The sequence below is a fragment of the Schistocerca piceifrons genome, chromosome 1 (assembly GCF_021461385.2).
Source record: "Schistocerca piceifrons isolate TAMUIC-IGC-003096 chromosome 1, iqSchPice1.1, whole genome shotgun sequence".
Classification (NCBI taxonomy): domain Eukaryota; kingdom Metazoa; phylum Arthropoda; class Insecta; order Orthoptera; family Acrididae; genus Schistocerca; species Schistocerca piceifrons.
In genome coordinates this window covers 726,594,528-726,738,706 of record NC_060138.1, presented here as the reverse complement: position 1 = coordinate 726,738,706, position 144,179 = coordinate 726,594,528, and the positions used below count along the sequence as shown (strand labels likewise).

The 144,179-nt window shown below is 41.2% G+C and overlaps 1 protein-coding gene across 2 annotated transcripts; it reads right to left on the bottom strand.

The window, feature by feature from the left end:
- Positions 1 to 41,084: 41,084 nt before the first annotated feature.
- Positions 41,085 to 126,356, bottom strand: LOC124711199 (polycomb protein EED). 2 transcript variants are annotated; one of them, XM_047241138.1, is made up of 8 exons: positions 126,068 to 126,356; positions 103,832 to 103,977; positions 71,364 to 71,535; positions 64,841 to 64,976; positions 57,722 to 57,885; positions 57,386 to 57,625; positions 49,194 to 49,346; positions 41,085 to 41,926 (listed from the first exon to the last, which is right to left on the bottom strand). In XM_047241138.1, the coding sequence occupies exons 1-8, from the start codon at positions 126,164 to 126,166 to the stop codon at positions 41,723 to 41,725; spliced, it is 1,314 nt and encodes a 437-aa protein (XP_047097094.1). In that variant the 5' UTR covers positions 126,167 to 126,356; the 3' UTR covers positions 41,085 to 41,722. The 2 variants fall into 2 exon arrangements, with proteins under 2 accessions (XP_047097094.1, XP_047097103.1); XM_047241147.1 differs by lacking the exon at positions 126,068 to 126,356 and adding an exon at positions 125,897 to 125,915.
- Positions 126,357 to 144,179: the final 17,823 nt, after the last annotated feature.

The following is a 144,179-nucleotide window of genomic DNA, read 5'->3' as shown; positions in this document are numbered from 1 at the left end:
TTTTCATCCATATTCTGAAAACTACAGTGAAGCAGAAGGCAGAGGGTACTTCCCTTTGTGTTATACATTAATATTTCTTTCCATCCCATTCCTTGTGCACACTTTGATTAAATTAATCTTGTCTTTATAATCATTACAAGAATGATACATAGGGAGTTGCAGTATCTCCCTAGATTCCTCACTAAATACTGATACTTAAAACTTATCATTTTCATTTTTTTGTTAGCATATTAGTACGATAATCGACAAGTGACATATGTAGTACATGAAGTAGATATATATAAGAACTGACGACAGATTGCCTCAGTGTGAGTCTGCCTACGAATGTCTCTTCAACAGAAATTACATTAATAATTTTAGGCTGAATCCTCATGTCTCATACTACTCTTGTTCTGTAATTTTTAAAATAAACTGAAAATTTATAGTAATATACATAACTGTCTGAAAAGTCCTCTGGATAATTTTTGAGCTGTTTTGAGAACTAGTGAAAGTCTCAGCAGTGTGGCTGGTCGACATTAAAGGGTCTACACTATTTCTACTAATACTACTTTCTTGTTTTCGGTAACCACATTTTTTGTGTGAAAGATCTACTGTTATTGCCATCATGACACATAGAACATTGCTTTTGCTTCATGCACTGTAAGTAAACTGTTCAACTAGCAACATGAATATGGTATCTTACAGAGATTGCGTAGCCACACTGACGTTGACAATACCACAGACATTAGCGAGCGCTCGCTGCAATCTGCATTGATGTGTGGGAGGTGCTCCTAAAGACCACACGCCTCCCCTATCAGTAATGCCACACCCTTGCACTGAGGTCAATATAGTACTCACATGCAAGAAGTCGACCTCATTTGGAGACCTGAGCTACAGCAATAAACAGCATTGTCTAGGACCAATGAGTAGTAAAAGTTCCAGATGAACTTGAAGTGATGTTAATGTTAAACATTGTACCTAAAGAGAACTGTTTGTTAATTGGTGAATCAAGTGATGCTTTACTAGTCCACAACAATTGTAAATTATCCAGTACTCATGTAGCAAAGAAGTGTGTCAAGGTTAAGTAAATCTTTTATTCATTTACGTAATAGTGAACTAATACGAGGGTGATTTGAAAAGTTCTCAGAATGGAATAGAAAAAAAGTACTTACATCACTGAAACATTTTTTATTTTTCAGTGTAGTCTCCTTGTAGATTAATATACTTGGTCCAAAGATGTTCCGGTGCCTTGATCCCATCTCAAAAATGAGTTTCCTCTAGGCCTACAAAATAGTTGTCAACTCCAGCTATCAATTCTTCGCTTGAAGTGAATCTTCGTACACCAAGAAAAATTTTCGTTTTTGGGAACAGACGGGAGTCTGATGGAGCCTTTATCGAGTGCATAAGCAGGTGTGGCAACAATTCATACCTTAATTTATGTAATTTTGCCATGGCAATTGCACATTTTTGATCCAGCGTCAAGAGTCGCGGCACCCATCTTGCAGGTAATTTTTTCATTTCTAATTCTTCAGTTAAAATGTGATGTACCCTTTCAGACGACAACTGGCAAGTGTGAGCAATTTCACACACTTTCAATTGGTGAGCCTCCATCATCATTTTGTGCATTTTTGCAATGATTTCTGGAGTAGTGACATATCTTGGCAACTACTGCGCAGATCATCTAAGCTCCCCTAACCAAATTTAAATTCATTTGTCCATTTGGCAACAGTTGAATATGAAGGAGCAGAGTCCCCCAGTGTATTGTGGAAATCGTCATGAATGTCCTTTGCTTTCATACCTTTCTGTACGAAGTACTTAATCACTGCCTGAATCTCGATTTTTTCCATCTTTGCAAATCACTACACCGCAGGAACAACAACAGAGCCATGTCACTGCCACAGCTCTCTTCCAAGAGCACTGACGTGGCACGTGTTTACAGGGAACAGTCCAATGAATATCACATGAACAACTCGTTGTGCTAGCACTGACCTCTCGTGGTGAGTTCGAGGACTGTTCATACCACCCTCATATTTCACGTGTTCTAGTTAAGCCTTCTCTCACAGCAATCGAAGAACCCACAGTTATGGCCAGACAAAAGTGGTTTTGCCTAGTCACAACAGTGAATATCTGCAGGGTAAAGGTTCCCAGCTAGGAGCGAGATCCCTGCACAACCATTAGCAGGATGTGCCAGCAGCGAGGCTGTGGAGTAGAAGTAACATAGCTCCTGTTATGCAGTGAGATACAATGTGTGAGCAGTGAGCCTGCAGCAGAAACATACCCTAATATAAAGTGCTTACTCTAATAAGCATTCCCTGCCTGAAGCTCTGAACTATTTTACCACTGGAAAATTTTACACAGGATTCTTAGCAGAGGACTTCATGTACTTAAAAAAGGAATGGTTGTCTCCCATTGCTGTCAACAATGCAGAAATGCAACTGTTAATTATTCCCACCAAATCTGCAGAACGCATTATAGTAGATATGCCATCTCTTTGATTTCCATAAACTGTGATTACTGGAAAAACTGCTGCCTTCCTCAAAGACACAACTTCTCTATTACCTAACCTCAGCAAAGAGGGCTGCTGCTTTCACTCTGTGAGCCATTTGGTATCCATTAGCCTCATAGCCTCTTACAGTCTTCACTGCAACTCTGGTGAATTTCTGAATGAGAAACCAGCTGCTTACTCTCTCCTAATATGAAGTGTTTTTAAAAAATTATGGGAAATTTGTCATGTTGCACAGTCTATAGGTCTGATTCATGCAGTTTTTGTTTTTGTTTTTTGTTGTTGTGTTAGTAAACACGCCTGAGAAGTGACTCCACAGTGTTAGCCACATTGGATATTCAGTCTGTTGTCAGACATCAAAAAGATTGTGTGTGTATTGGTGATTATTTATTTTCTGTAAAAGTAGATCATAGAATTTGTGTTAAATATTGCTTTAAGGACAGAAGTTTTAGAAATGAGAAATATTACTTTTGCTTTTGCCGAATCTATTACAGTATAACAAGTGTTTAAAAGTGGTAAAAGCAATTCAAAGAAGGCTGTGGAGACGTTGAAGGTGACAAGTACCTTTGACGTGCCAGCTTGTCAACAATGAAATCATGGAAAAAATGAAAGTAATAATTGTGAATGATCACCGAATCGCAGTTGGAGAAGTTGCTGACAATGTTGGCACATAAACTGGCCAGTGCCATGAATTTTTTTCAGATTTTTTGGATATGAAATGTATAACAGTAAAGTTTGTTCCAAAATTGTTGAATTTTGAACAAAAATAGCAGCAAATGCACACTGCTAAGCAGTTGCAAGATCAAGTCAAGAACAATGCAGAACTACTGAAACTTGTCATAAGAGGTGACGAAACATGGGTTTACAGATATTACATTTAGACTAAGAGACAACTGTTCCAAAGGGAGCTCACTACATGCTTCGATATTACTGGCATTGTGTGCCATGAGTTCTTGTCTCAAGTCCAAAGGTCAAATAATAAATAAGAAGCACTACTTATACATTTAACGTCATCAGTGTGAAGCAATTTAAAAGAAGGAATTTGAGGTGAAACAATTCATGACTTTACACCACCCTAATGTACCTGCTCCCACTTTCTTGCTTGTTCATATATTTTTGGCCAGAAACAAGACTATAATGGTGTCCCAGCCTCCATATTTGCAAGACATGGTCCTATGTAACCTTTTTGCTCTCAAAAATAATGAAAACCATAAAAGGCTATTGGTCTACTGACAGCATTATATAGATTAATAAATCAAAAATTCTTATTATTTCTTGAACACACCTCTTATAAAGACTGTAGATAGTGTTCATTACTCCCACCTACTTTGTGCAGTTGCACAAAAATGTTAATAACTTGGATATCCAGTCATAACAATTTGACGTTTGTTGGACGTCACCTTCCTAGCATTGCAATTTTAATGGTCAGCACTGAATAAATAAGATCACCCTCTGCTGAAGCTGGCAGTTTATCTCTCTCAGCAGTTTGGTGTGTGCTTTAAATGTGATTCAAGTGTCAATTGTCATTTCTTGTCGACAACTCTGCTCTCTTAACTGATACTTGATTTCGAATTCTACACGACATGTTTAGCGGAGGGACTGGGCCTCAGAGTAGAACCATTCCCAAGCAAAGTAAGAACTCTACCATCTGAGCTAGGTCCCCAGCTAGACATATTCTACATTCTTAAGGAGGTACTAACATCTTCACCAGTCCAGACATTTTTTTACTAAGATGCCAAGCTGGAACTACTCACTAATACACTTACAAAATAGGTGCAATTCTAGTGCAAAGCCAAGAAGGTTTGAAAGAATGCTTGCTTAGGCCTCCAGTGTTCTCCCAAGTCCAAGAAGAATTCCCCTACGATTGAAAGTGTGTCTTGCACTGGTCTGGATGATTAGCTAGTTCCAACCCTATTTACACAGCAGACCAGCCAATATTGTGACTCATCACCATTCTTCCTGCTCACCGGCATTGTTTATTCAGATGAGTCACAAGAGGCCACTGAAGCTTCACGAACATAACAGCACAGTAGTATACAAAAATGGCCACAAACTCAAATATGTATCTCCCGGGATTCATTACAACATTACAGTGCTGATAATATTCCTCTCATTACCACACTAATGAACACTGCAACTGAACATACTGAAGACCATAGAGGGCTTACATATGGGCCAGCTTTACTGAAGTATTTTCAAGACACTCCGACATCAAGTCATCTGAGATTTATGAAGGCCCTGAACTGTGTCAGAAGCAGGTACTGTTGGTCACTTCTCCTCCAATGTGTCATACATTGTGTAAGCCACTGTGGAGAACTGAGCAATGGGTCTCTCGAGGAAAATAGCCCAAGTCAACAAATAGGAATGAATGGATAATTGTGTGCAATCACTACCTAATCCACCACACTGTCATCAATGTTCTACTAACTGCTGAAGCTCTTACAATTGGCTGGTTTCTTGCACAAGACTTAAGTTTGAAGCATGGATCACCATTTGTAATAATTGAGGACTTTGGGTAAGTGTTTCAGTCAAGACTGGGGTCAAAAGTTATTTCAAAATGCACTGTAATTCTCAGGATGACAGCTGCCAACCAGCTGCATATGAATGGCCTAACAGAGTTTCCAAAAAGACATTGACTGATACACTGTTAATGTCGACGGGTACAATATTGCCTGTAATAACATTTAAATACAACACAGAAAGCAAAAGACTACATGTTTCACGTTGTTCCTGACAGGTTAGGATACTGTATTACGCCTCCATTTCAACCTGAAGATGCTCAAGATGATTACATCAAACAACTCATCACCAAAACTGAAGAAGTGCAGGGCAGCTGGCATACGTAAGGACCTTGGATGCACAGAGTAAAGATTGTGAACATTGTAATGCCAAATACCGACCTGTAAGCAATGATCCTGGCACCCATGTGTTGATTTTTACTCCTATGCAGGGTGGGCTATCAGTGCTACTTTACTCTAAAATAAATCATAAGTTGCTTATCAAGTGCCAGTTACAAAGTGGATGATGATGATGATGGTCTCAACGGATGAATCTAAACATTGCTGTTATCATGGCAACAACTCAACCAGAACCCAAGTATCCATCAGGGTTCCATACAAAGTAGTAAAGATTAATCCAGATGTCCTATTGTCAACTAGAAACAGCAGATCATTGTCAGGAGGGGAAGAAATGCTACCTGCTGTGCATCGTCTGGTATGATTTAGCAGTTATAGTCATGATGTGGCTCACTGATTTTCTTCTCACCATCTGCAATTATTTATTGTTTGGTACCTGCAGGTTGTAGAATGTTCTGAGACAACCTTATTTGGAAACCAGCAATTTAGTAAAACATTTTATGCATATATAAATACATGCACACCCTAATAAGGCAAGTATTACAGTTCCCTCAGTACTTTTGTGTGCTTAATAATTGCACCTTCAGTGTGAAGTGTTAGCTCATGATGACAACCCTGCTCTTGCATCTAGTGCTCTATTTCCAATTCTATGTAACAATGTGTGCTAAATGTATTGTATTTAACAAAAATAAAAGACATGGCTTCTTGCCTTGTGCAAGTCTTTTGATTTTGATGTTACTTTCATGGCTTACATTTCAATTTCATTACATAATTTGTCAAGTAGCTTTCATTTGACCCCACAGGACCAAATGGACACCTTTCCACATTTCTTCATGGAAGGAAAAAATAGAATCACTTGTGATCAAGTATGCTTTTCATTAGCATACGAAAACTATATATTAATCTTTTCTCTCATCAATCAAATGAGTAGGTTCAAATGAAATGAATTACTTTTACTTGTGCATTGTATTTTGTTTAAGACCTCTTACAACTTTGTCATTATTGGTAGTACAACCACAGAGAACAGTAGGTGCTTAATAGAAATGACGATAAGGATTGCATTAGAAAAACAGTTATTTATGACTAAGAAAGATATTTTAACCAGCACACGTATGATTACAGGTGTCAGAAAATCCTTCGCAGACTCATTTGTATGGGGTACACAGCTCTATGGACAGTTGAACTCAGGGTAAATTGGGGAGGAATTAGCTTGATGATGTTGAAATGTAGATATGGCAGGAAATACCAAGAAAGAGGGAAATATTCCATGTGGGAAAAATATATGATGTGGGAAAAGAAGATGTGACTTACCAAACGAAAGCGCTGGCAGGTCGATAGACACACAAACAAACACAAACATACACACAAAATTCAAGCTTTCGCAACCAACGGTTGCTTCATCAGGAAAGAGGGAAGGAGAGGGAAAGACGAAAGGATGTGGGTGTTAAGGGAGAGGGTAAAGAGTCATTCCAATCCCGGGAGCAGAAAGACTTACCTTAGGGGGGAAAAAAGGACAGGTATACACACACACACACACACACACACACACACACACACACACACACACACACACACACACTCATATCCAACCGCACATACACAGACACAAGCAGACATTTGTAAAGGCAAAGAATTTCGGCAGAGATGTCAGTCGAGGCAGAAGCACAGAGGCAAAGATGTTGATGAAAGACAGGTGAGGTATGAGCGGCAGCAACTTGAAATTAGCAAAGGTTGAGGCCTGGCGGATAACGAGAAGAGAGGATATACTGAAGGGCAAGTTCCCATCTCCGGAGTTCTGACAGGTTGGTATTAGTGGGAAGTATCCAGATAACCCGGACGGTGTAACACTGTGCCAAGATGTGCTGGCCGTGCACCAAGGCATGTTTAGCCACAGGGTGATCCTGATTACCAACAAACACTGTCTGCCTGTGTCCATTCATGCGAATGGACAGTTTGTTGCTGGACATTCCCACATAGAAAGCTTCACATTGTAGGCAGGTCAGTTGGTAAATCACGTGGGTGCTTTCACACGTGGCTCTGCCTTTGATTGTGTACACCTTCCGGCTTACAGGACTGGAGTAGGTGGTGGTGGGAGGGTGCATGGGACAGGTTTTACACCGGGGGCAGTTACAAGGGTAGGAGCCAGAGGGTAGGGAAGGTGGTTTGAGGATTTCATAGGGATGAACTAAGAGGTTACGAAGGTTAGGTGGACGGCGGAAAGACACTCTTGGTGGAGTAGGGAGGATTTCATGAATGATGGATCTCATTTCAGGGCAGCATTTGAGGGAGTCGTATCCCTGCTGGAGAGCCACATTCAGTCTGATCCAGTCCCGGAAAGTATCCTGTCACAAGTGGGGCACTTTTGTGGTTCTTCTGTGGGAGGTTCTGGGCTTGAGGGGATGAGGAAGTGGTTCTGGTTATTTGCTTCTGTACCAGGTCGGGAGGGTAGTTGCGGGATGCGAAAGCTGTTTTCAGATTGTTGGTGTAATGGTTCAGGTATTCCGGACTGGACCAGATTCGTTTGCCACGAAGACCTAGGCTGTAGGGAAGGGACCGTTTGATGTGGAATGGGTGGAGGTACTGTTACTTGTTGGTGGGTTTGATGTGGACGGATGTGTGAAGCTGGCCATTGGACAGATGGTCAACGTCAAGGAAAGTGCCATGGGATTTGGAGTAGGACCAGGTGAATCTGATGGAACAAAAGGAGTTGAGGTTGGAAAGGAAATTCTGGAGTTCTTCTTCACTGTGAGTCCAGATCATGAAGATGTCATCAATAAATCTGTACCAAACTTTGCGTTGGCAGGCCTTGGTAACCAAGAAGGCTTCCTCTAAGCGACCCATGAATAGGTTGGCGTACGAGGGGGCCATCCTGGTAGCCATGGCTGTTCCCTTTAATTGTTGGTATGTCTGGCCTTCAAACGTGAAGAAGTTGTGGGTCAGGATGACGGACGGATGTGTGAAGCTGGCCATTGGACAGATGGTCAACGTCAAGGAAAGTGCCATGGGATTTGGAGTAGGACCAGGTGAATCTGATGGAACAAAAGGAGTTGAGGTTGGAAAGGAAATTCTGGAGTTCTTCTTCACTGTGAGTCCAGATCATGAAGATGTCATCAATAAATCTGTACCAAACTTTGCGTTGGCAGGCCTGGGTAACCAAGAAGGCTTCCTCTAAGCGACCCATGAATAGGTTGGCATACGAGGGGGCCATCCTGGTAGCCATGGCTGTTCCCTTTAATTGTTGGTATGTCTGGCCTTCAAACGTGAAGAAGGTAATGAGGAAAGAGGTTTTAGGTAGGGTGGCAGCTGATCGGCGTGAAAGGAAGTGCTCCATCGCAGCGAGGCCCTGGACGTGCGGAATATTTGTGTATAAGGAAGTGGCATCAACGGTTACAAGGATGGTTTCCGGGGTAACAGATTGGGTAAGGATTCCAGGCGTTCGAGAAAGTGGTTGGTGTCTTTGATGAAGGATGGGAGGCTGCACGTAATGGGTTGAAGGTGTTGATCTACATAGGCAGAGATACGTTCTGTGGGGGCTTGGTAACCAGCTACAATGGGGCGGCCGGGATGATTGAGTTTGTGAATTTTAGGAAGAATGTAGAAGGTAGGGGTGCGGGGTGTCGGTGGGGTCAGGAGGTTGATGGAGTCAGGTGAAAGGTTTTGTAGGGGGCCTAAGGTTCTGAGGATTCCTTGAAGCTCCGCCTGAACATCAGGAATGGGATTACCTTGGCAAACTTTGTATGTGGTGTTGTCTGAAAGCTGACGCAGTCCCTCAGCCGCATACTCCCAACGATCAAGTACCACAGTCGTGGAACCCTTGTCCGCTGGAAGAATGACGATGGATCGGTCAGCCTTCAGATCACGGATAGCCTAGGCTTCAGCAGTGGTGATGTTGGGAGTAGTATTAAGGTTTTTTAAGAAGGACTGAGAGGCAAGGCTGGAAGTCAGAAATTCCTGGAAGGTTTGGAGAGGGTGATTTTGAGGAAGAGGAGGTGGGTCCCGCTGTGACGGAGGACGGAACTGTTCCAGGCAGGGTTCAATTTGGATAGTGTCTTGGGGATTTGGATCATTAGGATTAGGATCATTTTTCTTCGTAGCAAAGTGATATTTCCAGCAGAAACTACGAGTGTAGGACAGTAAATCTTTGACAAGGGCTGTTTGGTTGAATCTGGGAGTGGGGCTGAAGGTGAGGCCTTTGGATAGGACAGAGGTTTCGGATTGGGAGAGAGGTTTGGAGGAAAGGTTAACTACTGAATTAGGGTGTTGTGGTTCCAGATTGTGCTGATTGGAATTTTGAGGTTTTGGAGGGAGTCGAGCTGGAAGTGGGAGATTGAGTAGATGGGAGAGACTGGGTTTGTGTGCAATGAGACGAGGTTGAGGTCTGTTGGAAAGGTTGTGAAAGGTGAGTGAGTTGCCTTTCCGGAGGTGGGAAACCAGGAGATTGGATAGTTTTTTGAGGTGGAGGGTGGCATGCTGTTCTAATTTGCGGTTGGCCTGTAGGAGGATGCTCTGAACAGCCGGTGTGGATGTGGGAGAGGAAAGACTGAGGACTTTTATTAAGGATAGGAGTTGACGGGTGTGTTCATTGGCTGACAGCTGCCACTCATTCCACATCAAAAGGTCCCTTCCCTACAGCCTAGGTCTTTGTGGCAAACGAATCTGCTGCAGTCCGGAATCCCTGAACCATTACACCAACAATCTGAAAACAGCTTTGGCATCCCGCAACTACCCTCCCAACCTGGTACAGAAGCAAATAACCAGAGCCACTTCCTCATCCCCTCAAGCCCAGAACCTCCCATAGAAGAACCACAAAAGTGCCCCACTTGTGACAGGATACTTTCTGGGACTGGATCAGACTCTGAAAGTGGCTCTCCAGCAGGGATACAACTCCCTCAAAAGCTGCCCTGAAATGAGATCCATCCTTCATGAAATCCACCCCACTCCACCACGAGTGTCTTTCCGCCGTCCACCTAACCTTCGTAACCTCTTAGTTCATCCCTATGAAATCCCCAAACCACCTTCCCTACCCTCTGGCTCCTACCCTTGTAACCGCCCCCGGTGTAAAACCTGTCCCATGCACCCTCCCACCACCACCTACTCCAGTCCTGTAAGCCGGAAGGTGTACACAATCAAAGGCAGAGCCACATGTGAAAGCACCCACGTGATTTACCAACTGACCTGCCTACACTGTAAAGCTTTCTATGTGGAAATGACCAGCAACAAACTGTCCATTCGCATGAATGGACACAGGCAGACAGTGTTTGTTGGTAATCAGGATCACCCTGTGGCTAAACATGCCTTGGTGCACGGCCAGCACATCTTGGCACAGTGTTACACCGTCCGGGTTATCTGGATACTTCCCACTAACACCAACCTGTCAGAACTCCGGAGATGGGAACTTGCCCTTCAGTATATCCTCTCTTCTCGTTATCCGCCAGGCCTCAACCTCTGCTAATTTCAAGTTGCTGCCGCTCATACCTCACCTGTCTTTCAACAACATCTTTGTCTCTGTACTTCTGCCTCGACTGATATCTCTGCCGAAACTCTTTGCCTTTACAAATGTCTGCTTGTGTCTGTGTATGTGCGGTTGGATATGGATGTGTGTGTGTGTGTGTGTGTGTGTGTGTGTGTGTGTGTGTGTGTGTGTGTGTGTGCGCGAGTGTATACCTGTCCTTTTTTCCCCCTAAGGTAAGTCTTTCCGCTCCCGGGATTGGAATGACTCCTTACCCTCTCCCTTAACCCTTTGTTTCCTGACATAAGAAAAAATTTACTTTTTAACATTTTCTTTGCAGAATTTATGCTATTGTGGCCTCAAATGACGGTAGGATTTTTTGTAAAATTTTATTTTATTTTTCACAACTTTTTTCTCTCCTGGTACTTAGAAGTACCGTCAGACTCCATGTACAGAATCGCAACATGCGGAGAAAAATGTTCCAATTTTTATAACTTGTACCTTATTCCACATAAATATTAAATATTTTTACATTAGAAAATTAATTAACCGAAATATGATATTTCTGATTTTTTTTTTTAAATTTCGCAAAAATTTATTCAAGAGCAACTTCACAATACATAGTAACTTAGCTATACATTTTTGACAGTATATACATATCACATATTTAGTGAAACCTCATGAAATTGTAGGAAACAGTTATTTTTCTCATTGCAGCACAAATACACTTACATGTACTACATTGTGAATGTGGTCTCGACCGAATTTTATTTTTCGCACACATTTCGCATCGTCATCTTTTACAACTGAACACTACAAAATGGTTTCCTCGGTTGCCAAGACGTACATCCTTCGGAACAGAAAAGTTATCCTTCCTTCTCTTTGGGAGAGTTATTTCATCTTTACCAGAGTTTCTCTTTTTGAGATTTGGCACTTGCTGTTCATTCATTAGCCCTAGTGCCACAGCACACCTGAATTCCAGCAGTGGCGGTGCCCCATGTAGATAACTGAAAATGACGTAACCATTGACAAAAGCAATTTCTATTGCTCCCCAGAAGAGACGGTAATACCATTTCTTTGATCACTTGTCAAGACCATAAGTTGAATGTAATCTGTCTGCATGATCCACACCACCCATGTTTTTATGGTTATCACATACAATAACTGGACATGGTATAGTCATACTAGTTCCATATTTCTGTTTTCTTGTCACGACGCTCTGTTCAATGCCATGGAAGTTTGAAGCAAAATATACTACTTTATTTTCCTTCCATTGAAATACTGTTAGGTCTAAAGATGACTCTCTGTGATTTGATTTAGAGATTTTTCTTTAGGTAAATTCCCTGGCAAACCTTTCCTGTTTGTTCTAATTGTTCCACAGGCAAATGTATTTACGGATTTCTGTGTGAGAAAAAGTGGACAGAACAACTAGTGAGAGGTAACGCATTGTTGCTACAATAAAGTGTTCGCACAACCTGACGGTACTAATAAGTCCGCTTTATATTTTCCACTTTATCTCATTCACTTGTAACGTAATGCTTCAAACTATTATAAAAAAACAAAGAGGGTAAGTACGTACAATGGAAAACTCAACGGAAGTTTCAATAAATTGCGCACAAATTCAGGCAAGACCATGGAAACAAGCACATACAATCTTCTGTTTTCACAGCAGCGCGCGAAAAACAATTTCAAGCTCTGACCGCCAGAGAGGTCTATGTATTGCGCAATAACAGCTATGAAACAGTAGAGCAGAGTTGCTGTTACGTACCGACAGGCTCCCAGATCACGAAAATGCACCACGAGAAAATAATTAGAGTCAAAACTTACTGGTACTTTTAAGTACCGTCAGGCAACAAAGGGTTAAAACCCACATCCTTTCGTCTTTCCCTCTCCTTCCCTCTTTCCTGATGAAGCAACCGTTGGTTGCGAAAGCTTGAATTTTGTGTTTATGTTTGTGTGTCTATCGACCTGCCAGCGCTTTCATTTGGTAAGTCACATCATCTTTGTTTATATATATATATATATATATATATATATATATATATATATATATATACAGACACACACACACACACACACACACACACACACACACACACACACACTTAATTTCCATGTCAGAGCTCATTTTAGTTTCGTCAGTGTGTACTGTACTTCCTCGGTTCACCACCAGTTGGCCCAATTGAAGGAAGGTAATGTTGACTTTGGTGCTTGTGCTGACATGCGACTCATTGCTCTACAGTACTAGCATCAAGCACATCAGTACGTAGCATCAACAGGTTAGTGTTCCTCACGAACGTGGTTTTGCAGTCAGTGCAATGTTTACAAATGTGGAGTTGCCACATGCCCATTTGATGTATGGATTAGCATGGGGCAATAGCCGTGGCACGGTACGTTTGTATCGAGACAGATTTCCAGAACAAAGGTGTCCCGACAGGAAGACGTTCGAAGCAATTGATCGGCGTCTTAGGGAGCACGGAACATTCCAGCCTATGACTTGCGACTGGGGAAGACCTAGAACGACGAGGACACCTGCAATGGATGAGGCAATTCTTCATGCAGTTGACAATAACCCTAATGTCAGCGTCAGAGAAGTTGCTGCTGTACAAGGTAATGTTGACCACGTCACTGTATGGAGAGTGCTACGGGAGAACTAGTTGTTTCCGTACCATGTACAGCGTGTGCAGGCACTATCAGCAGCTGATTGGCCTCCATGGGTACACTTCTGCGAGTGGTTCATCCAACAATGTGTCAATCCTCATTTCAGTGCAAATGTTCTCTTTACGGATGAGGCTTCATTCCAATGTGATCAAATTGTAAATTTTCACAATCAACATGTGTGGGCTGACGAGAATCCGCACGCAATTGTGCAATCACGTCATCAACACAGGTTTTCTGTGAACATTTGGGCAGGCATTGTTGGTGATGTCTTGATTGGGTCCCATGTTCTTCCACCTATGCTCAATGGAGCACGTTATCATGATTACATACAGGATACTCAACCTGTGCTGCTAGAACATGTGCCTTTACAAGTACGACACAACATGTGGTTGATGTACGATGGAGCTCCTGCACATGTCAGTCCAAGAGTTCGTACGCTTCTCAACAACAGATTTGGTGACCGATGGATTGGTAGAGGCGGACTATTTCCATGGCCTCCACGCTCTCCAGACCTCAACCCTCTTGACTTTCATTTATGGGGGCATTTGAAAGCTCTTGTCTACGCAATCCCAATACCAAATGTAGAGACTCTTCGTGCTCGCATTGTGGACGGCTGTGATACAATACTCCATTCTCCAGGGCTGCATCAGCGCATCAGGGATTCCATGTGACGGAGGGTGGATGCATGTATCCTCGCTAACGGAGGATATTTTGGACATTTCCAGTAACAAAGTGTTTGAAGTCACGCTGGTACGTTCTGTTGCTGTGTGTTTCCATTCCATGATTAATGTGTTTTGAAGAGAAGTCTTGAAAGAAAAGGGTTGAGAATGAAAGTAAGAGTATGGCCTTGGATGAAAGACACCAAGAAGAGGATAGGATGTGACTATTATATGGAACTGAAACGAACAGCCAATGGCAGAAGAGACTGGTTGCATTGATAAGGCATTAGCCTTTAGAATATGTATGTATTTGTGTAAATAGAAAGGAAAACCTCACTTTGTCATTCAGCTTTAGCTTCACTTGGCATTGTGGCAAAGTTCTCAGTACGTCACATAACTGTGATGCAACATGAATGCTTCTTTTATCAGCAGTCTCTTGGGGTATTCTTTATGTGAAAAAAAGCACTGAATGGTTCTCAAGACATTTGCTCCAGTTTCCATTTCTGTGCTTTATCATCCACTAACCAAGACGAATGTAAATAGAACACGAAATAAAGTGACAGAAGACAACTCTTCAATCCCTGAGATGCATAAGAAATAGTAAAGTAGGAATGTTGTACAATGTGAGACTGAAATGAGACAGACATGAAGAACATCAGAGTAAGTTGATTTAAATTCTCTGGTGTCAGGAACTCTTGTTTATTTTCCCTACATGCAAGTGCTTGAGCTATTTGACAGCACAGATGTTACAATCAGAGAAATATGCAAAATAATCTCTGGATTGTAACTCAATACATATTCTACAAGAAGATGCCTGGAATTTTGAGCTGTAGACAGCTTGCAATTAACCATTCATCCTTGTTACCACATTTGAATAAGGCAGCTCCATGCAGATAGCTTCAGTACGTTTGCATGAGAGTTCATGAAAATTTTACTTGCTTTGCAGTTTGCACATCTTAACCGTTATAGGTCTTGTCAATGAATGGATTACTTTTCAATAAGATCAATTAAATCCATGGGAATTTTGTGCTTGTACTTGTAACAAATGTGAAAATGTTTTTTACTGTTTGTTGAGAACACTGTGGAAAACTGGCTGTTAACGGGAGGTAACAATACATGATGTGGCAAAGGCTTACTGCTGGGGAGATCCCTATTTCAGCATAGCACTAAGAGTGAGCATGAGCTGGATGAACAACCGATATTACCACAGAAATTCATTGCAAAAAGTCCATTCTTTTAAACCCTAATGTTATTCATAAAGATTAATTTATAGATAAAAAATACTATTTGTTACAGTAAAGATATAAATGACAAACAGAGAAATGATATGGAAAAGCTACCCTGATGTCATAGTCACAGTATAAACTCAAATATTTTCATGCCTGTGTGTTCTGTCTATGCGACTAAATGGATGACAGCTTTGTTTACTGCCACACGCATATCGCTTCTTGTACTTGTGAAGGATCTTCAGTGGCCTGTAATACATGTTTCTTTCTGTACATTTAATAAATGTATTGTGTAGTAGTTACAATATATTACAGTTTGTCATGTTTTTCAGATTAGAATCAACTTTTGTAGCACAAATTTCATGAGGTGAAATTATCTTCAGTGTTACTTACAATTTCCAGTGCTGTTAGCCCATATGTGTGGTCCTGAAGAAGTGTGCACTAGTCCACATACTCCAGCTGACTGTTTCCCACCATTTATTCACCCACATTTGTTACAACAAATCACTTACACTTTTTATTTTGTGGTCAACATGTGTGTATGTTTCCAGGGTATAATGTTACCAACTGTCACTGTGTGTACATCTTTTGTCGCGTGCGTGTGTTTTTGTGTGTGTGTGTGGAGAGAGAGAGAGAGAGAGAGAGAGAGAGAGAGAGAGAGAGAGAGAGAGAGAGAGAGAGAGAGGAGGGGGGGCGGGGGGACTGAATTAGATGCATCCATCAATTGACCCAATGATGGCAACAATACATTGCGATCGGTTGACATTGGGAGGAGGAGGATGGCTGTCATTGAATGGCACATCCTCGTATCTGTGCAGTGTTCTTCCAACCATGCTGAACAAAATTTGGGACTGAAGGCAGAGAGAACCAGGGGGTGCTTTGAGAAAACAAATGAGTGCACGTGATTGGACAGTAGGTTCCTCTGTGATTTGCCATAGACATATCGCAGAAATATCAGTAGTACAATTTCATCCCATCTTGTGTGGGGCACACAAGAACCTTCCACCACCTTTCTACACAGGGTGGAGAAAAATTGTATCATTAAATTTTAACCTTGGATAGCTGATGCCAGTAGGAATCAAAATTACTAATGTTGCGTAGGTCGACACTGCAAAATTTTTAAACTACGGAAGCTTGGCACCATGCAGTCTGACTATGGGATTGCCCTGTTGCCAGGTGCTATGGACAGCGCATGACCGCAAATGCTTTGCCTGCCGAAGATCGCGATGTATCCAAGCTCAGTGGTAACGTGCCAGCCTTCCACTCTGGGGGCGAATCCACTGGGGTCCCAACACAGCCATTGTAGTTTCATGATAAGACATACTGGGAATAAACCCATCAACAGCTGTTAGATTGCATACAGAAAGTCTTTTACACAGTCTTTTGTAGCTAGGACATTGTTTATTTAAAGCAAGTGCTTGAACCAGTGACCCTCTGATGCAACACAAGATTGGTAACTTTGAATGGTGTTTTGCCAAACTCTTTCAAAGATTCCTGGCATTGGCCTGATGTGATTAGCGGCATGTTGAATGCAATCCATTAATTCCTCTTCGTTTCTTGGTGGTTTGCATCCGGGTGGGTGAACTAAAACCTCGAAGAATCCCCACAGGAGAAAGTCCAGTGGCGTGAGGTCTGGTGATAACGGCCATGTCCTACGAGCACCTCTGCCAATTACCCGGCCGTCTAAGAGTTCATTTAAATATCCGTGCACAGCAAGACTTATGTGTGGGCGCCCCATCATGCTGCGACCACATACATAGCCATTCGTCCAGCAAGCCGGGTGGAGTTTCTTGCAAAAAGTGAAGGTAATTTGCCCTGGTAAGTCGAGGAGCTAGAGGGACCGACCCAATCAGACGGTCAGCCACAATGCCTGCCCAAATGTTGAGTGAAAATCGTTCCTGGTGTCCCTGCACGTACGTGATGTGAGAACTTCCTCTTGCCCACTAATGAATGTTTTGGGTATTGTAAAGGCCATCCCGATGGAAGGTGCACTCGTTGGTAAACATCACAATGGTGGGGATGTTGGGCTCTCATGCAACACATCCCAGAAACCACCAGCAAAACCCTAGCGTTGTTCATAGTCCACCACACAATTTAGGTCTTGGACATGGTGGAAAATAAATGTATGCTGGCCATCATCCCTCAAAACCTCCCAGACTAAGTAATAAGTGACCCCCATGTCATGTACAACTGCTCGAGTAGTTGTAATAGGTGCTTCCTCGAAGTGCTCGAGAACAGTCTCTGCAAATGCAGCATCCCGTCATGTTTGAGGTCTTCCAGCATCACCATGATATCCCGCTAACGAGCCTGTTTCGCCAAGTCGCTGATGAATTGTTGTAAATGTTTGCGGGTGTGGGTGGTGTCTCGCTGGGTACTGTTCCTCATACAACTGCTGAGCTTCATGCACATTACTGTTGGCTAGTCCATAAACAAAATCCATCTATCATTGTTCATCAAACAAATACTGTGCTGCCGTGCTTACTGTATGACTATATCGCAGGTGATGTGTGTGGGCTCCGAAGCGAAGCTTACATGTTTGTTTTTGGTTTTTGTTTCACTTTACAGCACAAAAACAACTGGGGCCATATGCACCCAAGTCAAAACTATAGAACACGAAGACAGAGAAGAGTTCAAAACCTACTATACATCAGTACCGACTGACATAATAGAAGACAGCTAAAAACAGGCATGTGGAAAAAGGGATAAAAAATACACCATACAGAAATGGAGGTCCAAAACTAAAAATTAAATTGCATTCACCATATTGCTTTGGCGGGTAAAATGTAAAACGCAGTCGACAACCTGCGTGTCATTTGCTAAAATGGGCAAGAACTCAGACGGCAAACCCAAACAGGAATTTAAATTGTTAAAAAATATACATTCAATCAGGAAGTGGTGGACAGTTAAAACCTGGGAGCAATGTGTAAGAAGTAGTGGGGTAGCGCCACTTAGGAAATTACCATGGTTAAAAAAGCAGTGCCCAATATGCAGCCGAGTTAAAATAACCTCCTCCTGGTGGGAGGGCCAAGAGGAGGTCGTCCAAGCTGCTGGGAGAGGCTTAGTAAGCTGTAGCTTATTCCCGTGAAAGGAGGGCCATTGGCGATGCCAAAGGGACACCACCTCCTGACAGATGGCGACACAGTGGTCATCGGAGGGTATATAGGCACTTGCAGGCTGAGGTACGAGGACTGCAGCTTTTGCAGCAGCGTCATTTCCTGGCAGACCAACATGACAAGGAACCCACAGAAACATCAAACTGGCTCCACCAAGAGTGGGCAGTTGAGGACCCACTGCACTAAGGGATGGGCGGTGTATAGCGAACATAGACTTTGAAGGGCACCGAGTGAGTCTGCGCAGACTACGGAATTGAAAAGGCTGTGTTGCCAGGTGTACCCCATGGCCTGATACAAGGCGAAGAGCTTGGTTGTATATACTGAGGAGTGTGTCGGAAGCCGGTATCAAAAGACAAGGGCGCCAACGAAGAAGGCACGCCCAACCTCACGGTCAGTCCGACAGCCATCACTGTATAAAAAGGTACTATGTGAAGGTCGTGAAACTGAAGGCAATAGATCGAGGATGGAGTAGTGGCCTTAGGAAGTGAAAGAAGGCCCAGGTTAACATGGGCTGCGTCACAAAGCAAAGGTGACGACAGGTTCACACCCACTGGGAAGTTAAGCCGCCGTAGCAAGTGCCAATAGCAGACTCCAGGAGGTAACATAGAAGAAGGACAAGCCTCATACTGACAATCAAAGGAATCATCAAAGAAGGAAGCATAGGATGGATGGCCACACATGGCAGACAAAACGGCATGCATACCTGCTGAGGAGAAAGTCAAGGTGGTAGGACAGTGGTGGTTCAGCAGCTTCAGCATACAGACTCTCAACCGGGCTGATGTAATAGGTGCCTGTGGCCAAATGGATGCCATGATGGTGGATAGTGTTGAGACAGCGTAAGAGGGATGGGCATGCAGATGCCTAAACAAAGCACCCATAATCAAGCTTCGAATGGACAAGGGACCCGTTACAATCAGGTGGTTCGATCAGCACCCCGGGAAGTACCATTGAGGACAAGTAGGACACTGAGGAACCGCATACAATGGGCTGCCAGGTAAGACATATGGGAGGACCAAGAGTGCTTCCTATCGAGTGTGAGCCCCAGGAATTTCGTAGTTTCAACGAACAGAAGGGCAACAGGCCCGAGATGTAAAGATGGTGGGAGAAACCGCATGGGTCGCCAGAAATTCATACAGACAGTTTTGTCAGAGGAAAAGTGAAAGCCATTGTTGATGCTCCAGAAGTAAACGCGATCAAGACACCACTCAGTGAGACAGGTCCGTGGAGAACTGCAATAGATGGCAAAATCGTCAACAAAAAGGGAGCCGGAGATGGCCGGTGGGAGACAGGCCATGATGGGGTTAATGGCGACAGCAAAGAGGACGACACTCAGGACAGAACACTGAGGCACACCGTTTTCCTGGGTAAAGGTATCTGACAAGGCAGAACCCACATGCACCTTGAAACCTCGATCTTTCAAAAATGCCTGAAGGAGACAGGGCAGGCGACCACGGAAGCCCTATGTGTAAAGCGTACGGAGGATACCAGTTCTCGAGCACGTGTTGCAGGCTTTCTCTAAATCGAAAAACACGGCCACAGTCTGGAATTTCCACAGAAAACCATTCATGACATGGGTGGACAAAGTAAAGAGATGGTCAACCACAGAATGACGGTCTCGAAATCCACACTGTGCATTCGTCAGTAAATTGCGAGATTCGAGCCACCATACCAGCCGGGCATGAATCATATGTTCCATCATCTTGCAAACACCTCTGGTGAGAGAGATGAGGCAGTAGCTAGAAGGAAGGTTTTTGTCCTGACCAGGCTTGGGTATGGGTATGATGATGGCTTCACGCCAGTGTCCGGGATGCGTTTCCCCTGCCCAGATGCGGGTGTACATGTTAAGCAGAAAGTGCTTGCCCGCAAGAGGAAGGTGGTGCAACATCTGAATGTGGATGGCATTTGGTCCTGGGGCAGAGGATCAGGATGAAGTGAGAGCATGATCTAGCTCCCTCATAGTAAAGGTGGCATTGTAGGACTCACGATTCGGAGAAGGGAAGGGTATCACCCGAGCCTCCTCCACTCATTTCTGATGCAGGAAGGCAGCGTTATAGTGGGAAGAACTCAAAACTTCCACAAAATGATGGCCCAAGGTGTTAGGCATATAAGTAGGGTCCACTATAACATCGTCTGCTACTGTGAGGCCGGAAATGGGGGAATGGATCTTGGTCCCAGTAAGCCATTGAAGGTTGATTGGTCCACACGATAGAGGAAGGGTTGTCAAAAAAAACACTAGTGAATGTAATCCATCTAGCTCGTTTGCTATCCCGAAGAATGCTATGACACTTTGCATGCACCTGTTTATAATGAATGAAGTTTGCCATTGTAAGATGACGGGACCAAGAGACTGGGACACAACATGGTAAAGAGGAAATGTGAGGAACGGAACATTCTGCAGCAGTAAGGATAACGTTGGTGAGATAGTCCACCTGGTCATCACAACTGGGGAAATCTTGTTCTTTGATGGTTGTCAGGGACGAGTAAAGCTGCCAGTCAGCCTTAATAAGCTGCCATTTGGGCAGGCACACGGATGGGGATAGGAGTCAGCAAATGGAGAGTACATGGGAAATGGTTGCTCAAGTAGGTGAGAGAAAGAACGGGCCAATCAAGACGATGGACAGGCTGGGCAGTGCAAAAGGATAGGTCCAAATGGAGATAAGTGTGTGAGGAGTCTGAAAGGAAACTGAGTTGCTCCAGTGTTAAGGCAGAAGAGGTTAAGTTGGTTAAGAAGGTCAGCCAAGAGGGCACCTCTCTGTGACGTCCTGGGAGAACCCCAAAGGGATGATGCGCATTAAAGTCACCGAATAGCAAAAATGGGGGAGGTAGCTGCCCAATAAGCTGAAGGAAGTCTGCCCTAGTGACATCGAATGACAGAGGGACATAAATGGTACAGAGGGAAAAAGTCAGGTGGGGGAGGAAAAGGCGAACTGCAACAGCTTGAAGACGGGTAGTCAGGGAGATGGGTTGACTATGAATGTCATCCCACATGAGCAGCACGACGACCCCATGAGATGGAATGTCAACCTCGGGGGTAAGGTCAAAACAAATCGGTAAGTAATGTGAAAGCTCAAAGCAGTCTTGAGGGCATAATTTCATTTCCTGAAGGCAGAGTACAAGGGGATGCTGTAATGCTAAAAGCAGCCGTAAATCCTCATTGGGGGACTGAATGCTGTGAACATTCCACTGGAGGGCTGTCATGAGGAGGAAGAGGTGCAGGGGTGTCAAATCGACGACTGCTGAGTGACAGCTGGTGTAGAGTCGCTACTACAGGGCACAGAAGCAGGAGAATCCTGCTCTGTGGGGTCCACAGAAACATCGGCTTGCTTGTGCAGTTGGTCCATGGAGTCCAGCACCCAAAAATGGTTAGTGGTGCGCACCGGTGACACAAAGGCTGGCCTGGCTAAGGTACCACGTGGTGATGCCGTCTAAGCGGATCTTCGAGTGGGCAAAGGAGAAGACCGTTCACCTTTAGTGGACTTCTTTGAGCCTTTCCTGTTAGAGGAAGACTAGGGTGTTGTTTGGCTGGAGGGATGGAGGAAGTCTTCACGCGAGTACTCCTGTCCTTTCCTGCCTACTGGTTGTGTAGCTGGTGGCTTTGCCCCTTGAGGCGAGAGTTTGACAGTTTGTTGCACAGTGGGATGGGGGGATGGCGACGCTACCTTGACACTGGGCGATTTTACAAACTCAGAGCTGAATCTGAGGTCGCACATCTGCATGGGCTATGTCCTTCATGGAGCGAGGGGTAACAAGAACAGAACTATAGGTGCCACACAGGATAACACAGAGTTTGCAACTAGCCAGTAAATTGCGAGCTATTGGGTAAGGCACTTTTACCTTTACCCGTATCTCTTGGACAGCCCACTCATCCCGAGAAGAGACGGTATGGCCGCCATTGCAGCTGATACAGCAGAGACGAGGAGGCAGACAATCACCCTCATGTGTATCCATACCACAGGATACACATTTGGCTGCGTGTCGACAAGATGTTCTAGTGTGGCTGAAATGATGACACTGGTAGCAGCACATTGGGTTTGGAATGTACGGCCGGACTGTGATAATTTCATAGCCTGCTTCGATCTTGGATGGCAGCACCACTCTATCAAAGGTGAGGAAAAGGGTGCGTGTGGGCACTAAGGAGGAATCTACCTATTTCATTATACGATGGACGGAAATGACACCCTGATCAGAGAAGTAAGATTGGATTTCAGCCTTGGTTACTCTGTTGAGCAGCCTGGTGAAAATTACACCACGGGAAGAATTCAAAGTTCTATGGGCTTTGACACAAACAGGGTAGCCGTGGAGAAGCAAGGCAGCAAGCAGTTGGTGTGCCTGAGAATAAGAAGCAGTCTCCGAACGCAAAGTGCCATTCCGTAAATGAGAGCAGAATTTCACAGGGTCAGCAATTGCATCAACACCTTTCTGAATAATAAACAAATTTACCGTGGCAAAGGACTGACTGTCTTCAGTACATGAGACCATGAGGAACCATGGTGCAGTGGGAAGGGTCTTCAAATCATTAGCCTCATTATGTTTACGTTTCGTAGATGTTGATTGGGAAGATAATTGATTCACTGCGAGAAAATCCCTGCCAGCGTCTCTGATGGTGTGTTCCTTCCAACTGGGGGCTCCCTTAACAAGGGGGCACACCTGCCTTAGCTGATTGTTCATACCCCAGTTCACACCACCTAAACATCTGACAAAGTGACAAATCAGCAATATGGGAAGGTTGCAGCTTAGGCAATCGCCCCTCCCTGGGCCTGGCCTGTACCAGGGCATACGTGTGAACCCTACCTGTTGACCTGGGGCTGGGAATCACGTGTTACCCAGTCACCTGTTACACGTCAGATGCGAGAGCCGGCCTTCAGGAGCACACAGGAAGAAGAAAAAGAGGAACCTCAAACACTGAAGTGGAGGAACAAGAGGAGAAGGGAAATGAAGAAAGGAAAAGGTAGCGAAAAACAAAGGTGAGACTGTTCTTACATCAGCGAGACAATGCAGAATATTTCCATGGCCAATTGGAGTGCATGGTGCCAAGTTTCTGTAGTTTAAAAATGGTGTGTTGTCAACCTACACAACAATTTTGGTTCCTACTGGCATCAGCAACTCAGGGTTAAAATTTCATGACACAATTTTTCTCTACCCTGTATAGTGTCTCACTGTCACACAGTCTGCACCGCTTTGTCCAGTTTTCAATGTGCTGGTACACTACCATTGCACAGTGATCCAGATCTGAAAAATGTGGTCAAAAACAGAAAAACTGATATAGGTTGGTTGGTTGTTTCGGGGAAGGAGACCAGACAGCGAAGTCATCGGTCTCATCGGATTAGGGAAGAACGGGGAAGGAAGTCAGCCGTGCCCTTTGAAAGGAACCATCCCGGCATTTGCCTGGAGCAATTTAGGGAAATCACGGAAAACCTAAATCAGGATTGCCGGACGCGGGATTGAACTGTCGTCCTCCCGAATGCGAGTCCAGTGTCTAACCACTGCGCCACCTCGCTCGGTAAAACTGATATAGTCAATGAATAAGTTGACTACTATAGAATCTTGTAGATGAGGCTTTAGGGCATTTTACTCTGAAAGGAAAGTGAGATCTTTGATACGTAAGATGCTATGTTAGTTGAAAGTCATTGTTTGTGGCATAACGTCAAGAATGTGTAGTGGCTCTGAAATTATTGAAGTGCATGTAACTTTTTAATCAAGTGCCCTATTTTGGTTCTGTCTGATGGAAAGTATTAAAGGAGGTATGTTGAATATTAGTGTATATAACATTTTAATTAATTTATACTACTGTATGTTAGAAATCATGTGACTACATAATGGTCTTCCTTATAAAAATGTTTATCATAAATTAGCAAAAAAGTCGCGTATTTAATGTTGTAGTGGCCTATTTCTGACAATCGATCCCTACAACTGTACAGTGCTTCACATCATTCCGTGAAGTGTTAATTTACGTGCAGTGATATAGTTATTATTTGACTTAGCTTTTGTTAGTTATTCCATGCTGTTCATGTCTACACAATTCATTCATGTGTGTAGTGGTAAGTTATTGCTACATATATGTGGGAATAAAGGAATTGTTTTCTCCAACACCCACATTTGGTGACCCCAATGAACTACGTTAACATCCGCGTCGGCTTCAGCGTTTAACGAAGTTCCGCAACGTTCACGTTTGTAACTTCCGCGTCGCGCTCGTTCCAGCACAACAACAACCGATTTGCCAGTCTCAATTCAACCTGAAGCCAGCAGTGCAATTAACAGGGTGAAGATAAAACCTCCACCATTCTGGTTACATAATCCTCTATTGTGGTTTGCCCAGTTAGAAAGCCAGTTCGTCCTCGCACAAATATCGGCGGACGAAACTAAGTCCAGCTATGTGGTTGCAGCACTTACAGAAGATCTAGCAGCAGAAGTACAAGATCCTAGCTGCACCACCGGATACAGATCGTTACACATCCATTAAAAACGCATTAGTAACGCGTTTGTCACTATCAGAGGCAAAACGGCTAGAGAAGCTATTGCGCACTGAAGAACTCTGAGATCGCACTCCATCACATCTTACGACATGTGTGCACAATGGTAAGTAACACTGTAACTGATGATGTGTTACGAAATATAGTACCTGAATAGTGTAAATTCGCGTAGTCGTTTGTCTTCTGTTTTTGTTTTGAACGGCCAGTGTCGGTTGGTCACAGTCAGTGTGCTCCCTGCCGCCGTTGGATAAGCAGCTGAGCAGCAAGTCGTATACTCCTAGCTCACTCATTTGTTACATAGTTTAATTCTTAATTTCTTTGCGTGTTTTTGGTACTTGCATTGTTTAATTCATAAATTTCGGGCGTATTATAGTATTTGAGAGTTGTAGCATCGCGTTTTAGTACCTGAATAGTGTAAATTCGCGTAGTCTCCTTCCGCCGCCAAGCAGTGTCAGCAGTGCGCAAGTAGCAGCATTACTGCATTTACTAGGCAATCTTGTATTTTAATAACCGTTTAAATTTTGTTGATTTGTTTGTGCTCTCTGTAGATTAGTTCAGACGTTCTTTGCAAAACAGTTTTTAGCATGGATAGGGACTGCAACTGCGGTGTTCGGATGCAGGCTGAGTTGGCATCCCTTCGCTCCCAGCTTCAGGCAGTGTTGGCTTCGGTCACACAGCTTGAGGCTGTTGCCAATGGGCATCACTGTGGGGGTCCGGATGGGGGTTTGTCGGGGACGGCCAGCTCGTCCCACGCATCCCCTGATCGGACTACGACTGTGGTTGCCCGGGATACTGCTCGCATTGAGGCTGATCCCTCACCTGTGGTAGAGTGGGAGGTCGTCTCAAGGTGTGGCAGGGGGCAAAAGACATTCCGGAGGGCTGAACGGAAAGCCTCTCCAGTTTGTCTGACGAACCGGTTTCAGGCTCTGTCTCAGGCTGATACTGATCTTCGGCCTGACATGGCTGCTTGTCCTGTTCCAGAGGTTGCCCCTCAGTCTGCAAGATCCGGGCAGTCGCAGAGGGTGGGCTTACTGGTAGTTGGGAGCTCCAATGTCAGGCGCGTAACGGGGCCCCTTAGGGAAATGGCAGCAAGAGAGGGGAAGAAAACCAATGTGCACTCCGTATGCATACCGGGGGGAGTCATTCCAGATGTGGAAAGGGTCCTTCCGGATGCCATGAAGGGTACAGGGTGCACCCATCTGCAGGTGGTCGCTCATGTCGGCACCAATGATGTGTGTCGCTATGGATCGGAGGAAATCCTCTCTGGCTTCTGGCGGCTATCTGATTTGGTGAAGACTGCCAGTTTCGCTAGCGAGATGAAAGCAGAGCTCACCATCTGCAGCATCGTCGACAGGACTGACTGCGGACCTTTGGTACAGAGCCGAGTGGAGGGTCTGAATCAGAGGCTGAGACGGTTCTGCGACCGTGTGGGCTGCAGATTCCTCGACTTGCGCCATAGGGTGGTGGGGTTTCGGGTTCCGCTGGATAGGTCAGGAGTCCACTACACGCAACAAGTGGCTACACGGGTAGCAGGGGTTGTGTGGCGTGGGCTGGGCGGTTTTTTAGGTTAGATGGCCTTGGGCAAGTACAGAAAGGGCAACAGCCTCAACGGGTGCGGGGCAAAGTCAGGACATGCGGGGACCAAGCAGCAATCGGTATTGTAATTGTCAACTATCGAAGCTGCGTTGGTAAAGTACCAGAACTTCAAGCGCTGATAGAAAGCACCGAAGCTGAAATCGTTATAGGTACAGAAAGCTGGCTGAAGCCAGAGATAAATTCTGCCAAAATTTTTACAAAGGTACAGACGGTGTTTAGAAAGGATAGATTGCATGCAACCGGTGGTGGAGTGTTCGTCGCTGTTAGTAGTAGTTTATCCTGTAGTGAAGTAGAAGTGGATGGAGGTTACACTCAACAACCGAACTAGGTTAATAATTGGCTCCTTTTACCGACCTCCCGACTCAGCAGCATTAGTGGCAGAACAACTGAGAGAAAATTTGGAATACATTTCACATAAATTTTCTCAGCATGTTATAGTCTTAGGTGGAGATTTCAATTTACCAGATATAGACTGGGACACTCAGATGTTTAGGACGGGTGGTAGGGACAGAGCATCGAGTGACATTATATTGAGTGCACTATCCGAAAATTACCTCGAGCAATTAAACAGAGAACCTACTCGTGGAGATAACATCTTTGACCTACTGATAACAAACAGACCCGAACTTTTCGACTCTTGTATGTACAGAACAGGGAATCAGTGATCATAAGGCCGTTGCAGCATCCCTGAATATGGAAGTTAATAGGAATATAAAAAAAGGGAGGAAGGTTTATCTGTTTAGCAAGAGTAATAGAAGGCAGATTTCAGACTACCTAACAGATCAAAACGAAAATTTCTGTTCCGACACTGACAATGTTGAGTGTTTATGGAAAAAGTTCAAGGCAATCGTAAAATGCGTTTTAAACAGGTACGTGCCGAGTAAAACTGTGAGGGACGGGAAAAACCCACCGTGGTACAACAACAAAGTTAGGAAACTACTGCGAAAGCAAAGAGAGCTCCACTCCACGTTTAAACGCAGCCAAAACCTCTCAGACAAACAGAAGCTAAACGATGTCAAAGTTAGCGTAAGGAGGGCTATGCGTGAAGCGTTCAGTGAATTTGAAAGTAAAATTCTATGTACCGACTTGACAGAAAATCCTAGGAAGTTCTGGTCTTACGTTAAATCAGTAAGTGGCTCGAAACAGCATATCCAGACACTACGGGATGATGATGGCATTGAAACAGAGGATGACACGCGTAAAGCTGAAATACTAAACACCTTTTTCCAAAGCTGTTTCACAGAGGAAGACCGCACTGCAGTTCCTTCTCTAAATCCTCGCACAAACGAAAAAATGGCTGACATCGAAATAAGTGTCCAAGGAATAGAAAAGCAACTGGAATCACTCAATAGAGGAAAGTCCACTGGACCTGACGGGATACCAATTCGATTCTACACAGAGTACGCGAAAGAACTTGCCCCCCCTTCTAACAGCCGTGTACCGCTAGTCTCTAGAGGAACGGAGGGTTCCAAATGACTGGAAAAGAGCACAGATAGTCCCAGTCTTCAAGAAGGGTCGTCGAGCAGATGCGCAAAACTATAGACCTATATCTCTGACGTCGATCTGTTGTAGAATTTTAGAACATGTTTTTTGCTCGAGTATCATGTCGTTTTTGGAAACCCAGAATGTACTATGTAGGAATCAACATGGATTCCGGAAACAGCGATCGTGTGAGACCCAACTCGCTTTATTTGTTCCTGAGACCCAGAAAATATTAGATACAGGCTCCCAGGTAGATGCTATTTTTCTTGACTTCCGGAAGGCGTTCGATACAGTTCCGCACTGTCGCCTGATAAACAAAGTAAGAGCCTACGGAATATCAGACCAGCTGTGTGGCTGGATTGAAGAGTTTTTAGCAAACAGAACACAGCATGTTGTTATCTATGGAGAGACGTCTACAGACGTTAAAGTAACCTCTGGCGTGCCACAGGGGAGTGTTATGGGACCATTGCTTTTCACAATATATATAAATGACCTAGTAGATAGTGTCGGAAGTTCCGTGCAGCTTTTTGCGGATGATGCTGTAGTATACAGAGAAGTTGCAGCATTAGAAAATTGTAGCGAAATGCAGGAAGATCTGCAGCGGATAGGCACTTGGTGCAGGGAGTGGCAACTGACCCTTAACATAGACAAATGTAATGTATTGCGAATACATAGAAAGAAGGATCCTTTATTGTATGATTATATGATAGCGGAACAAACACTGGTAGCAGTTACTTCTGTAAAATATCTGGGAGTATGCGTGTGGAACGATTTGAAGTGGAATGATCATATAAAATTAATTGTTGGTAAGGCGGGTACCAGGTTGAGATTCATTGGGAGAGTGCTTAGAAAATGTAGTCCATCAACAAAGGAGGTGGCTTACAAAACACTCATTCGACCTATACTTGAGTATTGCTCATCAGTGTGGGATCCGTACCAGATCGGCCTGACGGAGGAGATAGAGAAGATCCAAAGAAGAGCGGCGCGTTTCGTCACAGGGTTATTTGGTAACTGTGATAGCGTTACGGAGATGTTTAATAAACTCAAGTGGCAGACTCTGCAAGAGAGGCGCTCTGCATCGCGGTGTAGCTTGCTGTCCAGGTTTCGAGAGGGTGCGTTTCTGGATGAGGTATCGAATATATTGCTTCCCCCTACTTATACCTCCCGAGGAGATCACGAATGTAAAATTAGAGAGATTAGAGCGCGCACGGAGGCTTTCAGACAGTCGTTCTTCCCCCGAACCATACGCGACTGGAACAGGAAAGGGAGGTAATGACAGTGGCACGTAAAGTGCCCTCCGCCACACACCGTTGGGTGGCTTGAGGAGTATAAATGTAGATGTAGATGTAGATGTTGTCTCGGTTGCCGTCAGATACTCAAAAAATTCTCACGGTATGTGCAGGCGATTTAAACGCACTGACACAAACGGCCGACAGGTTAATTGAAATGTACCCCACATCAAGTGTCTCAACATTAACGCCACAACAAGAAAATTCACCCACAGTGACGCTAGTCTCCCTACAATCACAACTGGCAGAGTTGACCGCACAGGTAGCTGCATTACAAATAACGCACAACCGCCAATGGCCACGCCGCCGACGGTCACGAAGTCACAATCAATCACCATCATACAGAACTTATGCTGGTACCACAAGACATTTGGTAATGATGCACGAAAGTGTATGCCACCCTGCAAGTGGAAACATGAAGCAGACACCGTAGCAGCAATAACTTCCAGTGCAAACACTCGCTGACGTTTTGTGACAGACCGCGAAACAAAACTACAGTTTCTCGTCGATACAGGTGCAGAAATGTCTGTATATCCAGCAAACCGCCTATCACGCCGGAGCTGCGACGACTTTTATCAATTTGTCACCAATGACTCCAAAATTAGAACATACGGTCGAGTAACATTATTCCTTACTTGGGGCTATGCCATGTGTTTGAATGGCAATTTAGAGTGGCAGATATATCACAGCCTATTATCGGAGCAGATTTTTTGTCCTTCTACGACTTACTGCCAGATCTGCGATGTCAGCGACTAATAGATTTGACTACTAGTCTGCATACAACAGGAAAAGTCCGTTGTATCACACCATTAGAGGTACGCACAGTCACAGGCGACACACCATATATACGATTACTGAAAGGATACCCCGAGATCACACAGCAATCGTCTACTCTCCCACCACTCAAGCATGCAACCGTCCACCACATTTTGACCACATCATGGCCGCCAACTCAAGCTCGGCCTAGACGTTTAACGGCCGAAAAGATAAAAGTGGTAAAGCAGGAATTTCGCAGCATGCTGTCACAAGGTATCTGCAGAGTTTCTAGTAGCAGTTGGGCATCCCCAATTCACATCGTGCCTAACAAGAAGAATGGATGGCGCCCCTGCGGTGACTACCGCCAACTCAATGCAAGGACCATTCCAGACTGGTACCCAGTTCCACATATAGAAGACTTTTCTGCAAATGCTCACGGTAAGACTATATTTTCTACCACTGATCTAGTTCGAGCTTACTATCAGATCCCTATAGCTGCAGAAGACATTCCTAAAACAGCGGTGACAACACCATTCGGTCTATTTGAATTCACCCGAATGCTATTCAGACTATGTAATGCCACCCAGACCTCCCAACGTTTTATGGATGAGGTTACAAGAGATTTAGATTTTTGCTATGTGTATATAGATGATTTATTGGTGATGTATGCATCGGAAGAGGAGCGCTTACAGCATTTGGCACAAGTGTTTGACCGTCTACGCACACATGGACTAGTAATTAATCCTGCCAAGTGTGTTTTTGGTGAGAAAGAGGTCCACTTTCTAGGATATTTGGTATTCGGCCACCACACAGTAAAGTAGAGGCCTTAAACAAATACCCCCGCCATGTCACAGTCAGAGAATTACGACGATTCATTGGAGTAGTGAATTTCTACCAACGCTTCATTCGCAAATCATGCACTGATAACTGCACCATTGAATGAACTACTTAAAGGCGCACCTAAACCTAACCACAGTGTGCATTGGACTATCGAGGCGGACACCGCGTTTCACGCTATAAAAAAAGCTATAGCAGAGGCCGCACAATTAGCACACCTGGTCGCGCATGCTCCACTCGCTCTCATGGTTGATGCTTCGTCCACTGCCATTGGTGCCGTACTTCAGCAACAAATCGATCAGTTATGGCAGCCCATTGCATTTTATAGTAATAAGTTGTCACCATCTCAGCAACATTGGGCAACATATGACCGTGAGCTGTACGCTGCTTATGCGGCAGTAAACAAATTCAGACAAGCATTAGAAGGGCAACAGTTCACTATTTACACAGATCATAAACCGCTTACCTATGCCTTTAAGGTAAAGCCAGAGAAAGCATCGCCCAGGCAGCTGCGACACTTAGATTATATCAGCCAGTTCACAACCAGCATTGTGTATGTGGAAGGGAAGCTAAATGTTCCAGCTGATGCACTTTCTCGCATAGAAGCAGTGTCCACAGTAGCAGATGACATCACACAGGTGGAAGCAGTGACAAAGGCCATTGATTACAACGCCCTCGTGCATGTGCAACAATGTGAGAGAGTTGCATGATCTATTGCAACAAGAGAAATGATTGAAGCTACAGCTCATGACATTTCTTGAAGCAAGCATAGAGTTGTACTGTGACGTAGCAAGAGGAAAGATACGTCCATTTGTGCCACAGCAATTCAGAACACAGGCAATTGCATCAATGCACAATCTGACACACCCAGGAGTAAGAGCCACACTCAGATTGGTCGAACAAAAATTTTTATGGCTGTGTATGCACACAGACTGTAAAACATTTGTGAAGCAATGCTTGGCGTGTCAGAGGAATAAAATCACACAGCACGTCAGGGCACCATTAGGCAAATTTCTTCCACCAAATCAGCATTTTGACCATGTGCATGTTGACATCATCGGCCCACTCTCGACATCGGAAGGCTACAGTTACTGCCTCACAGTGGTTGACAGATTTACTAGGTGGCCTGAGGCATTTCCAATGAAGGACATCACTGCAGAAACTATAGCTCAAACATTTTTTCATGGTTGGATTGCCCGGTTTGGAGTTCCACTGAGAATTACAACTGATCAAGGACGACAATTTGAAGCCTACGTTTTCAAAGCATTGGCTACGTTATTAGGTACGAAACGCATATGCACCACGGCACACCACCCCGCATCAAATGGCATGGTTGAGCGTCTACATCGACAGTTAAAGGCGGCACTGAGATGTCACGCACACCGAATTGGACAGAGACACTACCTATCGTACTTTTGGGTCTACGAACGTCATTCAAAAGTTATCTGAAAGCAACAGTAGCAGAACTGGTGTATGGACAAACGTTACGCCTACCTGGAGAATTTCTGCACAGCATGGCAGATGATACAATCACAGCCTCAGAATTCGCCACAAGATTAAGAGAGTATATACGCCAATTGAGACCACCAATGCCTAGAAACCAGCTTGGAAGACACTCGTTCGTTTTTGCGGAGCTAGACAAGTGCACGCATGTATTCTTACGCAATGATACTGTGCGTAAACCACTGCAGCCACCATATGACGGACCATATCTGGTAGTCAGTAGGGGTACTAATACTTTCCGCATAATGATTAACGGTACACTCACCACAGTTGCAGTGGACCGTATCAAGCCTGCAGACGCAACAGACACCACAGTTACCACTGAACACAAACCAGAGAAGACAGGAGAAGCTACAAGATGTGTTCCTGTACCCCATGAACACCACAACACTCAGAGAACACCTGTCACTGCAACACCAAGACCGACATCAAGGCCTACTACACCACTCCCTGACACAACCACTGACACACGTGACGCACCGCCCGGTTTCAAGAAAGTAGTAGTTACAAGAGCTGGACAGCATGTGAAATTTAATCTGTGGTATCGTTAGCATTAAAGGGGGGAGTCATGTAGTGACCTATTTCTGACAATCGATCCCTATAAGTGTACAGTGCTTCATAAACATTCCGTGAAGTGTTAATTTACGTGTAGTGATACAGTTATTCTTTGACTTAACTTTTGTTAGTTATTCCATGCTGTTCATGTCTACACAATTCATTCATGTGTGTAGTGTTAAGTTATTGCTAAATATATTTGGGAATAAAGGAATTGTTTTCTCCAACACCCACAATTTTATTCATGAATTTCCAGCATGAGGAATATAGCTTATAATGTTCCTCAATAGAATGTGAAAGAAAATTCTGCCAATCTCTGCTTCTGTACTTTTGAGATTAGAAATACATGGTGCTGAGCCACACTGGGCAGCTGTTTTCATAGGTTAGGGTCGACCACTACAACCACAATATAAAACATGAAAGCATGTTGGTAATGTGGAAACATGTAGCATCTGCCCTCTAGAGTGCTACACTGCACTGGGGTTAGTAGAAAATAGTTTTAGTAGTTCCTATTTGTCTCAGTACAGAGCAGTTACTAGTATTACATCGCATGGTGTTTGTATTTTAGATGTACATATTGCTAAAATAATCTGCACTCACTGAATTATTCAAGGTTATACAGAACAATTTCAGCTCCAACTTGTACGTGCTAATTAAATGGTTGGATCAATATTTTGCAACCAAGATGAAAAAGTTGGTCCAACATTTTGCAACAAAGATGAAAAACTGCTGTGAAATGCTTGACAACAATAGACAATCTTGTTGTCCACACTTGAATGGGGATACGAATACACTCAATGAACAACAGAATGGTTTCTTTAAAACAATAAAGAGTCACATTCTTCTTGCAAGATTGTCAATGTGAGTACTGAAATTTGATACAGAAATAAGGACACTTCAATCTAATTGGTACAAAAAATTAAAATAGGATTCAAAATTCCTCGCAATAATTCCATTATGTACACACAGATTGTTCAGATGACTAAGCAAATGATTGAAGCAGAAAAGAAAAGTCAGTAATTTATGTTAACACAGTAAGTGAACTGGAATTATCATTGGCTATTCAAATGAGCCTTCGTTCTTATGATTCCAATAATGGTACAGGTATCATCAAAGAAATCATGACTAAGTCACAATCGCAAGCTGATAAATATAAAGCAAAAATTATCAGCAACTACCCAGTCATCAAAATTTCTGCAGATGAGGTATTGTCCAATGTTGTTGAACGAAAGTTATGTAAATATAAGTACCTGTTTATTATAAATTCAATGAAAAAACACAATGCTCTTATTTATCCCACTTATGAAAAAATAGTAGCAGCCCAACTTCAGTGTTACCAATTAGATATACACATAATGGAGACTTGTGCTGAAGTCAGGGTACAAGCACTCTTTAATCATACATCAGAAAGAGTTTTACACGTTTGAAAGAACAGTATGAAAACATAATCTCCAGAAATTTTAAAAAAAGTGAGGGTTGTCAGTAAAAAGGGGTTTCGTTGGTTCTATGGGGCACAGCAAGTTTACCTATAGAAGTGATTCAGATGCTTATGTTTTTATTACTTAATTGGTTCCACTGCAACCAGTGTCCACAGATAATCTATTACAAAAGGAAATAGTTACATGGAAAAACCCTGCACCTTCGTCACCTTGTTTTTGTACACCTGTAAGACTACAATTTTTGCATGAAAATGCTGGCTACTTTAAACGAGGAAAGTATATTAACAATCAAATTGCATCTCTACTTCCTTTCGGAACTATCTGGTACAGAAAAGAAATAATAATACATTATGAAATGATTTTCATAATGACTGATGGAAAGGTCTATAATGCTATAAAATCTACTAGATCATCTATGCACAGTTGCTTGTGCAGAGCAATGTCAAAACATTTTAGTACATTGATGTTGTAAATATTATTATAGTGATACATTTTTCTAATTTTGTTACGGATTATCTACCTTACGCACATGGATTTGTTGCATTGAGTATTTACTTGACCTTGGATAAACACTTGAAAGTAAAAACTGGTGATCAAGCTCAACTGAAGACATAATGTGTTTTGATGATTCAGAAAAAAAAGATCCTTAGAAGGGGTATCAAATTATCAGTGTCTGCTTAAATCCTGGTGCTGGACAAAGACTTCACTCACCAATTTCACTTTATGTTGCAGATCATGTCATGGGGCTACAAAGTGAACATCGAAGAATTTCAAAAATATTGTCCTGATACTGCAGAAATGCACGTAGACAAGTTGCCTTGGTATTAAATGTCTACAACAGTTCATAAAATCTTAATGCGCAGAGCTCAGATAATAGTGTCAGCTATATTTCCAATAGGTCAATTACCTGAAGATCCACAGGAAGCCACAAATAAAGATATCAGAAAATACTGTGAAGGATTTTCCACGAAAAATTCGCCACAAATACAACGGAAGATGTGTTTGATTGGCTCCTGGTATCTCTGGATCCACTTACATTGAGCATTATAAAAAAAATGGAATACAAAAGAAGTAACGATCTGTCAGTGGATGCCCTAGAACTTTTGCTCTTTCCTGATGAGGGGTCTGAAATTTTTCTAGAAATTTCTGTTAAATATAATAATGACTTTGCTTTTGAGCCCGATAACTATCCTGACAGTGAGAGTGATTGATTTTTATATTTTCTTATTTACACATTTTTTAACTGTACACATGTGACAGCTATTACCTCAACAATTTTGAAAATAATTATCTCACAATTGTAATATTATAACTGTCATTTCCTGTTTTAAAATTATAATATATAATTTATGACACAATGTATAAGTGGACAAGGAAAAAAAATCCCCATGTTTTTCCTGGTTAGAAAATACACTTCCTCCCAGGCAAAAATATGGTTTTTCTGTGAAGTGACAATATACAATCCCTCAGGATTGTAAAACTTATCCTTTGAATGGTTAAGGTTTTATACACTGGTGTAGAACATCCCACCACTTTAGGAATCGAACCAAAAACTAGCATTTTGGAAAGATCTTTGATTTGCAGCAACATGTACGCTGCATATTTTCGTATTACAACAGTATATAGTCTAATTCCACCAAACCGAGAACGTTAGTTTCCAAAGCATTGAAATCGGAGATCACGATGCGCTTTTGTAAGACAGACATAGCTCATGTCACGTGATCTCGACAACGGATGATAGTAGATATTAATTGCATTTACATGGAGTTCCCAAAATCGGATTTTGTAAACCGATCTCCCAGTACCGCTCCTGGGTGCTCACGTAAACATTTCAAAATCGATTCTGGAAATCTGGTTCTGGTTGCCAGTTTTCCAGTTCTGCAATCTATTTTCGCTCCCATGTAAATGCAGCCGGTATTGAAATGTGCTTCAGCTGTCAGGTTTCGCCTTATTTATAAAAATTTCACCTAATATTGACGGAGTGCCTTTTTGTACAGTGAAGGATAAGTATTACATGTGCAAACAAAGTTGACAATCGGCGTGGTGTCTATTGGGAGCTACCGTAAAGGCATTTCCCATTTACAGTTGCTCCCATCGGCCACTGTGCTAAGTGCCAACTTTGTTTGTGCGTGTAGTAGAAATACAGGGTGATACAGAAAAGCAGGAACATTTCCACAATCCAATAAAACTAGAAGTGATGAAGGAGAGAAATTGCATTCATAATAATTGAAACCATACAACTTTGCCATTTACGAACCATTGATGGCATTTTGCATTTTTTAAAAATTATGTCCTTTAGATGGCATCGTCCTCTACGAATACATTCGTGAAATCTGCTGCTTGGATTCCTCACTGACCGCTGCAACATCACAGCTGGGATACTGTGAATTGCATCCTGAATTCCCTGTTTTCACTCGTCCAGCGTTCTTGGTTGAGTCATGTAGACTTTCCTCTTGCTCCCCTCCCCAAAAAGAAACACACACGCGTGCGCGTGCGCTCAGATAAATCTGGTGATCTAGGGAGCCAGGGAATGTTACTGAATCATGAGATCACACAGTTGTCAAACAATTCTTGCACAAATGCCATTGATTGCACTGCAGTGTGTGATTTCGCTCCGTCTTGTTGAAACCAGGCTTCTTGAACATTTGGAAAGTTGTTCAGTGCAGGTGTAACAAAAGTTCGTAACATCTCTACGTAACAATCAGCACTGACAGTTATTGTGCTTCCCTGTTCATTTGCAAAAAAATGCGGTCTGATAATCCCATGTGATGAAACACCACACCATACTGTCACTTTACTAGGATGTAAAGAGGATTTGTGTTTGCCCAGTAACAGCAGTTATGTTTATTCACAAAATCTGTGAGATGAAAATGTGCCTCATCTGACATCCACAACTTGTTTAGAAATTCATTGCCATTGTTTATTTTTGTTATTATTTGTTGACAAAATCATAGTCATAACCAGTGAACATTGTCCTTCAATTGTTGCACCATCTGTAGTTTGTACGGATGAAATTTTAAATCAAGATGAATTCTGCAAACACTCTCCTGGGACGTTCCAACCACTGCTGCTTGCTTACAAATTGAACGCTGTGGGCTCCATAAGACAGACTCGCATACATCATCAATGTTCACTGGAGAACGCACACTTCTTGGTCGTCCTGTTGGTTTTTACTTGACAGATCCAGTCTCTTCAAAGTTATTAATCCAACATTTTATCATGTATTTCGACGGAACGGCATCATGATGTCCTAAATTATAAAAACATCAAAACTCCCTCTGCACCACTACCAAATTATCATTGTTTTTATAAAACACTTTTATGGTTAACGTATGCTGTTGTCCGTTCCACTGATCCATGATTACTGAAATGGCTTACTGTTTACTCGCTGTCACGAATCCGCAGTGCTGCCACCCGCCCATGGCTACCGCTACTCATTTCAAATATTCCCATTATTCTGTGTCACCCTGTATTAGACTGAAGCTGTTTACACCTCGACTAATTGAAGAGAAATAGTGATTGTGCTGACTAAATTGTAAACTATATCTGCTGTTTTCCAGGCACAGTAGTTAACTGGGCTAGCAAATCTGCTTCAGACCTTAACATGTACACACAACAGTGAAAAACAGTTTCAGAAATTTGGGTTTTGTCTTTCAAAAGATGTGTCACATGTAAACATAGTGATTTAGAGCATAAGACATGTGATGTAGTCAGCCTATACAGACTATAACAACATCATTGTTAAGCAGTGCGAACACACAAATAGGAAAAGTTAATAAAATTTTAAGTACTTAAGTAAATGTCTGGTCTTATTGGCTCGAAATTCTTCTAAGTGACTGGCCCTCAAAGAATTAAGCTTTAAATGAAAATCAAACGCTCTGTGATTAAGAAATTCAAATCACCATCGCACACGTAACGTAACTCATATTGTGTAAAATGAAATGTACTTTGAAAGTAATGCTTTTCAAACGATCAACTACAACAACTCCCGCGACTTGTTAGAATTCGTTTCAGCAGTTGTCAGAGAGCGTCAGAAAATGGCATTGTTATACTGTGCCTGTGCAGCTACAATGACGTAGATATCCCATATGTTCGTATGTATATGGCATTAAGAGATCTTACACTACGTCATAAACAAAACAGGACATCAGGGGATACTCCAAGAGCATTGTAATTTCGCAAACCATACTAAAATGCATAATTTGACTTAAAGGGAAAAATTTGTATGTCCAGATTCACAAAGAAGTATGCCCCAAGCTGATGATAAACTTTTCAGTGTGGTTTTCGGATTCAAATTTTCTTCGAGTACCAGTACTGTATTATCTCATGTTTAGTTCTTTCTTATGGCATAATGCCTTATATCGCAAAAGATAACAATGTGCACTTGAAATTCTGCAAACAGTTGACATTAGCCAAAAGTGTTTCAAATAAACTGACAGCCTCTGCGGAAAACACTAATTAAAGCCAAATTTTGTTAGCATATCGACAAAAATAACTTCATTGTCCTGCAAGGCAATTAATAATCGACTACCAAAAACCTGGAAATAAAATCAGAAATCTGAAACTAACAACATATATTAGCTTTCCATAATCATGTGAATATTTTAATTCATTTTATAGCTCCCGACTACAGAAATACATTTTGATCTTGAGAGCAGTAAACCAAGAGGAAACAGCAAACTCATTAAACACGGTCCACGTGGAGACTACCTCCATCCCACTACAACTCAGACTGCTCTGCGCATGTGCGAATCTTGCAACTTGGGTGCACCAGAAAAATGTTTCCAGGTGTCATCTGGCTGCTTGTTGCTGCTGCTCATAGAGCTCAAGTCTAGTTACCTTGGATACATCTAACGGCCGCACTTCAAGTAGCCAGAAGCGGGAGAAGGTACTGCTCATACGCAACTCGACTGTGAATGTGCATAATCCCGCTGGCAACTGCTGAAACAAACCTAATGTTAACTGTTGTAACACCCATCAGAAGCAGTTTGTTGTTATTAAGTACTGCATAGTCTTCGTTCCTAAAGCCTTTGACACATTTTGCTGTTGGCAGACTCTTGTGTGTGCACTGTGTTTTGTTGCTATAAATTGCGCATTTCTTTTGCAACTTAAGTTTTATTTTTTTTCCTTGTTTATGTTTTATTGCTGCTGTGTTATATTGCAGTAATAGGCTTAAGTAAAATTCTTTTTTAGAGTATCAGTTCTTACCAGTCAAGCCTACAAAAATTTAACTGAAAACTGGAACAACGAAACATTCCCAAAATTCTTAAAAATTCCTGGGTTTTTCCCTGAACGTATACACCCTGTATAATGAACAACCTCAAAAACCCTTATACAACAATTTACATTTAAATCTAAAGCTTTTTTTCTACTTTTGGCCAACATTTCTGATTGGTTGGTTGGTTGTTTGGGGGAAGAGACCAAACAGCGAGGTCATTGGTCTCATCGGATTACGGAAGGACAGGGAAGGAAGTCGGCCATGCCCTTTCACAGGAACCATCCCGGCATTTGCCTGGAGCGATTTAGGGAAATCACGGAAAACCTAAATTAGGATGGCCGGACGCGGGATTGAACCGTCGTCCTCCCGAATGCAACATTTCTGAGATCAAGGCCACTGTCTGTTGGTGTATATCAATGTGTAGCAAGATTCATTATTCCACTTGACCTTTTTCCATGTTTCAGTCAGGCGACTGCAGTGTTCCTGCATTCAAGGCAATCTGTGTGTCCTTTGACAAGTTGGGGCAGTGACTTCTGTAACCATAGCAAGGTGGTTGTTCAGGACGGAAAGGCTGTTTACCTGTTGTTCAGAACTGCATTGCTGCATTGTGGCCCATACATTCACTGCTGCTATACCTTATAGGCAATGGTGCCTCTGTCATTAACACAACTGCACACTTCCATTGAAACTGGCAGTGTCATCTACCTCAAATCAAAGTACGTACAGTAGACTCTAGACACAGTTGCCCATTAAGTCTAGTGCTGCACAACCTCGGAGATGGCGTGACCCATGTATTATCCAGCCATGATCTGTACACAGTCAAGAGAGTTATATTTATGTTTTTTATTGTGTGGTCCATTCTAACCCTCGAGCAGGCATGCCAATTTCCATAACAAGAGCAGGTGAGCAGTGTACTTTGTACACATGTAAAGGGTAGCTGTCTTTATGTGACCAAGGAAACATGAATGAGTGAAATCACAATTTAATCAGACCTCACCCAAATGTTTATTAAATAGCTAACTGTCTCGCAAACAACTGTGGAACTGTGCTGTTAGCTCTGAATCTGGGGCATTTTCTTGTGCAGTTGTAATTTTTTTCCTCACATATCTCAATGTTTATTTTATATCACTGCTGACATATGAACACGCAACTGATCACTATGTTAGCTGAAGCAGTAATGAAGAAATAGGTATGGGCCTGCAATTGTGTAACAGTGGAATGGGACAAGACAATGTACTTTGTGGTTGGCACACTTTATACATAGCTGCATCCACCCAAGAGTTAAAGGCAATGGGCAATAAGCAAGGTCTGATGACATCCCTGTCACATGACAAGGAGCTTTTTCTTATTAATAGTAACATTTTGTGACTGCTATCAAATCTGAAACTTTCCACAAGAAAAGCAGAACTGTAAGGCCATTGGTAATAAACCATGATAAAAACTAACTGGCTTTTTTTCCTAACGGTTTAGGAATGATCTGTCAATGGAACCTCATTCAGTCAGTAAGAATATTTTCTTTTATTACAAAAGACATTAGTAGCCACCACATGGGTGGCAATGTAAATACATCAAGTAAAAATCAAGCACTCATTGGTAAATTCTTTCTAAAAAATTCTTATATTAGCCTAGCATTATTATTTCTCATGAATACAATCATTTATTTCTTTGGACCTTAAATACATGGTTGTTGTGCCTCTTCTAACACACACACACACACACACACACACACACACACACACACACACACACAGACGTATACACACACGGGTTTATGAAGATATAAGAGCTGTTCTGTGTACATATAAAAACAATGTTGTCTACTCACTACAGCAAAATTTAAGTTTCCCAGTCACAGAAAGAGTTGAAGTGGAGCTCTTTCATCCAGTTCCACATTAGACCGAAATTTCAATCCACAAACACACACTTCCTGTAACAACAATTCACTCCTGTTCATTAGCACCTTGTTTGCTAACACTCAAGTACTGCAGGCAGCTACTCAAAATGTGATTTCCCGAGAATGTTTCAGTAATTAAATGACACAGAGCCTTTTCTTCTATAAATGTTAAGTGACAAGTTGCTGCCTGAAATGCTGCCATTTGCTTGCAAAAGGTTTACAAGTCCTCTAGATCTTGTCAGACCGGGATACGGTCCCATCTCCATATGGTACCATCATCACACACACACAGCAAAACTGAGCCATCACGGCTAAGACTAGTTTGTCGGATTGCAGCAACACATCGAGGATGTGTTAGTGCTGTACAGCGTGACTGGCTAGGATCTGATACATCCAGATCCCAAACAAAAGTTTTCCCTACTTGGTTTCCCAGTGCCAGAATCTGCAAAAGTAAGAGACCACTATTAACTATTTTGCCTTGTTGTTCCAAAAATGTGGAAATATATTACCTGCAGAAATGATAACTTTACATGTTGTATTTTAAAATAACTGCTACACTAATGCCTATTGTACATTTGTGCAAAGTGAACTCCAGTGGTACATGTATTTTTACACATTTGTAAAACTCTCACTTATATGTTCGAACTTACTCGGTATTAGAATATGTGTAGTGCAATCTTGCAGCTCCACACAAATTTAAGACATTAAAGCATTTCTTGCAAACAGGAATGAATGCGTAACTAAATGGTGTGCCAATCCAAGAATGATGACATGCATGATAAATTAAAATAGAATGAGAGAACATATAATATGGAATCTGAAGGGTCTCTAGAATACTATGTAATATGGCTGGACATTGAGACAAGCAATAATAATGCAGCTGATAGGAAACCAAACTGTTTTATGCATATTTCACCAACAGTCACATAATAATGCTCTGTTAGACTTCCACATCACATCCAGGTGTCTCTATATGAATGCTGTGTCACACTGTAGTTTAATTTTCAACTGATATCAAATTTTAATCCTACACAGAGCCTCAAATGGGGAAAATTTATCTGAGGAATGGTACGCAACAAAAATATGTTATCACAATTTAGAAAGCTTTATAAACACAGTAATGGGAAACCCTTGGTGAAATATACATAATGTACGGAATAAAGGTAATAACTTACCTTGCAGTTGAGGTATTGTAGGGTGGATGGGCACATCGACCCAAGGTTTCGGACAGCATGTCTTTCTTCAGAGCAAATTAGTACATAAAACAAACAAACAAACAAACACACACACACACACACACACACACACACACACACACACACACACACAAAAAGGTTGGACAAAATTATGGGAATTCCATGAGAAATGCAAGCTTGAACATAAATGCAGATGCTGGCCAAGCTTGTAGTTTGAGCTGTTGTATTTAACCACAAAAAGCACCTGTGCAACATCCTTAATGTATTGCAAGTGTTGGTTGTGGTCACGAGCAGTGCTCTGTGTAATTGTGAGTGCATTATTCCGAAGATAAGTAAATTCAAATGCAGGCAAATTGTTGGTGCTTGTGTGCTGGTGGCTTCCATAACCAATATAGCTGAAGTGTTTGGTGTTTCAAGAGGCACCATACTGAAGATTTATACCATATACAGGAAAGCAAAAAACATTATCTGTTAAGTCACAACACGGATGGAGGTGTGTGGAGAGACAATCATTGAATAGGACTAAAATGACAATGAGAGGACAACAGCTGCAAAAGTCAATGCACAACTGAATGTCACACTCATGAACCATGTCAGCACCAAAACAACACATAGTGAACTCTATGAACAGGGAACTGCAAAACAAGCTGGAATTCCACAACCACTCCTCAGTGATGCAAATGCCTGTAACAGAAAAACATGGTGCCGAAGTCATAAAACCTGGACTATGGAGCAATGGAAGAAAATTATTTGGTCAGATGAGTCTCACTGCACATTGTTTCCAACTTCTAGCAGAGTTGACGTCCAAGAGATTAAACGTGGCAGGAGTTCTGTAATGACTTGGGCAGCCATATCATTGAATTCCATGGGCCCCATGAGTACTCTGCAAGGTCGCATTACTGCCGAGGATTATCTGACCATTTTGGCAGGTCAGGTCCATCTCATGGTGTAATGGTTATTCCTTAGTGATAATGCTGTCTTCCAAGATGACAGGGTGCCTTTTCACAAAACTCGCATCATTCGGGATGGTTTTGTGAGCACAGGGATGAATTGCCGCATCTCTCTTGGCCACCAGTCACCATATTTCTTTATTAGTGAGCTTTTGTGGCCTGCTTTTGAAAGAAGAGTTTGTGATCGCCATTCATCTCCATCATCATTATTTGAATGTACCATTATTTTGCAAGAAGCTGTTTTTAATGCCTACATCGAAAGAGGCATGTAATGTATTTTTTTCTGTAATTTCCATACTTTTATCCACCACATGTAGATTGTCCTGGCTAACAGTTGAGCTATAGTGTTGGTACAATGTAATTGGATGGGACATTGCAGTCAGCAATACTCTCTTAATGGCTCTACCTCTCCAGGGGACAGTGCTTTGTAGAAGCACTATTCATAGAGGCAGAGGAGCTAACAAGGGAGTCTAATACTCCTACTTCTCAGAATATCCAGAAACAGCCGAAATGGGAAATAGGGAACAAACCCATAGCACTAGTGTTTCAGTTTTCAGGATCCAACAGGGACATCCACTGGTCACCACAACCACCACCTCACATGATTGGAGGGTAATCAACCAAAAGGTTGTACTGGTCAGCCAAACCCTTACAAGGAAAGCCAGCACAAAATTCCTGGCTGCAGAGTGAGAACAGTGCCCGAAACTGTACTTAGAGTTCTAGTTGATCCATCAAGATAATCAAAGCTATAGAGTGACAAAGGTGCTAACGCGGACACTGCAAGTGCTACGGATAAACCAGCAACACCATGAAGGGAAAATTGCTGTCCTGAATCACCTTCTAGGACGACAGGAGCAATCACCTTCTAGGACGACAGGAGCCGGATGTGGCCCTGATCCACCAACCCTATCTACATAAAGGGAGCATTGCAATCTTTGAAAGAACTGGAAGTAAGTTGATTTATGCTAGAAATCCAAAGAACTTGAGAACATGTATTTCTATTAAGATGGAATTTCATTCATGCCAATGGTGGACATCTGCTCTAGGGAGTTAGTGACCTTCGGAATGAAACAACATGACGAAGGAAATTGTATTGGCATCAGTTAACTTTCTTTACAAGGACAGTAATACTACTACTCAGCAAGTAAGGAGAGTGGTAGATGGCTAATAACAGAGGGATGAACAACTGCTGATTGGTTCTGATGCCAACACCCACAATTTGGTGTGGGGAAGCAGCAATGCCAACAGCAGAGGTGAGCACCTACTTTAATTTCTACTGGAAAATAATCTTAAAATCTTGAATAGGTACAGGGAACCTACCTTCAGAAACAGAAGAAGGGAAGAATAACTTAGATAACTTTCTGATCCACTCAAATGGGTAGTTATGTCATACAATGGCATATGGTGTTTCTAGCCATCCTTATTCGACCACATGTACACCGATAAGCCAAAATATTATGACCACCTGTTTAATATCGAGATGGTCCACTTTTCAAACACAGTACAGCAGCGATTCTGCTTGGCGTGTGTTCTGCAAGTACTTGATAGATTTCCAGAAGTATGTGGCACCAAATGTCCACTCACTAGTTACTAAATTCCTGCTAATTGCGGGACGGTGGTTTGTGGGCACGCAGCTAGTGCCCGATTTCTGTTCCAATGGGTATAGATCAGGGGCATTTGTTAGCTAAGACATAAATGTGAGTTCACTATCATGCTCCTCAAACCACTACAGCACTATTCTGGCTTAGTGTCGTGGAGAGCTATCTTGCTGGTATACGTCACTGCCATATGAGAAGACTTCAACCATGAAGGGATGCAGTCGATTTGCAATAATGTTCACGTAGTTCACTACTGTCCTGGTGTCTTCCAGTACTACCACAGGTCCCACAGAAACCCAACTCAATGAACCCTATAGCATAATTCTGCTCTCACCAGCCTGCATCTGTGGCGTGGTACACATTTCCAGCAACCACTCACCCAGGCGACAGTGTTGAAGGACCCAACTGGTTGACCTGGTCTAACAATAAATGTGATTTATTCAACAGGTGACACATTTCTATTGATCCACGGTGAAAACTCAATAAAGCTGTGCCCAATGCTATCATAAATGACAATGTAACTGAAACAACAAATGAACATGTAAGGGTTGTGTGAAGTGGAGCTCCATGTTCAACAATGGCCTTTGAACGGTGTGCTCCAAAACATATATGCCTGACCAGCCTTGTACTCTGTCGTCAGATTGGCCACAGATCACTGCCTATCCTGGATTGCACAGTGAGGGATCATCAAACTATTACGGTTTGTGATGACACGAGGAAGTCCAATACCATACAGCCTATTCATTATTTCACCATCCATCAACCTCTTTCCTTAGGTCCTCATGACAATAGTACACTAACAGGCAACCAAATTCGCCATTTCAGAGATTCTAGTTTCCAGCCACAGCGCCACAACAATATGCCCTTTGTTAAAACTGCTTATATCAGTGGATTTCTAAATCTGGGGCTTGTATCTTCGGTGTAATGGTGCCGTACTGCGGTCGCGGAGTGGGGCCAAGGTTGTTTCCCAGATAAGTTATTGCAATATGACAATGTATTACTATATTATAGTTTTTAGTTTTTTTACCTTGTCCATTATGGACAAATTACAATTCCTTTTATTCTGAAGAAGGTTGGGTTATCCCAACTGAAACCTAGGTAAATCTAGGTAAACATTGCAACTGAGGCTGTTGTTAATTTAAAATTAATATTTACACAGTTGCTGACAGGGCCACAAAATGTTAAAAATATTAAAATCACATAAATCATGTGAAACAGCAATTCAGCAACTCCTTGGGAAGGCGAGGAGAGCTCTCCACATCTCCCTGGATATTGGTGGTCGGTGGGGTGGTCAAGAGCCTTTTAGTTGTATGACCTTCGAATCTATGCTTAAATCTGCAGAAGAGCATGGCACCGAGATCACCACATGCAGGTGGCTTAAGACCACACTAAGTAGAAAAAGGTAGAGGCCACTTTGATGGATGAAAAACTGGTGATCAACACCACCAGGGGATGTCCACAAGGACTATGGAACCTGGTGGAAAGTTACATACTGTAAGCTTTTTTCTTCTTAAGATACACAGACAATTTGGTCATAGTAATATTTAGCAAATACGCTAGTACTGTTAGAACAGTGACAAAATGTGCACTAGACATTATGGAAAACTGTGCAAAAATAGGATCTAAGGGCCAGTCCCAAGAAAACTATTGTAGTACCATTTACAAGGAAGCAAATCTAGTACACATCCTGGAATCTGTAGCACCTTAATGTAACTCTACAAGTAGAGGAGGTAGTGAAGTGTCTAGGGACAACCCTGGATGTGAAACTATCATGGACTCATTAAGAACATACGTTCAAAGGCAAAAAGCACTCTTATGAGCACTAGAAGAACCTGTGGTAAAAACTAGGGTCTACACCCCAGGAGCATGTAATGGATAGACACCACTCTAATGAGACCTATTTTAATTCATGAGGCTACAGTATGGTGGAATAATGAACAGCAGAAGGTGGCTGCTAAGGAGCTTGGCAAGGGGCAGAGATTGGCCTACTTAGTCAAAGAATTAGCAGCACACCCAGTGCTGGGATGGAGATCATCCTGGCAGGACCTATCCCCATTACACCTTTGGGTTACAATGGAAGTAGCGGCAGAGGCATATAGGTTAAAAACTGGAAATAACTGGATTCCTTTAAGATATCCAGACTCACACACCAATACATTGAGTATCAGCTCTGAAATCTTTATCAGCCCCTGCAGTGCGATCAAAGATCATTCCAAAATGCCCTTGAGACAAGGGGAAAAGTAAAAGGATTAATCTGGCTGTGGGTCTCCAGTTATCAGAAATTAGTAGCAGCAAACAAACTAAAACTATGTATCTGTATTATGAGGCAGCACATAGAATATTGGAGTACATTCCAAAAACAAGAACATGGCAACCTAATGATGCTGAAACTACAAAAGAAGTCCTGTAATCCTGAACTTGAACAGGAAACAGCTTAAACTCTTGATAGGACTCATGACTGGTCATGGTAATTTTAGCAAACACCTGCACACCTGGCCCAGAGAAAGAAGCCCTTAATTGTAGACTATGTGGTGAGGATGATGACACCACGCCACACTTAATCTCCCAGTGTGAAGTTCTGGAAGGCAAAAGACACAGATTATTCAGGTCAGTAGAGCCTGAAGTAATTGTGTCTAATAAGGAACTAGGAAAGAGTCCCCTACAGCTTCTTATGGGTACCAGTTGATTTTCCTACAATCAGTGAGTGAAACCAACATTAAATTCAGTTCTGGTGTGGAAAATATTGGGCTAAGACCACGGTTCTTTTTGTCTCCCTACATTAACCAAATTAAATCAAATAATATTGCTAAATTCTTCCTGGACACTTTGGTTTCCAAACTTCATCTGTTGCTAGGATTTTTTAAAAAAAATATCGAACAATAGAAACTCTAGGTAGGAATATCAACAATGTAGGAAAAGATAGATCACTACTTACCATCAAGACCTGTCAAGTTGCAGACAGGCACGATTAAAAGATACTCACATATAGCTTTCGGCCACAGCTTTTGTCAGTAAAGCGAGAGAGAGACACAAACGCAAACAAACACACACACACACACACACACACACACACACACACACGCACACGCACGCACGCGCGCACGCACACACACGCGCGCACGCACACACACGCGCGTGCGTGACCCCCAACTCCAGCGTCTCAAGCCAGATGCTTTTTCACAGTTCACCTGAGGGTTACAATTTTTAAAAATATTTCCCTCCCGTAGTTTCTCTGTTAACATCTTTTGCAGCCCCGTTTGTCTTATAATGATTCTGTGAACTCAGTTTCAGTGCGGTTAATCTACAAATAATAACCACCTCTACTGTCAATCAATAAACCTATGCTGCATTCAAATGATGAAGTATTTGGGCAGTTTCCCCACAGATCAAGCATTATCATAATTCTACTTCTACAGAACTGGAAGACTGTCACTGACAAAACAAAGCCCAGAGTTTCCCAGAAACATTTATTCTATTTTGATTATACAGTGGCTGCTGCATACTCTTGGGTTTTGTCATGGAGGATAACAATATTTCTAAAGAAAAATTTCCAGTTAGTTTAGGAACATTGTGGACAGCACAAAACTATTTACTGGTGGGTGAGAAATGTGGACATCAGCAGTGACACATGTGTCAAGTGTCCAAGTGTACAGAGAACGTAAAGATCTTTAAAAAGTTGAGTTCCAAACTGCACTATTTCTCAATATAATATTTGATAATTCTATACAATTTCTCACCAAAAACTTCTTTGATACCATAGGAAGTACTGACTTTATTCAGTTCTACTGAGTGCCTTGATTTTTGTGTGTGTGTGTGTGTGTGTGTGTGTGTGTGTGTGTGTGTGTGTGTGTGGGGGTGGGTGTGTGCGTGTGTTTTCATCCTTCTGAGCCATAAACCAAAAATAACCTTGTAATTGAGCTTCGACTCAAAGTGTACACATACAAACAAAGCAAAATTTCACAAACCTTTTGCCAAAAGTCCATGGCGAATCTGACAAACCATATTTCACACTCACGGTACTCAAAACGATGAATAATTGTAACATTTGTGTCATTAGTTTTCAATTCTTTATCTTCTAGCCTCCCAGGTTTCCAACAGACAATACAGTTTTCACATGACTGCAAAGAAAATAAACATACAATTAATTACATGAAATTAAAACTACAAATCTCTCTCTCTCTTTTGCACACATGTCCCCCCCCCCCCCCTCCCCCATACACACAGTAACAAAAATTATGAAATGTTTGTAGATTTAAGAACTAGAATCATAAAAATTTATAAAAAATAATTTTTGCTGTGTCATGGAGATGTGAATGTATATAAAACTTATTTATTTCTCACATTTGATTTAGAAAAGTCACAGAAGTAACAATACTATAAACCAAACGTTTCGTTAGGGTTCAACATTTCATGGATCATGAATTCCAGTTTTGACATGGATTTGGTAAGGAACAAGCTTTAGCTTTGTCGAAATAAGAATCCCATATTTACCTGGGGGATCCTAGGAAGTGACACAAAATGCTCACACGGTCAGGAAGACAGCTTTTAAACAAAAACCATCCAAATAATGCAAGTCTAAAAAACAGTGTGATGTTTTGTACCCGATATTAAGTGCCACAGAAGCACGTAACAAAATTATTTCCTGAAAGAACCATTATGATTGTACACCTTGTATCTTTCATGGTAATTGACTGATAATTTATTTTTAGGGGTGTAATTGTGTTGAACATACTGTAGTAATGGACATTTGGAATGCAAATGGAATTGGTAGCGCGTAATTTTCCTTACAATTATAATATCTGCGAATATTTAGAAAAGCCAAACTATAACAATTTCAGGTAGAAATCTGCAAGGTACAGTCATTACATCTGTTAACAGTCTAATATAAGAAATGACACACAATAAAGAAGATTACCGGGGGGCTGGGGTAGTCAGAACTTTACTTCCAGTGTGTTAACGGTTTGCCATTTCAGTATGTAAAGCACTTATAATGTGTATTTCACAGATATACAAGTTCCATAACAGACAACAGAGCACCATACAAAATGCTTGTACAGTGCTGGAAAAAATTTAAGACCATCACTTAATATCACTTACCTCAATGCTGTCATTAAGTTTACTTCTAATTTACTTTCATAATAACTGTTATATTCTGCCTTGTTAGTTAAACACCTTGCAAATAAATACATAAATAAATAAACAAACAAATTATCTAACTCAAATGATTAAGTAGTAATTATTTTTTTTTTGCTTTTTTAAAAATTACAATTATTATTTTTTTTTTGCTTTTTTAAAAATTACAATTAATCACCTAATTCTTAAGGAGAAAAATGGTCTAGCTCTAACGCATTTTGAATTTGGGTACAAAAACAGAACATTGAAAGTCTTTATTACTGTGCATTATACATAAATAAATAAAAATAAAACTGTTTTATTGTTTTGGGGATTTGGTTCTTAAAAGGGCACCTCGAGACATTCCAATACAAAGCAGACAATTCACCAATAACAGAAGGCAGGTATACAACTTTCAGGATGACCTCTGTCAACGACACAAAACCATTATTCAAAAGAAGTTGGAAAAGAAGGAAAATCATGAAAAATAGGACATTAAGAAAACAATGGAGATCAAACAAATTGTGTAATTTGTTTTGTAATGCACAGTAATGTACACCTCATGTTGTTGTTGCTGTTGCTGTCTTCAGTCCACAGGCTGCTACTGTATCTTGTGCAAGCTTCTTCATCTCAGAGTAACCTACATGCTGCTGCAACCCACATCCTTCTGAAGCTGCTTACTGTATTCATCTCTTGGTCTCCCTCTACAACTTTTGCCCTCCACACTGCCCTCCAATACTAAATTGGTGATTCCTTGATGCCTCTTAACATGTCCCACCAACCAATCCCTTCTTCTAGTCAAATTGTGCCACAAATTCCGCTTCTCCCCAATTCTATTCACTACATCCTCATTAGTTACGCGATTTGCCCATCTGATCTTCAACATTCTTCTGTAGCACCACATTTCGAAAGCTTCTATTCTCTTCTTATATAAACTATTTATTGTCCATGTTTCACTTCCATACATGGCTACACTTCATACAAATACTTTCAGAAAAGATTTCCTGACACTTAAATCTATACTTGATATCACCAAATTTCTCTTCTTCAGAAAAGCTTTTCTTGCCATTGTCCGTCTACATTTTACATCCTCTCTACTTCGACCATTATCAGTTATTTTGCAGCTCAAATAGCAAAAGAGATCTACTACTTTTAGTGCTCATTTCTTAACCAAATTTCTTCACCATCACCTGATTTAATTTGACTACATTCCGTTATCCTCATTTTGCTTTGTTGATGTTCATCTTTTATCCTCCTTTCAAGACACTGTCCATTCCATTCAATTCCTCTTCTAGGTCCTTTGTTGTCTCTTACAGAATTACAATGTCATCGGCAAACCTCAAGGTTTTTATTTCTTCTCCATGCATTTTAATTGCTACTCTGAATTTTTCTTCTGTTTCCTTCACAGCTTGCTCAATAACAGATTGAATAACATCAAGGATAGGAAACAACCCCGTCTCACTCAGTTCCCAACCACTGCTTCCCTTTCATGCCCCTCAATTCTTATGACTGCCATCTGGTTTCAACGTTGTCAAAAGCTTTCTCTAAGTCTACAAATGCTGGAAACGTAGGTTTGCCTTTCCTTAATCTATTTTCTAAGGTCAGTATTTGGGCAGTATTGCCTCACGTGTTTCAGCATTTCTACGGAATCCAAATTGATCTTCTCCGAGGTCGTCTTCTACCAGTTTTCCCATTCATCTGTGAAGAATGTGTGTTAGTATTTTGCAACCATGACTTATTAAACTGACAGTTCAATAATTTTAACACCTGTCAACACCTGCTTTCTTTGGGATTGGAATTATTATATTCTTCTTGAAGTCTGAGGGTATTTTGCCAGTCTCATACCTCTTGCTCACCAGATGGTAGAGTTTTGTCAGGGCTAGCTCTCCCAAGGCTATCAGTAGTTCTAATGGAATGTATTCTACTCCCAGGGCCTTGTTTCAACTTGGGTCTTTCAGAGCTCTGTCAAATTCTTCACACAGTATATCTCCCATTTCATCTTCATCTACGTCCTCTTCCATTTCCATAATATTGCCCTCAAGTACATTGCCCTTGTACAGACCCTATATATACTCCTTCCTTTCTACTTTCCCTTCTTTGCTTAGAACTGTTTTCCATCTGAACTCTTGATATTCATGCAAGTGATTCTCTTTACTCCAAAGGTCTCTCTAATTTTCATGCAAGTAGTATCTACCTTACCCCCAGTGATATATGCCTCTCGATCATCACATTTGTCCTCTAGCCATCCCTGCCTAGCCATTTTGCACTTTCTGTCGGATTTCATTTTTCGTTTTTGCCTGCTTCATTTACCACATTTTTATATTTTCTCCTTTCATCAATTAAATTCAATGTCTTTTCTGTTACCCAAGGATTTCTACTACCCATTGTCTTTTTACCTACTTCATCCTCTGCTGCCTTCGCTATTTCATCTCTCTTCTAATGTATTTCTTTCCCCCATTCTTGTCAATCGTTCCCTAATGTTCTTTCCCATGCTCACCTCATACCGTTCTATTTTTGTACCAAAACTCACAGTCCAATGATAAGTCACTTTTGAACTAGACCATTTTCCCCATTAATCAGGTGATTCAAAATATTTGATAGGGCAAACATCTGCAACTGAGAAACATATTACTAAAATGAAAATTGTTTCAGTTGCTAGAAATTTTTTATTTATTACACAACTGATTTGAAGTCTGAAGCTTTATCTCCATGTGCCATCAACTGCGAACAAGATGAGGAGCAACTACCTTACAAGAACTATGGGGTTTATGTTCCAAAATGAAAGGTAAAGCAGTGAAAAGTGTTACTCGCATAATTATGGAAACACAAATGTGTGGCAGGCACAGCAGCCAGTCATTAGAGGTCACATCCACACCAAACAAACGCATGGGACCAGAATAAAGATGCTGACACTGAGGGAGGGATCTGGACAAAACATGAACTCGATAGTAGAGAAATAAATAAGAAACTACAATTATGCATAAGATCAGCAACTGAGGTGCCTGCCTCGACAGCCAACACAGAAGTGCAACCTGCCAGGAAGCCAGCTGACCTTCGTAGGAGCCGCTGAGGCAGGGAACCGAAGCCGAAAAAGTGTGGGAAATGAGCTGACTGGTCTGCCTGCTTATGCATGTGTGGATTACGGGGTCGATAAATATAAGACTACAAATATGAAAATAAATGTAATAACACATAAACACAAGTATTAGGCAAAATGCCTGGAAGTCTGCATGACAGAACTCACAACAATAAGAAGATAAAAGATAACAATATAATGAAAAGGGAAGATGCTATTCACCATATAGCGGAAATGCTGAGTAGCAGATAGACACAGAAAAGACCACCACCAATAAATAAAGCTTTCGGTCATTAAGTCCTCCATCAGCAAAACACACACACACACACACACACACACACACACACACACACACACAAACGACCACAGTCTCAGGTAACTGGACTCAGCGTCTCCGCCATATGGTGAGCAGCAGCTTTCCTTCTCATAATATTGTTACATTCCATCCTGGATTTTCCATTGTTTGAGAAGATAATGCAACTAAAATAGGGATACGAGTAGTATACAGAAACATATTTAAAATTAAGTAATAAGATCATGACTGGTGAAGTGAGGCAGGAAAATGATGCCAACCATTAGGATTGGTAATCATGTCTAGACTCAGTGTAAGGAGCCAAAACAGTCTTAATATATAAAAAAAAAAAAAAAAACATAGGATTACAGTGACATACACAACAGGAATAGCAATGTAATCATACCAAAAACCACCGAGCATCTCCACACCATCAGACATGCTTAGGCGCTTGTCTAAGTTTTCAGAGCTTCCATTTTTAGTAACAAATCAATTGTTTTTAACGTTGATACTCCCATCTATTTAATACTGCTTATGTAATTTCATCTTAATGACTCAGTTGCTTCATTAACCATATTGTGCCCAAATTTTAGTGTTCTCTTCCACTATAAATAGCCTTCATTTCTTTACTCACTTTCTCTAGTTCTAGTTTATAGCCTGTTTAACTTCACACTTATTTGTATTACGTCTGGTAGTGTGTGGATGCACCACGGTATTTTATATGATTACACTGCAGTTACTTCTGTGTATATAATTTTAATCCTGACTAAGCTTTTTATGCTAAAATTTTTTTGTGATGCTTTAAGACAAATCTATAGACAATTACTGCACTTAAAGGTTGGCATCATTTTCCTGTCACACTTCACCTGTCATCATCTTATAGCTTAATTTTTACATATTTTGTTCTATACTATCCGTATCCCATTTCAGTTGTATTTTACCCTTTTATCTTTTATTGTTATGCATTCTATCATGATGACTTTTAGGCATTTTTGCCAAACACTTATGTTTATTTGCTGTTATATTTATTTATAGATTTGTAGCTTTATTTTTTACACTTGCAAAAGAGGACAGACCAGTCAGCCCGTTTCTTCCACTTTTTCAGTTCCCCACCTCATCGGCTCCTACATTAAGTGCTTCTGCTGTCATGATCAGCTGGCTTCCTGACACACTGCACTAGCCACTTACGTGTTGGCTGTGCAGGCGGGCATCGTGGTTGCTGCTCCTATGCATGAGTGCTGTTATTCTTGCATTCATTTCTGTCAAGATCCATCGCTCTATGTGTGTCTTTGTTCCAGTCCCATAAGTTTGTTTGGCATGGGTGTGACTTCTCATTACTGACAGGCCCAACTGCCAAACATTTGTTTCCATAATTTTGTGAGTAATGATTTTCATGGCTTTACCTTTCATTTTGCTACGTCAACCTCGCAGTTCTTGCTCCTCCTCTTGTTAGCAATTGGTGGCACCCGAAAATGAAGCTTCAGACTTTAAAACCAATCATGTGAAAATAGAAATTACTGGCAACTGAAGTGGCTTTTTATTCTATTAATAATTAGGTGATTAATCATCAATTTTGAAAATGCAACACAATTAATAATTTGTAAAGAATATGAGTTAGAGTATAAAAGAAAGCATATTTTGCTAACATGATGGAATAAAAAAAACTATATGAACGTAAATTAAAATTACTTTTAAGGGCATCATTGAGGTACATGATTTTTTTAAGGTGCTTCATGTAAGTTTTTCATCTAATACAAGCCTGAGAAACCCAGCGACTGTTTACAATACATACCTATGTGATTGGATATGATTTCAGGTAAGATAAAATTACAATTACCATGACTGCAACAACCACACACTTACTTCACTCAAGTATCCAACTTACGCAACTTGGGAGGTGGAGGCAAATAGTATTTCCCCAGATTTTAGTAGGAATTGGTCTCCACACATGTGGATGCTATCCAACTGAATCAAGTTTGTTGAAAAGTACTAACTCCATATGTACACTTACAGAATACCAGTGTCCCAAAGGACTTTGTGCAGTTTTTAATTCTTGCGCCCCCCCTCCCCACACACACCACACACATTTGTTTAGCTAAATTGGATTCACAGAATAAGAACTACACTTCTTCATCCTACACACAATTCCACAATTTAGCAAACACAGGCGTCACTTGCACGGGAAACAGCAACCATTGGGAATTAATGTACAGAGAAACTACCACATGCTACTTATTATTTGTTTTATTACTAGTTTTGCTTTACAATGAGAGCATCAACTGATATTCAGTGATCTGATGGCAACACATTAACGGTTGAAATCTGCTTGTCACCATTGACAGCATGAAATTTTTGTTCTTAAGATGAGTGCATCTTCAAACACTTAAAGCCATGGACTATTTGTTGACGATAGTGCCAAGCAGAGCACTGACTAACATGTTACCACTGGATCAATGAATACTTGAAGATGCTATCATCTGAAGTGTGAAACTAGTAATAACACAAATAATACATTATCTATGGTGTGTAAATTGACTCCAAAACTACTGATGATATCATGGAATGATTTATGAAATTAAGAAATGCCTCTCTCTTTTTTTTCCAATAGTATACCTAGTTTTAACCCAAGTAACCTGAAAACTGCCAAGTTGCCGCAGATGTTATCTTAATAAATTCTTGCAGCACTCTTAGTCTTGTTTATTACAGTTTACATTACTCATTTCACAAAGCTTGACCCAACCTGAAGACTTTAGCATGAGTGCATCCATGGCTTGTTGAACTCTACTAGAAATGTGGTCAACTATTATCAACATGACATCTCTGTGTTGGAAAATGGGCTAATGACTGCACAGCATTCTGTTATTCTTGGCAATCAGTCATTTTAGCGGTTTTCTATTGTGTACCCATCTATCAAACATATGAAAGTAGATTGGGATCAGATCATGACAGTGGAGGTTATCTGCAGTATTCCAATGAATTAGCTCTGTCAGGGCAGGAGAGTATAATCACGTATGAATGTTGAAGAATTACCCCAAAAGCAGTGCTGATGTATGTTGCATGCCCACAGTTTAGGATACTTATGTCTGGCTCCTTGAGGCTATCAGTTACCCTTCCTTTGTGGCAGGTGGGAATTTACAGTGCTAAAATCTCTGACAAGCACCTATGGGCAAAGCATACAAATGGAATTTTAAAATAATGAAGAGTTTCCTATATCAACAAGACTCTACTGTTACAGCAATAATTCGGGAGCACCAAACTGCCTGCTCTCTTATTATGCTTCTACTTAGCAAGATCGTTACATATTCAAATCTATTATTTCATGCAGTCTTTTTGAGAAGTTTCCAACTCTCTTCATGCAAAAATTGCAGTTCTCTAGTGCACACATCACCTATTAGACTCAACAAGATTTAATAAATAATACTGTATTCTTAATTTCCATGGTCTATTCAATTCAGATTACAGTCGCCAATACGGTGTCATCTGATTATAGAGGCAGTTACTAAGGACTAATTTCAGAAATAATACTCAATTTGAAGAGTGATATTCTGAGAATTAGTTATTGCGGTATTTTGTCAATTTGCAGCCAGTTATTGATATTTTATGCAGTCACCCAAAGAAATAAATAAAGTTTCCACATTATTAAACTGACAGAAAAATTAAATGTGCACTGTGCTTACCTTTGACAAAACAAAATCTCCCAGCCATCTAACACAATCAACATAATTGCGGTGGATATCTCTAGTTGAGAAATCTGGAAAATGCTCCTTTAGGGAGTCAAATGGTCTCAGGCTCCTTGCTGAATTGAAAAGATATGAATTCCTGACGGCTTCACGCATGCTGTCTTTATCTAAACGCCACAGTTTTAAGGAATGGTCCATACCACATGACATTATGCGCTCACCTAACAAATCAAAATCCTTAAACACACAAAAGATTTAATTAGCACTGTTAAATAATGACAAATATGATGCATTAATATTGGTACAAATAACAAAAAACATATTCCAGCTTACCGCACTTAATACTTCATCTCTGTGACCTTCTACGCCCCCAAAAATAGCAATGCACACATCTGTTTTAATATTCCACAATCTTAAGGCATGATCCTTGGATACTGACAACAGGAGATTAGGATCTTTAGGATGAAACTTTAACTCATTTATTGCGTGTCCATGACCTGCAAAATAAAAATGGCATTAAGAAATTATATTCTGAGTCCACAGAACTGCATTTTAACTCTTAACTTTATTCCTCAAATAAAAGAGCCCTGCACTAATAAAGAGCATGTGAGGTGGGGAGGGGAGAGATAATGAGAGCGATAATTGTTAACTTGCAACAAATTTCACACTGTTACGTAAGATATGACTTACTGAACAATGGGATCACCAAAAATTACAGTTGACACTAACACTGAATTTATAACCTGAAATTTAACCCGTGACATTGAAAACTTAAAATCTCAGCAAATGTTATAAGATTTCAAATGGAAAATTTTTAAAAAAAATGTGTGTTGTTGTTGTCTTCAGTCCAGAGACTGGTTTGATGCAGCTCTCCATGCTATTCTACCCTGTGCACGCTTCTTCAGCTCTCTGTACCTGCTGCAACGTACATTCTTCTGAATCTGTTTAGTGTATTCATCTCTTGGTCTCCCTCTATGACTTTTACCCTCCACACTACCCTGCAATACTAAATTGGTGATCCCTTGATACCTCAGAACATGTGCTACCAACCGATCACTTCTTCTAGTCAAGTTGTGCCACAAATTTCTCTTCTCCCCAATTCTACTCCATACCTCCTCATTACTTATGTGATCTATCCATCTAATCTCCAGCATTCTTCTGTAGCACCACATTTCGAAAACTTCTATTCTCTTCTTGTCTCTATGTATCACCCATGTTTCACTTCGATACAAGGTTACACTCCACATAGTCCAGTCAAATTGCAGATATACCTTGCAAAAGGTGGGGTAGAAGAGTTTATTTTTTCACCTCTTTCATATGGTTGGAAAGATTAGAAAACCAAGTTTTGCCAACAAAATTTCGCTTGGGAAAACTTTCTGCAGTCAAAAAACTTGGAAAATTTTGGCCTTTTTCAGTTTTTTCAAAATATCTCAGTTTCATTTGCTCCTATCGCTTTAACGTCTATTTTCATTTTTAAAGAGCACAAAATTCTCTACAAATTTGATTCTCTCCATTTTTTTCTACTCCCAATATCTAAGGCGCTACAGCACCTAAAAAAAATACCAATTTTTCAAATTTTGAGCATAGTGGCAAGATACCTTATTTTTGAACACTATTTTTTCTGTTTCTGTTTGTGCAGTATAAATACATTATACATCATGTTATATGTTGGAATTTATCACCTCACATTCAGGTATTCAATTTGGCTCTGAGCACTATGGGACTTAACAGCTATGGTCATCAGTTCCCTAGAACTTAGAACTACTTAAACCTAACTAACCTAAGGACATCACACAACACCCAGTCATCACGAAGCAGAGAAAATCCCTGACCCCGCCGGGAATCGAACCCGGGTGCGGGAAGCGAGAACGCTACCGCACGACCACGAGCTGCGGACGTATTCAATTTCTCTGTATGCAACATGAGGATTGCTGGGCACCCAACTATTGTGATTCTTACATCACTACCCCAAGTTCACTATGGGGCACCTCTGCCCTGGTATTTGTAAAACTATAAATATAAAAATACATCATTAAGACACACACACACACACACACACACACACACACACACACACACACAAATAATTTGTCTCAGGAAACTGAACTATTATTAGCTGCAATAGGCAACCTAATTAGGTAGGTAATTAATCTTGTATATAAAAGACACGCAGTTCACATTAAAAACAAGTAGCTCAATTGCAATGCATTGTCAGTTACTAAAAAATGTTGACAGTTCTGGGTGTGCAATACTTGTAATATCGCACTTTAGCGCACTTGAGACAGATATGAGCATCACTTACAAAGTTTTGATGGGCCAGGTTCCTCAGTGTCACCAGAAATACCTTGAGTTACGGATTCAGGGTCTGTACATAGAGTTGATCCCAGATTGACCTCTTCTTTAAACAGCAAATCAGCCTCAGCAAGTTCGTTGATTTTGTCAGCGGTTTCCTCAACATCCTCCATAACATCTTCTTCACTGTCTTCATATAAAAATTTTGGCACGTTTTCACAGTTGAACCCAGTACATTTCTTACGAATTGAAGAACATTTCAAACCCGCTTTTCTGCAGGAGCACGCTCTGCCACAGTTCAGCTTGCACGAGCATGAAACAATGTGAAGAAGTGCTTCAGGTGCTGGATCTTGGCTCATTACAACGGGTATTGGACCGTGGTCACTGTAATTCCAACCCCATTTCTCAGGAGGTTTCCAGTTTCCCATCCAACTTTGGACTTGTTGGTAAGTGTGCAACGAATGATGTTGTGCAGCATCTTCTGTAGGTGGCAACCGTGCAAGATTCAGTTTGCTTTTTGTGGCAGACTTGGCGAATAGTTGGTACCGCAAATGGTCTAGTGTGTGGGAACTGCTGACACCTCCACTATACAATGCGATAGTAACCTGTTCTCCTGCTGTTATTATTTCTACATGGGTAGCATATGGTTTATTGAACGTGCAAAGGGCTGAGGTTAGGTGTTCATTTTTCGCAACAATATTGCAGCACTTAATTTTTCCTTGACCAAAAAAAGGGGATGTTGTATCACATCCGCTAAAGGTGTAAGTGAACAGAATATATTCACTGTCAAACTCGTAAGCTGCAGTGAAAAACCACTTGTCTTCTGCATTTCTTCTTCCTGGCTTTAAGAAAAATAAGTTTTCAATGCCTTGCCCCAAACCGGTCATGAGCACAAGCAGGTCAACATCTTCTCCTACAATGACACTTCCAAAATCTTTGGTTCTTGAAATGGCAGATGTTACAATCATAATGTCAGCATCTTCTTGTGCCTGGAGCCATTCAATGCTACACTCCAGAAATTCCTTTTTAAGAAGTGTGATCAAACGCATCTTGTTTCATTCGTTGTACAAGAACTTGTCCTGAGGGACTTGGTTCACCATCTCTGATTCAACCAAAACATCAACTGAAGAATGTTTTTTGGACCTACGAATCCTCTCAGCACTCTTTGTGCTACATTTGTCTCCCTCACATGGATACCCATCAAATACAACAGCAAATTGAGACCAAAAATGACATTGCAGGTAAGAAACATAGCTTTGGGCTATTGACTTGAAGCAAACATTTCGAGTCCAAGTCACTTTGTGGATAAGGTATCCTCCATCAATGACAAAAAATTTACTCGGTCCACCTGACTTCACATCTTCCACTGGAACGAAGGCCAAAGAATAAATACTCTTTTGTCCGCTAAAGAACAATTCCTACATACTTTTTCTTATAACTGATCATTAACGTCAATCAACTGTAGAAAATGTACGGCACCTGCATGCAATCGTATTACATATTGTAACACAAATCCGACGTGAATGTGTTCGTAGTTACTGAATATGATGCTGTTTGTCCTGGCCCTGCAGCAGAGTGAGATGGTAAATTCCAATGAATAACATGAGTAATAAGTTTATACTACACAAATATAAAATGAAATAACAGTGTTCAAAAATTAGATAATCTGCCACTTTGCTCGAAATTTGAAAAAAAAAAAAAATGGTATTTTTTTATGTGCTGTAGTGCCTTAGATACAGGGAGTACAAAAAAATGGTAAGAATCAAATTTGTAGAGAATTTTGTGCTCCTTAAAAAAGAAATTACATGTCAAAGCGATAGGAGCAAATGGAACTGAGTTATTTTGAAAAAACTGAAAAAATTTCAAAATTTTCAAAGTTTTTTGACTGCAGAAAGTTTCCCCAAGAGAAATTTTGTTGGCAAAACTTCATTTTCTAACCATTCCAACAATATAACGAGTTAAAAAAATAAAATCTACTACCCCACCTTTTGCAAGGTACAGGCTTTTTTCTGACAGTTTCACCGGACTAATAGAAACTTTCAGAAACGACTTCCTGACACTTAAATCTATACTCGATGTTAACAAATTTCTCTTCTTCAGAAACGATTTCCTTGTCATTGCCAGTCTGCATTTTATATCCTCTCTACTTTCACCATCATGAGTTATTTTGCTCCCCAAATAGCAAAAATAATTTACTAGATCTCATTTCCTAATCTAATTTCCTCATCATCACCCAATTTAATTTGACTACATTCCATTATCCTCATTTTGCTTTTGTTGATATTCATCTTATATCCTCCTTTCAAGACACTGTCCATTCCGTTCAGCTGCTCTTCCAGGTCCTTTGCTGTCTCTGACAGAATTACAGTGTCATCACCGAACCTCAAAGGTTTTATTTCTTCTCCATGGATTTTAATTGCTACTCTGAATTTTTCTTTTGTTTCCCTTACTGCTTGCTCAATATACAGATTGAATAACATCGGGGATAGGCTACAAGCCTGTCTCACTCCCTTCCCAACCACTCCTTCCCTTTCATGCCCCTTGACTCTTATAACTGCCATCTGGTTTCTGTACAAATTGTAAATAGCCTTTCGCTCCCTGTATTTCAGCCCTGTCACCTTCAAAATTTGGAAGAGCATACCAGTCAACATTGTCAAAAGGTTTCTCTACAAATGCTAGAAATGTAGGTTTGCCTTTCCTTAATCTATTTTCTAAGATAAGTCATAGGGTCAGTATTGCCTCATGTGTTCCACCATTTCTACGGAATCCAAACTGATCTTCCCCGAGGTCAGCTTCTACCAGTTTTTCCATTCGTCTGTAAAGAATTCGTGTTAGTATTTTGCACCCGTGGCTTATTAAACTGATAGTTCGGTAATTTTCACATCTGTCAACACCTGTTTTCTTTGGGATTGGAATTATTATATTCTTCTTTAAGTTTGAGGTTATTTCACCTGTCTCATACATCGTGCTCACCAGATGGTAGAATTTTGGCAGGGCCTGGCTCTCTCAAGACTATCAGTAGTTCTAATGGAATGTTGTCTACTCCTGGGGTCTTGTTTCGACTTAGGCCTTTCCATGCTCTGTCAAACTCTTCAAGCAGTATCATATCTCCCATTTCATCTTCACCTACCTCCTCTTCCATTTCCATAATATTGTCCTCAAGAACATTGCCCTTGTATAGACCCTCTATATATTCCTTCCACCTTTCTGCTTTCCCTTCTTTGCTTACAACTGGGTTTCCATCTGCTCTTGATATTCATGCAAGTGGTTCTCTTTTCTCCAAAGGTCTCTCTAATTTTCCTGTAGGTAGTGTCTATGTAACCCCTAGTGATATACGCCTCTACATCCTTACATTTGTCCTCTAGCCATCCCTGCGTAGCCATTTTGCACTTCCTGTCAATTTCATTTTTGAGACATTTGTATTCCTTTTTGCCTGCTCCATTTATTGCATTTTTGTATTTTCTCCTTTCATCAATTAAATTCAATATCTCTTCTGTTACCCAAGGATTTCTGTTAACCCTCATCTTTTTACCTACTTGATCCTCTACTGCTTTCACTATTTCATCTCTCAAAGCTACCCATTATTCTTCTACTGTATTTCTTTCCCCCATTCTTGTCAATCGTTCCCTTATGCTCTCCCTGAAACTCTCTACAACCTCCGGTTCCTTTAATTTATCCAGGTCCCATCTCCTTAAATTCCCACCTTTTTGCAGTTTCTTCAGTTTTAATCTACAGTTCATAACCAATAGATTGTGGTCCGAGTCCACATCTGCCCCTGGAAATGTCTTAAAATTTAAAACCTGGTTCCTAAATCTCTGTCTTACTATTATATAATCTATCAGACACCTTCCAGTACCTCCAAGCTTCTTCCAAGTATACAACCTTCTTTCACGATTCTTGAACCAAATGTTAGCTATGATTAAGTTATGCTCTGTGCAAAATTCTACCTGGTGCTTCCTCTTTCATTCCTTACCCCCATTCCATATTCACCTACTACGATTCCTTCTCTTCCTTTTCCTGCTATCAAATTTCAGTCATCAGTCACCCATGACTTAAATTTTCGTCTCCCTTCACTATCTAAAAAATTTCTTTTAGCTCATCATACATTTCATCAATTTCTTCATCATCTGCGGAGCTAGTTGGCGTATAAAGTTATATTACTGTGATAGGGGTGGGCTTCGTATCTATCTTGGCCACAATAATGCGTTCACTATGCTGTTTGTAGTAGCTTACCCACACCCCTATTTTTTTTATTCATTACTAAACCTACTCTAGCATTACCACTATTTGATTTTGTATTTATAACCCAGTATTCACCTGACCAGAATTCTTGTTCCTCCTGCCACCAAACTTCACTAAATCCCACTACATCTAACTTTAACCTATCCATTTCCCTTTTTGAATTTTCTAACCTACCTGCCCGATCAAGGGATCTGACATTCCACGCTCCGACCTAGAGCGCTAGTTTTCTTTCTCCTGATAACGACGTCCTCCTGAGTAGTCCCTGCCCGGAGATCCGAATGGGGGACTATTTTACCTCCAGAATATTTTACCCAAGAGGACGCCATCATCATTTAACCATACAGTAAAGCTGCAGGGCTCGGGAAAAATTACGGCTGTAGGTTCCCCTTGCTTTCAGCTGTTTGCAGTGCCAGCACAGCAAGGCCGTTTTGGTTAGTGTTACATGGCCAGATCAGTCAATCGTCCAGACTGGTGCCCTTGCAACTACTGAAAAAGCTGCTGCCCCTCTTCAGGAACCACACGTTTGTCTGGCCTCTCAACACAACAGATACCCCTCCGTTGTGGTTGCACCTACGGTATGGCTATCTGTATCGCTGAGGCATGCAAGCCTCCCCACCAATGGCAAGGTCCATGGTTTATAGGGGGCAGCAGTTTATTGTGTGTATGAACCAAAAATCATTCAATAAACTGACACTCTAATCCTTCACACACATTCCAACAACTGAAGAAAGTTAGAAAACAAGACAGAATGCGTATCACACCTACATAACTGTTTATAAAAGTTGCTCAAAAGCATAATCTCAAACAAGACACACAGCCCTCTACAAATATAACATGCACCTAACAGCAATGGTTACACAGAATGCAAGTTATACTTTTTTTTCCATCCCATTACACGTAAAATGTTACTTTACTTACCGATATAATGCCGTATACATGACAGTGTGGCGGGACTAAATATTCTAATAATGCCCCTAGATCCAGCAACTGCAAGTAATGGTTTCCCAGACTCTTCCTCATATGACCAGGCACAAGTGTAATAATTTTCATCGACCTGGATGTCAGTCAAGGCCTTTTCATGTAAGCAATTAAGACTTCTATCAAATTCACAAACTGTTATTTTTATAAAATATTCTTTATAATCTTGCCTCAAATGACTTATTTTATTTGCAGAGAATGTCAAAATGACCACCTTCAATAGGAACCAGACAAATCCTATGAATGAGAAGAAAATAGCAAGTGGTGTGAATAGAAATAACTAATCTGGTACATTAATTTAAGGTTCAAGCACTTATCATAGCTCACAGTTAACTCAAATGGTGAACTAAGTTCATAAACCTATTTTTTAAACACTTGGTGTCCTTGTTAAAGCAGTTTGAAGAAGTTCTGCCTACAACACATTGGTTCTGTACAAAAACTAGCTGTACTGGTGCTGGTTGCAGTGATAATGGCAGCAACAACAAGTGACCAAACTTGAGTTGTTATGTACTTCTGATTTTTCCCCCTGCACTGTGGTTAGGATTCCCACCAACACTGAGGTTATCAGAGCTTATAAATAATTTAGGAGTAACAGTAACAATGCACCAAATAGTAGAACACACACACACACACACACACACACACACACACACACACACACACACACACACACACACCTGTGCAGCAACATTATGACGGTGGAAAAAAGGTGGGAGTGGGAGGCGGGGTTGGGAACGGGAGGCTGGTGGCTTGAAGCAAGGCAGGTGTGCAAGATAGCAATACAGGAGGGAGAGGCAGAAGGTGCAACGGATAGGAAAGCAACACATGAATACCAGACCCAGTACATTTTTGCAACTCATGGTGTTGTGGGGGTGGAAAACAGAATAGAGGAAGGAAGGAAGGAAGGACGGACGGACGGAGGATGTACTGGAAGAATAGCTCCCACTTACACAGTTCAGAAAAGCTGGTCCTGAGGGGAAGAATCCAGATGGCATGAATTGTGAATCACTGAAATAGAGCATGCTGTACTCAGCAGTGTATTCAGCCACTGGATGGTGAACTCTGCAGTGGCCACTCATTCATTTGAATCATTAGTTGGTGATAATACACACAAAAAATGCTGTGCATAAATTACAGCAGAGCATGTATATACTGTGACTGCTTTCACAGGTGGTCCTGCCTCCTGCCTACAGGACTGGAGCAAGGTGTGCTGGATTGATGAACTGGGTAGGTTTTATACCTTGGTCTGCTTGGTTATGACTCTTGTGGCAAAGGAGTTGGGAGTGAGAGTGGCATAGGGATGGAGAAGGATCTGGTGTAGTACGTGTGGGCAGTGCAATACCACTTTAGGAGCGGTGGGAAGGGCTGTGGGTAGGGTGTGTCTCATTTCCACACATGATGACAGTCAAAACCTGTGGAAGATCCAGGTGCAAGATAGGCCCAATCCACCCAGCCAGCATTTTCTGTTCCAGTCCTGTCACAGGCTTATCCTAATGCATCAGAATATGGGCTACATAAGAAAGCAGACATGTCACATAACAGCTATGCCCCAATCATTGCACAGTTTTTCATTTGGTATGACTACTAACCAGTTGTCCACCAGGCTGAATCGCCATCATCCAACTGTGACCATCAAGCAAAGTGGACCACCCTGTGGCACAACATGCAGCTTACCATAAAATGCTTGATTTCAATGGCTAAATTAAACTATGGAAAATACAGGATGGAATGCAACAATATTATGGAAAGGTTAGTTGCTGTTTACCATACAGCAGAGATGCTGAGTCACAGATAGGCACAACAAAAATACTGTCACAAAAAAGCTTTCAGTCAACAAAGCCTTTGTTAAAAAAAAAATATAACACACACACACACACACACACACACACACACACACACACACGACCATAGTCTCTGGCAGCTGAAGCCACACTACGAGCAAAGCAGCGGCAGTGCATGACGGGAGAGGCAACTGACTGGGGGTAAGAGGGAGGCTGGGGTGGGGAGGGGGAGGTATAGCAGAGTAGGTGTGGGGGACAGTGACGTGCTGCTAGGAAGCGTGCAGGGATGAGGTGGGAAGAGGGTAGGGTAGCTAAGTGCAATGGGGAGGTTAAAACAGGGGGCGGGGGGGGGGGGGGGATACTGGAAAAGGAGAGAGATAAAAAGACAGGGTGCATTGGTGGAATAGAGGTCTGTGTAGTGCTGGAATGGGAACAGGGAAGGGGCTAGATGGGTGAGGACAATGACTAACGAAGGTTGAGGCCAGGAGGGTTACGAGAACATAGGATATATTGTAGGGAGGGTTTCCACCTACACAATTCAGAAAAACTGTTGTTGGTAGGAAGGATCCATATGGCACAGGTTGTGAAGCAATCATTGAAATGAAGAATGCGTTGGATGGCATGCTTAACAACAGGGTGGTCCAGTTGTTTCTTGACCACAGTTCATCAGTGGCCATTCATGCACACAGACAGCTTGCTGGCTGTCATGCCCACATACGATGCAGCAATGTGATTGCAGCTCAGCTTGTAGATCACATGACTGGTTTCACAGGTAGCTCTGCCTTTGATGGGATAGGTGATGTTTGTGACCAGACTGGCGTAGGTGGTGGTGGGAGGATGTGCAGGACAGGTCTTTTATCTAGGTCTACTACAGGGATATGAGCCATGAGGTAAGGGGCTGGGAGCGCGGGTTGTTTAGGGATGGACAAGTATATTGTGTAGGTTCGATGGACAGCGGAATATCACTGTGGGACGGATGGGAATGACAGTGGGCAGGACACTTCTCATTTCAGGTATGGAACAGTGGCAGACTCTGTACAGCCTAGCCACCCGTGGTCATTGCCTCTGCAGTGAAGAGTGGTCCTCTCGAAACATACTGAGGGTCTCACTGAAGCCTTTACAGACTGTAATTATCCTCCCAACCTTCTACAAAAGCAAATTTCCCATGCCTTATCTTTCCAGTCACCCACCACTTCCTAAAGTCTCACCGTCCGGCCACAGGAGCATTCCCCTCATAACTCAGAACCACCCAGGACTGGAGCAACTGAATTACATTCTCTTCCAGGGTTTCAACTACCTCTCGTCATCCCCTGAAATGAGAAATGACCTGCCCACTATCCTTCCCAACCCTCCCACAGTGGTATCCCGCCATCCACAGAACCTACGCATATACTCGTCCATCCCTACACAACCCCTGCTCTCAATCCCTTACCTCAAGGCTCATATCCTTGTAATAGGCCCAGATGCAAGACCTGTCCCATACATCCTCCCATCACCACCTGCTGCAGTCCGGTCACAGATATCACCTATCCCATCAAAGGCAGGGCTGCCTGTGAAACCAGTCATGTGATATACAAACTAAGCTGCAACAACTGTCCTGCATTCTATGTGGGCATGACAACCAAAAAGCTGTCTGTCCACACAAAAGGCCACCGACAAACTATGGTCAAGAAACAACTGGATCACCCTGTTCCTGAGCATGCCACCCAACACGACATTCTCCATTTCAATTATTGCTTCACAGCCTGAACCATATGGAAGCTTCCCACCAACACCAGATTTTCTGAATTGTGTAGGTGGGAACTCTTCTTGCAATAACTCCTACATTCCTGTACCCCTCCTGGCCTCAACCTTTGTTAGTCATTGTCCTCACTCATCTAGCCCCTTACCTTTTGCCATTCCAGCACTACACAGCCCTCTATTCCACCAATGCACCCTGTCTTTTTACTTCTCTCCTTTTCCGATAGCCCCCCCCCCCCTCTCCCATCTACTGTCTAGCCTCGTGATAGCACCTAGCTGCCCTACCCTCTGCCCGCCCACCTTATCCCTGCACACTCCTCAGCAACACATCACTGTCCCTCATCCCTATCCTGCCATCCCTACCCCTCCCCACCCCAGCCTCCTCCTTACCCCCACCCAGTTCTTTCTCCCATCATGCACTGGTGCTGCTGCTCGTAGTTGGCTTCCGCTGCCAGAGACTGTTGTGACCATGTGTGTGTGTGTGTGTGTGTGTGTGTGTGTGTGTGTGTGTGTGTGTGTGTGTGTCCCCTTTCCATAATATTGATTTTAATGGTTACTTGACTACCTAGACCATTTGGATCCTTCCCACCACCGTCAGATTTTTTGAACTGTGCAGATGGGAGTTATCTTTACAAGACATTCTCCACTCCCGAAATTATCCCAGCCTCAAACTACGATCATCTACTGTTCCCACACCCTCTACTTACCAGTTTCTGCCTCCTCTGTCATATGCCTTCTCCCAATTCAAGTACCCTCACCCTCATTGTGCCAATGCACCCTCCAGTGTTTCCCCTCTCTTCTCCTCTCCTTTACTGCTCTCCCCCCCCCCCTTTCCCTACAGCCTCTAAACGCTGCCCTTGGCAGCCTTATGCTACCACCTTCTAGTCCCTACTCACCACCAGACAGCACTCTCCTCTCCACCCACCCATATTCTGCCATCTCTCGCTCTTCTCGTTTCATTTTCCATTGCTGCTTTCATTCAACGCACCAGTTGTAGTCCGGCTAGAAGGGCCAGAATGAGGGGTCATGTATGCGTAAGATGTGCTTGCTTGTGTGAACGTGTGTGTATTTTCCTTTATTTTCTGAAGAAGGTTTTGGTCGCATGTCATCTATATGGTGAGTAACAATCTATCCCTTCCAATACTGGAATTAAGCTAGAGCAAAAAGCTCATGGTGTGCTGCACTCTTGATGTATGCCCACATTGCTCATTATTGGTCAAAATATCAGATTCTCAAAAGGAAAACTACCCAGAACCTCAATAATAGGAATACGGAATTTATAAAGCTACACTTAGTGTACACACCTGGCAGAAGGTAAAGCAACAAAAGACAAGAATTACATGAACAGGTATGTCAGATTCAGACTGTTCTTTATGCAATGAGAACACACCACAGTGCAAACTCTAAGGCCACAGCACACTTTGATGATAGCATGTGGGGTAAACCAGCACTGGTTGTGTAGGGGGAGGGGGGAGGGGAAGACTGGAAAGTGGGGGCAGAGATGTGGGCACCTGAGACAATTAAAGAATCGAACTCCCATGTATAAAACAGCTTCAAACATCTGATTACTTACAAATAGATTACAGTATTTAAATGTTCACTTTTAAGCAACTGCCCTCCCCCAACCCAGCATACACAAAGCACTTGTGTGGCCACTGTCTCTGGCCAGCGAGGCAATATTTATTGGCACAAGTTGCATGTAGGATAAGAATTTACAGTTTTTTTATAAGACAAGATGAAAGCAATGGTGTTCACAGATGACTTTATGATCGGGGGAAACAAAGGGGAGGATATTCAGGAACAGCTGAATGCTTGAGAAGAAACTGTGAACAGTACGGAATGAAATTTAATGTAAACAAATATGCAATACTGGACACAACTAGAAAGAAAGGAAGACCAACAAGTGGAGTACAGACTGGAGATGAACAACTGAAAAACGTGGGAAGTGTGACAGAGGAAAATGAAAGCAATGTGGCAGACAGGCAGAAGCAATCTTGTGAAGTGTTAGGAGCCTGGCTTGAGAGAAAGATGTCTAGCATCCCAATACTGACCTACACATCTGAAACATGGGTAATTAAGAAAAGAGATGTAAGCAATTTACACGCATGTGACATGAAGTTTCTCAGAAGTAGTATAGAAGTAACAAGGAGAGAGAGGTTTAGGAGTGAAAGGGTAAACGATACTGTCTTGGTTGCAATTTTAGTTTTTTATTTTTCAACTACACATTTCACCTTATTTTGGCATCTTCAGGTTATCTTAATTTGGTATTTCTTAGAAGGATCCTTTAGTCAGTGTAGCCAAAGGGCATCATCGAATATATCAGGCCAACATCACCTTCGTTAAACTCAGTAAAAACTTTTCTAGATGGATGCAAGTGACATCAAGACCTGCATAACACGTTCCCGTTCACAGGAGCGAGTAACAGAATAAGATGGGGCTGAGGTAAAAAGCATAATGCACCATACCGATACGCATCCAGTGAATAACAGCAATATGAAATGGATAGAGGTGTGTGTGTGTGTGTGTGTGTTTTCTCCATCTAACGACTTAGTCTTATAGGTGATTTCTAACAGTGCCCTCCACTACACTGTCAACACCACTACCCATTTCATGTAACTATTTATTTGCTTGGAAAATTCAGGATGGAGTAACAGTAATATTATGAAAAGAATAGATTGCTACTCACCATATAGAGAAGACACTGAGTCACAGACAGGCACAACGAAAAGACTGCCATACATTTGAGCTTTCAGCCAAAAGGCCTTCTTGTAAATAGAAAACAAACACACACACACGCACACACACACACACACACACACACACACACACACACACACACACACACACACCATTTCTGACAACTGAGGCAAAATTTATTTGCTTAGGTACGCAAACAAGTTGCACGGAGGATAAGAATTTACAGTGTTTTATCCAAAGGATACATCAGGATCAGCGTAACACTGCAACAGCTTAATGCCACTGCCTTCTGGACATTCATAAACTGTCACACGGTTGCTTCCCACAGCTGCAAATATTAAAGGCTGTCCTTCCTTTAAATGATGGTTAAACTGAGCTCCAAATAGAGGCTGACCATGGTCTTCCTTTACACTTGTCCTGTTGACAAAAACTTGTATTAGGAACATGTGTGATACTAGTTATCTAAATTACACACTGAAATGCAATGTCAGACACCATTTTTGAAGTATTAACCCTTTTATAGCATGAATTTGCAGAACTAATATCATGGACATACAGAAAATTTTTGGAAAACCAACCTCAAAGCCACAAATACACATATGTGCTTGTACTAGTGACACAAACATTTAGGACTGCGGAGAAGGGGATTCTAACGAATTTTATAATCCAATTACAGTCAATGCCTTTGTCAAGCTGAATAATTATGACAAATGAGTAGTAAAGTTCAGGAGAAAATAATATCAAATAAAACATACTGCTCGTGTTTAAATAACACCTTACGGAGAGAAAAAAAAAACAACTGGAATAATGATACAAAACAGAACAAAAGCAGAAAAAAAGGCAATGACATGGCTATTTACAATTGGAATAATTATAAAAAAAACAAGCTGCTAATAGGTTCACTTATCACTGTTCATGTGTGTTTCAGAACATAACTTATAGACATATACAATACATCCTTTTGAGTCATCAGTTTTCTGACTGGGTTGATTTGGCCCACCATGAATTCCTCTCCCGTGCCAACCTCTTCGTCTCAGAAAGCACTTGCAACCTACGTGTTCAATTATTCACTGGATGTATTCCAACCTCTGTCTTCCTCTACAGCTCTCTCTAGTACCATGGAAGTTATACCCTGATGTCTTGACACATGTCCTATCACCCTGTCCCTTCTTCTTATCGGTGTTCTCCACATATTCCTTTCCCCTCCGGTTCTGCACAGAACCTCCTCATTCCTTATCAGTTCACCTAATTTTAAGCATTCATCTGTAGCACAATATCTCAAATGTTTCGATTCTCTTCTGTTCCGGTTTTGCCACAGTCCCTATTTTACTATAATACAATGTTCTGATCCAAATGGATATTCATTTCTGCTATTATTCATTACTTTTGTCTTTCTTCAATTTATTCCCAGTCCTTATCCTGTACTCATCAGACTGTTCATTCCATTCAGCAGATCCTGTAATTCTTCTTCACTTTCACTGAGAATAGCAATGTCATCAGCAAATCTTATCACTGACATTCTTTAACCTTGATTTTTAATTCCACTCTTGAACCTTTATTTTATTTCCATCATAGGTTCTTCGATGTATAGATTGAAAACTAGGGGTGAAAGACTACATTCCTGTGCCTCACCCTTTTTAATCCCAGCACTTTGTCTTGTCTTTCACTCTAGTTATTCCCTCTTGGCTTTTGTACGTGTTGTGTATTACCCATCTCTCCCTAAAGCTTATCCCTATTTTCCTCAGAATTTGTAACATCTTGCACCATTTGACATTGCTGAATGCTTTTTCCAGGTCGACAAATCCTATGAACGTGTCTTGATCTTTTTGTCTTGCTTCCATTATCAGCTGCAATATCATAACTCCCTTTCTAGTGCCTTTACCTTTCCTAAAGTCAAATTGATCACCATCTAACATATCCGCTATTTTCTTTTCCATTTTTCTGTATGTTATTTTGTCCACAACTTTGATGCATGAGCTGTTAAGCTGACTGTGCGATAATTCTCACACTTATGAACTCTTGCAGTTTTTGGAATTGTGTGAATATTTTTCAAAAAGTCTACAAACCAACATGAAGTGATTTTGTTGTCGCTTCCCCCCAGTGATTTTAGAAATTCTGATGAAATATTATCTATCCCTTCTGCCTTATTTAAATTTTGATTCTAATACTGGATCCCCTATCTCTTCTTCTATCACATCATCAGACAGTTTCCCCCTCAAAGAGGCCTTCAATGTCCTCTTTCCACCTATCCACTCTCTCCTCTGCATTTATTGCTTGTAATTTCACCAAAGGTTGCTCTGATTTTATATATGCTGAGTCAGTCCTTCCGATGATCATTTCATTTTCGACTTCTTCACTTTTTTATGTAGCTATTTCACCTTAGCTTCCCTGCACTTCATATTTATTTCACTCCTCAGCAACTTTTATTTCTCTGTTCCTAAATTTCCCTGCACATTTTTGTGCTTCCTTCTTTCATCGATCAACTGAAGTATTTCTTCTGTTACCCATGATTTCATTGCAGTTACCTTCTTCCATTTTTTATTTTTTTTCTGAACTTGAGTGATTGCCCTTTTTAGAAATGTCCATTTCTCTTCAACTGAATGTCTACTAAGCTAGCCCTTATTGCAGTATCTACCACCTTAGAGAACTTCAAACGACCTCTTCATTCCTTAGTACTTCTGTATCCCACTACTTTGTGTATGGATTCTTCCTGACTAATCTCTTAAACGTCAGCCTACTCTTCATCACAATTAAATTGTGATCTGAGTCCATATCTGCTCCTGGGTGAACGTTACAACAAGTATCTGATTTCAGAACCTCTGTCTGACCATCTTTTCCAAGTACACCACCTTATCTTGTGAATCTTGAACAGGGTAATTGCTATTACTAGCTGAAATTTACTGCAGAACTCCATTAGTCTTTCTCCTCTCTCATTCCTACTACAAAGCCCATATCATCCCTTAACCTTTTGTTCTACTCCTTCCCCTACGACCAAATTCCAGTCCCTCATGAACTATTAAATTTTCATCTCTCTTCCTACATGCTCTTAAGCCAAGTGTGAAATTCACAAACCTAAGTATTATGTGTATGACCTGTATGTTATTTTAAAAGCACCTGAGAAGTGTATCTCAATATCAACCTTGTAATATAAAAATACATTCCACAACATACTGAATTCACAGATGTTCTTCAACCCATGGATGAAGCATCAAATTAAAAACCTCACATTACATTACAGTAACCTAATAATAGACATGTCAATTCAACAAAAAAGACAGCATGTTTAAATCTGGAAAGAGGTGGATTGAATGTCTTTTAATATTACATCTGCTCCACTCTGGTACAGCTTTCAAACCAGAACACAATGCGGATTGGCAGGACAAAAGTTGTGAGATAATCATGAGCGAGTAGGGCTACCACAGTTTGACAAGCCCTATCTCAATTTAATTTATATACATGCTAGAAGGTAATTAAAGTACTTGTAGTAGTGAGTGTCAAATAGACTGAACAACAGAGAGCTGGGAACGCTATCACTCTTCTGAGCAGATAATCTGGCACAGGCTGTTGTATGTCATACATCCTGGTTGTCAACAAGGAACAAAGCACACTGGTTGTAGTTTAATATGTTATGAGCTGTTGTTAAGTAACCTTTAACTACAGTGGCAGTTACATATGCATGTCAAGGTAAGTTGGGTAACAGAACTTCCTCACACATTCAACTCACAAAATAACCTTGACAGGAAAATAGGGAGTAACAAAATGACTTTGGCAGGAAAACAGGGAATAATTGGAGCCTTCCTGACAGGCATTCACAAATGGAACAGGAAAGAGGTGAAATTATAGTGGTACACTAAGTACTTTACTCGACATGCCTAAAGTGTTTGTACAAGCTATAGATGTGAACCCTGCCTCCCATACTGAACTATATGGCATCGTGTTAGATAGCTGAACGATGTGAGGATACGCATCCAACAGCCTTCCTAATAACCATGAAAAAGAACAACTTAAAGAGAAACCTACTGTGGTCTGTATTATTAGTAAACTCTCACTGTCATCTAATGTTGTGGCTTTCTTTCACAGAATTTATTTCACACTGGAAATAATAGAATTTCCCTTGGATGTTTCAGAACTGGTTCTCTGTTAATCTCTTACAGACATCATTTCCATTTCCACTACTTTACTTCTCGCTTTTGTTTCTATTGATCAATCACTACAGAGTACTACAATTTTCACAATCATGAGTGTTAACGCATGTAAAATACGAAAGGACAGATTAAGGCTGAATATTCCATCGATGAAAAACTCTTCAGAGATGGAGAACATACTTGGATAGATTAAGGATGGGGAATACAGCTGCCTGTGCCCTTTTCAAGGGAATCATCCCAGCATTACACCTCATCTTTAAGATTTATTACTCTGTACCTACAAGGAATGACCTGAAGATGGCTACACTGCTCCACTGCCCAAAACCAGTCGATTTGAAATAATAAAAACAGCAGCCAAAAACTGTAAAATAAGTATATTTTCTACACACAAGGATAATGGGTATTTCCCTGTGAGAAGTACGTTCAGTTCTGATAATTTAGAGAAATTATACAAAACCTAAATCACAACTGCCGCTCCTGACTAATGGGAGTTTAATGCACTAACAATTGTAACCTCACATTTAACTGTAATGAAGAAACATCACTCACACAAATTATAAATAGTTGGATAGTATACAAAATCACAATACCATCAAAGGAATGGCCACATAAAACAAATAGTGGCCTGAACCTAAACTTGAAAAGAACTCTTAAAGTCAGTTGCTGTGAATGGGTTTTCTAATGTTAAGCTGTTAGTGGGAAATGTAAAACTGGAGACAGCACACTGAGTACTTCAAGGAGGACATTATCACATGGTGTTTTTTGAGGCACACAATTCAAATGTCCAATTACCTCTAATCAAAATGCAAACTACCAAATTGTTGGCTGGTTGTAAGAAATGAGAGCTGATCAATTACAAATTCATAGACCTATGCAAAGCAAGTACAAGTTGTTAGACACATGACTGCCCAAGTATAAGCATATATGCTTACATCGATCTGAATTTTCCAAGTGGACTGTTGATGACCATTCTTATGCAGGTGAAGATAATTAATTATTTCTTTAATGCTGCACATGAAAGTTGGGTAAGAATATTTTAGATGCAGTATCATTGGTCATCTAATACACACAACAAAAATAATAGAGCATAGCTAAAGAAAAATGTTGGGAGCATGGTCTTACAGATTGCTGAACATGCTACAAGACCTATTCATAGCCCTCAATATTTTATCACAATGCAAGAGTACACATTCCTTCCACTTTCCAAAAAACGATTAAGTTGGTTTCATTAAACAACAGTTTGAAACTGTTTCACATGCCTTCCTAAAATCAAGTAAGACACTATCAATCTATACATTCTGGGTCTCAGGAACGAACAGAGCAAGCCAAGTTTTGCAAGATCTCTGCTCGCAGACCTCATATTTATTTTTAGAGAGATTTTTCTTCTCCATGAACATTCATAACGCATCAGCATAAAACAAGTATCATAATTCTACAACAGACTGTTGTCAGCGATCAGGCCTACAGTTATGTGCAACTGTGCAAACATCCTTTCTTGAAAACGGCAAATACCTGCACCTCTTCCCACCCCTAGGCACACTTCGTTGCTCCAGTGAGAGCTGCCAGGAGAGGAGCATGTTCTGCAACATAATCTCTGTGGAATCTTGCAGGCATATTTCCAGTGTTGAATAGTTTTAGCTGATTTTCTATTTCAGGATTGCTTAGTTCATTATCTCCCATTTCAGCATTTATGTAATGACTGAAAGAGGACCCATATTACAGTCTTCTCCAGCAAAACAATTTCGGAAGACCGAATTCAGTATTTTGGCCTTCTCTGTCATCATCTGTCTCTGTGTCAGTATGGCCACTGAGCGATTGAATAGATGACCTCTATCTGCTTGCTTATTTTACATCGGACTAAAACTTCTTAAGATTTTCAGTTTGATCATTTGGAAAAATTTTACTTCAAAATTCACTGAATAGTTCTTGCTTTTCTCCCCCAATTCTCATTTTGGCTTCATTCAGCTTCTCTCTATCTACCAGGCTTTGATTGCTTAAATTGGAGATTAAGCTCTCTTTGCTTTTGCAGCGACTCTAACATGGCTATTGAACCACGTTGGGTCTTCTCCATCCTTTGCAACTTCACTTGGCACATAATTGTCTAACGGATATTGTACAATGCTTTTGAGTTTTACCCATTTGTGCTCCACATCTTTGTCTTCTGACCTGAATATTCAATGTTGAGTACTTGAACACTCTGAAATACTCCGCAATTTCTCTGCTAACCAATAATATTTCCATCCTTTATTAACATTCCTTGTTACACCCTTACTCACTGACCCTGTCACAGCTTTATGGTCTCTGATTCTCTCCTCAATGCAAACCGATTTTAGAAGTTCTGTTAGTTACTAGGTCTAACACACTGGTTCTTTAACTATCTACATGAAGTAATTATCAGACCAGACATTCGAACAATCTGTTATCTGCACCTGAAGGATGATGGTCAGGGACCAGTGCCTAGTGTTACACTCGTCCCTGTGAGAAGAAAGCAGTAGATGGAGACTTGATCAGTTGGCTGTGGTAGCTCATGGTCCACACGCTTTGTACACTAAACGGTGAGGATGTATACTTTGTTTTGCGAATGTTAACTCAACTGCGAATAATAAGTTAGTCTCTAACACTGCAATCTGAGTGGATTCGAATCGTACAGTACTGAATTCCTGGTCCCCCAGTAACATTTACATTTCTGTCTATGGACACAAACATTTTGGTCCTTGCGAGCCTGATGGATGGATCTGACGAAGTGACATGCAAGATCAGCCATCCACTGGTGGAATGGCAGTGACTGGTTTCAATGAAGCAGCATGGACACCCAGCCAGTAGCATCAACACAGTGCATCTATAAGCTAAGTTCCTGGGTCTGGCTGTCCTACTTCCTATAGCACTCATTCTAACTGTTGCTTCTGCTGTTGCCTGGCATTACTAGCTTTCCAAGATGGACAAGGTTTTAAGAAAGAACCCTGCTATTACACGACTGTTGGTGAAAGCAAACTTCATGCAGTTAATGTTTGGAAACGAATTCGAAATAACAGGCAAATAGAGCACTTTGGATATTACAGTCAAGCTAGAACAGTTGTGAAAGACTGTGGAGAAGTAAGAGAATGTATAGTCACAGTTCAAATTGTTTTAAGATGTAGATATGCATGCTGAGGAAGACATTATTATGATTTTGTGTTTGAAAGGAATAAACTACTGGGTCATTAGTCTCTCCACTTCACGAGTGAAACACACAAAAATGTAAAAAGCGAAAAAAGTGGGGACTTGGTTGCTCGAACTATAAAAGCAAGTCAAGGAGTTTGAAAAAGGAAATGACAGTAGTAGTAACATGATAGGTAAAAGAAAATGGAGATAACCCAGGCAGCACCTTGCACAAGAGGGTCCAAAGACACAACAAGGTGAGGAAGGAAGGAAGTAATGTGCGGTCACACAGAGGGTACCTGCTGCCGGGGGAGGGTATCCCCACCATCCCACAACCACCCTTAAAACTGAATGTGGAGGAGTATTATAGTTTAGTGTAAAATCCACGCTCCCTCATGAAATGCAACACTTTGGTTGTGGCTGTCTCATCATCCACAAGCATCTGAGGTACGCAAGCAGAGAGTGTGCCGCAGATCATCCAGTAGAGCGCACTCAACAAGAACATGAGCTACTGTCAGTAGACTACTGCGGATAATCCTCCCAATACAGAAGGAACTCGTGGGGGAGTCTTGTTTGGCCAATGTGTAGTCGGCACAACACAATGGCATCTTTCTGAGAGGCCTGGAAAGAGGTATGCCACACTTTAGTGGACTTAACTGCTCTCAACTTGTTTTGGGTCTTAGTAGCCTGCCATTTCAATTCCCAGAACCGCAAAATGTGGCATCGAAGCTTTAATTGTAAGTGGATCTACTGTAGCTGTGTCTTTATCTAGATGGTTGACAAGTTCATTTACTGTAATACCCATGTTGCTCAGTGTCCAGATGAAGGTCACTGTCTTTTCAGAGCTGTAGAGGTCACAATAGGTCCTGGATGTTGGCGACCGAAGGATTTTTGGGATAGCACTGGGATATAAGCAACTCGTGGAATTGCTACAGATTAGAAAGTTCATCATGGTCATGGATTTGACATACTGCGAAGTCCAAGATATGGCAACGGCTCTGGAGTGTATACTTCTGGAGGCACTTGGCATAGAGTGCTTATGGGGTCCCCTTGCATGTCCAAAGGCGTAACCAGCCCTGTCGTTGACTTTTGATCCGTCTGTGTAGATACATACCGAATTAGAATAATCATGGAGGACTGAACGAAACAGGTGTTGGAGAAAGACAGGACCATCATCCTTCATGAGGCCACAAAAGAGGTCCATCCGTATAACAGGAGAGGGGCAGACCGTGGGTTACGTCTGGAGGGAGCTCTAGAAACACAGACTAAAGGAGACTGTTGGAGGTCCTGCAGTGGAGTACTGAGTTGGATCACAGCTGGTCTATCCAGTTTTGTGCAATGCGCAAACAGTCTGAAATATTGGTTGTGGAGTACAGTTGAGTGACACAGTTGAGTAGGCATCTGACAAACTGAGACTACATAATTTGCCAGAGGCTGCTGTCATTTAACCCACAGCAGTTGTACACCAGCTTCTGCCAGCAGGCTGCCAACCAAACACCAATGTGGTGAACAGGGTACAGCATGTTCACGACGTATGATGCTGCCGATCTAGAGGAAACACATCTAGAGCGCAAATGGGATAAAATTAGTGCTTTGTAAAATCTCAGAACTATGCAGTCCACACCCCACGTGGCATTACTAAGAAAATGGAGAACATTTAGCTTCTTCATGCAAGTTGCCTTGAGCTGGCAGACATGTGGCAGCAAAGTTAGCTCGCTGTCAAATAAAATACTTAATAACTGAAAAGTTTTAACAACTTAAGAGACTCAATCCCAAGGTAAATTTCTGAGTGCAGTTGCATAGTCCAGAGTCAGCAAAAATGCACAATTCGTGATTCTGCAGGAGAAAATTGATAACCGAGATTCAGGGCTCAGTCATATACTGCACAGACAACCCCCTGAAGTTGGTGCTCAGCAGTGGGCAGTGATGCAGAGGCATAATATAGGCAAAGATCATCCACACAGTGATGGAGAGATTGTGGGACCCACTACATTTACGATACCTTATGTGATGTTGGCAAACAGCATTATGCTTAGAACAGATCCCTGAGGGGCTCCAGCTTCCTCTACATATTGGTTCTTGAGACTCGAGCCCATCCAGACCTGAAGAAGTCGAAGAGATAGGAAATGTCAGATAAAAATGGGTAAATTGCCCTGAAACCCTACTCGTGCATTGTAGGCAGGATGTGATGTTGGCAGGTGGTATCTTATGCCTTCTGTAGGTCAAAGAACACAGCAATCAGATGTTGGTGCTGTGCAAAAGCATTGCGCACTGCAGATTCCAGATGAATCAGGTGACGTGGTGGACCAGAAAGCCTGAAGGCCTCTTTGGAATAGTGATGTATGCCCTCCATCTTAAAGGCAATAACAAAGACAGCAGTTGACCATTCGTTCAAATAGCTTCTCATTCGTCAGAGAGGTTGGCCAGTAGTTGGGTAAAATATGTGAGCCGATTCCCAGTTTGAGGACAGGAATAATATCTTCCCACCATTGAGAGGGAAATTTGCCTTCCCGCCAAATATGGTTAAAAAGACTGAGGATATGATTCGTGTCGTTGGCACAAACATGTCTGAGCATTTGATTGTGGATTTTGTCAGGTCCTCCGTCCTTATCTCGACACACTGCCAAAGCACTGCGAAGCTCCCATTCACTAAATGCGATGTTATTTGATAAGAGAGCCGTGTGCATGGAAGGATAGCAGGTGGCACTCAATAAGGTGTTTCTGGGTCAGGAAACGAAGATGGTAATTACTGCAAGTGAATACTTCTGTGAAGTATGACACAAAACATTCAGCAATACCACAGGATAAGTGCAGATGTTACCATTGACAAGGATGCCAGGAACTGCTGTGGGTGATGGATGACCGCAAATGCAGCAGAGTTTAGTCCATGCTTGGGACAATGGGGTGTGGGATCGCTTAGAAGATACATATTGCTCCCAACACTCCTGTTGCCTTCTCTGTACTAAAAACCACACTTTCACCAGGAGTCTCTTGAATGCTATTACATTATCCATAGAGGGATGACGTTTGTGCCACCTTCAGATCATCACTGTACCGGCAGTTGTCACCATGAGCCAGAGAAGTAGGAGCATGAATAATAGTATCACTAGTATCCTGTACCTCTTTACTGATATCTGTCTCACGACTGACCGCAAAAGTAGATGTAGAGGAGAAAACCTGCCAGTCAGCTTTGCGATGTGACCAATGTAGAGCATGTTCCAGATGTCTGTATGTGGAGAGGGAGAGAACAATAGGAAAATGGTAGCTACAACAAAGATTGCCATGAACAGACCACTGAATCTGAGGTAAGATTTTCGGGCTGCAAACTGTGAGGTCAACAGTGTGTTGAGTAGACAGACGTCCAATTCTGAAAGGAAGTGTTGTAGTACGTGGCCTCTATGAGACATAGTGTCACCACCCCACTGAGGATTATTGGCATTAAAGTACCCCAAGAAGAGGAAGGGGGGAGGGTAGCTGTTCCACTAACTCTTAACAGCTCGTGATAGTAGAAAGGACCGTTGGGGGAAGGGATAAACATTATACATCGTCATTCAAACTGACAGGTAGACACAAACGGTCAAGGCCTCTAGTGCATTGGTATAGGGCACCTGCTCACTGGAAGCATCAGAGTTTATGAGGGTATAGACCCCACTGGACGCTCTCTCCACATTAAACCTTTAAGTACCAGTGTCCTATTTTGAGGACAGAGCACGTATTTATTTATAAATACACAATAAATTATTAATTTGCAACTATTACTGTTCTACGTCATTTGTTGACACTTTTTATAACATTTTATAACACTTTTTATAACAAATGTATTTTTATAGGAAATTAAAAGCAATAAATCCTACCATTAATTGATTATTGAATACTAAGGCACACTTTTAGTTATTAAAGGTATTTACTTTATTGACAATTTAGTAATATTTAAAATGTGTGGCAAAGATCTTTTTGTGATTATTTATAGTCAACAATGTGTCTTTTAAATTACTTGTATTGTTAGCTCAATTGGAGTTATATTGTTTTCCATTGTTATAAAATTTGGTGTACTCGAAATAGGAGAATGGGACTTGGTGTTATCATTTCAGGTATTTGTTTTGCTGCATGTTCGAATATGAAACTCTGCTACTGCTGATGTATTTTCTTTTTAGAATGTTACGGAAGTGTTGGTATCTTGATAGGACACAATTAAAAAAACCACACACACACAAATTTCGAGCTTTCGCAACCCAAGGTTGCTTCATCAGGATAGAAGAAAGGAGAGGGAAAGACGAAAGGATGAGAGGGTAAGGAAAAACAAAGATTCCATGACTTACCAAACGGGAAAGCGCTGGTAGATAGACACAATAAAAAAACACACAAACACAGAATTTCAAGCTTTCGCAACCAATGGTTGCTTCGTCAGGAAAGAGGGAAGGAGAGGGAAAGACGAAAGGATGTGGGTTTTAAGGGAGAGGGTAAGGAGTCATTCCAATCCCGGGAGCAGAAAGACTTACCTTAGGGGGAAAAAAAAGGACAGGTATACACTCACGCACACACACACGTATCCATCCACACATATACAGACACAAGCAGACATGTTGTATATGTGTGGATGGATACGTGTGCGCGCGCGCGAGTGTATACCTGCCCTTTTTTCCCCCTAAGGTAAGTCTTTCCGCTCCTGGGATTGGAATGACTCCTTACCCTCTCCCTTAAAACCCACATCCTTTCGTCTTTCCCTCTTTCCTGACGAAGCAACCGTTGGTTGCTAAAGCTTGAAATTCTGTGTGTGTGTTTGTGTGTTTTTTATTGTGTCTATCTACCAGCACTTTCCCGTTTGGTAAGTAATGGAATCTTTGTTTTTAATATATTTTTCCCATGTGGAATGTTATTTAAAAACAAAGATGATGCGACTTACCATACGAAAGCGCTGGCAGGTTGATAGAAAAACAAACAAACACATACATACACACAAAATTCTAGCTTTCGCAACCAATGGTTGCTTCGTCAGGAAAGAGGGAAGGAGAGGGAAAGACGAAAGGATGTGGGTTTTAAGGGAGAGGGTAAGGAGTCATTCCAATCCTGGGAGCGGAAAGACTTACCTTAGGGGGAAAAAGGGACAGGTATACACTCGCACACACACACATATCCATCCGCACATACACAGACGCAAGCAGACATTTGTAAAGGCAAAGAGTTTGGGCAGAGATGTCAGTCAAGGCGGAAGTAAAGAGGCAAAGATGTTGTTGAAAGACAGGTGAGGTATGAACAGCGGCAACTTGAAATTAGCGGAGGTTGAGGCCTGGCGGATAACGAGAAGAGAGGATATACTGAAGGGCAAGTTCCCATCTCCGGAGTTCGGATAGGTTGGTGTTAGTGGGAAGTATCCAGATAACCCGGACGGTGTAACACTGTGCCAAGATGTGCTGGCCGTGCACCAAGGCATGTTTAGCCACAGGGTGATCCTCATTACCAACAAACACTGTCTGCCTGTGTCAATTCATGCAAATGGACAGTTTGCCCACATAGAAAGCTTCACAGTGTAAGCAGGTCAGTTGGTAAATCACGTGGGTGCTTTCACACGTGGCTCTGCCTTTGATCGTGTACACCTTCCGGGCTACAGGACCACCACCTACTCCAGTCCTGTAACCCGGAAGGTGTACACGATCAAAGGCAGAGCCACGTATGAAAGCACCCATGTGATTTACCAACTGACCTGCCTACACTGTGACGCTTTCTATGTGGGAATGACCAGCAACAAACTGTCCATTCGCATGATGGACAGAGGTATTTATACACATTCCATTTTCTGTAGTCTGTGCCAAGGTATTATTCTTTCATTTCACTTTATTTTATTACATTTTATTTCATTTCATTTTATATAGATTATAATGGCCTTCAGATGAGATAGATACCTCACTAATGAAGAAATAGAAGAAATAATAAACAGTGACGCATTCTATAATGTGGTGTCAGATGATAAGGACCACATTGATATCACCATATTTCCTCCTGAAGTAAAATGTATGACCGACAAAGAAGAAGGTCCAGACGATGTTACTGGAGCCGTGGAAGTCTCAGATGTGCCAGGGGCTATTGAATTACATTATGTTGCATCAGAGAATAATGAAAAAACTGTAAGTAAAACTTCACTGCCAAGTACATCCCAAGTTTCCAGAAGTATATCGAAGAAGAGAAGTCTTACTGATGAGAAAAGCAAATGGAAAAAGAGACACCTCCAGTTTATACAAAGCTGTCTCAAACTAGTGAGCTTGGCATCAGCACAAAGAGAGAGGAATTGAAGGAACAACTTTCTTACTTGACTCCGAAGGAGATGTTTGAAGAACTGATGAACGAAAACATATACAAGTTCATACTGAAAGAAACTGAGATATGCAGTAAATATGAAGAATATGCAGGATTTTATCCTCACATTTGAAGAAGTGAAGGTCTTTGTCGGACTACTACTTTTTGCTGTCTACCATAAGCTCCCTGCTGAGAAGCTATACTGGTCTGAAGATGAAGATGTAGGCATACCAATTATAAAGACAGTTATGCCACTGAATAAATATCAGAAGTTGAAAACAAATTTGATTTATACTGTGGAAACGATCCAGAAGATACTGCAAGGGATGACCTACTATTGGGATCAAGAGTAGTACTAAACATGCTGGACTGCATTGAAAAAGCCGAGAATCATGTGTGCACTTTGACAATTTCTTCACTAGTAGATATCTTCTGATTCATCTGTGAAATTTGGGTTTTCGAGCAACTAGTACTATCAGAGAGAATCGAGCTGGTGACTGTCCACTACTGAGTGGCAACGAACTGAAAAAGACAGTTCGACGAAACTATGACTACCAGTTCAACAGGAATGGTGAAGTCTTATTTGTTCGATGGCACGACAACAGATGCATTACAATTGGTACAAATTTTGACAAAGTTGAACCTTTGGGAGCAGCTACACGGTATAGTAGACAAGCAAGTAAGAAGACAAAAGTGCAACAACCTGCCGTTTTGACATCGTATAACGCATACATGAGAGGTGTTTACCACCATGACTGGTTAGCTGGAAAATATGCAACGGTAATTAGAGGGAAAAAATGGTACTGGGTCCTATTTACACGTATGTTGGAAATGGCCCTCATAAATGCCTGGCTCTTCTACAGACTAGTACATGGGAAAAATGCACTGGACTTCAGACGTGCTGTTACAGTTACATACCTGAAATTGGACACTGGAAGACCGAATATTGGATGTCCAATGGAATACCCATCAAGTCAGTTGAGAGTGATACCTGACATCAGGTTTGATGGAATTGGTCATATGATTAACAAAAGAAGCACGCAAAGAAGATGTGTAAGAGCTAAATGCAATGGGAAACCAAAAAAAAACATATTGTGTTAAATGCTGTGTAACACTGCATGTTAAGTGTTTTGTACTATTTCACAAAAAAATAAATAGTTAAGACTTGCATACAGTTTAGTATGCTATATGATACTGTTGGATCCCAGCGGCCTATTTTGAGGACTGCCATTATATCAGCATGTATAAATATTCTTTGGCTATTTTTGTACTTATTGTGGTTCATACACTATGTACATAATAATTAAGGAATAAAAAATTCAATTTAAAAAAAAAATTAATTTGGGGCTTAATGGGTTAACATGACTGGTACAGTAGGGTTTGTTGTTTCTCAGAGCAGGGAGGCATATTGCTGTAAACCATGTTTCCTGAACTATTACGCCTATTATGGAGTAAGCAGCTATTAAATGACAGAGTTCGGTCAGATGGCAATAGCAGCTGTTACAGTCCAACTGAAGAAGCACCGGAGTCGTGTCTGAGCAAGTGGCAATTGGAAAAAGTGTGTGTGTGTACTTTGCTACCAGGTCACAGATCAGCTGATTGTGTGATCTGTCATCAGTGTGCATCGGCTCAACTTCTGCAAGGAGGGGGAGCAAACATCTGAAGCCTCAGAAGTAGTTTATCTTTGTGTTTTTCCTTTTAGACTGATTTCTTTGGAGATTTCCCCAGTTTATCTTCCGGGAGCGAAGAGGATCTACTTTTCTTCAGCCCGCAGTCTGTGGCTACTGGTCCTTGTCTTGAGAGGGGCGGGGCAGGGGCCACCTTCACAGGTTTCCTTGTTGCTGATGATGCCAGAGGATCTTTAGGCACCTCTGGCCACACTGATGGTGTGCGAGCCGCCGGTACTATAGGAGCAGGGGGTGAGGGAGCTCCCATTCTCTCCCCCACCTGTAGAGCAGGCTCTGGGATACAACCAGGGCTGGCCCAGGGATACAACCAGGGCCAGGTGATGTCGTGCGAGCCCTTTTTGTCACGTGAAGTATGGACTGTGAGACAATAGTCGCAAAATTTAAGACCATGTTAGTCAGATGAAGTCTTCCAAACTTTTTCTTTGCACATTGATAAGACAGGTGGTCAAGCGTTTTATACTCTGAATTTTCTTCTCCCTCTTGAATACTGAGCATTGCTGTGAACAAGGTGGTCGTGGTTTCAGACAGTTAACACACTGGCGTGGTTGATCACAAGGGCTGTCCACAGGGGATGCCAGTCCACATGTGTTAGAGATAGCCTCATTAGAACAGCAGGAGGACATGTGTCCAAGCCTTTGGCACTTAAAACATCTCATCTGAACAGGAAAATAAGGTCCAACATCATATCTATAAACCATGACCTTAACCTCCTCAGGTAAAATGTTGCCTTCAAAGTAGAGATGGGGGATCCGCTCCTGAACTAATTCATAGAGTTGAATCTTTCAAAGGAGTGAACAATCAGTGATTCAGAAAAAAAGAACGGTAGCTCCAAACGTTTCCCACCGCAGAGAGAGAGAGAGAGAGAGAGAGAGAGAGAGTCGGAGCAGACCAGTGGGGCCTCTGCTGGTCAGAGCACACTGCACGCCACACTACACAGCCAGCGCCGGCCTCTGCCCTGCTTCTGCCTTGGCTGCCTGCATTGTGCAGTGCCCCATTGGATTTTGTGTTTCACACATGCCGTGCCGTCTCTGTGCTTCCTCTGCGGCGTGCAGTGTCTGGCGCACCTGAACTCCGTCAGCGATCGTTTCAGTCGCACGTCCTGCCCTCTGGGCAGTTGATGCGAGCAACAGGACAGAGAGCCTCCTAGCGGAGAACATAAGAACTACTTGCAACAACCTGCTCGCAAGAGAGCGGAGGCTTTGTCTCCGAGCGGGTGAGTGGTGGCCGTTCACCGCTCCCCCCACCCTCGGAACTCGCCCGCTCAACGCTCACCCCACCGTTCTCGACTCTACCAGAGCGTTGAGCAAAGCAACTCAGGTGTCACTCTGGTCTCTGGGGTCTTAGCTCGCGCAGTAATACAGCTCGCGGCTCGACCTGCTTGACTCAGCGCCTATGCATCGGAGTTCGTCTCTACTGGATAGTGTTCTTCGTAGTAATACCGTTATGTATATTACATAATTATGTTATGTATACATCATTTGTTTTTATTTTATTTTTATTTGTTTAAACTTATCAGATTAGGTTCCTGATGGCTCCTCTTACTATAGGATTTTTTATTATGGTCACTCGAATTTACACTTTAATTACGAGCGAACCGATAAACGTATAGCAAAAGTGATACACCAATTTTTCCTTGTTTTATTCTGCGAAAGGTTATATGCAGCACTTTGGTCTTACAGTCAAATTTATATATTTTTTTCTTATTGTAGTACGGATTTTGCGATTTTAGGCGTCTTTGGAAGGAAATGTTCACTTTAAAAATATATGGCTTGCGATGTATTTGTACGAGGTTAATGAAATTTTAATACATTATAGCCAAATATATTGTTAATGTAAATCTCAAGTTACAACATTTTCCGATCACCCAAAAAACCACGATAGTGCAAAATAAATCAATAATCAAAAACTTTGTCCTATCGTGGAAATTTCAATAAACAATACAAAATTCTTACTCATTATCTGTGTTACTTCAAAATAGGATCAAATAAGATCAAAATACAGGTATAGTCCTGGAATAAACCAAGTTTAAAGGGCAATGTGCCTTCCATTTATTTTCTGTTGTGAATGAGTGGTGAGTCATGAAAAAGAGCTAATTCATTTCAGGGAGTGAACAGTTCTGATCCGATCTCTGAAAAGAACAGTTTTGCCCATCTCTACTTCAAAGGCTAGGATAAAAGCTCCAGCGTCCTCTTTGGAAGTGGCAAACAAAATCGCCACCACACTGCACCAGATTAATATGTAGCTCTTCATCAGTTCATAGCATTAGGTCCCTTGAATTCTACTGAGCTTGTTATGAGGAGAAATGGTGATTGGCACATCACCTATCTTGACACAGGTCTGAAGTGCCAGTGTTTGGTTAGCGTGCAATGTTTTGATTGGCAAAGATTCGTTTCTCATCATCTCTATTGCAGCAACCTCCCTTGTCCAATCTTCAATATTTTCAACGAAAAACAGTGGCTTCATTGTAGTGAAAGATCCGCTGTCAGTTCAGGAACAAACAAGAACTAGGCAAACTGTCCACTTCCATTTCTCCTTACCTCTCTCGTCTTGAGACATGGTTAAAAACGGAAATGCAATAGGATTGTAACCTAAGCATTAAAATCACTGTTCCTGACTGTTGAGAAAGCCATGTTGGCATGGCCACCGTTAAGTTTGATCCATTTCATTGTGGAACATCCACCTTGATGCCACTCACTTCGATCTGAGGCTCTCCCCATGGGTGTCACCCCGCCAAGGCAACGGCCACCTGGCACAGTAGCCGTTGCCCAGAGTCCTGGTAGCCTGAAGCAGATAGATACCTACTCCTTGGCTGACATGGGGAGTATACAGCTCAGGCATCGGCAGTGCAATCCTTGCATTGACAGTCTGCTACCAACAAGAGAGTACATGACAACTCACCAAGACAAACTGACTTCCATGCTGGATTTCGGGTAACAGAGCACAGTAAGCCATCTTTACCCAAATGACCCGCACTTCTGAAAAATTTGGAAAGTGGAGGTCAAACTCAAAATGGGGACCAGAATTTAAAAAGCCAGAAGAGGCGAGGGAAATACATTAAAAACAGCGAAAACCTTCATAAGTCCAAAGAACAGTCAAAGCACCAATACAAAAATGTGACCAAATACAAAGACTCCTATTAGTCACCTCTTACGACAGGCAAGAAATGACAATGGGTCTATTCTAGCTCCTGACACCACAAGGGGAAGGACAATTTGAAGTCAGTTTGAGTTCAAACAGCTTTATGGTATTCAACAAAACATTAGTATTTCTCAAAAACAAATGAAAATCATTAGAAATCATCAAGGCTACAGTATGACCATGTTAAGGTAAACCTGGTAATAAACATCATAATATGCTTCCAACACAAGCAATTTGAGTATTCAAGACAGAATTGTGTCACTGCTAGTGTTGCATGTGTCATGTGCTACCAGTCTCATGTGTTGCTCAAGTGCAGAAAATTCAAGCAAGATGCATGTAGTGAACACAGAATCATTGTGATGCACAACAACTTGTGCGAAAATTGTCTGAAGTGGCAAACACCAGTCAAGTACATACAGTTACTGTTTACTGAAGATATTGTTCACTGGAGATCAACCCAAGCAAACAAATGCTTTTTGTGACAGTGAAAAAAGTTGCAAGACAGCAGTGGAAAAAGACAGACTTGTGTTCTATTAGATTCTGGGTCAAAGGCAGGCTTCGTATCACAAGAATGTGCACAACACCTCACATCATCAAAGGTGGCACAGCAGAGAGATAATTCAAGGAATAGGTGCAACCCCTCACCAACAAAACACCCTGTATAAGTGGGCTCCTGCATAAGCAAATTCATGTTGTCTGCTGAATGTTTAGTTTAACACAAGATAACTGACTGACACCTTTGAGGCATAAATAATTGCTGCCAGAACATGGAACTTGCCGAATATGCAACAAGCTGATCCAGAGGTTTTCGTCACCTGACAAGATCGACTTATTGCTAGAAGCAAAATTTTGTCTTTACATTCAAAGTCAAGGGCTATCTCCTTGCCGGCTACTCATCATGTGCTTCAAGAAACAGAACTAGGTTAGGTGATATTGGACAACAGAGAACACCAGCTTGTCATGGCATCCAGTCAAGTCTAGCTTTGTAAAAACAAGGCTGACATTCAAATATGTTCAATTCTGGGAGATAGAAAACTGAAATCAAGTTGTGATGACAAAATAAAAGTAACAGTATGAAGCACAATTTGTGGAACACATGACACACAATTCCACAGGTAAATTTGTTGTCGGCTTTTTCATTTCATGAAAAGCCAAGTCAGTCAGTTGACTCTTTCCACAAGGCAGCAAGAAGTTTCTCTCAAACTCAAACTGAACAGTGACTAGTGAGTGAACAGAAGGTTAAAGGAAGCTGCATTTAGTTCATGAGGCAATATGAAAACATTTGTGGGGAACCACGACTCTGAGATACAGGAAATAACTGCAGCTGTGGCATGGAACCATCTACAGTGGAGAATCTGACAGTTCGAGGAGTATCTCCTGCAGACATGCATGAAAACCGCCTGTGGTGGAAGGGATCTACTTGGCTTAAAGATGATGACACTTCACTTTCTGTATTGGACACCTCTAACGTTTCTGCATTTCAGGAGGTGCCATGAGAAAGAGGTAAAGTCCTCTGACATGAGCAGAGCAATCTGAGACAAGGAACACATCAATCATCACTTTGTTCCTACAACATCACCAAGTTCTAGCAGAACATGGGAATCAGGAGTGAAGTTCTTCAAATACCACTTGTAGCGAACAATGGAAACCATATGTCCAACATTCAAAGAGCTGACAACCTGCTGACTTGTCAAATTCAGGCTTGCTTGAACTCTCATGCCACTGTCTTGCAATCCTACTGATTCTCAACTCCTCATTCGGGTAATATCCTAATTCGAACAGCAATCACAAGTATCCCTCAGCAAGATTTAGGTACACCCCAACTGAGCATGCTTGCAAGGTGGGAACTACTGTAACAAGCAGAGGTAGGTGTAGACAGGACACAACAAACTTTCAATAGGAAATTGAAAAAGAATGTAGGAAAGTCATCGAAAAGGAAGAAAGTTTTGTTGTTAGGCAGTTCTCATGCCAGAGGTGTAGGCCAACTTCTGCAGGAGGAATTAGGACCAGAATACCAGGTCACAAATTTTTTCAAACAAAGTGCTAGTCTGGATCAGGTGACAGAGGATTTAGGTTCACTCTGTAAAGGATTTACCAGGGAAGACACCGTGGTTATAGTGGGAGGGCCAGGGAACAGCATCGACAGAGATCCTGGGTACAGTATAGAGTGTGACCTGGTAAAGATTGCGTCGGCATCGAGACACACCAATGTTGAATTTGTATCTGTCCTGAGACGCCATGACCGGCCTCATTTGAACTCTTCTGTTGGGAGAGTTAATTTGGAGTTGGAACGGCTGCTTGTGTCGGGTGCGGGGGCTCATATTGGTGTGGTTCCTGTTGATTATCTCAGTAGGTGGGACTATACCAGGCACGGCCTACATCTCAACAGGAAAGGGAAGGGGAAATTGGCTGGGGTAATAGCAGGAAATTTAAGGGGGGAGGCACTGCCATGAATGGTAAAATACCAGTGGTTATAGGTGTTGGAGCAGCACCTTTTTTAGGATAGGTAAGACAGAAAGATGTCAAGTTCTACGAGAGATCAGGATTGAAACAAATCTTCAGTTTAGGAAAGAAATTCAACAGCACAATTCTAGCACATTGGATCACCAATCACAGCTATCAATTATAAATTTTCACCAATCACCAGAAATTTTATCTCCACCAAGTTGTATCTCAGTCCTAGGTAATTGCATTGATGAACTAAAGTCACCCAACCCAATTGACATAATCTGCCTCTCTGAACACCATGTGACCACTGGTATAGGAACTAGGCCTAAGCACAGTGAGAAACTCAGACAGGAGAGTACTGCAATTGTTAGAATAAGGAAAGGTTCTCATAAAAGTATAATTAAAAATAATGTAAGTATATTTCATCAAAATATTGGGAGTTTAAAGAATAAAGTAGATGAGCTTCTGGTTTGTTTGGAAGATTTAGAAGCTGAGAATGAAATAGATATACTATGCCTGTCTGAGCATCACATTGTTACTGATATGGATAAGGTAAATGTAAGTGGCTATAAGCTCTCTGCACATGTAATGAGAGAAAATATGGAGAAAGGAGGAGTTGCCATATATGTCAAAAGTTATCATTGTGCAAAAAGTATAGAAACAAAAAAGTTTTGTGTAGAGAAACATATAGAAGCATGTGCCTGTGAGCTTAAATTAAATAAAGGCACATTTATAATTGTAACTGTATATAGGTCCCCATCAGGAAATTTTCATCTATTTCTGAAAAATTTGGACTCCTTGTTGTGCTATCTGTCAGACAGGGGGAAGCAAATTATTATTTGTGGGGACTTCAATGTAGATTCTCTGAAAGAGGGTAATAGGAAAAATGACCTTGAAGTATTACTCGGTTCTTTCAATTTGACACCCGTTATTGATTTTCCTACTCGGGTGGTAAAGGATAGCAGCTCACTGATAGATAACTTCTTTATAGACCAAGATAAGTTTAACCAGATAAATGCTCAGCCTGTTGAGAATGGTCTTTCTGATCATGGTGCACAGCTAGTTACAATATATGACATAGCTCCATTCAGCAATACTAAACAGTCCTCCAAAGTAGTACGTTCAGTCAACAATTTAACAATTGCAAATTTCAGGGAAAGCCTACAGCAGTTAGACTGGGATGAGGTATACCGTGAACCTGATGCCAATTTAAAATATAATTTATTTCATGACATTTTTGTAAATGCATTTGAAAACTGCTTCCCCAAGAAAATAGTTAAATATACTCGTAAGAAACCTTGTAACAAACCATGGCTTACTAAGGGTATAAAAATATCCTGTAACCGGAAAAGGGAAATGTATCTGACAGCAAGAAAGAGTAGTGACCCAGAAACCATCAAAAATTATAAAAACTACTGTGTTATATTAAGAAAAGTTATTAAAAAATCCAGGAGTATGTGTATCTTGTCTGAAATCAGCAACTCTGATAATAAAATTAAAACAATTTGGAATATAAATTAAAAGAGAAACAGGTCAACCAAGAGCAGAGGAAGACAGTATTACCATCAAATTGAATGAAAACTTTACGAACAAAAAGTCAGAAGTTGAAAATATTTTTAATAATCATTTTCTAAATGTTGTGGATATAGTAGGATCCAGGTGTTCATTAGAAGATGCTAGGCTGTTAATGGAAGAGGCCATACCTACGCAATTTGATACAATTGAAATCTCACCCACTTCTCCCTCTGAAATTAGGAAAATAATAAACTTGCTTAAAAGCAAAAACTCACATGGAATTGATGGCATTTCCAGCAAAATACTAAAAGCTTGTTCTCAACAGATAAGTAAGATTCTCAGCCACCTGTGTAATAGCTCTCTGGAACAGGGCATTTTCCCTGATAGACTGAAATATGCTATTGTTATACCTTTGCATAAAAAGGGGGATAGATCTGATGTCAACAATTACCGTCCAATCTCTTTTCTAACAGCTTTATCCAAAATTTTTGAGAAAGTAATGTGTTCAAGAGTAGCTTCACATATCTGTAAAAATGAAGTACTAACAAAATGTCAGTTTGGTTTCCAGAAAGGTTTTTCAACAGAAAATGCCATATATGCTTTCACCAGTCAAATTTTGAATGATCTGAATAACCGAACACCACCCATTGGGATTTTTTGTGATCTCTCAAAGGCTTTTGATTGTGTAAATCATGAAATTCTGCTAGACAAGCTCAAGTATTGCGGCATGAGTGGGACAGTGCACAAATGGTTTAATTCGTACCTAACTGGAAGAGTGCAGAAAGTTGAAATAAGTAGTTCTCGTAACATGCAAAGATCAGCACATTCCTCAAACTGGGGAACTATCAAGAATGGGGTTCCACAAGGGTCAGTCTTGGGTCCTTTGTTGTTCTTATTATATATTAATGACTTGCCATTCTATATTCATGAAGAGGCAAAGTTAGTTCTCTTCGCGGATGATACAAGTATAGCAATCACACCTGAGAAACAAGAATTAACTGATGAAATTGTCAATACTGTCTTTCAAAAAATTACTAAGTGGTTCCTTGTAAATGGACTCTCACTGAATTTTGATAAGACACAGTACATACAGTTCCGTACAGTGAATGGTATGACGCCATTAATAAATATAGACCTTAATCAGAAGCATATAGCTAAGGTAGAATATTCCAAATTTTTAGGTATGTCCATTGATGAGAGATTAAATTGGAAGAAACACATTGATGATCTGCTGAAACGTTTGAGTTCAGCTACTTATGCAATAAGGGTCATTGCAAATTTTGGTGATAAACATCTTAGTAAATTAGCTTACTACGCCTATTTTCACTCATTGCTTTCATATGGCATCATATTTTGGGGTAATTCATCACTGAGGAATAAAGTATTTATTGCACAAAAGCGTGTAATCAGAATAATAGCTGGAGTCCACCCAAGATCATCCTGCAGACATTTATTTAAGGATCTAGGGATATTCACATAAGCTTCTCAGTATATATACTCTCTTATGAAATTTGTTATTAACAACCAAACCCAATTCAAAAGTAATAGCAGTGTGCATAACTACAATACTAGGAGAAAGGACGATCTTCACTATTCAAGATTAAATCTAACTTTGGCACAGAAAGGGGTGAATTATACTGGCACTAAAGTCTTTGGTCACTTACCAAATAGTATCAAAAGTCTGACAGATAACCAACAAGTATTTAAGAAGAAATTAAAAGAATTTCTGAATGACAACTCCTTCTACTCCATAGAGGAATTTTTAGATATAAATTAAGGGGAAAAAAACCAAAAATATTTAAAAAAATAAAGAAAAACAAAAAAACACAAAAAAAATAAAGTTGTTATATTAACTTAAGTATGTTGTTAAATTAACCTAATTATGTCATGTATTGGAAAATTCGACTCGTTCCACATCATTACGAAATATCGTATTCATGATCCATGGAACTAGTATTACTCTAATCTAATCTAATCTAATCTAACAAGGATTGCAGATCTTTTGGCGCCGCTGGTCATCTGACTTCCTGCATCATCTGCAGCAGCGAGCCAAGTGATTGTAGTAAGAGAAGATAACTTGCCATCCTTGTGCTGGAAGCTGGCCATCACTGAAGGAGTACATCTTGGTCATGACAGAATGGTGCGAGTGGCCAGTAATCGCACACGAGGGGTTTTCAAGAGAGTAGTCTCAAACTATGTCCTTTACTGAGTGAAGTGATGCAAAAGTAAACAGATGCTCAGGTTTTTTACCTTTTACATTTTCTGTTCTGTGTGTCCCTTCGCTCAGCAGACTCAGAGTATTTGATCTTTTTTTCCAGTGTATTTTTTATTTATGTGATTGTGATTTTCAGGTGTCAGTTATAAACTCTGTTGACAGAACTGCTGATTGAAAGCTGCAATGATGTATGTATTTCCACATGTTCTTTTTTAACCTTTAGCAGAACTTTTATTATTTTGGAGAGAAAGTAATTTTTCCTTTGCACCCAGTATGTTTTGTCATTACATCAATATAAGTCCCAGGAGAGTGCTGCCCTTTCTGGCATTATTTGTAACTGAGGGACAATCATGTTCAGCAGCAACCCATCCCAGGGCATCTAACGGCACACTCGTCCCTATGAGAGACCAGTGCTGAATGGTGACTCAGTTGGTCGACTGTTGTTGCTAGTGGCCCCTGAGACTTTTATGTTAAACAACAAAGATGTATATTTTGTTTTGTGATTGCTAACTCAGTTGTGAATAAAAAGTGATGTCCTTTTTGGCAGAATAATATAATTGGCTAGATTAAAAATCTACTTGCCAAGCAGTGGCAGAACACACACAAAAGAGAAGGTTATAATTAGGCAAGCTTTTGTAACCTGTGGCTGCTTCTTCAGATAAATCTCCCCCATCCCATCTAGTAAGTCCCCAACAACCCGCAGTTCTGAGCGACTTTCCTGAAATTTACCCCTTTTTCTAGACCTCTCCAGTCCTTTTACTTCGCCTCTCTTCCTTCCCCTTCAACCCTTCTGCCTGAGTAAGGAGCCACAGCCTCCAAAAGCTTGCCTAATTATAACCTCCTTTTATGTGTGTGTTCTTCTGCCGCTTGGTAAGTAGATTTTTTTATCTATCCAATTATATTACAAGTGATTCTGTAATAGATGTCGTCATTCACTGCAATCTGCATCTGTCTGAACCACTCTACAATCTTCCCAGCACAATCTATCTTTTCCACAGTCAGTAACTTCTGCGGCATAAAAAATTAAAATATATTGTAGATTTCTTTAATATTAATGGATATGGTACAAATTAAGCCAAATTCTACTCCAGTTACAAGAGATGCTTTTAGCTTGAATACAGAAGAAGTGTTGCTTAAATGAAACTTAAGCAGATGAGTTGTTTTATGGTAAACACTTAACAAAAAGTCAATCACTTACTATGTTAAGTTCTATATTTCTTGAGTTCATAGTGTGCTTGTTACAAGGGATGGCAGAATCAAATAACCTGGTCCACTGTCGAAGAAACTGAACTAAAAGCTTAGTTTTATTAACTGTATAGGTTTGAATGAAACCAGTTTGCTTAATTATTTTCTTCCACTAATACATTACTCACCTGTGTGTTCATCATCACAAGTGCTATTTCATAGGAGCACAAGAAACATAAGAGTCTATAAAAATAACGCAGAACGAGTTTTAAGTGAAACACATATTCCAAAAACTTCCAGGCAGTCTAAAACAGTGTGCTGGATCGTGACTCAAACCTAGAACCTCGTCTATTGAGGGCAGTACTAGTCCACCAAGATACGCATGAGGGTTGCTGTAAAGTTTGTAAATTAGGGGAAAGGCATGGTCAGAATTGAAAGCAGGAGGGCAGGTCATGAGACAAGCCTGGCAAACTCAGTAATAGCACTGCCCATATAAGACAATGTACTGGGTCTGAGCCTTAGCACACCTGTTTCTTTTTCTTTCTTTTTTCTGCCTTCAATTTAGCAATGGGTCTAAAAGTTAAATGCACTTAACCACCAAAGACAAAGCAGGCCAAAGATTTGCATTACTCTTTACACATTCTTTTGCCTTTTTTCTTTAAAAAATAAAAAAAAAAAAAAAGAGGGAGAAGGTGCCAGAGGAGTTAGTTCTAATTCATCTCTAAAAGCAGGAAGAAACATTTTTTAACTGGTCTGCCATTATCACATATCTGTCACTACAATGCGTCATAATCAATAAATGTGGGATACTTCACATTATTAATGAAATAAAACATACAATTTAAATTACTGCAATCGCATATTCTAAATAATTCTGCACACCAAGGAATAAAAAAATTCTGAAAACTCATTCCTGAGTCTTCTGTGTATTATTAATGGTAATGAATTCTATATTTCCAGAACCAATCCACAAATGACCAGCAAAACATTTTCCTAGTGCAAAGTGCAAAGCCATATAGTACTTAACTTTTAATTTATATGAGACAAATCAGGTAAAGAAATTATCAAAAGATATCACAGTTGTGGTGTTGTCTATCATTGTGAGACCCACACCTCTCTGGAGTTGCAAGGTGCCACTGCCACACAGTCTTAATGAAATATGACTGCAAGGGACATGTGTTGAGCTCTGTCCAGTTGGCAAGTGTCTGTAACAGCTGCATTTAGAATATCCAGAGACTGAGATCTACAGACCTTCCATACCACACAGCTCCATGGTCTTTGGCTGCTTCTATGTATGCTTGGAAATCACGAGACATATCTGTATAAATAATTCCACGTCTGTTTACTTCAGTCACAGCAGTGGAGAGCTACAGAAGGTTAGTGTCTTTCAGGAGTAAATAAAGAGATGTGCTATTTGACTATATGTGTTAATCAGCTGACGGTTCTTTGTCCACTTGAGTGTACAGAGACCCAGCAGCAGTGACAGGGTGGGCACTCTCTTTGTTCACAATGGCAAATTGTACTGAGTCGTCTTTTTCAGTACTATTTTTGTGTTTAGTTACCTAATGCTTGGCTTCTCAGCAACTCAAATCGTACAGTTAACAAACACTTCAAGGCATGTTACAAGCAGCAGAACCAGCAGCAACGCCCCCTCCCCCATCAATTTGTTCAAGTTCAACCAGCGCAGCAATTGGCATGAGACTTTGTGGGGCATTTTTAGTGGTATCGTTCCCAGTTGCTTTATAGGAGGATACATGCAGGGTGATTCTGCCCTGTGGGCCACCAAAGCATCAGGTAAGTACTCAACTTATGGTGACCCTGAGAAAGTTTTTTCGCAAAATACTGGTAAAGAACCCACCAAGGAAGATTGTATAAGGAAGTATTTAATCCTGCTATGTGCAGCAGTAAGCAAGGCACTTTGTGTGCTTACTTTGAAAGATACTGAAATAAAACAAATCAACTATTACACTCACAAAATGGCACTGATTGATGTGTCAAAAATATTAAAGGGGAAACTCCTGACATGCATCAGAGAAAAATCAGTTCTGTCTGCAGGAGCAAGTGCAACTGGTAGGGACCAACTCAGTCCATGCATCTTAGACATTTGCAGTGCCAATGATTCAGTAACAACCATTGAATATAAAGCATCTGAATCATGTCATATTTATGATCAACCGAGTGTCAATTCGCAAAATATTCTAACCATTAAGGTGAGTTTTTTCAAGAGAAGTCTGGCATATAATTAATTGTTATGAATGCAAACTAGAAGATGAACCTCACTAAACCTTCAATTTGTCATCAAGCCCCATCCTATAGGCAGAGAGATCTGCCATTTTTTGTAAAGTATATGTTACATGAGGCATTCATTGAACAGTCTATCCATTACACCCTATTCTTCCAATAAAACTGCTAAATTTGAACCATAGACATTTAGGGACCTCTCCCACAAGCAAAGACTGAAGCCCATGAAGTGGTAGCATTATATTACAAATTTAGTAAATATTTACAGCTGTATACAGTCTGGAATGAGACAAGTACATCTCTGATCTGATGCATACAAGCTGACTGTTCTGAGAGAATTGGTCAAGCTGGTGTTCTGCTCTAAGACTTTCCAAGTGACAAAAGCAATATTGTCCTAAGGAACAGTGGGATAAAACTAGTTTTAATTCCAAGATATCATCAGGAAGGGAATCCACTTAAAATTTTTCCACAAACTGTCTCGACTTATAATGAGACCACATGCAAACTAAGAGGATGGAATACATTATCTGTTGAAAAGTATCTGCAATTCCCAGTGTAATCTGAAACTGAGCACTAGATATCACAACAGGTGGACTCTGCCAGTATAAAAAGAGGCAAGGAGTACTGTGTTGCAGTAACAGCAGACTGGGTCAGCCAGAAGGGCTAAGCAACGTCTGACAGGTACTACTCATTTGGTATCACCTGATTAACAAATCTATCAAGGACATTCCAACCCTTTTAAAGCTGCCAAAGTTGACTGTTGGTGACAAGATTGTGAAGATAAAATTCAGAAGAATAACCACAGCTAAAGAAGACCACGCAGACCTCGTGTACATGGAGTACAATGGTCGAGTAGCTCCTCATAAATGCGAAGCGACACTTGATATGCTGCAAAGAATGACACTATTGGACAATGGATGACTGAAACAGAGTTATTTGTAGTGAATCATGTTATAACCTGTGGAAATCCAAAGGAAGGGTTTGTGTTTGGCTAATGCAAAGAGAATGTTTCCTGTCATAATCTGTGTGCCAAGAGCGAAGTAAAGAGGAGGTGGTGTTACAATGTGGGAGTGTCTTTTGTGATTAGCATGTGGTCTCTTTATTGTGGTTAAGAAAATGCCAAATGTGGAGGGAATGAAAATGCTAAATGTGGAGGGAATGAACATTTTTCGGCATTGGGTACCTTATGCAGTACAGAAACAGTGTGGAGACGACAACTGTTTGTATCATGACAAGGCACCCTGTGGTAAAGCAGCAACTATGAGGCAATGATCTGCCAAACACACCAACAATTTACTCACCATGTGAGTTGCTGTTTGACAACCTAGAGAGCCACAAAAAGTGCAAACCCATTCCAAACCTCGAACGAGGTAAACCATGCTGAGTGGATAGTCACTCAGACAAACATTGACAAACTTATCTGCGAAAGGAAACAAAGAGTATCATATTTCGATAAAAAAAAGTCACAAAATCTGCATGCGTAAAGGTTGGTGTCTTAGTTTTAGTTCACTATCATAAAACCTTCCCTAATAGCCAAGAAAATAAAGAAGTATAGTTATACACTGTGTGTGGCTCAGCTTTCCCAGTTCAGGGAAAGTAAAAGGATTATACATGTATGAGCATGTAAAACCATATTAAAATGTATAGAGCATTGCAAATAAATATATTTTGACAATATGAACTATATGATTTATTGTCCAGCATAACCGTATTCCTCATTTGCAATTAGGGTGTTTTTCACATGTTAATATGACAATAATTTGTGATAGCAAATATGGAATCCACATGGTACTTAGCCGGATAGTATTTTTTCCATATGTAAACTGTACTGTATGTTTAGGATTTAGGGGGCAAGAAAATTTAAGTCTTTACTGAGCATGACTGTGCCCCGCCTCTTCTTCTTCTTATTTTTGCACTTTCAAGAATAAACTCAGTACCGATTCTACCTCCGAAGAACTAACAATACAAAGAACCATGATAGTCCAGGCTGAAATTTCATCCATGTAACAAAATGGTTCTAACAGGTCATTTTGATTTGCTATGATAAAGAAAAGTTAGGTAAACATGTAATTCATTCTCTCTTTCGTTGGAGACATTATGTTTGTAATGATAAATGTATGTCGAGGATTGACACATTTACTTTAAGAGAGTGCAGTGTGTCCCATGTCATGGGTATGCATGTGTCAATTGTGCTGTCAGTAATAAGAGCTTGTAGCTTACCTTGTATTGGACAATCTGATCTGCCATTCAAGATTTGTAGACTGAAAATTCACTACATGTACACAATTGGTAGTGAACTTACAAACATTCTTCAAGCGACATAACAACTCACTTACCACATACCTGCATCCACTGTGCTGCGAAGATAGGTAAACTTTAACAATATGCCTAGAAATACTGTGTGTATTGACTGTTCCAACAAAGTGGTGGATCTGTGTTTATTCAACCGCCATTATACACTAAGCAGAAAAGTGACTGCGAGAGGCTATCTGGTAATATGAAAGCAAAAGTGCCATGGAAATACACTGGCATTTCTGATAAATAAAGGAAACATACAACGCTTTGTAGAAATATTTCCAAGCTTTTTTTACATTTAAAAGTATAAATTGCACTTTTAGGCTAATTGTATTAATTGAAATTGTTGTTTTATCTTGTTTGCCACATCATCTGTTTTCTTTCAATGCAAACTACAGTAGACGACAAATACATGTCCCCGTAGAGCTCATGGGACCATTATGTTGATTGTAATGAATTAAACTAATATTTGTCACTCAATTTATTAAACATCAGCTACATCACGAAATTGCAAAGCCAGATTTGTGTTGACAATGCATTCTGTCATCCCACATCCTAACTGCCCAATATCAAATTTGTATGGGAAACAATGTAATGACATACTACAAGATTGCCAGATCACACTCTGCTATTGGTTTTTGGGATGGTTTTCCAACAGCTACCTGGGCGAATATTAAGACCTCCATCCGCATGCAGTTCAATTTAATTTATTCCAGGGATTGACAATAAAAATCATGTACTATCAAAGTATTTATATAAAAGCAACAAAAATAACATCATACGTACTTGTGAATGTGTTTAAACAAACTACTATCAAAGGAAAGGAATGTACATAAATGTAGGAGGAGATCTGAGTATGTACTTTAAGACAAGATTCATAAGATGCATTTTTTCCACACATTTGTGTTCATAGTCTTATGTAATGCCTGTGAAAAAACCTATTTTAAACAAACAATGAGGCAAAAAAAAAAATTCTTGAAATAGTGTGTAAAGTAACATGCAGTGAAAAAAACTTTTTTGCTTGCATTTGTTGAACTTCATAGCAAAGCTATGTGATAAGGATGAAAAACTGATTCTGATGTACTGTGAGAAGCAATATGTTTTCAACAAACAGTTTTTGGTCTCCTGTCTCCCCCTTCCTTGTACACAATAAGGTGTTTCTCATTTGCCTTTGTCATAGAACAGCTCAAAATTTCATAAGCTTTATTTAAAAGACTGAACAGTAACAGTCAAAGCACTTGAAAATTTGAATAGTAGACTTAGTCAATACTTCTTTGACATCTCTGTCAGTTAATGAAAAATAATTTTCAATAAGAAAACCAAGACACAAACTTAGGCTGAAATGATTTTGAACTGAATAATTTCTATCTACTAGAGGGCAATGTAGAGTGTATTATTACAATTAGTAATTATTATTATTGTGGTTTTTGTTTTAACCTCCAACATAACAACACGTATCATCGATACCTAAAAATTAAATGGATTTTACCACCTCCAACAAAGTAGGCCACAGATCTGCATTGCTCTCTACACATTGGTTTGTCTCCCTCTTTTTGAAGATAGACACAACGCCAAAGAAGTTATTTCTAGTTCATCATGGAAAGCAGGAAGATGACTTTTGTTTGAACGTCCCATCGACAACGAGGCCATTAGAGACGGAGCACAAGCTCGGGTCAGGGAAGGATGGGGAAGGAAATCGGCCGTGCCCTTTCAAAGGAACCATCCCGACATTTGCCTGAAACGATTTAGGGAAATCACGGAAAACCTAAATCAGGATGGCTGGAGACGGGATTGAACCGTCGTCCTCCCGAATGCGAGTCCAGTGTGCTAACCACTGCGCCACCTCACTCGGTGACTTTCGTTAACCGGTTTGCCATTACAGTGTGGTGTAATTAGCATAATGTGGCATACTTAACATTACTGTGAAAGCAGAAATACAACATACATTATTCCAAGTACATACTTAGAATAATTTTTTGCACCAAGGAAAATAAAAAAAGCTAAGATAATTTAAAAAGTAATTCCTGTTTCTTTTGTGTAATATTAACACAAAAGAATTGTTTTAGTCCCACGTCGGAGGCTACATGGTACATAACTATCCAATTTATACAAGAGAAATAAGCTAAAGAAAGTAAGGACACCATAGTAATAAATAGGCAAAAAGAAAAATATAAAGGAGTACCATAGCGCCTCAGTCCAGCACAAAATTTTAATCTGCCAGGAAACTTCAAAACCCCACACACTCTAAGCTGTAGAGCGAAAGCTTCATTTTGAAAACATATTCCATACTGTATCTGCTAACAGTTGTTATTTTTTATTATTCAATGCATATTCTTCACTTTAGAACAATACAATTAGAACGCTATTATATTTACTGAAGGAAGCTCTGAGCAATTTGTAAATATGTCACTCACGAAAATTTGTACTGAAGTTTCATATTGTTAATTTTTTGTTGAATTTTCTTCCTACCACGTCGACCTTTTCTACCTCTATTGGTAGGAGTTTCACTGCGTGATGTGTTATCTGTGGTTGAAGTACTTCCTACACTTGATGTTTCATCCTGAAAAATTAGAAATTAATTGTTAAAAATATTGTGACAATAACCATATTATAGTAAACAGTCAGAATGCACGCCTATGGACTGACAAATTTTAGTTGCTTTTTATTAATGCAAACATTATACTACTAAATGCATAACAAACCACAACTGTGCTGGTCCAGAAGTAATGCTGACACCTGCCACTCATCAGCAGTACTCTACCTACCAACCAAGCCATCTAAGTAATATGCCTGACAGACAAATTCGAAACTTCAACCTTCCACTGTCTCCTCTCCATTGCTTCCAAATTCCACATTACCATTACGCTACAAAATTAGTACCTCCAGAAAAATTAATATAACACATAGTTTAGATACAGCACAGCCTTGGTATTCACCAGATGTGAAACTGCGATCTGGATGATAGAACAGATTTCAAATCTTGGACAAATAGAACTCCATGTTCGTAACTGCGGCCACTTCATTTTAAAGTGTATCAATTCATTACCAGCCAATCCAACAGTTTGAACTTTTCATACATAATCACACAAATATGAACATGTTAGACATGTTGTCCCTTTTAACATCCCGTCCAGACATAATGGCAATGTGGGATCATATACAGGCGTATGAACACCAATAACATAGCACATCCCCGAACCCATACGTATGATACTGTCTGCGAATGCACTAAAAGTGTGCATGCCCGGGGAAATTTAGTACCAGCAACAGTCCTTTCCAAATAAGGGACATGAACACCTCTGGCACTCTACATATACAATCGTACCACAGTGGTTAGTGTTAGGTTCTTCAGACCTACCCATTCATCGACTGGGACATTCACAAAAGCCAAAGGAGGGTCACCAATTGTACCCCGCACATGTCACAGTAGATAATGCATTATCATATCACTTGTTGCAGACCCTCACATTTATTCCACCATACACCCTATGTATGGTATCAGTGTCAGGATCAATTTGTGTGCAATGATTGACCATGTGTTCATGGATGCTGTGATGCTGATGACGTCCAGCCCCTGCACACCACTGTCTAGTATATTGGTAATGTGTGGCCCAGCAGTAACTATATTGTTGTTCAGCCCAGTGTCTTAATACCATTCATGCCACATGCACCCATATCTTAGTTGTACTATTTATAAATTTTTAACAAGTGACACAAGCTACAGTGTTTTTTTTTTTTTTTTTTTTTTTTTGCCTAATGATACTATATCTGAACCATTATAATAAGTTGGTTGGTTGTTTGAGGTTTAAGGGACCAAACAGCAAGGTCATCAGTCCCTTGTTTCACATGTGGTCCATTCCGCTAAAGTGACATCTCAGGAAAGTCAGAACAATAAAAGGGAAAAGGCTAAAAACGTAAAGGGGCAGTCATGTTGTCAATGGTAAAAACAAAACGAGGGAAGTCAGCAAGAGAACGAACCCAAAGCTATGCTGAAGCAGCATAGGCAAGACCACCTGTGACTTAAAAGGTACAACCGCAAGAATGTAGAAAGTACGTATGGGAAAAGGAGACTAACCAAGCCTTTAAAAAAAGGGTAAAAACAGAGTAAAAGGGGAAGAAAAGAGGATTTCGGTCAGGGAGGTGAATCGGGAATCTCCGAACACTGCTTACAGTGGGAGACACCCAAACACTCACCGCCCTGCCCCAATACCAGAGAGAGATTAAAAACCTTAAAACTGAGAATAAAAACCACTTTCCCGGAGGAAACTGAGAACCAGAGAGACCATCCAGGAATCGTCAGCTAACATCAAAGGTAAAGTGTGGGGGAGTCTGTACTTAGCACACAGAGCCAAAAGAAGGGGGCATTCAACCAAAATGTGGGCTACCGACTGGAAGGCTCCACAACCACAAAGTGGGGGTGGCTCATCACGCAAAAGAAAACCATGGGTCAGCCTGCTACGGCCAATGCGGAGACGACACAGTGTGGTCGAGTCCTTTCGAGAGAGGCGAAAGGAAGAACGCCAAGGGCCTGGTGTCACCTTAATCGCACGAAGTTTATTAGACAGGGGAGTAGCCTCCCAAGAATTGGCCAATGACTGTGCGAAGTGGGATTTGATGTGAAGCCGTAAATCTGCTGCAGGAGGGGTTACAGAAAACGGGGGGTAAGTGACTGCTCCCCCAGCCAAACGATCAGCGAGCTCATTACCCGGGATACTCACATGGCCAGGGACCCAAAGGAAGTCAATGGAACAAGCAGCACAGTGAATATCAGCGAGATGGTCATGGATGGCAGAGACCAAGGGATGGCGCAAAAAACACCGGTCAATAGCAAGAAGGCCACTCATCGAGTCCGTACATAACAATACTGTTTAATAAAGGTAAGGGCCTGGAAAATTGCCATCAATTCCGCAGTAAACACCCCACATGTAGGTGGCAGCAGATGATTTTCCGTTCCGACAGAGGACGTGAAGGCATCCCCCCATGATCAGCAGATTTAGAGCCATCAGTGTAAAAAACAACAGCATCCCAAAACTCCCATAAAATTTGGCGGAAAAAGGAACGGAACACCACCGGGGGGATGGAATCTTTTGGACCTCGGCGGAGATCCATCCGAATTCGAGGCCGAGGAACTAACCAAGGGGGGGGGGGGGGAGGGGAGGGGAGGGAGCGAGGAAGGCAGGACAAAGAAGGAAGCTGAAAATCACGGCAAAGAGACGCAAGGCGGAGCCCAACCGGTAAACCCGCCCGAGGGCGGGAGTCGGGTGGGCGACGTCCATAGTCTGGGAACAGGATAGAATAGGAAGGATGAGTGGGAGAGGAACGGATAGTGAGTGCATAAGACACCAGAAGCTGGGACCGCCGAACAGAAAAGGGGGGGGGGGGGGGGGGGGAGATCCCAGCTTCAACCAGGAGACTATCAACAGGGCTAGCAGGGAAGGCACCGGTGGCCAAACGGATACCACGATGGTGGACTGGATCCAGCGCGTGCAGTGTGGAAGGAGCAGCTGAACCATAAACTTGACAACCATAGTCCAAGCGAGACAGGACTAGAGCACGATAAAGACGGAGAAGGAGGGAACGGTCCGCACCCCAAGAGGAGTGGGCAAGGAAGCGAAGGACATTGAGTTTACGGAAACATCCTACCAGCGAAGGACAATGAGTTTACGGAAACATCATACCTTCAGATGTCTGATATGGTGATATGGGGCAGCCAAGTGAGCTTGTTGTCAAAAAGAAGACCCAGGAAATGAAACTGTGGGACCACAGGCAATCGGTGGGCATTGAGATAGAGCTCTGGATCAGGGTGGATCGTAGTACAGTGACAGAAGTGGACCACTCGCGATTTTAGAGGAGATAATTGGAACCCACGTGAGAGGGTCCATGCAGAGGCACGCAAGCGAGACAGGACTAGAGCACGATAAAGACGGAGAAGGAGGGAACGGTCCGCACCCCAAGAGGAGTGGGCAAGGAAGCGAAGGACATTGAGTTTACGGAAACATCCTACCAGCGAAGGACAATGAGTTTACGGAAACATCCTACCTTCAGATGTCTGATATGGGGCAGCCAAGTGAGCTTGTTGTCAAAAAGAAGACCCAGGAAACGAAACTGTGGGACCACAGGCAATCGGTGGGCATTGAGATAGAGCTCTGGATCAGGGTGGATCGTAGTACAGCGACAGAAGTGGACCACTCGCGATTTTAGAGGAGAGAATTGGAACCCACGTGAGAGGGTCCATGCAGAGGTACGCCGTATAGCTCCCTGGAGCTGCCGCTCTGCAGATGCCATCAAAGAGGAACTAACCCAAATGCAGAAATCATCCACATACAGGGCAGGGGTGACCAAAGGACCGACAGAGGCCACAAGTCCATCGATAGCAATGACGAAAAGAAGGACACTCAAGACAGAACCCTGTGGGATGCCCGTCTCCTGGGTCCGTGGAGAACTAAAAACAGTACCAACTCGAACTCTGAATGACCGATGGAACAGGAACTGGCAGATAAAAATCGGGAGTGGGCCCCGAAGACCCCACTGATGAAGGGTAAGTAAGATGTGATGGCACTAGGCCGTGTCATAGGCCTTGCGAAGGTCAAAAAACACTGCAACCAAATGGTGGCGCTGGGAAAAAGCCTGCCGAACTGCGGATTCCAAGCGAAGTAAATGATCAATTGGAGACCGTCCCTCTCGAAAGCCACACTGGTAAGGGGACTGAAATGAGTAGGGGAGCCATCATTAAGAAGGCACAAGTCGTGGTCTGCAATAAACTGGTCTATAAGAAGACCTCGTCTAGATGGAAAGGCACTGCCCCACAAGGGATGATGAGCATTAAAATCCCCGAGGAGGAGGAAGGGAGGAGGAAGTTGCTGAAGAAGGGCAGTTAAGGCAGCAGGTGTAAGAGTCCTGTCAGGAGGGAGATAAAGATTGCAAACTGTGACCGCAGAGTCTAGGTGGACCCTAACAGCAACCGCTTCCAATGTAGTTTGAAGAGGAATCCACGTGCTAGCAATGTCTGTACGGACCAACGTACAAACACCACCAGAAGCCCGCAGGGGTCTGACCCGATTTCGACAGAAAACACGGAACCCACGAAGGGTCGGTGAGTGAGAATCAGTAAAATGAGATTCCTGGAGAACCACACAAGCTGCAGAGTAAGACGAAAGAAGGGATTTCAATTCCGGAAGGTGATGATAGTATCCATTACAATTCCATTGCAAAACCACAGAACGATGAATTAAATGGGGGCTGAACATGCTAAAGCCAGTCATACCGCCGGATCCCCACCCGTCACCGACAAGGAGGGGGCGACATCCATGAACGACAGGTCAGAATCCGGTTGTGAAGTCGGGGAAGGGACCTCTGGTGACACCAGAGGCTCTTTGTCCTGGGACTTATGTTTCTTCTTCTTTTCAGGCTGAGATCAAGGAAGGCTGTGTGGCATAAAGGAGCCAGCTGCAGCAAGATCAGGAACAGAAAGAGACCGGGCGACCTGGGGGCCGACACACCGCGGCACACGCGGTCGTCGCACGGCAGCAGACCTTTGGCCTGGAAGGTGCCGGGAAGGGGCATCCCGGGAGAGGCGCCCTTGACCGGCAGACGCCGAAGGAGTGGGACACTTCTCCGGCTGGGGAAGGGGAGCAGCGCCCAGAGGAGAAGGTGTGGGAGCCGCAGGGGAGGGGGGGGGGAGGAGAGGGGTCCATTATAATAAGGAACAATCAAACAGTAACATCAAGGACATCAGTCCCTTTTTCCTTTCATAATAAAAGCTGAAGGTTTACAAGAGGAGAAAAAGGTGGACAGCCAACTTTAACTTCTGCATCATCTGAGGCACAAAAGAAGGTAAGCTTTAAGGGGGAAAAAGCCATAAAAACTAATACAATACAGTAGGATGAGGGACAAGCACCAGATGAAAACAGCGGGAGACCCCTCCCCGTTACCTTATAGTAGGACGTCAGCTTCTTCATCCAACTGACAGCCCCCCTTTCACTGTCTAATGTAGGCAGAATGTTAATGAAATGGTAAAAAGTAAAATAACTAAAATAAAAGTGGGGATGAATACAAAAGCATAAAAACATTGACAAGGGCTTGTGTCAGAGTGGTGATCTGTTCCTTACCAACTAGACAACTATCTGAATCTAGTGATCATACAGGAAGCGTGGCAAGAAGAAGAGCAGAATAAAATGGTCACAAAATAAAATATTATGAGGTAAGGAAGCCGCACTGGCAAGAAGCTGCTGGAGATACCTGGGGTCCTGTATCAAGAGGTCAGCTCACTTAACCGAATGGCAAACCTCCAGTTGCTGTAGAATTCTGAAGTCACAGAATGGTAAAAGTAAAATGACAAATAAGTATGAAAGCACAGACAAGCATAGAAGCACAGACAAGCATAGAAGCACAGACAAGCATAGAAGCACAGACAAGCATAGAAGCACAGACAAGCATAGAAGCACAGACAAGCATAGAAGCACAGACAAGCATAGAAGCACAGACAAGCTTAGAAGCACAGACAAGCTTAGAAGCACAGACAAGCTTAGAAGCACAGACAAGCTTAGAAGCACAGGCAAGCATAAAAAGGCCACGAGACTGGCCCAAGCACTGTTCACAAGTGGCTAGGCAGCCAGTTCAGTCTTCAGTAGTTTCATTTGTGGTGTAGATTAAGACAGAAGGTAAAGTGGAGACAAAACAACTGTTGAAATGTGATGAAATACTGTGAGGTGGGTGAGGTGCACTACACAGAACCAGCCTGAGCCACCTGCGATGAGCCCTCCACTGGTAGGCCAACTTCTGCTCTCGACTGACAGTTCGCTGGTCACTGCAGATTCTAGCAGAATGGTAAAAAGAGGTGATGGGACCATGATGACAACTGAGGTTATATTAACCAATCTCTTGAATAAAAAATAAAACCAGATATACTTTTAGGACATTACCACCTACCAGCAGAGGCAATGAGTCTTCAAGCGTTAGTGTTCACCTCAAAGTAGCAAAGTCTGATCACTCTGACAGGGTATAGGCCACTGATAGCAGGGTGTCACAACAATGGGAAGGTTTGCTCTCACCTGAAAATGTAGCACAAGCCGTACAGGTGTGGCCAAAGTAGATGCCAGCAAAAGATAGTACATTCCCTTTGGGAAGGACAAAAGGATGATAATTAGGCTGTGGAACCTTTTCTTGCTCATATTGTCCATATGGCGCCATTCCTCATTCCAAGCCTCCCAAAAGCTGAAAAAAAACCACGCTGACTGCAAGCTGGATGCCAGTATTCCCATCTTACCATCTTCCTTTGTTAACTTATAGGTAAGCTTGTTTCCTGAAATACCAAGGAGAAGGTCTACATGAATGTAATCAGGTCCCAGTACTGCGAAAGTCACAAAGAAGATCAGGTCATGTACTGTCCAAACTGATGGCTTCCTGGGATGGTATCTGTTTATGGTCTGTAGATAGGGAATTCTCATGAGCTGAAGTGCAGGAACAACAAAGCACTTTGATAATGGCCTAAAATTTTGCTGTAAAAATATACCCCCATATGTTAGAAGTGTTGTTCATGACTCCCAGAATGTGTGAAGACATAGCCAGTATCATCATCGACCTTCAGAGCTGTCTGTCAGTATACACTGTGGTGACAGAAGCCATGTGATACCTCCCTTTTATCATGTCTGACCTGCTATTGCCAGGTGTTGTGCAACAATGCAACATCGTTTGGACTCAACAATTTTTTAAGTCCACCGCACAAATATTTAACCATGCTGTCTCTACTCCACTTCATGGTTAGTCTGGACTGTCTTCGCTCTGACCACCTTCCTCCACTGAACCCTATTGTCAAGTCATATTTGCAACTCACTCCATAATTGCGGAAAATTCCCGGTGCAGGATTTTGTGCATGAGCTGACCTATCCATTATGTCCTGTAAATGTTCTATGGGATTCACATTGGGCGAGCTTGGTGGCCAAACCATTTGTTTGAATTGTTCAGAATGTTTCCAACCAATCGTGAACAATTGTGGCAAGGTGACATGGTGCATTGTCATCCATAAAAACACCATTGTTGTTTGAGAACATGAAGTCCACGAATGGCTGAAAATGGTCTGCAACTACCCGAACTTATTCATTTTCCCATCATTTGGACCAGAGGACCTAATACATTCCACGAAAACTTAGCTGACACCATCATGGAGCCATGATCACCTTGCACAATGCCTTGACAACTTGGGTACAGGGCTTCATGGGGCCTGCACCACACTTTAACCCTACTATCAGCTCCTACCCACTGAAATCAGTGCTCATATGACCACATCGCAATTTTCCAGTCTATGGTTCCACCCATATGGTTACGAGCCCAGGAGAGAGGCACTGCAGATGACGTCGCATCTGTTGTCTGCTGCCATACCCCATTAACACCTAATTCCCTATAATGTATAAATGTCTTCACTCTAGCTAAAATGGGGGCGGGGCAGGGGGGGGGGGGGGAGGAGGTGTTAGTCACCATGCTTGCAAAGTTTATTGTCATTTGAAGTGGATGAGAGTATACGTATCTCGTGGTTCAAAATATAAAAAATGGAGTAAGGTTTAGTTCTGCTGTATCTTTCTTTTCTTCTTTAAAATGAGGAGGGGAACATAGCTCTCCACAGTTGATACATATTGACAGTTGGTTGCAGGGAATATTCTCATGCAATTCCCACCACAATCTCCACAAGTCAGTTATTTTGTGTAAGGAGATATACCCAAAACACATTCATTTAAAACGCCAAATGGAGAGCAGAAAATATGGCTCTACATTACATTGGTTTACCATTGCTATTACCTTTCAGGTAACACATCTCATCCAGAAGCTAAATTAAAAGCACCAGTATCCACCTTATATTTTGGCCCCATCAGATATGGCTACAAAAATGGACACCCATTCACTCCAGGTTTGTACGCAGTTCATTTGTCTGCAATGTGAGGTCACTGCCATGCGCTAGACCCTGTGTAAGTGGATGCAGAAACTGTTAGAATTTGTTTAAGTATCAGTGGATGAAAAATGGTCAGATACAAGATGCCCCCTCCCCCTTCTAGGAATTCCACACAATAACACACATACAGCTTCGTAGATGGCACATCCACTAAGAGGGGCGGTCATAAAGTTTTAATTATTACCTCAAAAAAGTTAGTTTTTTTACACACTGAAAGGTAGCAGCACTGCAACGTTAATAGGCGCGCACACGCACACGCACACGCACACACACACACACACACACACACACACACACACACACACACGGTACAGTGCTTGGCTATCTTTCAGAATGCACATCCTTTTTCTAACTAAAACACACACACACACACACACACACACACACACACACACACACAATACTGGATGGGAAGTCGCAAGTGACCTTAGTTTAGGCAACGAAGGTTACAGGAGCAAAGGATATGCTGTAATACAGGAGCAAAGGATGTGCTGTAAGGATAGCTCCCGTCTGCACAGGTCAGAAAAGGTGGTGGTGGTGGTGGTGGTGGTGGTGGTGGTGGGAAGGATCCAGATGGCACAAGTTGGGAACCAGTCATTGAAATCTCACACGCTGTGCTCTGCTGCATGTTGTGCCACTGGCTGGTCAATCCCGTTTTTGGCAAAAGTTTGGTGGTGGCCACTCATTCTATTTGACAGCTTGTTGGTTGTCATACCAATGTAAAATGCTGTGCAGTGGTTGCAGCAGAGCTGGTATCTAACATGGCTGCTTGCCATTAACAGACCAGGCCTCTGACAGGGTAGGATAAGCCTGTGACAGGACTGGAGTAGGTGGTGCTATGTGGGTGGATTGGGCAGGTGTATCTGGGTCTTCCATAGGGGTACGATCCCTGTGGCAGGGGGATCCCTGTGGGAGTGTCATAGGGATGGACTAGGACATTGCAGAAGCTGGATGAGTAGCACAACGTTACTTTGGGAGGGGTTGGAATTACCTTGGGTAGGATGTCCCTCATTTTAGGGCAAGATGATACATAACCAAAGCCTGATGCAGGGCATGGTTCAGTCACATCAGTCCAGGGCCTATTGGGTGACAATGGTGGGGGGAGTGGGAGGGGAGGTGCTTCTCTGTGGTTGGTTCTTTGGAAGGCCTTCAGCTTACTGGGTGAGAGAGTTCTCATCACTGCAGATGTGCTAGGCTGTATAGGAGGGATCTTTTGGTGTGGAAGGAGTGGGAATGCCAAAGTGCAGGTAATATTGATGATTGGTGGGTTTGGCGTGGACTGAGGTGTGGAGGGAGCTATCTGAGGGGAGGAGACCGACATCTAGGAACGTGGGATGATGGGTGGGGGAAGACCAGCTGAAGTGGATGGGAGGGACGGTGTTGAGGAAGAATGAGTATAAGGCATCCTGGCCTTGGGTCCAGACTATAAAGATTTCAGCAATACACTTGAACCAGACCAGGGGTTTGGAGTTTTGGGAAGCTAGGAATGTTTCCTCTAGATGGCCCAGAAGAGGTTGACACAGAAGGGCACCATCCAAGTGCCCACAGCTGTACCACAAATTTGTTTGCATACCTTCCCTTCAAAGGCGACATAGTTATGGGTTAGGAAGTAGCTGGTTAGGTGTACGAGGAACGAAGTGGTGGGTTTGGAATCTGCAGGGCATTGGGAGAGGTAATGTTTAACTGCGGCAAAGTCATGGGCATGAGCGATGTTGGTGTATAGTAAGGTTGCATCAACAGTGACGAGTAGGGATCCGGCAGGTAAGGGTGTGGTGATAGTGGAGAGTTGTCACTAACTAACCACACTGGGATGCCCATAATTGCTAGGTTTCTAGATTTTGGGGAGCATGCAGAAGGTGGGTGTGCGGGCTGTTGTTGGGGCGAGTAGAGAGATGGATTCAGGGGAGAGGTTCTGAAAAGGGCCTAAGGATTTCAGCAGGGATTGGGTATTATGTTGGACTTCTGGGATGGGGTCACTCTGGCATAACTTGTAGGTGGAGCTGTAGGACAAGTGACAGAGGACTTCTGCCAGGTAGTCTCTCAGGTTCATCACAACGGTGGTGGAATCTTTGTCTGCCAGGAGGATGATACAGTCAGGATCCATTTTTAAGTTGTGTACAGCAGTCCTTTCTTCTGTTGAAAGGTTGTTCTCATTAGGGAGGGAACTGAGGAAGAATGGTGGGGCCAGGTTGCAAGTTAAGAATCCTGGAAGGTGACCTTGGAATGGTCAGGAGGGACTGTGGGAGTGTCACTGTTGGATGGTGGTCTGAACAGGGACAGGAAGAGTTCAATGTTGTGACTGGATTGGCTTTGGTTAGAGGGGTTAGTGGCAAAGACATGCTTCCACTATAGGGAATACGAGAAGGAGTAGGTCTTTCACAAGTTTCAACATGGTTAAACCTGGGTGTAGGACTGAATGTGCAGCCTTTGGATAGAATGGAAACTTCTCTGGGGCTGACGAGTTTGGTGGAGAGGTTAACAACAGTGTTCTGGAATTGTTTCGGCTCTAGATTTTGTGGAGTGTTGGCAGGGGGTTTTGGATGATGCTCTAGATTACAAAGGTCAGCTAGGCAGGGTCCTGGTGCTATGAAGGATTAACAAGAAGGAACGCTGCAGGTAGGATGGAGGTAGGACAATGGTGCCCCAGTGGGAGTAGGATGTCAGCAGGCTGGATAACTTGTGGAGGTGGTATTTGGAATTTTCTTCTAGCTGTTTGAGTGCCATGATTTCAGTTTGGGTGATGAGGCGTATGTAGTTGTGATTGCATAGTAACAGTATTTTGCAGAGTGAGTGGAGGCAGTTGAGGGATTCATGTGACATGGAGATGTTTTTTTTTTTTTTTTGTAGAACCAGGTTTGTGTGGCAAATGGAGTGGCAGAATCCGATAAAATAAAGGTCACTGTGGAAGGAGGGGGTGTAATCCAGGGAGACAGGCGTTTGTGTGTGTGCTTTTGTGCTTGCACGCATGTGCAAGTTTTTCCTACAGAAAGAAAAAGCAAGTGCTTTTCGAAAGCTACTCAAGTTCCTCCCTTTTGTTTGAGTGCCTATTGATGACACAGCACTTCTGTCTTTTGGTGTCATTACCTTTATTTCTAAACAACTTTTAATTTTCAACCAGAACTTTCCATACATTATACTGCCTAGTGGCTTCCTTCCATCCAAACCTCACGTCACCTGTCCTTCATTACTGTTTGCTTTATTCACCTCCGCTCTATTGTTTGTCGGTTTCTTTCTGTTACTTCTTTTCCCTCTCGCATTTATGACACAAACCATAACGGTCGTGACAAACGTGGTCGCACCTGACTTTTGTTACACCCTGTAGTATTGGCCACATCTGTTATGGCAGCTGCCCCCAAAGGGGCTCAGCATTTGTTTGCTGAGTACAGGCTTGGTGTCCACAGAATTCCTGAGCTGGGGACTTCTAAGAGCTGTCAGTCCCCTGTCACCGTAAGCTCTGGGCATGCTTCAGCGAACACTGTGCGGTGCAGTGGTGGAATGTTGTATGTCTCAGGGAAAGGGGATCTTGGCTTGACTGGCTGGATCGCGAGAATGGAATAAACCTCTATTTAAAAAAAAATAAATAAATAAAAACCTTCAATCTCAAAGTGTGCTGCACACTGATAGGATGCATGGCTGCTCATATGGGGCAGTCATTAGTGGGCAACCTCTGGGGAACATGCTGCACCTCAGCTGTATAAGGCTTACTCAGGCTCTGTCTGAGTGGACCCTTATTTCCCTAGCCGCTCATAGGATCGAAATGGAACCTTTGAAATCATCATATTCTCTCCTCCCATTCATCCAAGAGAATGAGAAAGGCTAGTAGTCCTGATAATAAGAATACTTTGGACTTCAGTGACAGGGCTCATCGAGTCATGAATAATAATGTGTTTTTCGTGATGAGGAGGGAGAGGACATTTGAAAATGTGTCCCCCATCTGTATTCATAAGGGTTTTCAGATTCTGCCACTCCATTTGCCACACAAACCTGGTTCTACAAAAAAAATCTCCATGTCACATGCATCCCTCAACTGCCTCCACTCGCTCTGCAAAATACTGTTACTATGCAATCACAACTACATACACCTCATCACCCAAACTGGAATCATGACACTCAAACAGCTAGAAGAAAATTCCAAATACCACCTCCACAAGTTATCCAGTCTGCTGACTTCCTACTCCCACTTTGGGGCACCACTATACTACCCCCATCCTACCCAAAGGGCTCATCCTCGTCAACCCCTCATAGCACCCAGACCCTGCTAGCTGGCCTTTGCATCCTACCACATCTTCCAAAACCCCCTACAAACAATATGAAATCTGGAGTCCATCAAAATTCTCAGCCCCACAGAAGTTTCAGTCCTATCCAAAGGCCACATTGAGCCCTACTCCCATGTTAAACGATGTTGAACTTGTGACAGACCTAATCTCCTTCTCTCGTTCCCCAAAGTGGACACACTTTTTTGCCACCAATCCCTCCAACCAAAGCCACTCCAATCCCAACATCGAACCCTGGTTGTCCCAATTCATACTGCCATCCAACAGTGATCCAGCCACAATCCCTCCTAACCATCCCCAGGTCACCATTCAGGAATTCCTAACTTCAAACCTGGCCTCACAATCCTTTGCCAGGTCCCTCCCTAATGACAATAATCTTTCCACAGAAGAAAGGACTGTCATACACAACCTAAAATAGGATCTTGACCGGATCACACTCCTGGCAGACAAAGGTTCCACCACTGTTATGATGAACAGGGAAAAAAATTGAAATGAGGAGGGACTACCTGGCAGGAGGCCTCCGCTAGTTGTCCACCAACTCCACCTGCAAGTGCTGTCAAGAGTGACCCATCCCAGATGTATAACATAACCTCCAATTCCTGCTGAAATCATTAGGCCCTTCTCAGAACTTCTCCCTTGAATCCATCTCTCTACTCACCCCAACAACAAAGCACACCCACTTTCTATAAGCTCCCCTAAATCCACAAACCTAACAGTCATGGATGTACCATTGTGGCTGGTTACAGTGCTCCCACTGAAAGAATCTCTGCCCTGCTTGATCAAATTCCCCAACTAATTTTCCAAAACCAAGCCTCGCACATTAAAGATACCAACCACTTCCTGCGCCAGCTCTCAACCAGCGCCACACTCTTACCTCCCAGATCTCTACTCGTCATTGTTGATGCAACCTCACTATACACCAACATCGCTCATGCCCATGGCTTTGCCGCAATTAAACATTACCTTTCCCAATGCCCTGCAGATTCCAAACCCACTACTTCATTCCTCATACACCTAACCAACTACTTCCTAACCCATAACTACATCACCTTTGAACGGAAGGTATGCAAACAAATTTGTGGCACAGCCATGGGCACCTGCATGGTGCCCTCCTATGCCAACATCTTCCGGGCCCTCTAGAGGAAACATTCCTAGCTTCACTGCTTACATCTTTATAATCTGGACCCAAGGCCATGATAACTTATCCTCATTCTTCCGCAACCTCAACACTGTCTCTCCCATCCGTTTCACCTGGTGCTCCTCCACCCATCATCCCACATTCCTAAATGTCTATCTCTTTCTCTCAGACAGCTCCATCCACACCTTGGTTCACATGGAAGCCACCAATCACTAACAGTACTTTCATTTTGACAGCTGCCACTCTTTCCTCACCAAAAAAATCCCCGCCATACAGCCTGGCCATCTGTGGTAGACACATCTGCAGTGATGAGAACTCCCTCACCCAGTATGCTGAAGGCCTCACAAAGGTCTTCACAGACAGGCAATACCCTTCAGACCTAACTCACAAACAGATTCCCACCTCATATACTCATAATTACCTGATTCTCACATCCACTCCAAGAACCAACACAAACAAGCAGCTTCCTTGTCACCCAATACTACCCTGGACTGGAATGACTGAACCACATCCTTTGTTAAGCTTTGATTATCTATCATCATGCTCAGAAATGAGGGACGTCCTACCCAAAATACTTCCAACCCCATCCAAAATGGTATTCTGCTGCTCATCCAACCTGCATAACATCCTAGACCATCCCTATGCAATTCGATCATACCCCTATGGAAAACTCAGATGCAAGATCTGTCCAATCCGCTCACCCAGCACCACTTACTCTATTCCTGTAACAGGCTTATCATACACCACCACGGGCTGTTCCACCCGTGAAAGCAGCCATGTTGTATACCGGCTCTGCTGCAACCCCAGCACAGCAATTTACATTGGTATGACAACCAACCAGCTATCAACTAGGATGAGTGGCCACCCCCAAACTGTTGCCAAAAGCAAGGTGGACCATCCAGTGGCATAATATGCACAATTTCAATGGCCGATTCACGACCAATGTCATCTGGATCCTCCGCACCACCACCAGCTTTCCGGGAGCTGTGTAGACAGGAGCTAGCCTTACACCACACCCTTCACTCCAGTAACCTTCCTGGCCTAAACCTAAGGCAACTAGCTGCCCCCCCCCCCTTCCCTTCCCTTCCAGTGTGGCCAATAAAGTCTGAATGAAGAAAAATGAAGGGGGAAGACCATCTCTCAGTGGAAAACCAAGACTCCCAGGAGAAGTAGAGGAACTGCTGCTGGAAAAATTGAGAAACAGCCATGCGTCAGTTTTCAACACACTGCGTAACATTTTCAACATGATAAATGTTGCCCCTGTGCCTGGTTCCATGACCGCTTGCACCAATTTAAAGAGCCTGCCAGACTGAGGCAGCAGCAGAAATATTTCAGCCATTTCTGGACAATCCTGAGGACTTCATTAACCACCTGTTCAACATGGACAAATCCTGGGTGTATCACTATTCCTTTGAGATAAGGGAGCAAAGCAAGCAGTGAAAGTATGTCAAAGTGCTGGAAAAGGTGAAGACCCTACCACTATTGAGTAAAGCGATGTCTAGCTTTCTTTTTCTCTCTCTCACAGAAGGCTGTCAAGGTGAAGAGTCATGCAACCCCACCCAAAGGTGTGGTTTTTGTTCCACGAAATCGCCCCAGCTCAAATTTTGCTTCACCTCTTGTATTCTCCTGAAATAGCTCCCATAGACTCCTTCTGCTTTCCTCACATAAAGAAACCGTTGCATGGCAAGCATTTTCAAAATGACAGTGAGATGATTTCTGAGATGGAAGATTTTGCGAACAGCTGAAATGCAGCCTTCTACAACCAATGTCTACACCAAATCATCCATTACTGGCAAAAATATAGGATACTGAAAGATGAACATGTGGACAGCTAACACTATCACACAGTTTTGTGGTTGCTGCTTGAGTTTTTTGAGGTTATAATTTTATGACTACCCCTTGTAAAAATCATCTGTTTATATAAGAGTTCTCTCTCTCCACACACACACACACACACACACACACACACACACACACACAAAATAGTCTTGCCAGTGCTACTAAACTGTAGTTCCCTCACATCCATGCCAAACATGATTGTCTCAGCTGCAAAAATGGGTCATCATAATAACAAGTGTGTTCTTCGTCTTTCTCCTTTTCTGACCGAGTGATATCGGAATTCATTAGAGTAATTCACTGGTTCTTTCAGGCAGATACCCGGAAGGCCCCAGGAAGAAACTGAACCCTCAAGACCAGTGCTGCATTGATTGGCAACTCTATATCTGTTTCACAATTGTTATTTTCAGTTGCGCTTTCACCTTTTATTTAATGTTCTGGTACACAAAACTGTCTTCCTTGACATCCTGCTGAAGCAATATGTTAAGTTCCAGATGGTAACATTTGTATGCTTTTCAGACAGCATGGGACACAGTTTGTGGACATTCCTGCAGTTGCATTTGTATTCAATGGTGTTATACTTCTCAATAGGTTTTTTAAGAGCATGATAAATTTTGTCACATGGGTGGAGGCTGCAGTGCATTTGTAACACAAAAGGGATATTTTTGATGTTTTCTCGAGTTCTTGTACTTTTCACATTACTCTAGCGCAAGTGAATCATATCTGCTAGGTTGGCAACATTGTTTCGTCACAATAAAGCATCTTCTCACAATTATCTCAATCTTGTATGACAGTGTTATGCAACTGAATCACTGGTATTTAAGATAAACTTTATTGTGCATACAGATACTAAAAGATTAATGAAGACATCATCAAAGAGGTCACCCCAGAACAGTGCACAAAGTTGCTTTTCTCACCAACACCCCATCTTTTCCGTTAACTACACCTTAATTACCACTCAGGTACTGAATAGCATTCAGACAAAAGCTGTAAGTCAAAGACAACTGCCACACATCCTGCTTTCCCTTCCTCTTCTTGCCTGTTTCCATGTTATCTTGACAAAAAACAAATGTCTTGGGCGGAATAAGGAGTAATGTGTGCGTTCCTTGCTGAGCTATTTTAATGTCGGAAATGTAACTGGTAGTGTCTGACTCATGTCTGAAGTGCTAGAAAATAAATGGCCTACCCAGACAAAGAACAACCCTGCCCAGACAAAGAACAACAATCTACACTCATTGGTTTGGAACACCGGTGGGAGGGAACAGTAGTACAGAATGGAAAGGGAAAGAGATACTGGAAAGGGAGAAGGAGGTGGAAGTGACCAACAGGAGGTGAAGGGAAGTTAAAGAAAGACCAAAAGGGCAGAGCAACTGTGGGATGTTAAAAAAACTAGGAAACAGGAACAAGTGGCGAAAATCTGGGAGGGAGAATACGAGTAAGTGGAAAGGAAAAAGGCAGATGGATGCAGAAAATGCAGACTTGTGACAAGACCAAGGACTGAAGCTGTGACAGGCAAGGGTAAGGTAGGGTGAATGTACAACATAGCTGGGTCAATCCAAATGAAATGGTCCAATAACAATTAAGCTGGTTGCTAGACCATTTTTAAGTATTTTAATTTTTTATATATGATTATTACCAAATAACTGAGAAGTTCAAAACAGTTTTTTTTAAAAAAAATTTACCTTTCACCTTTACTGAATGGCAGCCATTTTCGTTTGTAAGTGTGTGACGATGTTTCAGTTTAGAGATGTTAGCAAAAATATAATATCTCTGCCCTGGGTTAAGTTACAACATTGCAATTTACATGATTGTTTTTAAAAAACTCTCCCCTACAACATTGTCTATTACACAAAATACCCTAAATTCAAAAACAACCAGTCAAAATGAGCTCCAAAGTTTGGTATCCAAATTTTCAAAACTCCACTTTTTAGGCCCAAAAATAACAAACTAGGAGTGATTTATGACAACCAATACAAAAGAGTTACATGTTTGCACCTGTTTCTGTCCTTCAAAGTAGTCACCAGCATTGTGTAGAACCCATTGCCAGGCGTAGTATACCGTCAGCAGAGCCTGTTATGTTGATGGTGCGAATGGAGCAATCTAAAGTTATGGTGATTCTCGCGTACGACTGTGACTGTGTTATACTAATGCATTATGTTCCTTCACGGCAGACTGCCAATGCAAAGTATTACTGTTCTTTTTTTGGAGCATCACCTGCGACCAGCTTTGCAAAAGAAGCGGCGACACTTTCTGCACAACCCACCCATCATTTTGCACGACAATGCGCACGCGCATACAGTGCAAGCTGTGGCTGCTCTGTTGAGTCGTTGCGACTGGGAAGTACTGTACCATCCACCATATTCCCCAGACTTCAGTCCTTGTGACTTTGATTTGATTCTGAAGATGAAGGAACCAATTTGTGGCATTCGCTTCAAAACTGTTCCAGAGATTCGACAGGCAGTAGACCGCTCCATTCGCACCATCAACAGAACAGGCTCTGCTAACGGTATACTACACCTTCCACATTACTGGCAACAAGTTCTACACAATGCTGGTGACTACTTTGAAGGACTGGTGCAAACATGTAACTTTTTTATATCGGTTGTGAATAAACAGTTGCCACTGTAAGTTCCAACCCTCTTATACACTCAAGGACTAAGTTTTCTGTAAAAATGAATGTATCTTTTGATTTGATAAAGTACAATCCCTATGTGTTCACACTAAATTTTAGACACACTCAAAAATCCAGTACTTCCGCTAAACTGGCACCCGCATGTGCGAGAAATGGTCGGATTAGCAAGAGTCTAGTGCATTAATTTTTGAAATGCAATCTCCTCCAGACAATTTATAGCACTGACTTGATATTTCACAGCCTGAAAGTTGTTGCCAGGGTAAAAGTTATTAATTTTCACAGTTAATGTTTGATACTGCTAACAGTCACAACCAAACTATCAGCTGCCACATAACTGTTTATCCCCCTCCCCATCAGTAAAGCAACATACAAAACACAAAGCGTTCTTCATAAAACAAGAATCCAAGTGAAACATAGCCTTTTTATGAGCAAGCAGTGCTCTTATTAACATAGGCATCTCCAACAATTCATATGCAGTTAGTTAGTTACGTGTTCCATTTATCAATAGCACGGAAAACCGTTATGATGTGGAACGTGTTTGTAATAAGCCTAATGATATCAGATGACCAAAATGGGCAAGTAATGTGCTGTTTTTAGTGTTTAATGTTCACAAATGCCAAACTTATTTTTTTAAGTAGAGCGCACATTAACTGGAATTAATTGTTCTAAAAGAGAGAAAATAATGAACTACTTGTTAACACTTGCAATGGTTGTTTTCCACCAGTAAGCTAGTTAACAATGTTTTCAGAACAGGTCACACAGACTTCATAATCACATTTAAGAAACATCCCCACTTACATTTATGAAAAATAAAAAGATTTGCAGCAAATGTTACCTCACTATAGAGCACCTCTAGGTAGCTGCAAGATGTAATTTGAAAGTTATGACAAAGAACAGTAGTGACAATACGTTTTTTTCTGCAGAGTATTAATCATATAGCAAATGAGTCACCACTATTAACTTTTTTTTTTTACATGGAGCCTAATTTTTTTTATCTTTAGTGACTTATGAGTGATAAGCAGCAATGTTAGTTGGAACACCTATAAAGTGGACATTCATATATATTTCAACTGTCAAACTATCGAGACACCAGTGTGGATAACAAGAGTCCTGGGCGAGGGGTATTCTTGTTATTGACATCTTCAAAGATATTTAAAACATGGGCATATCAGACCACAGTACGAAAATTTGAGTTTTCAGTGGTGTCATAAATTTAACTATGGGTTGAACAATACTTTCATGCTGTCATGACACATTCACTGGCTTCATCAAGTCAGAACAAAATTATCAATTTCCAACTTATATTAGATTTTGGGCTTTGCTATAGACTGTAGCCAAAAGTTGTTTCTTCCTTTTTTTCGTCCTAAGAGGATTGTGAACTCACTAAACTCAATTTCCAGCACGTAACATGCTTCAAACATCAGGTAATCCATCACTTAGCTAGCAAATTGTGCTAAAATATAACTGACTATATTTTATCCAATAATAAAGAAACTGTTTAGGATGAGGCAGTCATACACAAGTTAGACTTTCAAAAGACAATAGGGATATTAAGATGCAGATCGAAAGTACATCAAGACTCATCAGGCAAGATATTAGAAATGTAGAGCATCAGAATTTACTTAAGAATACAAAGGTTCACTAGATATATTCAAGCAATGAATACAGTATCTACAACATTAAGGATATACAGACATACAAGAAACTGGCAATTATTGAATAAACATACTTAAAGCAACAAATGATGTTACATGTACAAATAAAGCAAAAAGATAATCCCAAACAGACTATGGCAACTACTGATAATAAAGAGACGAGAACTTAAGAAACTGATACAAGGAACCTCTAAGATTAATCCGAATTACCCAAAATACTTTGGAAATGTCTTCGAGAGGGTGCAAGATGATACACTGAAAATTTTATAAGATTAACTACTCAAAACGATAAAAGTATGAAGAAAAGTAAACAGAAACTTAGGTAGGGCCTAGATCGTACATTTCATTGGTCAATATGGCACTAACAGAAAGGAAACTATATATGAGTACTTAACTATCTCTCTAAATGTTGGCATAATTTAAGAGGGAATCAGATCAGAGAGAGCTGAAAATGAAAATAATTGTACATAAAGCCATTTGACGCATAAATACAAAAGCACCACAAGATGATGTTTCAATACTACTGATAAAAGCTGGGGGGGAAAAAAAAAAAGAAAAAAAAAAAGAAAAGGAAAAAAAAAAAAGAAAGAAAGAAAGAAAGAAAGTCAGAACTTTTAATTTATTTTACAAACTACAGATCCATCTGAATCCTTTCCACTATTTACAAGATATTCACTAAAATTGTCAACAGCACAGAAAAAAAACATAGTAACTTAATCAGACAGATGAACCAGCAAGCTTCAAGAGTCGCTTTAGAACAAATTGGCCACAATAACAAGTCGATAATAAATATGAAAATTATTGATTTGAGATTCATAATTTTTGGAAAGTTCTTTAACGAATAACCCTTGAAAAATAGGGCACTGATTCAACATGTGTTGGGAAAATACATAATCTGATGTTATAGCCCCCATTAGACTTTACCAGGATAATGCAGAATTAAGAATTGAGAGAGGTGTCGCCAAAGTGTTCTCAGCAATACAAAAGGAAATTTACATACCCTTAAATTGGGAAATTTAAGGAGCAGTATGCTTTAACAGAATATTTACAAACCATATTCATTTTCGTAAAGTCACTACCGTTCGTCTCAACTGAAGATAAACAACAGTTAATTGAAGTACTTAACACGGCCATTTTACAACTAGCCCTGAAAATAAATTACAATCAGACTATAAAAAACAATGTGCAATCGACACACTGAGCAAAAGATTTTACAAGTTCATAATGAAATCATGGAACTTGTTGACGAGGAATTTGGTGTATTTGAAGACGACTGGATGGGCAGTAAAGAAAATAACCACAAGATTAAAAAATGGCTTGGAATTTGTATGTAGTGGCGAAAAAAAATTGGTGAACTGAGTGTTGTTCTGCAAGGTATGATGATACGAATATTGGCAAGAATATGAGGTGTGTTGTTTAACAAGGTATGATAATATGTATATCGGCAATTACTTGACATGACAGGAAAACAGTAGATTCGGAAACAGACTAGCAAAAGACATCATTGTGACAATAATTACAATGAAATGGAGGTGGCCCAAACATTTAGTCTGGGCCTGTATAAGACGTCGAACTGTTAACGAATTAATCACAAAATTTCTTCTTGGTAAACTAACTGTTTTGTACATCTATTCACTAACAGAAAGTAATTCATGCATCCAAGCAAAAGGTATAGTTTTACAATGGTAATTTAGGCTGCGAAATTTGGTATTCGACTTCAATCGAGAATCCAAGCAATAAAAATGAAAGCAGTATGCCAACAATACAAGGCTTCTTTGCACATGCATGTAATATCTGCAAAGTTAAACACATGATTTCATAACAAAACAACACCTATGGGGCCAGAAACAAACGCATGCGTCACTTATGCATGCAATTTACCCAAATCAGGCGATATAATACACACAAACGGCGGTACCGACAGTATGACGGAATCATACACATGCCACTGGTTGTGAATCACACCAATACGACAAAAACACTACCACTGACTCACTCGCACCGTGTAAAGTTATCCACCTGATGCTCAAAATTAGGTCTTTTAATCCTAAAGCTGTCATGAATGTCATCAAATCCCTGGTTAATGCACGTAGGTAATATTTCTTTTTAATTAATCTCGTAATTCGCCATGATCCACGAATTCAAAGCCACAGCACACAGCGTCAGTTCTTACCGCGTCATCCCCTGAGTCTTCTGTATTAGTGGATTGCTCTGAATGAAAATGAGAGTTTTTCATTACTTTTGATTTAGCTGAACTCGTTACCGGTGACATATTGACTGATCATTGCCCACTATACTTAGCATCTATTCCTAAACTTCATACTACATTTCAATCTCATCAGAAACTTTTCTTCAAAATAAACACCACATCACAGACACACAAACCAATACAAAACGTATTAATTTCAAACGTATCCCAAACTTGCCCACGCCACAGTGCCAGGTCTACCAACATTACACCGGCCCGGTAACATGAGTCCACTAGAAGCGAGTAACTTCCGCAAGTACTGTCTGCAAGACTTTTCGACGTGTTTACAGTAGATCAAAAACTTGCATAAATGGGAAGGAACTTGCTTCAAGATATTGTGGCAGTGTTTACACTAGAGTCACGTTACGAGATAGGCAAGTGGGAGTTCAAAATCTCGTCTGCAAAAGCCTCAGCAGCTGCCACTGTTCTTGTTGAAGAAAAAACGCGACGAACAAAATTTTAAGAAAAGAAAGAATTGTTTGCGTTAAGAAGCGGGTACAAAGGCGTACATTTTTTTCCGAGATAGATCATCGAACGAACTAAAACCAGCGGACTCTGCTGAGTTTAAAAACTGCCTGAGAATGTCTTATGCAAGTTTTGAACAACTTTTGTCTATAATAGAATTAAATAATAGAAAACAATATATGAAAATGCATCACACTCTTCCACCAAGAGACCGTTTTTTAATTGCCCTTCGATTTTTAGCAAACAGGTAAGAGGATAAAACACTTAAATATAAAAACGAAGTATTTATTTAGAATTACTACATACGCTGATTTATTTTATATATTTTCAGCAGAGTCCTACCACTCCTTCACGTATCTTTCGTGTGCCTGTCTGTAGGATATCTCGAGTCGTACTGGACTGCTGTGAGGCTCTATAAAGACGTTTGAAAAGAGAATATTTAAAAGTTAGTATTTTGACACTCAAATAATTCATTTAAGCAGAACATTTTGAATGACTGACCTCGACGGCATAAGATAAAATAACATCATGTGATGTAGTGCACAATGTAGCAATAAAATTTCTGTCGTCAGATATTCAAATGTTGCAACTACTAACCTCTGCCAAAATTTCCAAAATAACTTTCTGGATTCTATAATTTAACTTTTTTTTATTTGCTCCTGTTTAAGTGCTCGACTCTCTGAAGCAACGTAATCTCCAAATACTTGTAATTCATCATTTGGTTTCTGCAGCTTTTTCAAGATATTTTTTCAGAATAGCGTCAGAAACAGACTGCGCCAGTCTCTTCCTTTTGCTCGTTGTCCTTTTGGCTTCCGTTTCTACGTATCTTTCCTCTGAAATAATAGGTCTGTTTGTGTGAAATTAATTTTCTTTTTTACCTTATCTGCTATCTGAAATCCGAGGACTATTCGGAAAGTAAGTTCTGATCGATCGCGAAAGTGAAAATCCATTTATTTATTTATTTATTCCATGTGACCTAATGGTACACAGTGTGTTGCAGATGTCGGGAAATATCATTTAACATTGTTAACATATATTAACGTAAGCCTATAGTATCCTAATGTATTATATTGCTCAATGTTTTCAATTTAACACAAACAGCAAGATTACTGTTCTAAGTATTCATTTACAGAGTAAAAACAGTGACACAACAAATATGACTTCACGGCTTTGCTAAATTTTATGTTGTCTTCGATGGACTTAATACTAGTGGGAAGATTGTTGAACAGTTGAAGGCCCATGTGGAAAACTCCCTTTTTACACAGTTGAGTGTTTGTACGTATAACATGTAGGTTTGCGTTTTTCCTGGTGTTGTGTTCATGTATTTCATTATTTTTTACGACTCAGGGGTCAGTTGGCACTATGTGTTTTCTGAAGAATTTCAGAGTCTCAAGAATGTAGAGGCAAGGCAGTGTAAGGATTTCCAACTTTCTGAAGATGAGTTTTGCAGGAGTCTCTGGGTTTGCTCCCAGTAATAATCCTCATTGCTCTCTTCTGGATTCTGAATGTGCTCAGAGCAGTTGGAGAATTTCCCCAGAATGTTACACAATATTTTAGGTGGGCTTGTATATAAGTGTAGTATGCACTGGTTAATGTTTTCAGGCTAGCACATGTTTTCAGTACACTCAATGCATAACAGCCAGTACAAATCCTGGCATTTACCTTTCCTGTATGTGTATTCCATTTCAGGTTATCTTGAACCCACAGACCTAGGAATTTGAAAACAGTGTCGGTATCTGTTGACTGGTTATTTATAGTGACAGATGGCTGAGAGGAATTTGCATTTTGTGTTGTGTGGAAGTTCATGGAAGCTGTCTTTTTGGTGTTGATAGTTAATCTGTTGATTTTTGCCCAGTTGCTGAGTTGATCAGTAGCCAAGTTCACAGCTTTTTGCACAGCCTCTGCATTCTCCCCTTTGAGCAGTACAGTTGTGTCATCAGCAAATATTATTGTTTTGTGTGCATCAACATTCAGGCTCAAGTCATTAACATACAGGAGGAAAAGTAGGGGTCCCAATACTGAGCCCTGTGGAACACCTTGCCTTACACTTTTATTACTTGATAGTATTTCGGTTATTGAGTTGCTTTGTCTGTTAGTATATTTCATGCTGACTCTCTGCACCCGATTGGTTAGGAATGTAGCAATCCAGTTGTTTGCAATTCCTCTGATACCGTAGTGTTCTAATTTTTCCAGTAATATTTTGTGGTCAACAGTGTCAAAAGCCTTTGACAGATCCAGAAATATGCCTTTTATGGGTTGTTTTCTATCTAATAGTTCTAAAAGCGTATTTATGCAATCATATACTGCAGTTTCAGTAGGTTTGTTGCTTCTGAACCCATGTTGAGCTAAACTTAGTAAATCTTTTTTTTCAATGATGTCCATCATTTTCTTGGACATTATTTTTTCAAAAACTTTAGAAAACCAGGATGAAATTGAGATAGGCCTGTAGTTATTCATATCTTATCACCTTTTTGAAGACAGGAATTACTTTAGAAAGTTTCAGAGCTTCAGGGAAGATACCTGCCTGGAAAGAACAATCACAGAGGTGAGTTAATGGTTCAGCAATTGTGTGTTCACTATTTTTGATTACAGCTGGTGGGATACCATAAATTCCAGCTGAATATGAATTTTTTAAATTCCTGAGGGCTTTTGCAACATCATTTTCAGTGACTTTGGTAATGAAAATGGACTCTGCACATGTGTGATATTTTTGGTTTGCTGGTTGGTAATTTGTGTTAGGATTATTTTGGACCAGTTTTTCAGCTACGCTTGTAAAGAAATTGTTGAATGAGTTCACCACAACTTCGGGATTAGATATAGATTCATTGTGGAGTTTGATTTCTATGTTCGTGTGTGAAGCTTTCATTTCCCCTCTTTCCCTTTTTATGATATTCCACATTGCTTTTACTTTATTGCTGGATTTGTCAATGTACTGCCGGCCGGAGTGGCCGTGCGGTTCTAGGTGCTACAGTCTGGAGCCGGGCGACCACTACGGTCGCTGGTTCGAATCCTGCCTCAGGCATGGATGTGTATGATGTCCTTAGGTTAGTTAGGTTTAATTAGTTCTAAGTTCTAGGCGACTGATGACCTCAGAAGTTAAGTCGCATAGTGCTCCGAGCCATTTTGTCAATGTACTCATCATTCTGCATCCTTTTTGCTTGTCTTATCACTCTTCTTAGGATACATGTGTAGTTTTTATAGTATTCTGTTGGTTGGGGGGAGTCACTACTTTGTTTACATAACATGTGGAGTATTCTTTTATGTTTGCAAGAGATTTTTATAGCTGGTGTAATCCAACTCTTGTTTCTATTATTATTATTATTATTATTTATTCTTACTGGTTTTTGCGGAAAGGCCTCTTCAAAGTGGTGGGTCATTTTGTCGAGAAATACGTTGAATTTCATGTTGACATCATTGGCTGTGTACATCTCTGTCCACTTTTCTTTACTAAGGAGGGCATTTAGCTTGTTCAAGTTCTCTTGGGTGAAAAACCTTCGTAAAGTTTTAGGTGGGACTGGGTTTGAGGTATCTTTGCTAACATCGACCTTTAGAATGACAGCTTGGTGGTCGCTGAATCCTGCATTGTATACTTCTAGAGTTGGGTTAAGTTTATTTCTATTTGCAAAAATTTGATCTAGAGCTGTCTTGGATGTGGGTGTTATTCTAGTGGGCTCGTTTACAAGTCCCCTCTGATTTTCATCTCTGCTCAAATGAACCACTGGACATGAAGACATTTTGGTACAACCAACACACTGCAGGTCAGCACAGAGAATTGGCAGAAAGTATGGTTGGCTGCCTTATATGATGAGAGTATTGGAACAATGCCAAGATACATATCTTAATCGAAATGGAGAGCCTGTAGAGAAGTAGCTGGAAGGTGTAGCTAACTGTTGCAAATAAAATATTTTTGATTTTCACTGTGGTTCCCATTTCACAACTAATCGGAACTTACTTTCCAAATAGTCCTCGTAAATAGGATGGTGTAATTCGTTTCTTAGTTTAGATAAAATTCTTGATTTCTATATTTTTAGGTACCTTCAGGAGAATGGTTAGAAAGTTGCCAATGGTTTTTTAAGCAGATGGGATTTATCAGACTGTATTGCTGCTATAGATGGTAAACATGTAGTCATAAAGGCTCCAAAGAAAGAAGGGAAAGTGAACTTTAATTATAAAGGCACACATAATATTGAGCTATTAACACAGCTGGACCTGACTATGGAGTTGTATACTTTGATGTGGGCAGTAATGTCTAATGATGGCTTTTTTAATAATTGTAAACTGTCAGAATATCTTGGCACAACGCTTTGAATTTAACAGTTCCTCGAATTTTTCATGGCAGAACTGTTCAGACAACACAAGTTATTCTTGCTGATGATACATTTGATTTTAAAAAATATGTCATAAAGACATCCTTTTAGAGGTCGACCAGATCAAAAGCAAGTGTTTAGTTATCAGCTCTCTAGAACAAGAAATGCGTTTGAAACCCTTTTTGGACTTACCTCCACACAATTTCCATTATTACAAACTGCAATTCTATTGACCCAAAAAAATCAAGGAAAATTATGAAGACAATTTGTGCTGTCTACAAATTCTTAATGACAGAGGAATGTAGCAAGTCCCTTATGCATCACTTGACGCATCTGACACTCAAGATTCACAAACTCAAGGAGACTGGTATAAAGACAGATGGGCAGAAACAAATGTATCACTGGACCCCTAAATGTACATAATTGGCTACAGTCAACGAAGAAAGTGCAGAATGAATTTACAGATTACTTTGTCTCACCCAAAAGGGAAGAAGACTGGCAACACTGATGTCTTTAAATTTGGGTTGAGTTTTTTCATGTAAGCATACACATACATTTGAAATGAAAGTAATAAATAATATTTGTAAAATATAAAATTTGTTTCACTTAGCAAATTATCCTCTGCTTCCTTGCGTGAGCAGAAGTGAAACATAATTTCAGTGAATCGAAGTACTCTGAGTTAGTGGTGTACTTATCATCCACACTCTGTCCACTTTTTGGTTTAATCATTTTGTTCACTTGTCTGTATTGAGAGGGTAAATTATGATTTTTATGCGAATTCGGCGTCTGTTGTGCCAAAATCTGTAACAATATTTTTGAAAGCGATTTGTTTTTTCATTCTACACTGTAAAAAAAATGTGGACCTAGAAAGACGACGTCGATTTTCATCTCATGATGACATATGGCACCTGAGGTATAGTAGATGCTCAATAATGGATTCAACATTGTTCTCCAACAGACAGCGTAGTGGTAAACCTATCAGAGCGCCACCTGTGCCTACCCTTTACTAGGGAATGCTCACAGCCAGAAAGCTCAATTTGGTGCAAATGTATGAAGCAAGCAGACAACCATGCCACAGAGACACACTCGTGCGTCCTACAGCCAACCGAGCGAGTTTGAAAGGGGTCAAATTGTGGCCTTACGAGTGGTGGTATTGTCCTTTTGGAGAACTGCCACACAAGTTGTACATGCCGTGCCAGTTGTGCAACAATGCTGGGACAGCTGTGTCAACATCAACTGTTGCAGACTAGTTATTAGCAGTGGAACTACGGGCACAAACATCTCTAGCCCGTCTTCCTCTGACACAATAGCATCAATGTGCATGGCTCAATTGGTGCCATCAGAGGATCACTTGGAAGATGTAATGGCATACTGCGGTCTTTCGTGATGAAAGCCGATTCTGCCTGTATGCAGGTGATGGTCGTTTGTGCATATGATGTAGAACTGGTGAGCCCTGTCTCATAGAGAGCAATCACCTAAGACACACTGGCTCAATCCCAGGTCTTATTATCTGGGTGCAATAAGCTACAACTCTCATTCACCTTTTCTGTTTCTAGAGGGGACACTTTCCAGTGCTTGGTACGTCCAGAGTGTTTTTAGATCTGTTCTTTTGGCGTTCTTGCAACAGTAAAGTGATGTGTCGTTCCATCAGAATAACGCTTACCCACATACTGCCTGTGAAACTCAACATGCTCTACAACAAGTACAGCAACTTCCCTTGTCAGTACGATCTCTGGACTTGTCTCCAATTGAGCATCTGTGAGATATGTCGCGCTTCCATAAGTTTAAGAAAAACTTCTTCAGCAGGTAGTTGCTGCAAGTTGCACTACATTGTAGTCAATAACTTGCGGAAGCTTCTTCTAGAAGTCGATGAAACTTGTGGACATCGACTTGCAGTGAATGTTTTACATCACAGAACTTCCAGAAATAGCTCCTGCAAAAGACTTGCACAAGTTTACTTGCTAGTTGACACAAGCATTAACGTTGAATGAGCTAAACGCCTCAATGTTCAAAGCGCCAAAGCATCACAACTCATAGATAAAAAATAATTACATTGCAGTTTAAGGTCTGCATTTATCCAACAATAGCTGGATCATGCTTGAAGAAAACGCAACTGTAACACAGCTTCAGATCTCAACTTACAGGGCTCTGTACTGTTGTACTGGTAGTACGATACAGTTCAGTTCCATGAGCGATCCTCTGTGTTGGAGGTAGCTCTCTTTTGAAGGCAATAGTTTCTGACAGGTATAGTCATTTCAGATATGAAAGAAATTCGCTTCTCTACTTTTTGGATCGATTTAGCAAGATACGTGCAGTCTGTGTGCTACTGCATCTTTCAGATCTTGGTTGGTTGGTTTGGGGGATTAAAGGGACCAGACTGCTACGATCATCGGTCCCTTTCAGATCTCTCACAAGAATTTTCATCTACAAAAAGTTAGCTATCAGTAGATATCACACCATCAAGGAAAGGAACTGAAAACACAAAATTTGGACTTCTGAAAAAAGACGATTGAAACATTTAATTCTGACAGATCAAACTGTATATTCTAAACCATAAGTGGTGACAAAACATTGCTGTTCCAATTTGACCAGCAGACTAAATTGCAGTAATGCATTTAATTAATCGATAATAATGCTCCTTCAACAAAAATGAATACTAGATGGAGATCTGGAAGAACAATGATGAGAATTCCCTTTTCTGCTAGAGCATGTACAGCTGCATTAGCATTGATTTCAAGATTTATATTATTTGGATGAATTACTTATGCCAACCACATACTTACAAATATGGTACCTCATGACAATCTCTTGCTTTAGTAACCTCCATGGATTTAATTGAAACAATTAGAAATGTTATTCAGCATGAAACATTAACAATTTGGCTGGCTAGATATATACTTGAAGGACATTTACTACTAACACTATTAGGAAACACATGACCCTCTATATTAATAAATTCAATCTCACTATTAATTAATATATAAATATTGTTATTAATCATAGAGTAAGCAGCAGCAATAATTCAATCCTATGTATTTTCAGTTTCAAAAACTCCGTAATCTATGTAAGTATACTAAACTTAAACCGATAACTAACTCAAATCCCCCATTTCACCCAGTGGATTGTAGACCTTGATCATTAACAGGAGCATACAGAGCAATAGTCTAGTATCAGACCTAGCTAAATGATTTCACTTATTTAATATTAATCTTTTCATAAATGGATCTGAAATCACTTACAGTAATTCAATGTTGATGAGATGTAGTCTGGAAAGGGGTTTATCAAGAATCATATACAGGAATTATTTCATCTGGAATATGATGAGTGATAACCTATACAGGTGCCATTGTATAATACAGCAATTCTTCTTGCATCAGGAGTAACTGTAACATGAGCTCATTATAGATTTTTAAAAATCTAGTCACATACAAGCATTACAAGGTCTGTTTTCACAGTATTACTAATATTATATATCAATACACTACAAGCTTATAAATACTGAGAAGCACGTTTCATCATCTTCCTAGTTGTTCATAATAAGTTAACAACGAATATTATAAGCAATATATGCATATATACTAATTCCATCTATATTACAAAAATTGCACAGGGTCAAAAACATGATCCATTCTGTCGTCATATATTGTAACCTCCAGCCTGGCTGCGTCATATAAAATGGAATTATCTGACATTAAAATGGGATTTCTAATGGAGGAGCCGCCTGAGATATTGCAACAGCTCTGTTTAGACGATTATTAGCTTTTGAATTTAGACATAACGCAAGATTTTTCAGGAATTTTTAATAAAATGGAAAAGTATGACTATCTACTACTAAACCATTACTTCTGCATTGATGAAGACTGCTAGGGAAACAACAATATGATTGTGAACAACTATATGACAGTTGGGATAGACTGCTTAGTGTGGATGACCTCCAATTATACAGTAAAGGTATTTAATAAATTTATATGCCAAACCACAGGTCCGAGAGTGGACAAAGATATTGGTAACCACATTATAGATTTTATAAAGTGCCCAGACATGCGTCTATGAGAAACATTTAGGGCCAAAATGCGAATTTATCACCTTCTTTTATGTAGGGAAATAGAACTTAATCAGATGGGGAGGACGTGGCAGAAAAATCCCATGACTCATCAATGATGTCATCAGTGACAGAAGCACACCAGAAAATCATAACCATTCTCTCCTTACCTTATTACTGTCATGCACGTAATGTTTGTATAGGTTTAGTTGTAATCAACCCCTTTACATAACCGATTCTTGGGAAAATATATTTGACCTTGTTCGTGTGTGCCTGACAGATAGTAAAATTTGGCAAGGCTATCGTTTCCCAAAGGAAAATGTGACATCAATTAATGGGGGAGAAGATTACAACAAGTGATCTGTGAGGACAACTTATTCCACCTAATCTACTTCCAGTTAAATTTAGTTCAATTATCAAAAATTATGCAGTCATTCCAGTATTCTTCCAACAAAAAGTGGTACAGTGGAACTACTAAACAATAAATTTTTCCAACACCTTTGGAAGAAATGAAAAGAATGATCGCCAACCCAATTGGGCACTGTCTGTTCACTAAGTAATTAAAATTGCAAAGAGCAATGAATAAGAAATAATTTGAATACATGTGACAACAAAAGGGTACACACACACTTGCAGTAACAAAACACCTCACAAAACAATGATGAGAAAGAATTTCAGTTATTACCACACTTGTTATTAAACACAATGAAACGATTTTGAAATAAATAAATCTCATGCTAACTGGAGGCTGCCTACTGTTATGCTAAATAGTTGCATAACCTCAGAGTAGTGTTCACTCATTTTTTTCTAACTTGGGAATTGGCAGAAAAACATGGGAGAAAACTTCAATTGACTTGAGAATTATTTAAATAAAGAACCATGACTAAATATCAGCACAATTGCAATGCCGAAATACGAATCAGGATAACACCCAAAACAGCATCACAAGTTTACATAAAATTAACAAGTATTAATAATTACTTTCTTTCAAATAAAATCTTTAGTTTTAAGTCCCAGGAATTAATTGACTTTCAGATAAGTGAATTGACTTTTGATCTGTAAAAATAACTTTGCCTCTACACAATGTTTATTTCAACAGTGATGATACTGAGGAGCATTAAAAATACTTTTACTACTGTTTTCAAGTTTATTAAAAATGTGGACTGAACTACCACTGAAGTTAATTTAGATGTATTTCTTTCTTTTCAAATAAATGAAACTCAGATTGTTTCAGTAATAAAAAATGAACATGGGAACTCCTTGGTAATAATGATTTGGGATGATTATTAAGTTAAAGTTTCTAAGCTTTTGCAGTAATTGTTATTAAAACTAAAAGTTAAAGAGTATCACTGGGTTTTGTCGTTACAGTTCTAAAAAACGCGTTGCTGTTGAAGAGATGAAGCTGTAGACATAATTGACAATGCTGCAGTAGTTACAGATAAACTTTGCAAACACAGATTTACTTTGCAATGGATCTTGATGCAAATGGAGCTACCTTTTCAACTTCCCATGCTCATCAATTGTTATCATGCCACTAATTAAAACTTCTCACTTTAAATTAGTACACAACTTGCACATCTGATAACATCAGAATCTGCAGCCAAGTGTTTGTGCAGTGCACCCATTCTGACATCACATCACTGACATCGAGAGGCACCACTACACATGTCCCTAACATTTCCCAAACCAGCACTGACCCAGTATACGAGTAGATTATAATTGTTTATATTATTATTTACACATATCAGTAAACATTATTTAAATAAAAATACCTTTGAATGTTAGAAGAAAACCGAAATATAATGTTTATTGTACACAAAGGAAATTTTTTAAAGTGTACATCTATATTAAAGTGTTATATGTGTCCCACATTTCATGAGTCTACCCTGAAAACGAGCGCTTAGGATTATTAAAAAAGCAACAGTAATGCAGATGTGCAATTAAACTCATGTATTGTTCTACCTGCGCAGCTGTTTACATACTCTTACTTACTATTCATCACGTCAAGGCAAAACAGTCCACAATATAAATACAGCAACTTCATACAATTAAAGGCAGTCAGTCTTCAATTTCAGAAGAAAATGTACTTTGTGTAAATAAATGAGCACAAATATCTTCAGCATCAGTGGTAATATAACAACATCAGCATAACATTTGTAGCTTTGTGTTTCATACCTGAGGTAAGAAAAAGTATTTACAATAAATTAATTAATTACTTTTCCGAAAAAATTATTAATTCAAATAAAGTCAGCATAATTCACAAGATCTTATTTCATAATTCATAAGATCTTATTTACATCTTTTCATGACATCGCGTTTCTGGCGTAGATTTTTTTAGAATGTGACTTGTAAGTATTGCATCTCTTTCCAGTCAGTACACAATTTAGTTTATAAATGTCTTATTGACCTATTATGTTTTAGAACAGTTAGTTTAATTCTGAAGATGACGCTTATAGTAGCGTCGAAACCTGGGCAATTTTGACTTAATATTTGTGACTGAGGGCTTATTTGCTCTAATATAATTCTGAAACAGTCACTGAACCTTAGCAGCTATGTTCGCAGTGTTTTTATATTTTTCATAAAGCTACCAGGGACCGACTGCATGTCTTCAAACGTCGCAGTTAAGGCCGAAGGCGCATTGCCATTAACCTTGTTTGTGATTTAAATCTAATTTCTTTTAACGTGTGGTGTAGTATAACAAAGGAAGTTTCCAGCTCTGTCTGGTCCCTTAAGTTTCTCTGTTCATAATTGTTATGTCTAATATCCAGTAGTGACCAAACATGATCACAACACATATAAATTAAGTGGCAATGCAAATGCAGTTCTTAATCTTGAAAACGCTATGCCTTCTGCAAACGATTTCAGGAGACTTATAAAAAATCACGTACAGTACTTAAGTTTTTGAAAAGTCTTTGCTCTTCCCGCCAAGAAGTGGTGCAAAACTCACAACAGATTTCTGAATCTTCACAAGAGAATAATAATTTAATCAAAATATGAATTTTTTTTAAAGAATAAACACCACACTTGGCCCCCGGACAGTGACTCAACTGCAATCACGAAAATCAGTCCTCTTGTCTTTGCTGCTAATATAGATGTATCTAACAATACATTTATTTTTCATGTGCACGCTATGTGCTTAAAAAAGTGCGGACAAAAATTTCAAAGAGGAAAGACGAGCCGACGGCCGAAAACGGAGAAATTTAATATTCAGTTGTCGATCTTCAAGACATCAAACGTAAGTTACGAAAACATTTTCATATGCACTTGTGACACTTCAGTAGTACAGTTGTCTTTCGACCTACATTACTATTCTTCCTTTTGTTTCCATCTGCTCATTTAAAAAATTAGCTTAAAATTATTTTTTCAGTCAAAATTTAGTAGGATTTGCAACGTAGTGCCTAAATCCCATTGTTGAGTCTCGATTTCAATGTGTAAATCTGGCGTCATGTTACATGTAAAATGCTAGCGCTGTGTGCTAATTTAGTTGTTTTATGTGCCCGTCTTCCATCTTGTCTTCTCCGCCTCAGTTCACTGTCGTTTGTTAGGCGAGTGCAACTCCCATACTTGACAGACAGCACATGACCTGACGACACAAGCAAAGGACAGACAAATCACGTTGCAGACCACGTGTAGCTGACGTAATACTGTTTTGACAAACAGACACCATGAGATAGCGGAGGGTAATCCCGACAGCAGGTGACAGTGTCGATATGAACAGCACTCAATATTCATTGCACTCAGGTGCAATTAGCATGTGAGTGGAGGCGGAGACTAACGCTGGTGATATGATTGACACAGATCAAACAGTTCAAACGATTCCAGCAGACAGCAACCCAACTGTAGATATGAATGCAATGCTCCTTCAAATCCAAAATTGGATGACAGTTAATGATAGGAAAATGAACAATTGCGGTTAGAAAAGGAAGAAAAATCAAGAGAGAGAATTGAACGAGAGGCAGAAAACAAAAAAGAACTAATGCGAGCTTTTACCGATTTAAATAAAGAATTTGATATGTTAAAAGAAAAATTTGAAGTGGTAAATGGAAAATTTGACACAGTAAAAACTGAAATAACTACTGACTTGAAAACTGATCTGAATACCCAAATGGGCGAGGTCAATTCGTAAATAAGTGGGCAAATTGAAACAGTAAAAACTGAGATCTGTAAACAGGTTGAGGCTGAGATGAAGCAGGTATCTAGTAAATTTGATGCAGCACTAGGAGCTGCCAAGGCTGAAATTAATGCCACGATAGAAGCATACCTTAGCGAAGCTGTAGTATTAAAGGGTAATTGTGATACCATGTCAATAGTAAGTGGGTAGATTGAGCGCATTTGCAGATAATTTAATAATGTTTTTAATTTTCTTATAAACAGCTGGGCTGCACACACTAGCCACTTATTTGCTCAAAATTAAAATTTAAAAAAATTTTCAACTAAAATTCTGCAGCCACATAAAAAACTCCAGATTATGAAATTCGTTATCATTACTTTTAGTTACTTTCATTCCTTTATATTTTAGTTTAATTTCACCATCTCTAAAAAATTCGAAATCCCAGCTATCTATTATTTTATTGTACATTTCTGGCAAAATAATTTTAAATTTACTATCGAGCTCGAGAGTAATTTTATCACCATATCTAGTTTTTAAACATTCACAGTCAGTAATGTAATAACACTCATTTACCTCTAGCTCACTAATCTTTTTAAACAAATTAGAATTGCTTGCATTATTGAGCTTCTTCACTAGATTATCCATTTATATAGAACTGTAGAGGACAAGGGGCTATTTTTCGGAAATATGGTGTGAAATTGTGATTTAGTGTGTTTCAGTGCGCGATGCACCAGCCTCATGGCTGACGGCGGATGGATGCTGGCCGGCTCACTATAAATGTGACACAGTTTTGCAACTAGCGTCGGTCTGTGTTTATGTGCTCAGCAGCCATCAACAGCCAGAATGCAGCATTAGTAGAATTACACAGGCACAGGCCGTGTATGGCGCGGTTGCATTAGCCAACTCATCGAGAACATTCTAATAAATACGGCGCCGCGTAACCGGCTGAATCAGCACCGGTGTGCACTACTTAAGGGCATCAGAGGTGGGCATCAGCATTGGTTCGACCGATTGGGCGTTCGGCCACTGTTACGTCGTCGTCATCATTGACACTGTCCCTGAGGACCGGCCGGCGGAGGGCGTTGCCCGCTGCTGCACCGGCGACTCCCGGCGTCGTCATGAGCTACAGCGTCTGCAGGAGGGTGAGCTAGGCCGAGCCTCGTGCTGCTAACCTCCTACCGCCTGTGCAACCGCTGACCGAGCACAGGGTCGCGTTCCCCGGGCTGCGAGCATCAGCACGTCTCCACCATGACATGAGTGGTAGGGCTGAGCTACCGGAAAATGTATTGGAAGAACCAACAATAAAGAGGAAGATTGCTAAAAACAACCACCTTCTTCTACCCAGCCACGCCCTACAACCCCGATCATGTCATCCGCTCTGGTCATCCTATTACAAGGGGTGTCAGTCGTGCAACCTGCGCATCACACACTCCTGTTACTATTGGCGACAGCAGCGGTCTTCTCCCTGGATTTGGAGGAAATTGGCGAGGATATGTGGCACTTGAGAAGGGCAACAATGGATCAGCAACTAATGCAAAATGACTAGTAAGAGCCAATTTTTCGTTTGGTGGTTTGTCTAAACCTGTAGCATAGTCCATCTTCCCTTCCTGTTCTTCTTTCTAGGCTTACTGTAGTCTTGAATCGAGAACTGGTAATGATGGAGCAGTCTGTGTCAGCCAAGGTGGCTATTCAGCAGCTACTTGAGCGAGTGTCGGAATTAGAGATAGAGCTTGCTCGGTCTAAAGAAGAAGGCAAGGAACGATTTCCTGTTAATGCAGTAATTCTTGACACTAACGCTGCGTCTTTGGTCACCCTCTTCTCGGGAAAAGCTGGGGAGGATGCTATGATTTTTTTTGAGAACCTTAGCACAGCCGCTAAATTTCTGAAACTGGGGTGCAAGAAACACTTTTGCATGTGGCTAAGTTGAAAGTAACTGTGGATGCCAGAGCGTATGTCACATGCCATGAAGATTTAATGGATGCTCAGACATTTGAAGTATTCAAAAAAGGGTTGCTGGAAAGGTATCGGACGAAAAATACGTCTAGATATCATCGGGAACAATTGAATAGAATGTATCAAAGACATGGGGAATCAATTGAAGCTTTTGTAGATAGAAATTGGAAAAATTAATGTTAATACCTATGAGGTAACGGATTCCGATAGGGTTAGTGAAGCCATTCTGCAGGAACTGAGCAGAGGGTACTAGACGCATTTTTGCAGGGAATACAACCCGAAACCGCCCACAAGATTACAATGGAATTCCCTAACACTCTCAATTAGGCAGTTGGAATCGCTGTGGCGTTAGAGAAATTTGAAACAGTAACAGAGACGCAGGACAGGAAAGCAGTGTTTAAAGCAGAAATAAAATGTTTCAGAAGTGGTTGGATGGGACACATTACGCGCGATTGCAAGGAAGTGCAGTGCAGGAAATGCAGACGTTGGGGTCATCGGGAGCGTAATTGCAATGGGTCCTGGCAGAAACATGATAGGAAACCGCAAGGTGGGCCTCACCCCCCTCAGTTTAACGGGGCAGGGGGTGGTGTGCCCACTGCGCAACACCCCCGGTAAGGATTAATGCTAGTGCAGAATCAGTGGCAGCCTTTTTTCTGACCGGCTTGGTGAGGGGCAGACTTTTTTCTGACCGGCTTGGTGAGGGGCAGACTGTGCAAATTTTTATTGGATACCGGGTCTCAGGTATCCGTGGCGAGTAGAAATGTACTCTGTGAAGTAGAATTAAAACCACCACGCTGGGCGTTAAGTGGCGTGGGTGGGGGACAGGTGAAGTCACTCGGATCAGCAGTGTTATACTTCCAAGTGGAAACGAGGAACTTGAAGGTGAAGGTAGAAGTTCATCCAGTCGTTGGCAGCAGCCATGATGTCATACTTGGATTGGATTTCTGGGTTGCGTATCACGCAAAAGCTAACCTGGAACGGCGTACAGTAGAACTATATGGAATACAATTTCACCTAGGTTCTGTGGTCGAAAAACCATTACTGTCGCAAGGAACCGCCCAGACGTTAGGTGGGCCACCTAAACTGTGTACAAGGTCCCATAGGATTAACACGCGGGATACTATACCCAAGGGTACAGGGAAAATAATCTGGGCAGATGTTGGAGCTAGCGTGCCGGTAAATTCGTTGTGTGTCATTAAACCGTTGTCTGAGAATGAGCCGCTAGATACAATGGAATGTTTTAGGCGCCGTAGCGTGTTCTACGTGCAGGAGGTAGAAGGAAAACAGGTTGTGCCCATCAGTATTGATAATTTTGGCCTTGAAGAGGTGCAGTTAGCACGGCGTACCATAATAGCGAATCTGGAGATAGTAGGGGAAGATGAACTGGATAAGGATTTCGCAGCACATTACATAATGCCAGGAGAGTCTGTCAGCTGATCCGCACTGAGGGGTAAAGTAGCACATTAGAAGACAGTCATGGAGAACCTTTTGACAGAATATAAAGTTATTTAATTCTCATGGTCCACTGCCCGCCACACTGTTAGTTCAGCATTACATCCACACTGGGAATGAAGCACTGGTGTACAAACGTCCATATCGTGTTCCAAAAAGTTTCCAACCTGTCATGGAAGAATTTATTAATCAACAGCTTAGGGATGGGATAATAGGAACCATTAGTAGTCCCTGGTCCGCTCCTGTCGTAATAGTGGGTAAAAAATCACCTGATGAGGGCAAGGCATATCGTTTTTGTTGTGATTATCGTTTCCTGAATCAAAAAACTATATCGGATGCATAACCAATGCCTAATATCACTGAAACTCTGGATAATTTGGGTCAGTGTCAGTACTTCACGACCTTGGATCTTTGAAGTGGGTACCACTAGTTGGAGGTCGCCCCAGAAGAACGACCAAAGACAGCTTTTTCAACACCTACAGGTCATTTTCAGTATCGGCGAATGCTTTTTGGACTCAAAAGTGCTCCGGCAACCTTCCAACGGTTACTAGATGGCGTGTTACGAGGGCTGAAACCTAATCAGTGTATGGTATATTTGGACGACATAATTGTTTTCTCAAAGGATGTGCAAGAACTTGTGCGCCATTTGCGCGAAATTTGCGAACGTCTGAAAGCATCGTGGTTAACTCTTCATATGGAAAAATGTTATTTTTTGCTGCAAGAAATCTGTTATTTAGGTCATATTATAGGACAGGAGGGTGTCCGCACAGATCCAAAACTTGTAGAGGCGGTAATGAATTTTCCGACACCTACAAAAGTAAAAGATTTGCAGTCTTATTTAGGTATCGCCAATTTTTACAGGAGGTATATTCCAAAATTTGCGGAAATTGCAAGGCCCCTCATGCTGTTATTGAAGAAGGAAGCAAAATTTCACTGGTCAGCAGAATGCAAAGAGGCTTTTCAAAAGTTAAAAAATTTGTTAACATCTAGTCCGGTTTTGGCTTTTCCAGATTTTAGTAAACAGTTTATATTATCTTGTGACTCTAGCACTTTTGCTTTGGGTATTGTATTATCTTAGGAAATAGATGGGCAGGAACACCCAATAGCATATGCTTCCAGACAGCTAAACAATGCACAAACAAATTACTCAACAACTGATAAGGAGTTATTGGCATTAATTTTCGGAATAACCTATTTCCGGTGTTATTTGTATGGACGACGTTTCAAGGTGATTACTGACCATGCAGCACCAAAGTGGTTGTTAGGGCTTAAAGACCCAAAGAGTAGATTAACCAAGTGAGCTTTGCATATTAGTTAGTGCGATTTTGAAGTTAATCATCGACCGTGTAAATCGTATGGAAACGCGGATGGTCTGAGTCGTAAAGTATGCGCCATGGAATGCACAGGAATAAATGAGAACAAATGGGTGGAGGCACAAACCACCGACACAGATTGTCAGCGATTTACCTCGCAGTGACAGATCGTCGTGGAAGATTGGATATTGTACCATAAAACTAGGAACGGTCCATGCATAGTCGTACCAGAAAAATTGCAAAGCGAAATTTTAAGGCAAGCACATGATTGAATGTTTTCTGGTCATTCAGGTCGAAGAGCAATAGAACGGAGGGTAGCATAGAGCTATTGGTGGTCAACACATAGGCAAGATGCCGATCAGTATGTAAAGAATTGCATTCCGTGTGCTCAATG

Bases quoted from the DNA above. Each gene is read 5' to 3' on its own strand.
- LOC124711199 (XM_047241138.1), bottom strand. From the start codon at position 126,166: ATGTCACCGGTAACGAGTTCAGCTAAATCAAAAGTAATGAAAAACTCT. The intron at 103,978-126,067 runs GTAAGAACTGAC...CTAATTTTTCAG, and splicing joins AAGACTCAGGGGATGACGCG to GATGAAACATCAAGTGTAGG. The intron at 49,347-57,385 runs GTAAGCACAGTG...TTTTCTTTGCAG, and splicing joins GAGATTTTGTTTTGTCAAAG to TCATGTGAAAACTGTATTGT.